The following is a 134,880-nucleotide window of genomic DNA, read 5'->3' as shown; positions in this document are numbered from 1 at the left end:
AAAAAACGGAATGTAAAGTCCAGCCTATCGTTTATGATCAAATGGTATTTGTTTTTAATCTATGTAGATTTTGTTTTGTACACAGATTGTATCTATGGAAGCTTCAAGTGAAGCTACGCTTTTTCAATTTGTGCTTACTGATTGTGGTGATGTGCGTGGTTTTGTGGGATCCAGAAGTATACCTACCTTGTATTTTTATTGTATCTTTATAAATGTAGTTGTAAATAAGGATTTCTTTGACTACAACGTACTTTGCATATATTAAAATGGCTATACCACCTTTTCCTTCACAAGATTTGGCAAAACTCGTTCTTGGTAAGTACAGCTTTGGCGGGAATCAGTTAGGATTGCTTTATGCCTAACGTTTAAAATTATATTGGTTTCCGTTATTACAGGGTATCTAGCTGAGGAGCAGTTGATGACTGCATATGATGAGTTCTTACAAGCGAGCCCATACTTGGACGCTATGCGTAATGAATACGACAGGATATTTATGACTTCCCTCAAGAACGTTTTAGCGTGGAATATAGAGCTGTAAAATATATGGTATGTAATACAACGTTACAATGAAAACATTTTATAATGCTAGGTACATTTTAAACCCTTTATCATAAATGGGGTGTGTTGATGCCTCAGTCTCACCAATTACGCCTAACTGAAATGCCTTGATTTAAACCGACGTTCTTGAGGATGAACTTTAAGAAGACGAGTACGTTTAGTGTACATTGTGGATTATACTGAAATGTTGTTTACCATAGCATTTTGATTACATAATGGTGTCCCAAACAAAACATGTTTACTATTCCACACTGGATTATTGGACAATCTCACAAACATAAATTATTTAAAGTTTCGAAGGGATTGTTAGAGACCTGTAGAACTATGGCTTTAAGAGATAAAGAGGACAATTACTCTTGGGTCTAAGGGAATACACCTAGTTAATATTTTGCAAAGTGATTTTGTTACTGTGACTGAGTACTGTGTCACTTTCCTAACTGTGTTGGAATATTATGAACTAAATTTCAATTATAATAAAATGTTAATTTGGTATCTATTTATAATGTATAGTTATATGTGCTGATAATTTTCATCTGTTACTTCCAAAGATGTTAACATACCTTGCAAAAACACCAAGTGATTGGAGTACATACTATTATCAAACACAGAATTTGCTTTTGACAATATGCCACACCCTTTTGCACCATTCAGACTGGTTATTTCACAGTGAAGTGCTTTAGCATAAGGGGACAAAAATTATATTTTAATGACTTGAATTTAAAGATTTGATACTTATGAGAGAAAAAAGAAAATATAATGTATACTTAAATCATCAGAGAATTCTAGAAATGTCAACATTTGTAGTATTTAGTGTAGTTCAATAACTTCTCATATAATTCTATGATGATAGTGTACTGTTTTAGTATAGTACTACAATATTTGAGTAGCAGTTTTGTATATTCTAGCCAATATTTTTCATTCTAGTATAAATTATTGCTATCCACAGACCAGATCTATAACTAGTTTCAGTAAGATCTTTTATCATGTATGTAATTTCAATTTTACATTTATTATTATGCAGTGTTCACAAATTTAATTTTCTATTTGAATACTTATGTGTTAAGATATCATTATATTGGTTGTAAAATATGATGTGTGTACAACTAGCTCTCAATAATAAGTAGTGTTTCAAAGTAGGTAATATGTAACAGTAATGTATAATGAAAACTTTTTGTTGTATAAAATCAAATATTGGAAACTGGTTTATTTTCATATTCTTCATGCAACTAACACCAACTCTCACAGACAAGACTGAACATACTAAATGTAAGAGTCCTCTTATTGTGCATAAATACCTATTTTGTATGTTGTTTTACAGTGGAAACTTGCAAACCGCCACACTGAGAGGAAATTGTTCAGATGTGTAAATCTATTAGAAATTATAAAATTTCTTATAGACAATGTTGATTATAACAAATTACTTGCCCAGGATATAGCAGAGAAAAACAGGTGATACATTTTAGAAATATTTGAAGATAATATTATTCAAAGAGGAAAATTAACATTTATTGAGGTTATATTTTAAAGTCTATTTTTTTAATTTGTTTTCATAAAATTTCCAGCCTTGATAAACAAAATATTACACTACAAACTGCACAGTGTGAGATATGTAATTCATTAAAGCTGCCAAATTGCATCTGTAAAGGTCAACCAAACACCTGGAATGCTTCAAACATTGAAAATGCATCTCAAGCGGAAGAAAGCACTTTGCAGAATTCTATTGAGACAACTGCATTGACAGATTTGCCAGGTAATTTAAAGGATGAACTGATAATTTCTCATATCAATTGTAGTGTATCTAGACCAGGCTTTTTTCAAACTTTTTGGGCTCCACTCAACCCCCATTAAGATTCCAGATGACAGCAAACCTTTAAACTAATTAAAGAAACATGTGTCGCATGTACCTGTTAGTCATTGGTCAGGGTTTCCCAAAGTTGGGTTCGCAGGTTGCGTACCCCACTTGGAGAACCCTCATCTAGACAAACCTGATCGGTGTATAAGCTTTTTCAGATTTTACGTATGCTTTTTAGCTCAAGGATTAAAACAGTATAAAAAATTTACTTTATATATTACGAATAAAAGTAGCCTTTATTTAAATCCTTGATTTAGTATATTTTCATGTAAATTTTGTTAAAACATTGAAGTATAAAATGTCTGCACAAACTTTCACATTATCATATTAAATATTTTCTTGAGTTTTGTCATAATACCTGGTTATTTGATAAAACTTATGAATAATTTCCATTATTTAGAACTATAGGTAATATGAATTTGATTAGAAACCATATTATGGTTTCTTTGGTTGGTTGATTCAACAAGAATTTAACAGTAGAGATTTTTAGCATTTCATTTTTTGTGCCCCTTTTAGAGTGGTAATAAAATTTGTCCTTTCACTCTTTCAGGAAATCATGGCAATCTTGGAAAATCACAAGCAAAAGATCAAATAAGAGAAATACAACTATACCACCTAATGTAACTCCTACACAGAATGACTTAAGTGTAAAACAACCAAAATCTGCAAAAACAAAATGCACCTGGACATTCAAAAGTTGCTAATTGTTCAAAAATGGGTATTAATTCAAATGTAAGTGAACCAATCTAACGTTAGAAGATGATATAATTTGGGATTTTATATTTTTATTGTATGACTAGTTTGCAATTGCATAAAATTTTAAATAAGAATGGAAAGGAAACGTAACTTTCGATTTCTAGACTACAGGTAGATCAAATACCCCGAATCTCTATACTTTTCCTCATGTCTATTCTTTTAATTTGAAGAATAATTCTGGAGTGTTTAACAGATATAATAGCATATCTGATAATAAGGGAATTTCCAGTGCTAGTACATTTCAAGATTTTGCTTCTGGGGTCCAAGGTACCTTACAATTTTTCTTTCTTATATTATTTATTGACTGCTTTGGTGCCGTAGTTGTACTGCATGCGTGGTTCGGCAGCGCTCTGAGGTCCTGGGTTCGAATCCTGGGTTAGACAAAGTGATATTTGGGTTTTTCTGTTTAGTTTCGCTCTAGAGTCGAATTTCTGCCCGATATGACGATGGGCTCGCTCTCTATCACGGCATGGGATGGAACACACTTAGCGAAAAATGGGCACCCTAGGTTGTGCTCTCTGCATATCCCTTTGGGGATAAATGCGTGATAATATGTGTGTGTGTGTGTGTGTGTAATTTTTATTAATTTTACTTTATCAATCATTTTCTTAGTATTTCTGTTTTCTAGCAGGTTGTGAAAAAAGATGTGTCACTGTACCTGATTCTAGTACTTCAGAAAATATGGTTTTCCAGTAAGTAATTATTTTATAACTGTTAAAGAATAAATAAACAAATAAATACACATTTTCTTATTTTATATATTTTCAGATCACCTGCACTTAATAATGATATAAGTAAACACAGAGAAACTTCTAAATCACAGATAGTTTTTAAAATGGAGTCCATTAATAAAAACATACAACCACAACCTAAACCAAGTGTGGCTACTGTCTGTGCAACATATTGCAAAATTAAACCAAAGACTGATGAACAAAGAATTAGGATATTGTCTGACATCAAAGTTGATAATGCCATAAATAGTAATGAAAGAAAACTAATCCCTGTATTAAGAAATGCTACATCCACACCTTTGTTGCAAACTTTAGTTATCAATGGAACACCTGCATATAGACCACATCCTGTAAATATGCAACAACAAAGTTTTACTAAAGATGAGATTATGGCCATGCCTACTATTATTGTTGTTCCAGCATCAGGTAAGCTTATAGAGTTTATTGGGTAACAACCTTAATATTGATTGAAAATGTGATTTATAAGCAATTACTAAGCTAGTTTTCGGCTGTTTCAGATCCATCCCAATTGTCTACAAACATGAAGTTTAGTTCCGTGACGTCTCAAAGTTCTAATATTATATCAGTGCCGACTAGTCGCACTGAAAAAGTTTTGAGTCCTCTCGTGGTGGATGTTTCATCAAATTCTTCTGAAGAAAATGATAAAAAAGAAGAAACAGCTAAAGAAGCAGAAACTGCTGTAAATGAAGTAGGTCTTATCAAGACTGTAGATATTGCTGCACAACCAAAAATGACTTCAATGCCTAAAGATGGAGTCAAAGCATGTACAGCAGAGACTAGTACGCCAATGGTATTTCCCCCTTTGAGAAAATCTTCTTCGACACCTCGTCGTACATCGCACGTAAGAGTTTTGGATTTTACTACTCCTAGAAGAGTTTTACATGAAACTATCATAGAACAAGACTCTGTGCAACCTAGCACCAAACCTTCTGATTTTGTTCTTAGTCAAAATATTGGTACAGTTTTGTCAGAACAAGTTGACTTTGCCTTAAATGAAAACAATAAACAAATAGCAAACGTCCTAAATGTTACTACTAAACCTGCAAATGATAATAAAGAAACTGTAACATATACAAAAGGTAATTGGGATCATGACTTAAGAGCTATGATCGAAAAAGATAAGGAAGTCTTATCAAAAGTTAAAACTAAGCAAAAAACAAAAACTACCAAAAGAAAAAAGATGACAAAAAGAAGACTGCTGAAAAAGATGTTTCTGAAAAAAATAAACGGAGAAAAAGTAAGAGAAAACTTGAGGAAGAAGATGAGCCTGATCTCACTATCAAGCCAGATGCCATACCTGTAAAGCCCACCATAAATATTAAGCCTGCCGCAGAAAGGGGATCAGTTTTAACTAGTACTACAAAAAAAGAAGTTGAAAATTGTAATGTGAAATGTATCGACGAAGAGAGTAAACATAACGAAGAACGCACTGACACTCCTGAGGTAGATCGAATCGCTTTGCAAAATGCAATTGGTGCAAAATTAAATATTTCAGACTTATTAGAAACACCTTATAAACAAGTTTTCTATGATATACAAATGGAAACGCCAAGATGCCTGGGTCCAGACATGCCAGATGAACCAATGTCTGACATTAAGATTATGAATATACCTACTCCTAGATTTTTTGATAGTCCAAAAATAACACAAGCTACCCCTTCGTCATATTCATCAAGACCAACCGATTATTCTAGTGGAGGTTCTTATTATAAACCTGATGATCAAGACTATTTGCCAGTCCCAGAATTCAAATGTCCCGTGACATCATCGAAGGCAGACGAAAATGTTGATCTAGTAAAAGATAAAAGTAAAGATAAGAGAACTACTAGGCCAGTACGACAATGTGCTAAGAACGTGTCGTATTTTACAAGCACCAAAATAAGAGATGGTGACGATAAGACCGACGTAGATTCTATATGTAGTGCAAGTTCAAATACGGATAATATGCAAGATCGGGTAGTCGATAAAGATAAAACAATTAAAGTTAATAAAGCAAATGAGACATCTAAAGTTGAAAGGAGTAAAAGGGGCATTAAAAAGAAGAAATCTCCAGCTGTAAAACAAAAGCCTAAAACCTTTATGAAAATTAAGCCAAGACGAATTACACCTACCAAAGAAAATCTGTCAGGCAAATCAAGAAAAAGAACTTTGCAAAGTAGTTCACCGAAATTGCCGAGAAAAAGAACATCTAGTAAAGACAAAAATATAAATGTAACACCCATTATAACATCTGTTCCCGCTAAATCGCGCAGGAAGTCTTCAACTCCAAGAAAACTTCATTGTAGTAAAACCTTTAATTCAGAAAATTCTGAACATAATTCGCCTGAAACATTAAGTGACAAAAAACTACAAAATGTCACTCGTGATACAAATTCTTTAAATACTCAAGATTCAGACACCGAACAATTGAATCTACGATGGTCTGATGATGGTTCACAAGATGCAAAGACAAGTGAAGTTCCGAAAATGTCAGTGAAAGTGAAGATATATCACAGATCCAAGAATATATTAAAACTACGGTTATAAACGTAAACGCCAAAGAAAGTAGTAGTGTATTGCAAACTCATTTAGTTAGGCGAGGATTTGACGAAGAAACTGCTAAAACTATTGAAAAAGATTTATTGGATACACCACCCCGTAATGAATCTCGGCAAGTAATGCAACAAAATATTTCAGAGCCAAAAGATCAGATAATTCATGAAATGATATTATCTGACAAATCTATTGATACTGACAGCAGTATTAATAATGAGTTGCAAATTGTTCCTGATAATATAGATGGTGACGAAGAAATAGAATTGTCTGTCCATGAAAGCAATGAAGAATCTAACAATTGGTGCTCTGTAACATTTAAAGGTGATGAGACGATTTATCCAAATCAGCAGCCATTGGCAAAACTAAAGGACACGTTTTCTATGGAAGTATGTATAGAAGATGGTATTGCTATTAGATTAAGAGCTACTCCTTTTAATTCTTTGTTTGATATCGAGGCTGGTCAAGAAGATCGAGTTATTTGTGATAAAGAAATGCGCGACGCTGTGGAATCGATATCAAATATTGAGAAACTTTTATACTCCCCCTTAAAGACCCTATAAGAGCGCAATGCTATGAAATATTTGATTCTACTCTGACTAGTTTAGACACTCCTTTAAAGGTGAGCAGTCCAAGAAGATATAGCCATGAAATTACTACCGCAGAAATAATCTTGGAAGAAGAAAAGCCAGAAATTAAAGATAACGAAAAAATTGAATTTAAGAAACGGAAGAGAAAAAATTGCATTGATTCCGATGATTCATCAAATGAAAGCAAGAAAATAAAACCAGATGCCCAGTATCTTTTGGCCTCTACAAACATTCGAAACATAGATATTGAGACGGTTTTGACGAAACTACATGGTCCATAGCAAATTATTATTCGTAAAAAATATATTTGTATCATAATACGATATATACTTATAAAATATTATTTTATCATAAATTATATTTTTTAGAAAATCGCGTATTGAATTTTGATACTCATAGGTCCTAACCGGAGAAGAAATAAATTATTTCGCATTAATAAATCGTATTCACCTTAAAACTTTGTAAAGATAGTTCGTTTCCAAAAACTTATATAGAAGCAACTTTTTTTATTCATACGTACGATTCCTGAAAGAATGTAGTGAATTTCAGAACATACAGAAAGGCGACACTGACAGATACTCAAAATAGTTTTTAGTTGTCTGCATCGGAACAGGTGATGCAATAATCTACTGATGATTATTGCTATCAATAATTGCCCCGTCTAGATGAGTCTTAACGCTACTGTTGACTTCGTTATCGACATACGTATTGATAATTGTATAATTAGGCTAGTTCCAGATTTTTCAAACTTGTTATTTTTGCCGTCCTTAATAAAAACCGTGCCTATTTATAGTATATATAGCTACAGCTTATGAAATTACACCAAAGACGTTGGTAATAAATTATAGATACATAATATTTATTTTTTGTTTCTGGAATTAGCCTTGCAAATGCGCTTTCTGTTTGATTTTGGGCATAGATGTGCATCAAAATAATCAATTGTGTTCAACCAAACAGGCTTAGCTGTAGAATGGCCATTCCTATTTTTAACAAGATGTTTCTTATTACCTATTTACTTCTTTAACTACTGATTTCTTATAACTTTTGATTTCTTATTTAAAAATACCTGAAATACGATGAGTGTTAATAAATTAATTATGTACGTAAAGTTCATTTTTAAGCAATATAGCTTTACGTTTGGAATCATTGGTATGCGATGTTCATTCGCATAAGGACAGCCTTTTGTTAATTGTTTTGTAATACGTATGTCGCAATTGTATTGCTTAATAAACTATTTACATATTGCTGGCTGTTCAATACAGATCTGTTATGTATAGAATACGAACTATTTTGTTAAAATGAAGCAATCCAACTACGACATGCGACCAAATGCGTTTACCGCCTTTAAATGTGGGTTCGTTTAGACGATTAAGCTGTACGTACTTGTCATGACTAAGATTAGGTTTGTAAATAACATTATATTTATATGTGTTAGACACATAGGTAAGTTATTTGATTTTTATGACTAAGTACGATGTTACGATGTTTAAGTATATATAGGTTATAATATGTTGTGCTAGCCACAGAATAAAAAAGTATTATACCACCCTTGGAGTTTTACTTCGCCTGTGAATTCCTATTTAGACTTGAGCTCAATAATTGTATATATTGCCTACAGTAAAAATGTATAAATTATTTCAATACGGTAAGTTTTTAAGTGTCAAGTGGATAATAAGAAAGTGGGAAAGTTCTCTCCTAGAATTTCTATTCGTCCATGTCGTAATGTTATATCGTGAAAGAAAGAAAACTGTAGATAATCAAAGCCGTACTTATCTATATATGCGTGATCCTAATAAACGGGCATTTTTAAGATAAGGTAGCCTTATGTGTATGGGCGTATTCAGTGTAGGTATATCTACACACCTCAGTCACTGCCTCGGTGGCGAAGTTGTAATTGTAGACGATACGAGTACAATCACCGCGCTGACGTCCTGGCTTCGAATCCTGGGTCGGGCTAAAATAATTGTAAATGGATTTATCCAACTTAAAAATTACTCAGTCGCAGCTTGGTATCAGGAGGTTGGTCGTGTGGTATTCCCGTGCCTCGGAAACCACGTAAAGTTGATCGTGCGCCTGATCTCTCCGGTGATATCGGATTGCCGTCATCGGACTATAAGAGTGGAGGAATAGAGAGTGTACCTGTGTACTGCGCATACACTTTTGTACTATAATATATTATGCCTACTTGGCTTATCTTCTTGGTCGAGATTAGCCGCCGTGACCGTAATTCTGCTTTTCCTAGCTTGATAACAAGATTCCTCATGTACGCATCGTATAATCATGAAATTGCACGCAACCGAAATTGCAATAGAAAAGTTGAAAATTTTTGCAAAACCTAAGGCTATCGGTGTAATAGGGAGGGTTTTATCATATGACAGATTAATCCACTCAAAATATCCACCTGTTTTATGACATACCAGGACTATTATATATTGTCCATTGCTGAGCATGCTCCTACAGCTATAGTTTTAGGCCTTAGTGCACCACGCTGGACTAGAGCGTTGGCGGATTTCACAATACCTTCGAAATTCTTGTAGAAAACTTCTCAAGTGTGTATGTAGGTTTCCTCACGTATTTGCCGTCACCTTTAAAGCGATCGTTAGTGATAATAACTAAAAATAACATAATAAAAAGAAACATCGGTAACTTACGGTGTTTGGTGATTAGATCTCACGCTGCTGTTGACGTTGAAGATACCTGAGCGCCCCCTATAACGTGAGACGGGCTGGACTAGGCGGTACCACGCAGGTGGTTGCACAGAACGGTTAGGCATTTGTTGCCGGAGGAATATGTAGCCCCCAATGCGTCGAAGATGACCACCGCCGTGTTTTAATTTTATGTTATAGTCTAATATAATGTTATAAAATTAAAACCTCGAGTACAGTATTGTGCATACAACTTAGTATTGGTGTATTGAATGACGCACGAACAAGTACACATACTCTAAGAAATACATATAAATACCTAATATTATATCGTATAATTGACTTTAGTCAACGTGGCTATTTTTTTTTGTAAAATACAATACCTATTTAGAAGTTATTTATCACAAGCACGCATGATTCGTTCAGGTCTACTCGTTAAGCTCATTATTGAGATAATTAGCGCATGCGTTTAATTTGCCGGTTGAATTAGTGGAGCGTCGAGTGTAATTATGATATTTTGTTTAATTAGATATTGCCATTACTTATAGATAATCGTGACAGCATTGTATGAACTATTTGGCACTAACATTTAGGCACCTGTTTACTATTATTTCTATTACCTATATTTTTCTCCAGCAACCTAAAGCTGTTTCTAAAGACCGGCGAATCCGACACCACAGGCTACTCTTTCTTATGAATTAAATAGTCTAGCATTTAACTTCACGATCTAAATCAATTACATTCAACAATTAAAGCACTTCGTGCAATAGACAGGTAGACAATGTATTTTTTTTCCATAGTGCCTATGTTTCTTTTGCTTCAAACAAAGTTACTGCAGTGTTTGCTACAGCTATTCAACTACCTACGGTACTCTTATGGGTCTGTTACTATTACATTATACATTATTATACACTTTACCAGTTTCATAGCACTATGTAATCTGTGGCCTAACACATAAAAAAATACTTTTTTTATAACAAAGAAGTATAGTTGTACGAGGAGGCATTATTATAGGGCCTACAATGTCGTTAGTAAAAAAATTATTAGCCCTACTTTTAATAGTCTCTAGGTAAAGATCACCAAAGGCTTTATCACTTTTCGATGGTCCATCTGGTACAATATCAATAAAAGTTACAATAACAATCACCTACACACATTAAACATAATTTACGGAATTACACTTAAAGCTTAAGTATGTCATTGAAGTTACATTGGATTTGTTTTTATAGACGAATCTCATGATCGCAATAATTAAAAGTAAGCTGAAAAAACCGTACCGAATGGGTGACTTGACGTAACCTACCCCAAAATATATGTCAGTGCGGAGGGGCCCGGACAGGGGTGGTCTGAAAGTAGGTCACGGATGCAAGCTCCTGACACAAATAGCTCTACGTCGTATCTTACCACGTGGCCTCGCGCAGCTCAAATGATCTCAATACTTACCGTCTTATAATCTTACGTAAAAAATAATTAATATTACTTACTGTAAAATCTTTGGATAAATAACATAAATATGACTCATGCCGAATTGCGCGTGTTTAGCCAAATATTTTCGAATTTGAAAAAAAATTATAAAGCTTTGAACTTAGATCACAATGAAAACGTAGATTCAAAGACTTAAGTACCTACGCAATTGTAAAATGCCGTGTAATAAAAAAAAACAAGCAGGGACTAGCAATGATTTACTTTCGCTATTTTATTTTTTATTTTTTGATTTAGAACAACTTGTAGAACATATTATTACTGGGTTTTGTACAATAGTATATTTACATTTTATAATATATTTCCTACACTGAGCAAAATGAGTAAAATAAAAAAAGAAATAATAATAATATCACAAGGGGTAGATTGGAAAATAGAGACACTAGCGCGTCAACTTACGTTAGGCTGTAATAGACGCAATCATGATGATGAAATGGACTTTAATTTGTTGTTTGATTTAGTTGTTATTTATTTTAATAACTAGTAATTATCACGACGTAAATAATTTTCTACATCTTCTATACTTCTATACTATTATATAAAGCTGAAGAGTTTGTTTGTTTGTTTGTTTGAACGCGCTAATCTCAGGAACTACCGGTCCAAACTGAAAAATTCTTTTTGCGTTGGATAGACCTTTGTTCGTGGAGTGCTATAGGCTATATATCATCACGCTATACCCAATAGGAGCGGAGCAGTAATGTCTTATCTCAGGAACTACCGGTTCGAACTGAAAAAATCTTTTTGTGTTGGATAGCCCTTTGTTCGTGGAGTGCCATAGGCTATATATCATCACGCTATACCCAATAGGAGCGGAGCAGTATTGTCTCATCTCAGGAACTACCGGTTCGAACTGAAAAATTCTTTTGGGGTTGGATAGCCCTTTGTTTGTGGAGTGTGCTATAGGCTATATATCATCACGCTATACCCAATAGGAGCGGAGCAGTAATGGCTAAACTCAGGAACTACCGGTCCCAACAGAAAAAATATTTTTGCGTTGGATAGCCTTTTGTTCGTGGAGTGCTATAGGCTATATGTCATCACGCTATACCCAATAGGAGCGGAGCAGTAATGGCTAATCTCAGAAACTACCGATTCAAACTGAAAAATTCTTTTTGTGTTGAATAGTCCTTTGTTTGTGGAGTGCTCAAAGTTATATATCATCACGCTATGACCAATAGGAGCGGAGCAGTAATGTCTAATCTCAGGAACTACCGGTTTCAACTGAAAAATTCGTTTTGTGTTGGATAGCCCTTTATTTGTGGAGCGCTATAGGCTATATATCATCACGCTATGACCAATAGGAGCGAAGCAGTAATGGCTAATCTCAGGATCTACCGGTTTGAACTGAAAAATATTTTTGTGTTGGATAGCCCTTTGTTCCTGGAGTGCTATAGGCTATATATCATCACGCTATGACCAATAGGAGCGGAACAGTAATGAAACATGTTGCAAATCGAGGAAAAATTATTAGTTTTGAGAGCTCCCGTTGCGTGCGCTGCGTAAACGGTTAAAGTTATGCAACAATGATGTATGACGGGATGGTACCTCTTAAAAAGTTCTAAAAAATATATTATAAAACAAAGTCCCCCGCTGCATCTGTCTGCCTGAACGTGTTAAACTCAAAAACTCCCCAACGTATTAAGATGAAATTTGGTATGGAGACAGTTTGAGACCCTGGGAAGAACATAGGCTCCCGGGAAACTACTACTTTTATAAGGGAAAACTTTAGCCTGAAAAACTTTATAACGCGGGCGGAGCCGCGGGCAAAAGCTAGTACTTGATAATGAGGAAGCGTCACACCTGCTTGTATACAGTAGTGCATCGCAAAATGTTGAATTTTACATTAATAAGAGTTTTTTAATATCAGATTCTGCACATCGACACATCGCATGTAAGTTTCACGACGTCTAGTACTTAAATGAAGTTGAAGTTTTCGTCAAACCAGAATATAAAATTGCAATTGGGATAGTACCTATCTATTCCAACTTATTATCTATACCTACCTATTTATACCTAAGATAAATTGAAGTCTAACCTTTTCAGGTTTTAATGTAGACTCTGATTGGTAACGCCATAAAGAGCAAGATAAAAGAGCAAGAAACTAAATAAGCTAGCGAACGTGTCTTGTGAATTTTGTGACGGCTAGTAATTCCACAGGCAGTTTGGGTATAAATGATTGCGGGTGATTTTACGCCACCCTTCGGCCTCCCCCGATGTCTAACCCCACTCTGGAGCCCCCTAAAGTGCAGTGCCGACGCGATGTCGCTCCGGACAATCTGCGTGCTCTGCTTATTTTCACCCGTAATTCCTTTGGCGGAAATTGCCTTTATAAAGAACAAAGAATTTAGTTTGGGAACGTACCGCCATTGTAGGAAAGATAAAAGGATGTATTTTGAATCTGAAGATTGGTACTTTGTTTCCCTGGGTCACATGTCTGAATTATTTTTTTGGATTTTCATATAACCTATTTGACTTTGACTTTGATGATAAAAATTTAAATTAATATGAAATTTGTTTTCAAAACATGTTATAACTTACTAAGGAGTTTACGGAAATGTTTATTCTACTGCTTGTTCGAAAAGCAGTAAATGATCTACTCGAGAAATATACTGTAACGTTGCTCTTTTAAACATTAATTTACGTTACAACAGAAATTTGACACGTATTTAAATTAGTTTAATTTGATCTAGTGTGCCTACATATTTTATTTCCACGCCGTTTTGTTTCTATATTAATTTAATTGAAGTTAGGTATCTTCGGGATTTTATATTATTGATAGTAGATCACAAAAGAAACTTATGTACTTAATGGCAAATTGGGTAAACGAGCGCATAAAATCCGCACCGAGTAAGTTATGTCATTTATACTAACGATCGGACTTCATAAAGTTTTTGCAGAGAATTAACTTGTATTTGTAACAGGAATAAAGAGACTACGCAGAAACATGGCATGACTAACTTTCTGAATTTAATTATCTTTAGAATTCCTTTGATGATGGTGGACTTTGCCGTCAATGTTGTAACCACTGTTAACCATTAAAATTTACATTTATAATTCTTCTCTGTCTCCATTGCCATTGAGAATGATAACATAGTAATTATTTATTTTTTCAACTAATTAAAGTTTCTGTTAACTATATACCCTACATCAAATATTTCAGGAGCAATATTGTGATTGGATTGAGGTGTTTTGTTATTTTATTATATTATAGAGTTTCCCTATCCGCGCAATGTCGCTGCGATTAAAGTGGCGGGCTCGGCGCCAACTGGGTCGAGCATTCTGTAACTTTCAGCTGTTTTCTGTTCGTTTCTTGTTGATATACAATAACATTATGAATGTTATCCGTGCTAATTCACTTTTATATCAGGTAATCCTCAAAGTTCGTTAGTGATTGAGTTCATAAGAGATTCCGTAATGTTTTTTGGTTGCATCGGTGTGATGGTGTATACGCAAAAGGCTAGTTTGCGTTCTTTTTCAGATACTGAGACGACATCGTAAGTGCCAAGTATTACCTTAAGTGTGTCAATTGGTGGCTCGATGTGCGTGGCCCCCTACTTTCCACCCATTCGGGTGGTAGAGCGTGGGGCAGGTCGTCGGATCGATACCCGACGTCTGGCCCACGACCTCGCCTTTCTTACCACCTTCCTAAATACTAATTACGTGCTTTGACACAGCCTGTACAGGCTCATACCGAATGAAAAGAGCTATGGATGTCAACGTGAGCGTTATTAACGTCGTCGCGATTTTTGTGGTGTTTGTTTTTGGTAACGTTCCGTTGATGATATGTTTACATGTCGAGTACGGCGTTTACTTCGCCAAAGCGGGAAATGTACGATGTTAAGTTTACTGCAAACATATTTGAGTCATTAACAAGATCATATGACATTATTTATAGATATTATAGTTTCGGGTTTTCTTTTAAATTATATATACCTAAAATTTCTATGAAAACGTATCTTATATAGATTTAGTACTTTTAGAGGAACAGTGCAGCTTGCCTAAGGCGGATAATATAAAGGAAACAAGATTAAAAATGTATTCCTTGCACGTGGGCCATAATGCGATTTATCGGTGCAGGGGCATGTCGTGACTGGGTTCGGTACTTACAACAAAATACATCATAGGTGCTATTGTGTTCGTAATCCTATCTGGGACCTTAATGTATACGTGCGCACTGTGTTTTGTAATCTATTCGACGCGGCTCCACAGCTTTGTTTACATAGTATTTGTTTTAGTAATAATTTTGTCAGGTTACAAACATTTACTTTTTATTTATAAAGATTGTTAGACATGATTGTTACATACTTTATGAATAAGTAAACATGTGAGGGTACAGATCGAAAAAATTTGAAGTTATCGCGCTATTAAAAGTGGTCTCTAACTTTTGCAAATGAGTCATTCTTATATGTATAATGTGAATACCTTTGTGTGAACCATTTGCAAATAAAACACTGAAAACCTGCGTATAGTATAGTCCAAAGTAAATTATATTAAATAGGGATCAACGTGTACTGCGCAAATAGAGACGAAATTCATTACCATTACGGCAGCGCGGTGTGGTTACGTCCAGAAACTCGATGCATCTTCGAGAGTGAGCGAGATGCTTGCCACCCCCGCACTTTCGGCAACCACCCTGCACCCCAGCCGGGCCCGGGGGGTCGGGGGGGTAATGGACGCACGAGGCTCCTCGGCCGTGCACCGTTCGTTCTTTATGCTGGCTTGCACGCGTGCACTTGCTAGTTTCTTTGACGTCCCTTTGTTGTGGATTCCAATTTCGGTTTGTGAAGTATTGGTTTTAGTTCACGTTAGGTATATACTCGATGGTTTTGTATTCAAATCGTATTTCGAATCATTCGTTTGATGAGTCGTTAGTCGAAACATAGTAGGTACATTATATAAACGCATAGTAGCTAAGACAATGGGTGCCAATTTATAAACCAATACCAACGAGAAATGATCACCTATAATTTTAATTAGGTAAATTAAATAACCAAATAAAATGACTGAATATTTCATTAATTAAAATATTCTTATTAAAAATCTTTTTTGTCTGGGAAGATGTAATTTAGTAATGCAAGTCTTTTTACTTATTACTTTAGCTTCTATTCTAGCTCGTTTCTTTTATGCATCTAGTGGCGCGTCTAATCATGCAAATTTTCCGAGACGGGTGGGTGGCGCCCTCTGCGACTGAAACTGAAACTTGAACTACCACCCTCCTCGAAGGTCGTTTAGAGTTCTTACAAGAAATGAATCCGCTGCAACGAAACACTTTCATTTAGTATTTTCTTTGAACGTATGTTACGTAAAGGATATTTTAAATATATTTACGTTAGAATCGAGACTGTACTTTAAAGGATACATGTTTCGCTGTTGCATAATGTTAGATTAATAATAAGTTAATAATATTTATGTCGTTATATTTGAATTTTGAGAGCAAAAAAAGTGTGTTTCATTATGTGGTTATATCAGGTTACATTAGAACTAGGAAACTATGTTTTGGGTATTCAAATCAATAGCTATAATATATAAAATATATATGGATTTCTTCTATTAATAAATAAAGGTTATATTATAAGGAAAATTGTATAGACGTAACTTAATACATTAGAGAACATTTTAGAAGCCTTAAAATTTATATATTTGTGTAGTCGGGTTTTCTTTGTTGAATATATCGAGATTTTCTTTGAGAAATTGAAGTTTTTCTGTAGATAGAGCATTTCCAAGACATGGAGCGATCTAAGAAAATGTCATGAACTTACCGTTGTATTTTTAGCGAAAGTTGCTGGAAACTAAAACACGAAGAACTAGTCATCTTTACACTGCTTGGAGTATAGGTTAGTGACCGGGTATATAGTAAATAATTTGGTATTTATACCTTTCTTAGGATTTAAAGATAAGTTTAAAGTTTTTTAGGACAGGAATGAGCGAATTGAAATATTTTCTTTTTATATTTCTTTATATTTATAGATAATAAAAGTGGATAAGAAATCGATTATTATGTAGCAGAAGTCTTATGTAGCATAATTGTCTTTGTGACTTTACCATATATGGCTCTATCATTAAAATCTATTCTCTAAGACATGGTGTGTACAATAGTTTTGGGTTTATGCTAGGTTTTTTTGTTCTTTGTGACCAAGTTAAAAGACAGTTCTTTTCCAAATTTCTGGAGTATAATATGATTTTTAAAGTCTATGAAAATATAACTATAAAGTCTGTAGGTACGATGTGGCGAAACTTTTATGGAACTTTGTTTTGTTACTGCATCCTAAAAATCAAATGTCAACATACTCGTACTTAACAAAATGTATGTCAATTTTATGTGCTTAAGAAACAACAGAATTTTAAATTAAGCTACTGAACTTTATAATCACGGAGTATTGCGGATATCAGAATATTTAACAAACAAAACATGTTAATTATCGGCACATGATGAGGTTGGCATTAAAGGGCGCATTGGGTGGATGCACTATCGATCTCCTTTGAATTAGTGTGCGGATCGGCCGTCTTTGTGCGGCGGTCGTAGGGCCAAACAGACTAAAACAAGCCAGCCACCCTGCACGGCCCACTCGCCCGCTTTGCTCGCAGCCGTCCTTACCTCGTTCCGTAACGTTCATTTCATGGTACGAGGACACTTCGAATTTTAAATTTGAAATTGGTATGTACTGCCGTTCTTAGTGGAGCTTTTAATTGAAGATGTACCGTTTTTTTTGGTTAATAACGTGCTTCGATACATGATATATTTATATTGTTTATTATGTATTACAGGCACCTATCACGCCTGCAAAAAATATTTTAAAAGGAGATTTCGTGAGTGCTTCTCGTAATTCCAAATTCAAATTCATAAATGCCCTTCATTACATCGTTATTCTAAGGTTTTGGTTATCTGATTGTCTTCGTTTCTCTCTTTTTCTTGGGCATTATCATGCAGGCATCAAATTTTGACGGGCTTAACTTTTAGTATTACATGCCTTTGTCTAAATAAAACATTTCGATGTATTGACTTCGTATAGATCCTGTCAATATATCACTTTCGATGTACGTCAGCAACCTGTTCTGGGTAATCAACTTTCTAGAGTCTGATACCTTAGTACTAAATAGGAGATTTTTTTTGCCAAAATCTAGTCACTCTTTCCAATTCATTACCATATCAACAAACAATGTTACTAACGATTTTTTTAAAGTCTGAAGCAATTGCGTTCAAACAGAAATTCTTACCTGGGTATGATGAAAGCATCAATTTCATTTTTAGAGTAGATTTTTCTTTTAGTTTACATGCAGTTGAGTTGGCATACTCCATATAATAAACAAGAATGGTTTTAATTGGATAACTGTAAAAGGATACTTGCAGTCACAAATAAAAACCGAACAAAAACGCAAACGCAAGCGCAATTCTCACACTAAAGTAGATAGAATGTTTGAAAGGTTCGATCCTTTTTTAAAATCCATAATACATAATATTTAAGAATAAAAATAGTTTTTCTACGTTTCGTAACCTATAATAATAATTAACAATCTCATTTATAAGAGAAACAAGAGTTCCTAAACTATAATTATCATCAATCATATAACTTTAAGGTTGTTATAGAAGTTCAGTAAAACCTTATCAACATATGACCTTACACAAGACGTTAATAGGAAATCTAATTATATCGAAATATTATTACTTCAACATGTTCTGGAAGGAATACAACAAAAAATCAAATAAAGTAGCTACGTAACAGAGCAAACAAATCAATAATTGAAATGGTTAAGTTAATTAAAAAAACTAATTACTAAACATCAAAAAGATTCAAGCCACACAGCGTCCATCTATTGAATTAGTAAAGTCTGTCAAAGTGCATCGTCGAGGCACAAAGGTCGTTGCGTGGGAAACGTGGGGGCCGTGGGAGGGAGGGAGCCCATCCCCCTTACATCGGTCTCGTGGGCTTGCACCAACTAAGCTACAGCTCCAGAAATTTGTTATGACGCATTGGGTTCTGTCTAATGTTCTAGTATAAAATGTTCGTGGTTGTGTCTACAAGAGAAATGGAGATACATTGGACGTGCACAGGTAATGTTAAGTTTGCGCAACTTAATAGCGATGTGAAATACTAATTCATATTTTTATCTAGGTAGGTATGATTCCTTTGTTTCGAATCTTAATACAGTATTCTATATTTGATAAGCTTACTTTTGACTATTAGTAAGTATAATACGGGGTAGTTGAGTCTTGAATTCCTAGAAAATAGCTTGATCTATAATTTGTTGGGTAAAGAGATTTAGTTATTAAGGAATATTAAACAAAGGAAATAATAAACGTTGCGTTTGAAGGCTCAGTAGCGACATATAGGTAGTAATCTATAATTTATAACTTAGTTATACAGCAAAAAACATACAGTTTCATATAAAATAACCACATTTAATGTTATAATTTCTATGCAACATACATAATTATAGACACTATTTATAACGACAATTATTTATTTTTATAACTTACGCGTGCTCATTAATTTATTTTATAGTTTAACTGTGAGCTATATGTCATGTCAAATGATAAATACTTTTATTAGAATCGTGCAAAAAGGTTGGTAAAAGAAATGCAGTTATTTTGAAAGCGCGTTGCGTGAGAACCAAAGGGTGACGCATGCATGAGTCTAGACTAGACATTACATTATAAGCACCTCGCGCCGCCTCATCGCACACCGCAGCTGTTACTTGTTTACCACATTAACATCAGCTATTAATTGATTACTTATTAGGATGTAATTATGTATTTTCAACTTGTGAATATACACGCCGTCGCTAACCTTTTGTGGCTGAGAATTATAATGAGTTTTGGTTTTGTATTTCTGTTGATAGTGCTTGTTTGTTATAATATGAGTATTGGCCACGCAATTGAATGATAAAGATAAAATCAGTTTATATCATCATGTTACAATAACTATTTTTACAAAGCCCATTACAGGTATTCTTTGTTTTATGTATGTAGTCATGTAAACAATAAGTCAATCGAATTTAGTGACCACAATTTGATACCTTAATATTAAACAAATCCATATGAAAGTTGTTTCGATTCATTAATTGCATTTAATTATGTATCGACATGACATAAACACATAAAGAACACGCCTTTAAACCCTGAAATCGGAAACTATCGATGACCAGTAGGTATTGCAGAGGTTTTAAAGCAAAAAGCGGTTGCGCTAAAACAGTTCAGTGACCTCGCTTTATTTTAGCACCTATTCCGTATTGACTGGTATACGTAACGTCGTCTGCTTAGTATTGTTCAGTTGACAGGGCAATGACGTTGGCGGTTCAGTGCAGCGGTTCGTGCAGCCCCCCCACACCACGTCTCACCCCGCCCCCTCGTAGCCGACGGTCGACGCTCTCTAAAAGGAAAAAGGAAGCTAAAGGATAATCTATCACGCCCGAGGCCCGACTCGATAAAAATGAACGATTAGAGCACACTCACAATCGATGGTCGCAGAATACTATGTACGTGCCAACCATTGCTTTCGACTGTTAAGTTTTTTGGAGCCGGCTGACGGTGATTTGTTTTGTTTCTATGTGATTGATTCGTTGTTTACATTTTCAGTTTTTTCTTATTAAGAGATATTAGTATGTAATTGATTCTTTCTAAGAAAAAAAGGATACATTAAGCCTTACTATTACAAAATCGAAAAATAATCGATACTTGGACTTGTAACTCAGTTGCTTAGACATGCAGTCTTACGAACCTACAAGGGTCCATTACACTTTGACCTGGGAAAGAGAAGTTTATGCTGGGTTCATAAGCAATAAGGGTGCATGCGAATTCGGCGGCGGTAAATCAAGTTCAACGTCCGGACGTAGACCTATGAACGTGCTACGCAGCTACGACGTAGAACATTAAGTTATATTATGTCGAACTAAGGGTGATTATACTCACATATATAAATAGTGTTATTGACTTTCACCTTTTTAATATCAGATCAATTCGCGCCATAAATGTAAGATATCTACACACTGTTGTGATTTTCAGGAAGTTTAGAATCATGGTTTCCTTTAAATAATACATATAGGTAGGCAGTTCGACTACCACTAAATATTATGATGTCTGTTTGTTTCATGACAAATAATACAATCTCAGCTGACAGTTTGTTGCAAACGAGGAAATCGTGATGATATAAACCGCATACTAAGCTACTGAGATGTCGCCAAATGAGCCGTGACCGTGACTTCTCTTTGATGTCTCGAAAAATACAATCACATTGTGTCCATACAATTTATAAGCTACAGGATGATATTAATATGATTATATTATTATATAAGCATTGCGTAAATTAGGTATTTTAATGCTTCTTACGATTTTTTGTATGCAAAAGAACTTAATATTATTTTTAGTATTTTGTTCAAATATTATTTATTTATTACACTTTATTGTACACCGGAGATAAAAATAATAGACAAGAAAAGAGAAAAAAGGCGGTTTTATCGCACAAGGCAATCTCTTACAGACAACCATATTATATACCTACTTGTTCCTGCGATTTTTATCAAGTCGTTTGTCTTTTTAGGTGGACGTCAAATGCTGCGCTAGCCGGTATGTAGTCTTCACTCCAAACTAGGATGCAGGTAGCTTTTGATAGGTTCATTTGGAAATCTTCTGGGGAGGCCTATGTTCAGTGAACTTTATGTATCTGATGATGATGTTTGCCTGGTTGGTAATATTACTTTAAATGGCTAAAAATCATTGCGGTCTAGGGTGCGATTTACAGTGCGAGTTTGTCTAACTAATGTTGATCTCGTCTCGCACTGCGTCTTCGTGACAAATTTAGTGACACAAGATAGCTTGGTCAGTAATAAAAATTGTGAACTAATTACCACTCTCACAGTATATTTAAAGGAGAAGATGCGTGCTCCCTGCTTTGGGATAGGAAAAAATCTGGTAACAAGAGAACGAAATACTTTTTGCAAGTTTTTAATGTTGTAATGATTTGGAATTTGTAGATAAATGTTGGAGAAATAAATTGTGAAAAAGAAGTGACCATTCCGCATATTATATTTTTATTTGATTTTAAATATATCCAGAATATTTCATGGTCTATAAAACCATTTTAAGTCAATTTATGTAAGAAAAGGAAATGATGCAAGTTGTCGCGACGGACATTGCACTTGTCTCGAAACATCTATTTGATATAAACGTTTTTATGTGCAAATAATCGATTTTTGGCATCTATTACTTCCTGTTATGATAAAATTTGCGTTTAAGTTTTTAGATACTTTTTTTCCGGGTTATTGAATCCTATAAGTTTTAGAAAATTTTAGTTTCTGAACAATCCGTATTCAATTTCTTTGTAAGAAAATGACGGTAAGTTGTTTGAACGTTTAGAAGATGACAGCGTTATAAATAAATTAAATGAATTTTAAATTCCCTATCACTTGGATAGTATACTTTGCAAAAACATATTATCATCATGATCCGTCTTATCGGATCATTGGTGTTCTCTTATTACGTTCATACAAATTACATTAATTTATTCCTTTTTGTCTAGAGACGCCATTATTAAATGTGTATTTTGGTTATTTCTACTTTATAAGGCATAACAGTTCTTTGCAAAGGATAACGTAATAAAACTATAGTCTTATTACTTCGGTCATAATAGGAATATTCTTGTTGTTTTATTTTATTGTGCCTGACACTACAGCTGAGAAGGATAGATTTCGATATTTATATATTATTGTTCACAAAAGTGCAGCAAAAAATCTGCATAATACAAACGTATTTTTTCGTTTTATTTCTTTGAACAAACTAATGAGAACGGTGACAAATAAATTGACACGACTATTAAGGTAGAGTTCCGATCATTGCGTCAAGAATCTGACGCGTGTAGGACATGGAGTCAGCGATTCGGTCTGCATGTTTATACTAAACTATGATACCATCAAGGGTATCGTTACTAAAGTACTAAACGCGTTAATGACGTCTGACGCTGATACGACTGTCGGAAGTGTGCCTTAAACCCAATCTTTACAATGCAAATCGTTTCGGCTCAATGATTTTTGATAGTTTTTACACATGCAAAAGAAGTTTGGCTGACCGTTACCTAGTCTGCTCTATATTCTCAAAGCATTAGAACTGGAATGCTCAAGTTTTTCATAAAACTAGTGGTGTGTTCCAAGTTTATGATTGTCGCGACTCGAGGTATTATTTGGAACACGGATATATGTATGTAACTTTCTTAATTTTTTTACGTTATTTTTAGACGATAAGACATAGGATTTGTGATTTTTAAGAACATTTATTGTGTTTATCATAAAAAAGTGAATAGTTTAGAATACTTAATATTGCTTATTTAGTAATTTTTTATATTTATAATCTCACGTTCGTGTGTCTGAGGTTAGAAAATGTATTCATTCATAAAAGACATAGTATCAACTTGCAATGAGTTTACATATGAGTGATAGTGAATTAAAATTAATAACGATTGTAAGTTATTGAGCTCACTCATTGACCTTAAGAAAGAAAAAAAGGAATAATACGGACACTAATTTAAAATATTTTTACACCAACAAATATTCTTAGCTTCGTTTTAAATATATTTATGGATTTAAATTTTATATTATAACACCTTCTACTAACTTCCGTTTGCCAACCGGCCCGGGTGAAAGTCCGTTCCCGGGATATAAAATAGCGTTTATACTTAAGGATTAGATATAACATTTGTTTTCTATTGTTGACTATTTAAGTCATAATTTACTAATTATGACTATTTTGTTTAACTTATCCCTGGAACTACTGTTCCAGAGATAAGTTTGTTAAAACAAAAATAAACGCCTCAACTTTTTATAACATTATAGATATAAATAATACCAAATGGTTTATTCATAAGTTAGATATAGGTATGACCAGGTGCAAAATTAGTTTATTACTTGCTCGTCCTGTATAAACTAAAAGTGTCCTACATGAATATATTCCATGGACCCCAAGTACGATAAGGTGATTATAAAATTATAAGTAAGTTTTTGCGAGACTCAGAAATATATTAGAGTTAACCACATACGATCACGAAGCTAAAAACTTTACTAGCCATTTTTTAAGAAAACCTTTCAGCCATATAATTTCCGCGGCGCTCCCGACTGACGGTAGATAACAAGAAGTGGCGGCCGCTTCACTTCTCAGACTAGATAAGGCCCCGCACGCCACGTTCCCAAGATGAAGCGTATTTTTTCGGTCTACGAGACGAATTTTACGATCGTATCAACGTTTCTTTTTACTCGAGATGCATTTTACATTTCTGCTAGTTGTTTAATTTACCTATGTTTTATGAAAGCATCGTAAAGCGTTGTAAAGTTGTTACTTTCATGTAAATTAGTTTTATGTTTTAATTATATAAAAACAATTTACTAGCTGGAAAATGCTGCCACTATACAAATGAAGCAATTATTATGTAATTAGTATAAAGTTTGTGACAAAAAAAGTTATTAAAAAAATCAATCATTCTTTAAATAAACTCTTTGCTGTTATGATTATTGCAATTATTAATAACCTATCATAGCAGAAGATAGTATTTGGAAATCACAACCGGTAGGTTTATCAACTATCAATTCCATTTTTAATTATCCGTTTCCAGTTAAAGGTACGAGCATATAGGTGTATTAAGGTACATAAAATAAACTAACCCAAGAACACTGCCTCAACTTGTAATACTAAGTGACGTCATTTATTATGTTTTAGTAGGTACTATTATCAGTTCTTTTGTTATGATAATTACTACTGTATGATATACAGATATAATATAAAATTAAGGAATATAAATACTATCGGTATGCCTAACTGTACAACGGTCTAAGCGATCTACATGGTGAGCTTCCATTTTGCGGTCATTTTACTGGCCTACACACTTGTACGTTTTTGCATACGCTTCGTAATCGAATCATAGGCGCCTTTCACACAGAAGATTTATTTTTTATTGTATTATCTGAGAGATATTTAATCCTGACCGCTTTTACGCTCCTAAATACATAAACCAACATGGAAAACAATGAATAATCTATAGTAAGCACTATAGGTGCTCTGTTGTTTTTATTATGTTAATATATGTATGTATATGCATGAATGTTTCGTCATATTTAATTTGATATTAATCTATTAATTTAAATGAATATAAACCACACTACTTTATAAATATTATGTCATGTGTGTCAAAGACGTGAGTAGAACAGTCTCTTTCGGGAAAGGTATTTCGTAATCCTTGCACGTCTTTATCAGATATGAGTACTCCATATATCTTTATAGTTAAATACAAAATTTAGTATCAATGATATAGTTAGGTATTCAAGTATTATATTTTCATTTTTAAATTTACTTTTAGTTTTTCCACACAGAGGAACAAACAATTAACTTTACCATCATTATTTTTAACATAAAATTAAGTATACAATACACTACACACACGATACTTATATGTACCAACCGATAGTAATTATCTTTATGAATGTGTCTTAATGCGTTAATAACGTTGTGGGATGAACACATAATTAACGAACCTCAACAAGAACGTCAGATTGTTATTATTGAACCGTCTAACTAGCGGAAATAACTTCAACTTATTTACTGTAACAATACCACGCGATTTGAACTCAACATAATAATTTATTATATTAATAATACATAATACATAACATCACGCATTTTATCCCCGAAGGGGTATGCAGAGGCGCAACTAGGGCACCCACTTTTCGCCAAGTATGTTCCGTCCCATGATGTGATAGGGGGCGAGCCTATCGCCATATCGGGCACAAATTCCAGACTCCGGGCTGATACTGAGCAGAAAAACCTAAATATCACTTTGCCCGACCCGGGATTCGAACCCAGGACCTCAGAGCGCTATTGTACCGGACGTGCAATACAACTACGCCACCGAGGCAGTTAAATTTATTATTATTATATTAATAATAAATGCAATTAAAAAAGTATTTTAAATTAATTTTAAAATACTTTTTTAATTGCATAGATAAGTATCATATATATATATATATATATATATATATATAAATAACTTATACTTTAGCATATTCATTAACATGAGGGTATGACTTTTTTTATACTCGCACTGCAATGTGACCCCACCGTACATGATGGTAAGTGGAGTGAGGTCCGATAGAATGTCGACTGACGGGAGATGATAATAATAATATCAGCCCTGTATTATATACTTGCCCACTGCTGAGCACGGGCCTCCTCTACTACTGAGAGGGATTATTCCTTAGTCCACCACGCTGGCCTAGTGCGGATTGGTAGACTTCACACACCCTCGAAATTCCTCCTCAGGTACGCAGATGATAATAACAATATAATGATTTGGAACATAAAGCATTTTTTGACAGTGATAGCATCATTATCGAACTAGCCCATTTCCTCAATAGTTAAAACTGACTAAAGTAACCACTATAGGTATAATATTATATTAATAAATCAAATAATAAATATGCTCACGTGTGACCACATCTTTATGTATTCTTCCAATCAATAACGGACGAATTACCTGCACGCCCTGCAACAGTTATTTGTTTTAACTTTCAGCGTCGTGTTTAGGAACCCGGATAGCATTATTTACAATATTAACATCATGGGAGAAATGTAAATAATTTTATGTTTAGCCTTTCTGATTTTTTACGCATCTAGTTTTTTGTCCGATAAAGTTACTTTTCCGAAAATTTATCTATGGAATAAATTTATACAACTGACACACACTGACTAATTTGATTATGTAATATTTTATTCCATATATATTTTTTATATATATTTATAAGAGCGGCGATAGCCTAGTTCGGTGTGGAACGGACTGCCGAGACGAATGTCCGCAGGTTCAAATCCCAAAGGCACACACCTCTGACTTTTCTAAAAAATCATGTGTGTATTTTTTGTGAATTTATCGTTCGCTTTAACGGTGAAGGAAAACATCGTGAGGAAACCTGCACATCCGAGAAGTTCTCTATAGGAATTTCGAAAGTGTGTGAAGTCTACCAACCCGCACTAGGCCAGCGTGGTGGACTAAGGCCTAATCCCTCTCAGTAGTAGAGGAGGCCCGTGCTCAGCAGTGGGCAAGTATATAATACAGGGCTGATATTATTATTATTATTATATATTTTTTATCTGATAGTTAAAAAAAATGTCAAATGTTGTTATTATTCTGATATTGACTTGATTTAAAATAATATTGACTTTGTGTGCCAGCAAATGATTTTCCAGTAAATGTGTTTCAACTGTAAATTACAGGTATTTATTGTTAATTTGATAACTTTAGTACGAACTCTATGTTTAAGTAACCAATGATTTAAACAATTGCAAATTAAACTTTAATTTATAGATGTTCTTAAATTGTAGTTTTCTTTATAAATAATATTTGCATAATACGAGACTTATGAAAACGTTTAAGTATTATGATTCCTAAGCTCAACATTCCCATAATTGACAAGGTATACACCAAGAATGTGGCCTCTCCGGGAATCCTTTTGAAAATAATTAATGCGATAAAATAGTGCGGCTCGGCGCGGGCGCATCGGGCGCGTGACGAGGGCGCGCGCACGGTCACGACGCATGCGCGCCGCAAAACGACCAGAGAGCCCGCACGCGCGACCCTAGACCTACCAATATTTGGAATACTCCACTATTTTACGATCAACTGGTGCAATCGATACAGACTAAAGACCTTTAAGCGGGTTTAAGTGAATGAACTTTAACAGGTGTTGTCAGGTTGCACTTTTGCAATTTGTCTTACTTGTCAATGTGGATTGTAAAAGTGAATTTAATAAGTATAGTTAATTATGTGTGAAACGTTATCTAAAAAGTGGGTTGTAAGTTTACAATGTTTTAAATTTATGATGCCGCATGTTTAACGATGGAGATTGATATGATCTTGGACATCTTTAATTTATGCTATTTCGTATGTAATTGGTATTACACAATAAAGGGAAACTATAAGCTGCAAACATTTAATGATGAAAACATCGAAATTAAAAACAGGGGAAGGAACATAGCATAGCTACATCCATGTGCTTGTATTTTATTAAATCGAGCCGCTAGCTAGCTTTATACATATTTTACGTGCGAACGCTTTTTGTGATTCATGCTATGCAAAGTTATTCCAGATTTGTGTAAGAAACAGAGTTCCCTCGTAATATTTTGAACGGAGGTGTATGAAACATTGACTATCTAATAATTATTTGTTGACATATCGTAAGACGTGGGTGGCACTCTAAACACACTGGGGTTTTGTTACAATTGTTTTGAACTAAATGCATAAATAAAAAATGCAAACAATTATGGGGAGTCTTTATTTTATCGTAATAAACTTATAAACGATATTTTTTTCTAGAAAAAGCACTGTAATCCTTAGCCGACCATAAAAAAATGTTTTTTACTGTAAACGTCTTCTGTTTTAATATGTGATGTTATAGAACTTAGGGCCTATTTAATAACGGCATAGAGTTGTCATTCATTAGTGGGTGCAGTGAACAGTGGACAGCGGACACTAGATTCATTCATGAGCTCACAGCTCTTACTAAGGCCTGATGCAGACCAGCTTCTGCTACTAAAACCGCGCGTCCTATTGGAACGTCACTCTTGATAACTAATGCCTCGTGCTGTCGTTGGCTATGAGCTAAGTCCCTTGTTCAACCGTAAGCGATTTGTGACTGATTGAAAGGTTATGTGTCAGAAACGTTTTTCAAAAGTCATGTTTTCTGTCGTTCATATTAATAAAAAAAAGTGTGTTGAAGTTTAATGATACATACGAAAATGTACGTAGTTACAATTCTCCATCATTCCGAGTAAATATTTCTAGTACAGTAGCGCATAAGTAAAAGTACAATTTATGACTAATCAGTACAGCATTACATTAAATTCTCAATGTATTAATTGGGGTTTGCTAATTTTCAAGAAAACTTGATAAGGAAAATTAAAACTTTCGCAAAACATCATGTTGCAAATTAATATTATGCAATGGCACTTAATTTTTAAATAGGTTCTTTGTTTGGTCTCTCCGTTGTAAGACTCTGTTTAGATGCGACAGTGTAAAACAGTGTTTTGGTTTGATTATAGGACATTGTAGCAAATTTAATGACTAGGTATTATTTTGATTAGGTACCTTGTAAAGTATTATCCCAGTGTATCAAGCTCAGTGCAGTGTTTGCACTGTTTTTAGCGGTGCGATTACTGTTTATGGCCAGTCATGCACAAACGTGCAGGGCATAATTCATTTTCGAACAGTTTTGGGAACTAATTCGTAATCCTTAAGTTAGATACTTGCCGAGTGCAGACGAATAGTCACGGATACGAGTACGTAAACAGCTTATTCGTGTGTATCCGTTATTTATAATTCATAATAATATTTATTCGCCAAATTATTCGGCGAATTATTTGTAATAAGGCATAATAAAAGTGCAAGCAATACAAGTCTAATTGTAAAACACTTAAAACGTTTTAGCAACTCTGTGTTCAATCACCTTCGAAGAGTCGCCTTTAGTCCGTAAGTGACATTGCTTAATAGAATAGAGATAATGCGGACTAGATATCGCGCTCTTTATAAAGTGCGTAGTGCAACCCGTCCTTTACGGGCGGCTGCATAATGATACGAGATCCTGCGTGTGCGTGCCGTTCAAATAAAAACAATGCGATTTTTATACGCATCATTTATTGCTTTTATTTCTATATTCTACGTTAATGCGTGTTGGGTCATTAAGTTACTCGTTGAACTTCATATCGGCAGTTATGTAAATTTATTTACTAGAAAATGAAATAACTACATTATTTAACATTTTCACATCAAATTTTTAATTTTTACATAAAATATTTCCAAAGAATTTAAAGTAAAAAAGGTGAACAAAGTTTATTTAAAGTGTACAATTACGATTAGCTTAATTTTTCCAGGTGTACAGTTCTATATTGTGCGAGATAATAAAGTTAAGATAACTTATTCGATTAACGCACGCTCTGGACTAATGAATATATAAAAGGGAGTTTATATCTAGCAGTCTAGTTTTATGTGGCGTACAATAATGTCAATAAAGTTATACAACTATGAAAATTCATTCAAAGAATCCAAATAGAATGTACGAATAAATGACATTGGAAAAGTGGTCAAAGAGTTATCATTATTTCAAAGATGACAAAAATACGCAATCAGGTTTTTTAATTTTTAAAAAACTTAGTAATTTTATAGAACTCATTAAAACTTTGAGAAAATTTAACACTCCTATAAAAACTATTAGGGTTTCACAGATAAAATTGCAGAAAAATAAAAAGAGGCAATCAAGTATTGAGCTGTGGTATTGAGTAGCATGTCACCGCTTGACAAACTAATTTCAGTTCTCATGTCAGCCTGCAACCGCATTCCAGATGAGATTTTGTTCCAACGGTCATCGATATCCATTCTATTCATTTCGAACGTTTTATTCATAACCATAATACTAGTTTTGTTCTTTAAACTTTGTTAATGCAATTTAGGAAATTTACATTTAATGCACTTTAATAGCTTTCTCAATTAGTCACAATTAATTATACAAAGTAATGCCTTCTTATCTTGTCGCTATCGATGTAACTTCTTCGTTAATATCAGACAAACATGGCTTTCTACATGCGAAATGTGAAGCTTTGCTCACGCCCCGTCACACCGTACCGCATTAATTACTGAACAAATTACATGTTCTTTATCACCATTCTTTTTTTTAATAACAGGCATTGTTGTCCATTCGTGCCAAGAAACGATTCTTTTCAGCCACTGGCTGATTTAATTCGATTTGCTCACGACTCACGATGTATTGTGGGATGTCTTCATCATTTGTTTTGAAACGGCTTAATTGTTAAATTCTTTGCGAAGCCCTTTTTAACGGACGTTTTTGGCAATCGTGTCATGCTTTGTATACTCTATAATTTAGCTTTTAATTGGAAATTATACTTAGTCTGGCCATAAATACTGTTACACTTAATTATAAAAAAATATTACATTTGAATTTCGAATCTGTCATTTTTATACGATTGTTCATTGTGTTTTCTCATTTTGGCGCCAATACATTGTAAAATATTTTGCGATATTAAAATGGTGTGGGGTGATAAAGAGAACCGAATCGCTGTGATAGCATTACACAAAGTAGGTATGGAGCCAAATGCAATTTTTAAAACTCTCCATACACTTGGTATTAGTAAAATGTTTGTGTACCGGGCTATTAATAGGTACAATGAGACCTCCTCTGTTTGTGACAGAAAAAGATCTGGCCGTCCACGTAGTGTTCGTACGAAAAAGGTGGTCAAAGCAGTAAGGGAAAGAATTCGAAGAAATCCTGTCCGAAAGCAAAAGATTTTATCTCGGGAAATGAAGATAGCACCTAGAACCATGTCGCGTATTTTAAAAGATGACTTAGGACTTGCAGCCTATAAGAGACGCACTGGCCATTTCTTAACTGATAATTTAAAGAAGAATAGGGTGGTAAAATCGAAACAACTACTGAAGCGGTACGCAAAGGGAGGTCACAGAAAAATTTTGTTTACGGATGAGAAAATTTTTACAATTGAGCAACATTTTAACAAACAAAATGACCGTATTTATGCTCAAAGCTCTAAGGAAGCTTCCCAATTAGTCGACAGAGTGCAACGTGGACATTATCCGACTTCAGTGATGGTTTGGTGGGGTGTTAGCTATGAAGGAGTGACTGAGCCATATTTTTGTGAAAAAGGTATCAAAACATCGGCACAAGTGTATCAAGATACCATTCTTGAGAAGGTAGTTAAGCCCCTTAACATCACCATGTTCAATAACCAAGTATGGTCCTTCCAGCAAGACTCGGCGCCGGGTCATAAAGCTCGGTCCACGCAGTCTTGGTTGGAATCGAACGTTTCGGACTTCATCAGAGCTGAAGACTGGCCGTCGTCTAGTCCCGATCTTAATCCGCTGGATTATGATTTGTGGTCAGTTTTAGAGAGTACAGCTTGCTCTAAACGCCATGATAATTTGGAGTCCCTAAAACAATCTATACGATTGGCAGTGAAGAATTTTCCCATGGAAAGAGTGCGTGCTTCTATTGATAACTGGCCTCATCGTTTAAAGGACTGTATTGCAGCCAATGGAGACCACTTCGAATAAGCTTTTATATTTTTAATTGTTTTATATTTATGTATTAAACTGACACACTGTAAAAGTAATAAATGTTATTTGCAGTTAACAATTTTCTTTTTTCTTTATTACAATATTTATGGCAAGACTAGGTATATTACTCGATACTTCCTATTCTGGGGAATGTTATGGCTAATTAAATTATGATAAACACAAGGATGCATTAATTACGATGTGAAGGAATGTTCCGGTAAAAATAAAAGCATGTCTCTGTTAAGGTGGTTTCTGGTCTTGCGGACGCATGGTCGGAGACCACGGACAGCTACGCACCAGATACCAATACTCTTCCACGGGTTTTTTTAACGGTGCTTGATGATTTATATGGGTATTGAGATTTGAAGCTATTTTGCTATACCAAAAATGTAAATTGAAAGAGAACGAGCAAGAGCTCACAACGCGCTTTTGAAGTTACTGATTGGCGGCGGACCAGTCGCACCGCTATGGACTGGCCTTTGCTTCCACAGACGACGCTCTTCTCATGGTGCGTCGATGGAGATTGGTCTGCAATATCACGTACCGTGGGAAACCATCTAATAAATTGCAATCCTATGCAATTTATAAGATGGCTATAGTGAACGAGTTGTTATTTTTTGAGTTCTTCCTTTCTTCCTTCTCCTTTGAAAAATTTGCATTTCGGAACAATTATATGTAGAAAGCAATTAATAATCCTATTAGTTGGGTGTGGAACGGACTGCCAAGACGAATGTCCGCAGGTTCAAATCCCAAGGGCACACACCTCTGACTTTTCTAATAAATCATGTGTGTATTCTTTGTGAATGTATCGTTCGCTTTAACGGTGAAGAAAAACATCGTGAGGAAACCTGCACATCTGAGAAGTTCTCTATAGGAATTTCGAAGGTGTGTGAAGTCTACCAATCCGCACTTGGCCAACGTGGTGGACTAAGGCCTAATCCCTCTCAGTAGTAGAGGAGGCCCGTGCTCAGCAGTGGGCAAGTATATAATACAGGGCTGATTTTATTATTATATTATATATTTTTAATATAACTTCGTAAATACCGGAACAGTGATGTGGGCATAAAATATTAGTTGTAAAATAACAGACACACTGTTGCTTTTACACTTATAATGTTCCTAATACGTATACATATGGATTTAAACTAAGTAAATTTTTCAAGCTATCTAAGTAAGTATGTCATGCACAGATATCCGATTAAATTTATTCATACACGACTTTTTATTTAAATCATTTTTGCTGTTTTAAACATGTTTTCAATTAAAGTTTTTCCCCTTCAGTGTTTTTAGAACAAGTCTCACATGGACTTGTACGTTAACAATACCATCACTATGATGGGTGCAAAGGTAAGGTAACTTTGATAGAGGGCGGCGGTTTATTGGCCCTAAGTAGCGAAGAAATTAACTTAGGGAAAACTTAACATAAGCTGACAATAGATTATAGAATTTCACTATTTTAAAAACTTTTCCTTTTACATGATCCCTAATGATAGCTTAAAAATATACATAAAAAAATCAGTATGGTATTGCGTCTTATCTTGCTTAAACAAACTGGGCCTCAAGCTGTAGGCGTGCCGGCATAATGGTATGGCACGCGCTAGTCCGCAGGTTCGTATTGTATATATTCCGTCGTATTTATAAAAATAGTAAAGATTGCATATTAAAAAGATACCGCATACTTCTGTATACACGTAATATTTATGTATATTATAGTAAGTATGTCGCTATATAATATGCATATTTAAAAATACGGTCTTGGAAATATTGAAGATAAAGAAATTAAATACTATACAGTTAAGTATACATACTTATACATAGTGTTATACAAAATAAATAAATTTAAAGGGAGATCTCATTTTAAACGCAAATTAAAAGTTGTTTTATCATTCATCTGTGATAGATATTCTGATGAAGAAAAATGGAATAGCTATGAAAATGCATGAATATGGAATTAACATATTTTTTTTATTTCTTTGAATGACGAGACGAGCTTGCCGTTCGCCTGATGGTAAGCGATACGACCGCCCATAAACAGTAGAAACACCATCCAACACCTTGAATTACAAGAATTGTTCAGTATTGCGCCGCGCTCGCCATCCTGATACATGAGATGTTCAGTCTTATTATGTCCAGTAGTTACACTGGCTACAATGTACTTCAAACCGAAACGCAACACCGACTACACACTGTTGCTTGGAGGCAAAAATAGACATTGCGGTGGTACCTACCCAGGCGGACTTTCACATATGGGAGACCTACCACCATTTTTATTAGAAAATTAGAGCCATATTAATTGTTCTTAAATTTTCAATTTACAATAATTGAAAAAATATCAATTGTGCAATTTGCAATAAAGATAAATTAGATAAAATAATTGTCTTCATTTTTTGTAGCAAGGCAATAAATCCCATGTATCGTGAAAAATTACACATATTCAAATGTGTATCGTAATAATAATTGTAATTAGAGGCCAGTTCAAAACGACAGTTGAGATAATATCGGAGTAGAGTGCAAGAGCATTTGCGAAGTCATTTAATTAATTAAAACCTCACATTTGCTGACATACGAGTATTAATCCAGTATGTGTCAAGTAGAAGGAGCTAAGTGCAATCACTAATCAAGATGCAGGTGTCCTCCACCTGCATTCTGACACTCATTTAGTTAAGTGCTTCTAGTTTGAACGTACGAGCATAGGAAGTATACAAAATTACCTTTTGGGTGTGAACTTTACCTTTGATGACTAATCGGTATTTACGCCGTCCCATTACAGCCCAGCTGGTCCGCTCGTTATCTGCGCTCGTAATTAATTTGTTAACTTATAATATTTGAATGGAAAGACGCGCGAAATTTTCATTTATACGAAGTATATATGAGGTATTTCTATTATAATTATGATTTGTATATATTTTATGTGGAACTTTTTATTTAACAGAGATAAATATTTTATTATTAGGGTGGGTGACAAGCTAATAATTAAAAAAAATATATTTCTCGTCGTGTTTAACGATCCTAACCAATTGTTAGTATAGATAATTGTAGAGAACGTGTTTCTATAAAAATTAAAAATGTATTACCATTATTAAACTGAACGTTCGCCAGTTATTTTGCATTGCAAATATAATTTTATACATTAAAAACGTAAAATAAATACACATGTGTACTGCGAGTTACAATTAGATGCCAGTACGTTTCTTATGTTCATTATTAAACAAACAAGGCGATCGTAAATACTAATTGTTCTTAGAGAGAGTGCCTATAAATAGCGTATTAATCACGTTTTATGTTGATCAAAGCGTAAATTCAATTAACACATCCTTTCTCTATCTCCAAATGATTTGTTTGTAGATGAAATGTTAAGTGCATATTAATTTCATTGGGCTACTGTCGTTTGCGCGACGCAATAATATCTTAAATGACAATGCCGATGTTTCACAAACGTGATTGAGTTGCTTCTCAATCTGATAGTATAAAACCAAAAAATAATATCAAACGAAAGCACGCGCCGAAAAATAACAAAATGAATCGACTCCATTAAATCAATTACAACTACGCAGCGAACTCGACAAATTCTTGCGCAATCCGATCCAGCCTTTGAACTTTACAATTAATAAAGAAAGTCAGCGCAACGTAAATAAACAGTAATATGGACGAGCCGCGTGGGCCGAGTGTGTGGGCCGAGGACGCTCAGCACCCGCCAGCAACTCCCTCGTCGCCCTCTGGCACGCTATCCCTTAACCGAAACCATAGATATACGAACAATTTTAGCAAAAATCAACATATTTCAACAAGCCAATGACCAAGAATGCTCTTGGGTTCACCAATTTAATTCAATTTACTTGAAATCTACCATATCGGTGCTATTTGTTACTAGATAAATATCTGCGTAAATTTAATAAATAATATTTTATTTTAGCTCCGGGCTAAGCACAGGATAGTCGTAATTTTGTGCGCAAGCGCAGAACTCCCCGCTCGCAACGATAAGATAATCCTAACTACCGGGTAGTGAGCTCATTAATTTATTTTATTTATAACTTTCGATGTGGATTTATACAAGCACGAATGTACTAATAATAATTCGAATTTAAGCATTTTTTGATAGTCATTATTGTTTAGCTAATTTCTATAGATGAGAGTTGTTTAAGTAGAAGCGATGACGTCACATGTAAATATGCTATAAAATATGAGATAAAATGGCTATTATTACGCTCGAGACCTCGATAAAAGCGGTTCTTTAAACCGCCAAAAATTGCAACAAACAAATTTTCTGACTGAAAATTATGCAACTAAAAACAACCTATGCTTATTGTACAAATTTTAGATGGGTATATAATAATATCAGAATTCCTATTGAGAACTTCTCAGGTATGCAGGTACCCTCACAATGTTTTCCTTCACCATTAAAACAAGCGATAATTCACAAAGAATACACGCAACTATTAGACAAGTCAGAGTTTAGGTGTGTGCCCTTGGGATTTGAACCTGCGGATATTTGTCTCGGCAGTCCGTTCCACACCCAACTAGGTTATCGCCGCTACATGGGTATACAAGGATACAAACTGAATAATAGGTATTGTTGTATCTAACTAAATTAAACTTTTTACAAATTTATTACAGTACTGTTTGTAAGATTTCATAATGGGTACCTTAAATTAACCACGAGTTCACGTGCGATAAAATCATACTAAAGTTGAATAAACCCTTATTCTCGTACGTATTATAAGTTACCTGTTGACGATTTTAAACTTAAAATATAAATATTACATAGATTAAAGTTACATTTTTCGCTCTAAAATCTTTACAGCACGAACTTCTTGTATTAAGCCATCAAATGCCTGCAAAAAAAATGAATAGAAATGCGTGCAACTGTTCATCAAACTTAACATCGTGTGTACGCACAGAGCATAATATAATTATAATGTTACAGAAAGACGTACGTCACCACAACAGCGAGAAAAGAAGTCCTTAACCGTTGTAAAGTGAAACAAAAACACGATTTGGAAATATCTAGAAATTCTCGACGACTTTCATTTATAATTAGAGCGTAGGTACGAGGGTATAGTGAAAGTATCACATCGCGGGGCGGGTGTGGGGCCGCGTCACGACTCACGCAGCCTCACCGACGCAGCGTCTTGCTATTTGTTTTACGTCCCAGACATATTGCCGACAGTTATGTGCAGTTATTCAATCTAGGGACTGCGAACGAACTGTAGAAATGGTTAAAGGAATAAAGGTTTGCGGAGTTTTGGATTTGTCGATATTGTATAAGGAATAACTTTCATAGTATTTTAATTTTTGTATGTCTACAAAATATACATGTATTACACCTTACAGGTGTAGGTAGACTAGTGTCTAGGGTTAGTACCCTAATAATGTTTACAATAAACATTAATAAAATATAATAATCTTTTCTTATATTTAATCTGGAGTTTGTGAAAATACTTTCCAGTTGGTTGCGTTATAGATTTGTTTTTAGTTTTTACGTCTTGTCGTCTGCCTGTCAACCATATAAAGTATTGCTTAAGTTGTAAATCGAACCCAGATTCTCTAATAATACAAGTAGATCACCGAGAAATATATTTCCACGTATACATAATATACTTTAAATATTAAAATCAGTTATTATTATTGGTATTTATAGTCTACTCATTATTTCGCCTGAAATATTTAACAACCGCTAACAAGACGTATTATTATTTTTGTTTTCTAAATAATTGCTTCATTACGGAAAAACAATGATAAAAAACTTACAAAGTGATTTTTTCTCAGACTGTAATTTAAATTGAAATAGTTAGTTAAATCTTTTGTTATGTTTATTTCTATACCTGGGGGTAGATCGTTCACAAAGTATCATTTTGAGCATCTTTACATCATCCTTTGCTTATGTATTTTTGGTATCTATTTGAAATTGTATACTATTTTACGAATAGGCCTAAGTATACTGTAATATTTGTAATAATAGGTCCATTTTTGATTATTGAAATAGCATTGAGATGATTTAAAAAACCTAGTTTGTTTTCCGGTACGTGCCTGACTCGGGACATATCACTGACACTTATAAGGAGTGCACCCACGCCGCGTGCGTGCTGTGCTTACGAACTGAACACCAGATACTTTATTTATAGGCTACACTCGCTGCGGAATTCACAAAATATCAACATATTTTCATTTATCTCGACTGATAGATATTTTATAAAATTGTGAGATGTTTTTGTCGATATCAAACTTATTTATTGTTATTTTTATGTATAACAATTACGACTACTGTTTCCATTTTTGTTAAGGCTCGATCTAAAATACATTAAAAAATTGTGAAAAGTAAAAGCTCGATTAAAATAAGTTTAGCGCTTTTAGAGCTTTAACTTTCTTAAAGATTTGCTTTAGCTTCTAATCGAGATTTGAGATAACATGCATGTAATTAGTATTATTGTTGATGACATTGATTTATATATAAATAAAAAAAAACTTTTTAATGAACCTTAAGGTAATATTTATAACACACCATAGTTGGAATACGCGTTGTTTCATATTATATACAATCGACATCGACAACGCAGTGCGCGGATGTTGTTAAAGTAATTGTTTGCAGTTAGTTAAGGGTAGAGTTCCATACACCGTGATATCTCCGATGTTACAATGTATGTATGAAAATCGAGAGCATAACCACTTCTAGGTCTTCTGATATTGCGTGTGGACTGTGGTTCAAGCTTGGAATATTTCGGCTTGCGGTTCCAAAATAATGCGAAGGTGATTGCGTACGTCTGTGCATAAACACTATCGTCGTATAACCATGTTTGATACGAATTCAAATGCTCCGGAAGTACCATGAAAATCCTCTGCCATATAACATGAACGAAAAATAAAAAGTAAGTTATGACTACAATTGTTGATCTTAAATGCTTGTAGTGTGCGAAACAGAGATAAATACCATAGCATAACATATAAAAAGATCGAAGGTATTAATGAAGGTATATTTGTATAGTTAATGTTGCAAGGTACAGATTAAACTTTTAGCTTAATAATGTTTTTGGAATAAAAGTAGAAAAAAATGAAAAGAAAACATTGGTTGCATAAAACAGCAGGCCAGGCTCTGAGACATACCATAAGAGAGGCCTGAGTCGCAACTGAAACGGGCTGATGATAATGATGATGATGATGAGAAGAGAATAGAGAATTTAAGTATTTAATGCCGTTAATTAAGTCTGCAATTGTATTACTGTGAGCATTTTCTTACAATAACTTAGGTATTCACTAATAAACGTGTTGTATTAAAATAAAACAAAACGCCAGAAGAATAAACAGAACCCAATTGTGTTTTAGATTACATAGCTTCAATTTTAAATAGTGACATCGTAAATACGGCACGTCCAGCACAAAAATAAAGAAAAATGGTTGACATTGTTCGGGGTGATACAGTTAGAAGATAACTATGAATAAGACTGATTTTATGTTTTTACGAATTATTAGTATTGTAAGTCAATAGTTCTAGATTTTTCTATAGCTTGGAGCTATAAAGATTAAGCTCAGAGCGTCTCACGCGCTATTACCTACGTGGGTCCCAGTCGTGATCGCGCTTTGCATCTTTCAAGAATGCCGGCTAAATGCGTAGACTTGTCATAGTGACTTTGTACATAGTAAGCTTTAAATAAATATTGGTGACCCTAGGAGTAAATATTTTTGATAATATATTACGTGAAGAAATGATTGGACATAAGGAAATGATAAAATAATGATTATTTAATACATGGATTTGAAATTTTTATATATGGGTAAGGGTTGTGAACGTATCTAAAGCTGTGAGTGGCGATAATTACTTTTAAACAATTTAGTATGTAGTCGCCAAGCCAGATTACGCGGGACCTGAAAGATTTTTAAGGCATCTAGAACCTAAATCGAAGCTTGGATTCGATTTTCCAAGCAGCGAGTTACTTAATATTACTTAGCTGTTTAGAATTAAAATCTATTTCGATAACTTGGAAAAAACTTATAAAAACAAATTTTATTATTTCACGAAGCTTAGTAAGCTATGAAAGTATTATATTTTTTTAAATTAGACTGTCGATATTAGTCTACCAAAACATTTGTTTTCCTATTTATCATTTTATATGCATAGCGTAGAAGTCGAGGGCAATCAAGTTAGTAATTAAAACTTGCGTTACTGTACACCGAGTTGCTGTGAGTCAGTTAAGTGAAATGGATCGGTGTTTATGACGCTAACGGCGAGCAAACTGCGCTCTGACTTGGTTTCCCACGTTAAGATTTCGCGAGGTTTTCTGCGGCTCGTCATTGTTCCTAACGGTCGTGGCAATACATTTCTATTGAAATAACAAGCATTCGTGATTAAGCGAGTATTTACGCAAACATACCTGGTCACGTTTGTGTGCGAGCGAATATAAAGAAATTAGTTAACGAATACGTCAAGTACATGTGAGGGTTTTTATTTTTTCTGTTTGTTTATCAGTTTCTTTATATTTCCTCGAATGCTTACCATATATTGGTAAATAACGTGATCTTCGCTGTGCTCATAGTATTCTGCACATTAGCGTGCAAGTAAAGCTATTATAGTCAAACAAAATAGTTTGGTAAGTCCTCATGCAAGAACAGCAATATAATGTACGTAACATACATGTGAGTGTTCATGATGCATCAATACGTATTGCTCATATTATCACATTCAAAATACATATATAAAAACATTGTAACTAATAAACATAATAAATACTATTAAAAAAATAACGGTCCATCCAAACAAGAGCTAGAAACCAGACATTATAATTTTCAAGCATCCTTATTATAATATTCCGCGTCGCCATCTTTAATGATCCGGATGTATCACATCATTTTATGCAGTTTTTGACCTCCATACCGCGCTGTATGTATAGAGTTGTCTAGCGTCAGCTTTGTGAATAGTGGCAGAGCGGGCGAGTGCACGCTTGACCTGCGTAATTGTGTGCTGAGCCGGGCCTATAATCCCTTACTACTCTCCGAGACTCTTTACATTCTACGACTGGCTGTGACCAAAATGTGTTTTCTTATTTTATGTATAATTTTATTTTTATTTTATTTGAGTTACGTTACGGTAAAGAATTTTTTTTTGCTATAATTTGTGGAGGAATATTTTAATGGAACATATTTTTATTGTTAACTTTGGCATATTTGCATGCCAAATTTTTTAAAATGTGATTAGAAAATATTTAACATTAAATAACCAATCGAAGCTATAATAAAATAAGAACAAAACACTTTGATAATCTTTAAGGCTATCACATATTTTAGCCTTAGAAATGTACCTAAATAACGTAGAATGTAAATGTCCTCATTCTCAGATCTTGCCTATTAGTACTGGGGCAAAAGCGTGCGGAAGTCTGCTCCGACTAATTGGGCTGTACTGAGACCTCACTGGATTGCTATCGTATCGATATTCCTGAATTTGCGCGATAATTATGTCATTTTAGAAATTTACTCTCTTACTTGGAAAATAAATTCAAAAATGTCCACTTCTTTACTTTGAAATACATCGATAAAAATAATCTTCCTAAATCTATCTAAACACATAGCTTAAATGAAACCTAACAAATTAATTAAGTAAGCATTGAATCATTTATAGTAAAATGATTTATTACATCCAATGAAAATGATCACGGAAGCTCATCGCACGCAGGTCGCTCGCGTTAATTTTTCACAAAGCTAACTCGAGCTATTGTAAGGTGTTGAAATGGCTATTGTTTCGCTCACAATAGGCCGACAATGGCCGCGTATCTCTCAAAAGGCCGCGAGTTCTCTGCTTATGTCGACCAGAATCTTATATCGAGGCACTAGTGAAACTTTTAACTTACCGTGTTGTGTACATACGAGTGCTTGAGCGTCGGTCTTGTTCAACATTAAGTGATCCTTTTTGTTAAATATTCGAAAATCTAGTTTGAAAATCAATAGACAAAAAACATCAGCATATAAGGTACGGTAATGAAAAAGACCTATATTTGTAATATATAGATAGACACTGAAAATGCAACACATTATTAGCATCTCGATTTGAAAATGCCGACATACTAATCAAGGCTAAAACTTTCACAACTGGACAATATTAATAAAAAAATACATATGCTTTTAGTTATGTTTTTCTTATTTTGAAACCCAGATTGTAATAAATTTTATAATTTCCATACATTTGAATGCAGTTTTCGAATACTTGACATTTATTTCTTGTTAAGCCGCGATCCTGTTTACGTCATGCCATTAAGCCCCGCTGCGGAATGGTTGAATCGATCAATTATTTTTCGCTCGGCACGCGGCAAAAAGACGCAAAGGATGGCCGCAACGGTTCGGATATTAAACGCCCGCTCGACGTACAAGGATAAAACGTTCTGATAGTACCAACGATCCCTTTGGCGAATAGTCCGCAATATATATACGTCTTTCTCTACTAATTTATCATTGGAAATGACATTTTCAAGTAGTCATACATTTTTCAACAGAATTATGGCGTCGTATCAATCTCTTTGATAATTAACTTTTGACTGTATTGTCGCCTTAACGTCCCGTGGCTAATGTGCTAACGCTTTTATAGTTAGTGCCATAAAGTTTTTAATAATCTAAGGTATTGTAGTCGTCATTATAGATGGTAATGCAATTGTCACCGCTAACTCGTAAATGACGTTGATGTTAACACAAATATATACCTATAATATACTACAATACTTACTATTCAGATATCGGTATGTTACAACTGTCGCTTCAATACAATACAATACGTGTAAGAATGTGTAATTCGCCAAATTTGTTTGTCTAAAGTAATGAGAAATTCACGTGGGTGGCGGGTGGTGGGTGGTGATCGTATCGCGTTGCTGATCGATGCGGGCGCGCCGCGTGCCGCACGCTGCACGCCGCGCCGCACGCCGCGCCGTACGACGCTTGACGCGCCACCTGAGACTCGCATCCGCATCGTCTTGCCTCAAGCGCATTGCTTTATTGCTACAATAATCACTATGCCGAACGTATCCGTTTACTAGGTGCACATAAGCGCACAGGAAATTGTCGGATGATGCTCTAATTCTGTACGGCCTTATATAGTTATCGCATAGACGGCTCCTTTCTTCGTCTTAGATTCTATAATTTATATATAAGTTACAACTATGCTATATTTTTTCCTTTGTATGTTTTTCTTAATGAGAGTCTTCTGAGTGTTTTTCTTATAACATTTTATTGAGATAAAAAGCGAATAGAAAACACAACATAAGTACATCTTATTAATGCTTTGAAGATTTGGTTTATGTTAATCTTTGTTTAATAATACCGTTACGCTAAATTTATTCTATTAGCGATGATATTATGGTTCGGTGTTAGGATCTTCATTTAAGAGTTTTAAGGGAGGGATGGATTTTATTTTTTTATTTTGACCGACTCTCGTATGTGAGGCACTTTGTACCTACCGAAATGTTTATTATATTATTATCAGAGCAGATTTTCATATATCATCATCATCATTATCATCATTATCATAATCTGTTCGGTCATGGTACACAATATATATTGACAGCTGGACATAGATATTTGAAAAAAAAAAACACAGTACCCACCATTGCCGCGATAGTCATTAAACTACACATTTTGTCTTTAGTTTTCCTCCCCTTGGGCGTTGTTGCCCCCACTTTTCTCTTCACTTCCGACTCTTGGTCATCACTGCGTGAACAATATTTGCGTAAGTACTTATCATATTCCCACCTAATAAACCACCATATCCCAAAATTTTACATCATATTATATTATCTAAGCTTTAGAAGTACAGCCACAAAAGTAACTGAACGAATTCAAAACTTTATCTAATATAAAGTGTACCCTTTGAAGTTTATTTTAGTGAAGATAAAACTATTTCTGCTAAGGAGACAAAAGTTTAAAAGCGATTAGAAATGTCGAATTAGTTTAGCTACTTTTGTGGCTGACTGTACATTGGTGTTGACATAAAAAATCAAACCATACAAATAGATACAATAATAATAGTTTTTAATATGTTATTATTAAGATCTATTGTTAAATAATCTCAATTGACCTTTTGTTATATTTTTATTATAATTTTAGGAACGTTATTTGAGGCGACTGAAATGACGGTAGCACTTTTACAATTCGTAAATTAAAAATAAAGAAGTGTTTGACTCGTCATTCAAGATCACTTTACGCTTAAGGTTTTATATTAGAGCTCCGAAGAGGACAAGTTGCATAGAATATCAGAGAAATAAAACAAAAAGAAGTATAAGTTTTTGTACTCACATTGTACTTATTTATATCTTGCGTAACCCTTCTCCTGTTTGGTGCAGCTATCATCTTTAGTACATCTTCTCATCTTACAACAATGTAGGATGGACAAAGACTGCCAAGAGGCACACTGGAACAAGAGATATATCATAGTATAATATTCATGTTAATAGCTGATATTAATTCTTGACTTGGAGAAAGGGCTTAGTAAATAAATAAGTACAAATTAAGAAATCTTAGATTTACTGTTCCTTGTTTCTAAATTTACATGTACCTTCATAACAGAATATTATTTATTAAAAACAAATATTAAATAGTATAATAATAATTCATATTTATTTATGCGTCTTCTCAGCTCAGTGTTTTTTTCCGAATCACCAGAAAGTAAATTCATTCTTTTTAATAATTTTAAAACTTTACACCTAATAGTCTCCTCAGACCTGTTAAAATAAAATAAAGAGAATTGACCATTCATATTTTATTGACGCATTTTACGCATTGAAGAAAGAAACAAAAATGTACGAATATGCGTCATTTGCTCTTGTTTTCCGATGTTTATTAAGATAATAACAACATTAATTTACTGTATACAATCATAATTTAGTACTGGATACGTATATGGCTAAATTTCTAGGCTCCGTTGAAATGCAACAATGTGCTTACTTTTAGAGCTGATTTTCAACTATCAGATAAAATTTAAACGTCAAATAAATCACAGCTTGCCTGAATAAAAATGAGTCATTTATAATTTATTTGTGTCGTATATTTATAAAAATTTTACTTGATCAAAAAATTATTTAAATTCGGGCCGATATTCCATCGTCAGCTAAAACTTAATAATAATAATATCAGCCCTGTATTATATAAGTACTGTCCCACTTTTGGGCATGGGCCTCCTCTTCTACTGAGAGGGATTAGGTCCTAGTCCACCACGTTGGCCTAGTGCGGATTGGTAGACTTCACACATCTTCGAAATTCCTCTAGAGAACTTCTCAGGTGTGCAGGATTCCTCATGATGTTTTCCTTCATCGTTAAAACAAGCGATAATACACAAAGAATACACAAATTAATTTAGAAAAGTCAGAGGTGTGTGCCCTTGGGATTTGAACCTGCGAACATTCGTCTCGGCAGTCCGTTCCATAACCAACTAGCCTATCGCCGCTTAAACAACTTACAAAACTGATTAATCAAATAAATTAAAGCCTGACTGAATATAAAAGTGAAACAATTGAAAAACTTTTTCCATAGAACTATCGTTTTTAATTCGTTCATGTTGCATTTTACAATCTACATTTTGTATATCTCCGCCTTACCTTATATATCCTAACTGTAAAAGTGTTATATAAAAATAAATCCTAAAATTAAAATACCATAATATTTATTAGTAAAAAGTGTAAATCTCTAGTAAAAGTGGGTACCAGGTTATAACATTAACGAGGCTAGCTAGGTATTTGCTGGGCTCGGTCTCGGCGCCCATTAGTATCGGTCGGAGGCGGCCGACGTTGATCGATGCAGCGCCCTGCAATGCCTCGGATGCTACAATGCGTTGCTTTCGGTGAAGCTATTTCAGCGAAAAGGAAATCATTATACATTTCAAGTTAGTAATTAATGATTTTCTCGGACACTTTGAGCCTTAGTGATTTATTTTTAAATATGAAAAGAGAGGAAACCATAAAATAAGTGAATATGAAAATAATAAGTTTTTCAGCACTTCTTTATTAGATTAAACATGTACATATATTTGAGTATAATATTATTACACAGAATATGGGTCCAAATAGTTGCAAAAATCATATATCTCCACATTTCTAACATCTCATTCAGTTACTTAATAACCAAAAAATAACTTAAACGCACCAACTTAATCATCCATTAAAACCTAAAATAATCAGAGTGAGTAGGTTGCATATTAGGCGGCTATCGGCCAAAGAAAATTGGGGGGCTGTAGGAGTTAGTTGAAGTTGTTTGTTACGTCCGGGGTGTGGGTCGGGGACGAGAGAAGGGGGGCGCCCACATCGTGCGAACAAAGCCTTCCGTGAAAGCCTTCGGACGTTGATAGATGCGATAAGCTCGGATGCAAGTAAGCTGCATACATTTCTTGCTACAGTTTCTTGGTAATAATCCATGCTTTAAAATTCGTTTAATTAGGTTTTATAAGTCTTTATATTTTAATAAAAATACAATAGAATATGTTGATGTTGTTATGAAAATATGATGGACAAAAGGCGGGACGCTTTCATAAATGACTTAAGTCAATCACAAACGTAGGCACTCTGCTTGTTTATAAAAAAATCTCTGACTCTTGAAACTTATTGGAGATGATGTAGTGGGTTGCGGTCAAACTTACATTACCATAAGACGAGAAGGCCTTTGTCCAGCAGTAGAATATCTTCTGTTTTATTTCTTTGTATAAAAGTATGTTTGTTATTAGTTCATTTCGTGTATAATTATTACTTGCGACCTATAAATTATACGGATAAATACCTACAAATTTTAATTAAAACCAGAACAGTTACTCCCGTTAAGTGAAGCAACACCTTAAGTCAATACGGGTCAATAAAACAAAAAGTTTATGCTACTTCGGCGACGAGCACGAAACTACGGTCTTGGCTCCGCGCTGTGGTTTAACCGTAAATGCATTTTCTTATAATTCAGAGGCGTCACGTAGCCGCTCTGTACCTCTAGCCTGTAGCCATGTAACCTCTAGGCGAGACGCCACCTATGTATCTATACGAGTGTATTATGTACGCGTCGGTGAGTATAAAATCATTAATTTTGTACTTTCATTGTATATACGTTAGACTTGGGAAACGAAAATTGATACAGTACTATTTGTGAGGATAAAAAATGACTTATTACAACAAAATTTATCGTAAGTACGCACTTCGAGGATTAAGTAATGAATTAATATTCGACATTTAACATGCCAATCGAAATGTAATACCCCATCGCTGAGAACGCTTACCGCTGTCCGACTTTCTAAATTGAATGCCAAGTGTATAGACCATCATTACGATTTCACTTTATAAATTATCGGTTTGTTTTAATTGATACCGAGACGGGTAGTGAAGGTGCGGCGCATCATTACGGACGTGTCTGTCCGTATCTTTGCACGTCGCTGTCAAATTATCTTTGAGGCGGGAAGAGGGTTTCGTGCGAATATTTTATTTGGGCAGTGCGGGGACGTCTCCCTGTGCCTATCCGTGGTGGAGGCGGGTGTGGTGGGGGGCTAAGTGGGTGCTGAAGGGAGGAAGGCGGGCGTGCGACGTTGATCGATGCACGTCTTGCGCCGGAGGCTGCACCCGACGTAATTCATTAAACGCTGAAACTGCAAGCGGATTTTGAGTATTAAAACGATTTCTCACGGGAGCGTCCAGTTTTATGCATCGGTAAAGGGAAGCTTTAAAGTGGTTTACTCAGTTGATAAACTGAATAAGCGTTAGCGTAAAACGGAACGTGTTTGATCTATAATGTACACAGCGTAGTCAAAATACAGAACTTAATTATAACTTGGCGTTCACATGTTGTGACTTTTTTGTATTCATACTTTAAATTATACATTATACCAGTTTTTTACTAAAATAAATTCCGTATTTGGTAAAAAAAAACATTTATAGTTTTGGATTTTTACAATATTAATTTAGTACTTATTTTTTCCGTTCAAGAGAAGAGCTTAATATCAAATCACTATATTTTGAGGGATAAAGGCAACATATAACACCGAGATAACTTAGTTTAGTATCGTTGGTTGCGGTGGTTAAAATAATATTTGACCTGAAGATAGCCACAAGCGGCGTGACACCTATTATTTTGAGAGGTTAAACCAGACAGCTATGGAAGGCAAATGGGGTAATTCTTGAGAGTTCCCAGTTACAAACACGCATACTTGACCTTTTACAATATTAATAAATATAGGGAGTAATTATGTTTCTTCTTTCTTTCTTAATTTAAATACAAGAAAAGTACAAAAACTAATTGACGTTCTGAAATTAGGCTGAGCTTGTGTTTTGAGAAACCGTATGATGTTATGTGTAGGTATATAGGTTATCTGTACAATGAAGATATTGACGCGCTAAAGGCAGCTTTTTTTGCGACGTAGCTGTAGCGGTACGACTGGCTCACAGAAAACCGACGTGAGGTAACGGCTTTACAGGAGGCCCAATAAAGAAGCGGTGTTTCTACGCGGCGGTGATAACTAATCATTAAGCAGACTGCTCGTTTACTTGCCTTCACTTTAAGTTATATAGAGCAATGAACGCATTACTAACCCCGCTTGTTTTAATGGTATGGTCGTTATGCGTAATTTCATAAAAATAATTACCAAAAAAATTGAATTATTGACTTAGGTAAAGTGTGTTTTTTGTCGTATAGATTTTTTTAGATGGCGTAAATTTTAGTATCACGTCTCGTGTATTAATAATTCGATTCATGTGTAAAAGCGTCGGCGAAGGGTAAATAGTTTCATTCTCGCTTTCTTTTCTGGCATCAGCTTTGAGTTCGATGATGACGTAATTTTGAGCATCTTTAACATTATGAATGCAAAATTGGCGGTAGCAAATCAGTTCATGGTATTTATTTTACTGTTCGATATTTAAGAAGATTCTTTAAATAATTTTATAGCTTGAACCAAAACTACATTATATATACAATCCTGATATAGCAAAAAGCACTGTGAAACATTTTCACATGAACAGTTTTAAAGTTGGTCGTTTGCTTGAGACGAGAGTAATACCCTGGCAGCGAAGGCAGGTTTCTTACTGCACCTGCATCAATCAACGTCGGCGCAGAAGTGCAGGACAGCGCGAGATTATGGACGAAAAACGACTCGACGGATTTTTCAGTGGAAATTCTCTTGCCTGTAATTCCCGGATTAATGAGCTTTTTAGTTATGTTGCTGTGAGACATTGTCTTTATCGTGGTATAATAATAATTATACATTGACGTATTTTTGTTAATAATAATGTATAATAATGTCACCCCTGTATTATATACTTGCCCACTGCTGAGTACGGGCCTCCTTTACTACTGAGAGGAATTAGGCCTTAGTCCACCATGCTGGCCTAGTGCGGATTGGTAGACTTCAAACACCTTCGAAATTCCTATAGAGAACTTCTCAGATGTGCAGGTTTTCTCCCAATGTTTTCCTTCACCGTTAAAGCGAACGATAAATTCACAAAGAATACACACATGATTTTAGAAAAGTCAGAGATGGGATTGGGATTTGAACCAACGTACATTTGTCTTGGCAGTCCGTTCCACACCCAACTAGGCTATCGCCGCTTTATTATTATTATTATTATTTTTTTTCTTAAACATTAGTCTAAATAAATTGCAATATTTGATAATTTTTAATATATTAGTATGAATCATTGTCCACATTTAAAAGAAATGCGGTTCGTATGTTTTACTTATAGGATGATAATCATTGATGATAAATTTTATACTTTGGTGTTTATCCATAAATTACGTAACACTTTAAGAGAGGGGGACGGTCAACGAAGCGTGACATTATGAGAAAAGGGGGCGGGGGTTCATAAGTTTCGTAATATATTTTAAAATCTAAAGTATTAAAACGAAACACAAAACATTCACTGTAAATGAAAACTTAAAAATAAAACTATCTCTGGTTATATAAGGTTTATTTTGTTTTGTTGCCAAATTCTCACTCGCAGCGATTTGACGTTGATTTTATTTAAAAAAGAAATCTCTTATTTTGAAATTCATCATCATTTATTCATTCATGGGTGTAAAATTGTAAAATATGTGACATCACATTGAGGAGAGCCCCATAAATGTGACCATTTGTCACAAAGACGCGGGGAGAAGTTAAAACGTCATAAAATTCGTGTAACGTAATTTATGGATGGATCCTTGTGATTACTATTATGCTGACTTGATTTAGAGTTATTAAAGAAAATTGTATGTAATACTACTGTTATATAATTTCCCTCCATTTATAGATGTGGAGTTTGTTTGTTAATTAATATAGGTGTTCCGGAGGTTTGTTTTTAAGGTTGCATCGCAAATAACCTAGTTTATACAAGTGTTAACATATCTCATAATATAGGTTGAATAAATCGTATCATATTTTTGCGAATGTAGCGTAATTCTTTTTATAATAGTTTAGCTATAAATTAACTGTTTCACGCCTTTAGGTAGGCGTGGCTAGGTATAATTTATTGAACATTTGTAATTTGTTAATTGTCGATTAGTCAAATATATATTAGAGTTATATTGTAAAACTTTATGATCTTTCGGTGCCATCACTGGACGTACGCGACATCAAAACTGCGTATAGTTATTAAATAATTTCTAATTATCTCATTCCGGCCAAGACAGCTGAATAATGCTTTAGAAAAGACGCACATAAAGCGCCTCTAGCATTTATTCCCCAAAAGGCATGTTTAGAATATTTTGCTTTTTTTGTAGTTCAGATAATATAGAAACAGGTTTCTAGCAGCAGCCGATTTACTGCATTATGTTTTAAGACAACCAGGAACGACTGATAAAAAAATCGTTGCGATATAAATTCTACACCCACGTACAAAAAACTGTCTGGAAGTTATAAATTAATAGTAATCAAACTTGTTTTTATACCATTTTGATATTTTCTAAAATGATTCACATCGTAGACAGGCAAATATGCAGTTTTGCAACTGGTTTAGACTATCAGTAATAAAAACGCACACCGTGTTATATCCGCAGTTTGAAGTTAATAAAACTAAAAAAATTATGCCATTTATTACGACAAGCTTTTGCTCGCGGCACCGTTTTCGTGTGTCCGTTCTTGGAATAATGTTTAGACTATAGCACTCGAAGATAATATAGTTTCTCTCAATGAAAGAATTTTCAGAAATCGAACAGTAGTTCTAAAGATTAGTGCGTTGGAACAAAAAGCCAACATTTTAGTTTTGGAAAAGTAACTGTAAGTAAGTAACTAATTAAGTACTGGCTTTCGCCCGTGTGGAAGACTCTTTCTAAATAAAGGGATAAAAGTCCCGCTGTATATTTATATCCGAGATAAAAAGTTCTTCTTAGGTTTTTAAACTACCTCCATACCAAATTTCATCGAAATTTGTTTGGTAGTTCTTAGTTTATCGCGTTCGTACAGACAGACACGGCGGGAGACTTCCTTACAATATGTGAAGATAGATAACAATGTTAGTACAACAATATCAATGAATTAAATTAATCAGATTTTCTGTCTTAGTCCAAGCGTCCGACTTTTCGAACTTATGTCGGTATTTATCGTCTCTTTCTTCAAAGGTAAAAAAACATATCGAGTAAACTAGTGTTTTGGAAGGACGAAGATATACCAAAAGAATTTCGAAAGCTTGTTAATCTTACTAACGCACTTTAGAATAACTTTCGCATCTTCTTTACGGGATGGACCATACATGTACCATTTCTATCCGATATTTTATTGCAAGTGACAAATAACATATCAAGGCAATTCAATAGACTATTTCATTTGTATATAATACTTTATTACATGGATACTTAGCACATTGGACTGTGGAAATCCCTATATTAAAATAATTATTCATAAATAATTTTTTGACAGGATAATGACGTTTGTCTGATTTATTTTATATTTACATATAAAATGACTAAGGCATACAATGATGACACAATACATAACAAGTACTCGTAATCTTCCACTATTGTTATGTCAGTACCTACGCATACATTGCCTATATATTTTTAGAGTTATAGTTCAAGAGAATAGAGGCATGAACATAAAATTTTATTGTAAACACGTGTAAAGTAATGGATAGTGACGTAATTCTGTAATACACTTATATTTAAATAATTGCCGATGGGCGAAATTATTGTATCTAATATTTAGACTAAGTTTATTACTGGATAATAAACATTATGTAATTACTTTAAATCACATTTCAGATTGCCATTGTAGTCATATAAAAAATGTTCGACGGTAAATTAGTTTCTAAAAGTTTCTTTATCAGTTGTCATAGCTTACGAGATGCGTGGTCTTATGTTTTCAAAAAACTGTTCAGCTTAGCTATAACACGAAAATACTATTTAATAACCTTGTTATACAGCTATTCGTTATGTTCATTGAGAACGTATACAAACACATCTATAAAAATATACATACATACATACATACAATTAATACAATTAATACAACATATAATTCCATAGCTAAAATATGTGATATTAAGGAGTGTACGCTTAAAGAAGCAAAAACTAAAATAAGGAATGTACTCCTGAACCTCAATTATGAGGAGACTGAAAATATTTTAGCTCACACCGGAACACTGTAAAATATCTACTACACTGCGAAATCCAGAATTAGACAACTCTATTTTTAGGTATATTAACCCTATTACCACATGACATACACTCAAATTATCTTCTTCACCCTACACTTTTTCACATACACTCACGCACACACACACACACTCGCACACACACACACACACACACACACACGCGCGCGCGCGCGCGCACACACCCGCACACACACACACACACAATATGACGCTCTCTAACTCGCGCTTAACAAATTAATGCAATTTAATTAATTGGTTTCTCAAGACACAGGCTCAGCCTAATTTGAGAACCTCTGGTAATTTTCTTTGTACTTTTTTTATTTTTAAATAAAGGTTTTTTCATTTTCATTCATTTTCATACATAACATCACGCATTTATCCCCGAAGGGGTATGCAGAGGCGCAACTAGGGCACCCACTTTTCGCCAAGTATGTTCCGTCCCATGATGTGATAGGGGACGAGCCTATCGCCATATCGGGCACAAATTCCAGACTCCGGGCTGATACTGAGCAGAAAAACCCAAATATCACTTTGCCCGACCCGGGATTCGAACCCAGGACCTCAGAGCGCTATTGTACCGGACATGCAATACAACTATGCCACCGAGGCAGTATAAAAATATGGCAAGGTTTATCATCAATTTATAGTCAAGATCAAGATTATGTAATTATTTTTTTCATATAGTAGGTCAGTAGCCCGAGTTGCACTTTACAAAATGATATTTTTAATAATAACAATTAATCTCCCTTATATCCGTACTATTTGATATACGCTTTGTATTTAAAAGTGAAAAGAATTTTGTCATCATAATAGGTATACTTTGCTTCAATCTCACGAGATTAATTTAGCGAGTGGTGATGGCAACTGCTGCCAATGTAGACGTCTAGATGGCGTCACTGAGCACTAGCAAGCGGGGCTTTTTCCACCGGCGAAGCGTTGCCTAACTTCCTACGATAAACCGCTTTGGTGCACACAAGAATAAAAACGTAGCTGGAGTAATAGTTCGATTTGTTCTCTAGATAGTATTGAATTTACAGCAATATATTTTGAAAAAGGTATGCAATGTATTGATAGTTTTGAAGCCTAGGGAAATTTTACATCTGTAGTTTTTGAGATCAGTGAGTGGAAAAATAAAAAGGTATTAACTATCGCGTAAAAACGCCCAAGAGTAAAACAAATTGGAATAAGAAATCGAATGTTTCAGAGTATAATGTAAGGAAATTTTAATACAGAAAAAAAGGCATCAAACCAAATTATATGCAATAAATTATTATTATAGTACTACTTTAGGGACCACTCCTACAACCGGTTTCATTTTCTTGGTGACTAATAATTGCAAAATAAAATTATAATCATAAACTAAATTATTCAAACGCAGCACTGGCCTTCAACGTTGCACTTCTGCAACTATTTATTTTTTCTTTTTATCTCTAGAATAAAAAAATACATAGATAACTTAATGATTTTGCTATGTATGCGAAAATGTTTGACATTCAAATAAATCTATTTAACTCATACTTCCGTTTTTTTGCGTTCAAATTTTTTGTATAATTAAATTTTAGTAAATATTGTAGCATTAACTTTTCAGAGGACCAAAACCTTAATACGCCTCCATTATAATGATGGTGTAGGCTCTAAGTTCTCTGGAATGTAAAAAAAAGTAGTTTTATTTCAATATTTGTTCACATCACAACTTGTACTTATTAATTCTTGTAGATGCCTTGCAAAAAAAAAACATATACAATATTTAGTACCTAGCAGAGTGTAATAAAATAAAAATAAGTTCTTTTGGTTCCTTAACTTTCACCTAGTCTTAGTATGTCATCATAGTAAAAATAAATGACATCTATGGTCAATTTGATACGGTTTTCTCGCGACAAGAATCGTAGCCAAATGTACCGTCATAGATTCAATTAAGTATACGTTAAATTATCTATAATAGTTTTTTATATATCAAGTAATCTAAAAAAATCCTACTGCTTCTAAATTCGGTTTTTGTATCATACGGGTAGATAATAATTTGGCACTATGGTGACTATGTCTATGCATTTACTATTAACGGCAATTAATTTAAGACGCAGTAATTCTTTATTCAAAAAACGCAAAACAGAATTCATTTCGCAAATCTGCCATTAATTATGTAGGTACAAACCTAAAACTTAAATCCACAAACTGCACCGCTTTGGGGTATTATCCTTCCTATTTCCCTACTTAATGGGAGACGAATGTCGTTAGAAGTCGCAAGTGCTCGTAAAATCCGGCGGTTTTCCTATTGTCGTATTTGTACACTGGAGTTGCGGAGTGCATAGTTATACGAAATTTAAAATAGGTAGTTAACACACTGCCGGTTACAATGAGTGGACTGGTAGAGTGATATCACTCTGTGGTAGGCAAAGGTTGTGTCGGAGTTTGAACCCTGTGCCGCCGTGCGAGAGGGGACGGGCAGTGGAGGCAAGTGGAGCGGAGACGACTAATTGACCATCGACTACATGCAAATCGCTAATTACCGTCGTCGGTTGCTGGGCTTTGTAAATAAATAATGGACGGTGCGATTATTTTCATTGACCGTGACGTTTTAGTTTTAGTTAATAAATTCATGATTCAAAATTACACTGTTTTTACGCTCAATGTAGTGTTAACGACACAACACTAGTAAAGTTAGGAAATAGTTTTTACTTTAGACATTGAACTACATTTTTTAATGTGTCGTACACTGGTACGATAATATTACTATGCGTGACTGTAGATAGAAAATAATGTCACGTCTGGAAGATTATGTTTATAGTGGCATTGCCTTGAACAAGGTGTTCATCTTATCTGGAAACATAAAAAACACAACACGTTATGCTCATAGGCAAACTCGTTAAGTAGTTAAGGCTTGAGGGATTGTTAGTGAAGTCTTCACACGTACCGTTTACAGTGTTGGCGTACTGTAAAAAAACTACGTACATCGGCTTCGTGAGTCGTGATTACTTGTTTATTATTTATTTTACATTGTTGAACATCGCACGTGTCGAACTGCATGGAGACAGTAAACATGACATACTACTGGACATCTATAATTTATTTAAATATGCTTTATTCAGTGTAACGTTGATTAAAAGAGATTGTACGCAATATTAAATACAGCTTAAAAGCTCCTAACTCTTTTAGGAATATACAATTTATTTTGTAATTTTTTTATTGACTCCGATAGTAGACTAGCTAGCTATCCCACCTGATGGTAAGTGGTTACCGTCGCCCATGGATATCAGAAATGCCGGGGTCATAACTAAGTCGTTCATTCCAGAGTGACGTACGTATAGTTAGGCAGTCTGGGGCCTTATTCTCTATCCCGCACGTTATTTTGACAGTGTGTAACAAGCACGTAACACAACGCATCATGTTTAGGACTATAGAAATTTGGCTTACAGAATACCATTCCACACACATTTCTCGAAGATAACATGACACGGCCGCGTTACGCGTTTACACTATCATACAGAATAAGGGCCCTGAATTTTACTCATGTCATTTATGGAAGTTTTAAAGACACTGGCTGTGCATAAAGAATATCACTAATCGTAAATTGTAACGAGTATAACAAGATAGTATTATCAATAAGAAATGTTTACTATACTTACTAGTTGTATAGTACCTTTAAAATTGAAAATTTTTAATTCATATTCAGGGTGAACAACTTGATGAAGCGTTGTACAAAGCTTGGAACTATAAAGTTATGTTGTGCGCACTAGCGCCATCCAGACGTCTACATGGATGCTTAGCTAAATTAATTCGTAGCAAAACAAATTGCATCAACTTACATAATATATACAGCTGAGAAAATGTGAAAATACGGCGCATTGTGCATACCTGGGAAGGCGATGTGGTACACTGATTGTATAATCAGAGTATTGGGTAATTTCTGTTAAGGTAGAATCCTTAGTAACTTTGATAAAGGGAGAATAAATAAAAGGTTTCATATTTAATAAAATGATACAAATATGTATGAATATGTTTTTCTTATGAGACAATTTTAAACAGTGCTAATAAATATTAATGTATTAGTCGGTTGTGAAACCTCTCATTCAGCTAACGTTTATGATTTACGAATATTAGAACACTAAAAGGAGGAAAACTTGAAGATTCTTTAGTCTGTATGTGGTAAATTCTACTGCTGAACTGGTATTTTTACAAACTAACCACTGAACTGGTATTGTTACAAACATTAGCCTGCCTCCGTGGCGTAGTTGTATTGGGGGCACGGTATGACAATGCTTTGAGGTTCTGGTTCAAATCCCAGATCGGGCAAAGTGATATTGAGTGGTTTTTCTCAGTATCAGTCCGGAGTCCCGAAGTTGTGCCCAATATGTTGATTGGATCGCCCTTCATCACAAAATGGTATGGAACAAATAAGACGACCTGGTTGCACTGCTGTCTACTTCTTTGGAGATGAAGGCGTAATGTATATGTATGTATTTTATTTCGGTGAGGTTATTTAACCCCGGGAAAATATACCGCCACATCTACAATGAAAAATCAATAAACTATTTTGTATTGTACATTCATTCATGATTGGGAACATTCAACGTGAAATTGAATGCTTGTAATCATTACTAAGTTCCAACAAGTCTGGCGAGACGCCTTGTAATATTGATTTAACTATTATTATTGAATGTTGTGCACCATGAGGAAAACCGAGCGCAAAAATTCCCAGTGAAAGTGTAGACACGGTGTAACGTTTTAAATGTTTTTATGCCTTTTTTCGTCAATTATGCCTGCTAGAGTTGTCAACAAGAATTAAAGCTATTTAGCGGCTATTGAACGGTTTTTACTGTCATTGGATAGATGGTTGTTTATTTTGAGAATTTTGAATAGCTTTGGTTTGCTATTACTATAGCACATTCAATGTAATTCTATTGGTACAAATTGTAAATAAAATATCAAGTTCTATCTAGCCTTTGCCTGTGGTTCCGCTCTCTTGGAAAGATTTTCTGGGATACATATTTTTCTGGGGTTAAGAGTAGTATATAGCACTTTGGAGTATTTTACCGTTCCATTAGTGAAAACTAAATATCCCATTTAAATTATTAGAAATGTAAGATTTTTTAAAACTTATTTTTTTTATTTTACATTTCTTTTCTTTTTTAATTGCTTTGAATGAAGAGACGAGCTTGCCGTTCGCCTGATGATACGATCGCCCATAAACAGTATAAACACCTTGAAATACAAAGTATTGTTCCGTATTCCACTGCGCTCGCCATCTTGATACATGAGATGTTAAGTCTTATTATGTCCAGTAGTTACACTGGCAACTCCAGTAGTTACACAACTGTGTAGTCACTGTTGTGTTCCTTCAAACCGGAACACAACAGTGACTACACATTGCTGCTTGGAGGCAGAAATAGACATTGGGGTGGTACCTACCCAGGCGGACTCTCACATATGAGAGACCAGTGATTTACATCTGAATATGGCTGAAATTTTAATGATGTTCTAATTCATTCAATTTAAGTATCTCTATAGTTAAATGTTTAAAACTTTTCTTATAACCTAAAGGCTATATTATACACGTTATGTACGATACAAAGGACAGTGGTGTCGCTGTAAGCTAGCAATGGCGTACAGCGAGCGGTCATGCAATACGGCAATCATAGCGTGCTCCGTCCTCTTACATGAAAAATATTGCTGACACTATAATAAATAAGTATTAACACATAATGGACAGTGATAGCAATTGTACGAGTGGAACGACTGTTTGTAACATAATATGATTCGCGTCACATTTAGGCAGGTCTGAGTCTAACTTACAAATGAACCGAAGAACGTCACAATACTTATTTAGTTGTATAACTGTTATAGATATGATTACACTCAAAACTTTGTCGCTTTTTTTATATTTTTATATGTTTTTAATAATGATCTTCAAAAGGCTCTATCGAGAAACAATACTTAAGCGATATTATTGAACAAATAATTAGTAATGTTTATGTTTATTGCCAAGCAGCAGTACGCATGCACTGTTGTGTTCCGGTTTGAAGGATATTGGAGCCAGCGCAATTACTGGGCATTGCGATACGTAACATCTTATGTATTTTGGTAACGAGCGCAGTAGAGTGCGATACAGTACCTTGTAATTTTAAGTTCTGTATGGTTTATGGGCAATGGAATCACTTACTATGCGCCGAGCGCCATGCTCGTCACGTTATTGGACTGCAAAAAAACTGTCATAACAATTTAGCGTATACCTCTATTTGTCAAGAAATAAAAAAGCAAGTGAACAATTATTTCATATTTTTATTGATATTTAAATCACATCACGAATTCCGGCGGTAAAACGGCCGCATAATCGTTTACTTTAGTCAGCTCTTTCAGTGTGACGTTATTACTTATATATTCGACGATTAATTTTGGCGTTTATGAAGTTATTTTGACGTTTCTTAACACGTTACGCATTAACCACTGAGTGGTTTCAGATGAATTTTGGGACAAAATTAAGCCAAGTCGTGTATGCACTAATATCTTAACGAAATATGGGTGCGCTTACAATGAAATTTTAAAATTATTCACTAGCTAACCTACTCCTTAGGGAATACAAGGCATTAGCAAAGTGTATATACTTTATCCCGGAAAAATACACAGCGGGAATTTAATTCCGGGAAAAGACTTTCACTCGGACGGAGCCGTGAACAGCAGCTTGTCTGCAATAAAAAGATACGCTTCGTAGTTGAAGTTCATAAAATAAGTTACAAAAATACTAGTGCTTGACGTAACAACTTGCCGGTTCCATCGCAATAATACCACCCACTGGGGCTCAACCCACAGATAAAAAAGATGTCAAAAGCGTGCGGTTTTCTTGTAATTATGTATTATTTAATGTAGGAATGGATTAAATTGCTTTTGATGACTCAAAGTCGCCTGATTGCTACAGGTAGCATCTTTGAGACGCGAAATGTGAGCTTCTGAATTCGGTTTCCGACAATAAAAATTATGTAATTTCATTAAGGCAAACATTTGAGTTTTTCGGGATTTGAGGCTGTTTTAGCGATAGGTTTATGTCCTATCATATCATAGGACGGATATATGAGCTCGCTGAGATATAGGTGATGGAACAAAACTTTTCGGGGTCGTATGACTATTAGATTACTTAATTAATTTATTTAAATATTTATATACAGTGAATGTATACAAGTGCACTCAATATCCACGGTATTCTATAACAGATTACCTTCAGGTGAAGCAGAGATGCAAACGTGGGATTATGTAAAATATTTATTTATTTTTATAAAATATTTAGTTGTTGATAAGTCGTATAAATTAATAATATTTATAATAATTATTAGTTAATATGATTCAGCCTTGTTTTAAATGGACCACGTGTACATTTATGCAGCCTTTAATAAGTCTAATCGAGTTGATAAATAAGAGCGTTTTAAAATAACCAAAGTTAAGACCTTGAGAATTTTGAAAATGACTTTATCGCATAGAATATAATTATGTGATCGGAATAAATTGACTATAGTTTATGCAAGTTAAATCAAAGCGGTAACATATTTGAATTATGAACATTGAGAGGTCAAAATTAAAATCTGTTTCATCATTATTTTTCGGCTTATTATTACACGGCCGTTTAAATTTTTTATTGTTATGGAAAAAATGAGCTTTAATATTGTCATGTTATTAAAAATTTGCATAGCTATAATTCATGGTCTACCTTTATTTATCTTTCGAGATTATTAGAAAATATTATTGATAAATACCTAGAATTGTCATATAATATGTAGTTCAATTTATGCGAAAAATATAATATAGGACCTTGTAATAGTGAGCGAGCGTATTATTATTCATTTTCTATTTTATTTTACTAGAATATTAAACAGGCAGTTACAAAACCAGAACATAGTAGCAATAAACATCGTATGATACAGAGCTTTCATAAAAATTCAATATTGTTGTACAAACTACGTCGCACTAGGATTTTATACTATAGTATATAGGTAGGAGTGCTAACTGCTTCACCCCCGGATTTCGTAGCCGGCTATGTGCATTAGGTGCATTCGAAAGAGTCACGCAGAGGTCGGATACGACACGCAAAAGTGTTGTCGTCGCGTGAGTCAGTTTTCAGAACTAAACGCTAAAATTACGCCGTTCTATTATTGTATCATACTAGCTTTTGCTAGCGGCTTCGTCCACGTTAATGAGTTTTACCGGGGCAAATTACCCGCTATATTATATATTTACTTGCGATAAAGTAGTCTGAGACCTTCTCAGGGTCTCAAACTATCTCTATACCAAATTTCATCGAAATCTATTCGTGAGTTTTTGAGTTTATCGTGTTTCGATAGAGAGACAGACGCCGTGGAGTTTTATAATATGTATATTGTATGTGTTAGGATCTGTATAAGTAAATAAGTATGAGTATGCGCGATTGGCATAGAAAATAATTTTTCATTAGCTTAGGTTTTGATAAAGATGGATCTTTGTATTTTATTTAGAATTCGGTTCTAAAAAAGGAACCCTTATTGCTTACGATTTGCATCAATTGTATATTTCATTCATTTTATCTGAAGTTAGTATTGTGAAAAAACTAAAAGTTTTTTTCTCTTGCAAGAAAAGTGAGATGGGTACAAAATATTTACGTACCTTATGGATCAAGACCAGTGTCGTAGCTGACACGGGCACCTCGGACAAATAAACAAACATAATGATCCGGCTCATTACTAATATATATAATAATATCAGTCTTGTATTATATATTGTCCCACTGCTGGGCACGGGCTTCCTCTACTACTGAGAGGGATTAAGCCTTAGTCCACCACGCTGGCCTAGTGCGGATTGGTAGACTTCACACACCCTCGAAAATCTTATAGAGAATTTCTCAGGTATGCAGGTTTCCTGACGATGTTTTCCTTTACCGTTAAAACAAGCGATAATTCACAAAGAATATACACATAGTTTTTTTGAAAAATCAGAGATGTGTTCCCTTGGGATTTGAACCTGCGGACATTCGTCTCGGCAGTCCGTTCTACACCTAACTAGGCTATCGTATTATTGGTATAAAAACTTTAAAATAATATTATGAGGAAGATGTCACCCAAGAGGCAATTCTAAGAAAAAAATAATAAATATGTGATTAGCAGATAATCTGAAATGATAATAAAATACATTATATTGGTTTCAAATAGTTCAAGATTTAGTCCACCAAGTTTAAAAATTTATTTTAGGGATAAAAACGGTTACATGCTAAAAACTATATTAATTAACTTTAAACTAAGCAAATATATAAACGTATAACCCACACCATTGTCTGCGTATTAACATATAGGTAGATTAGAAATACTTAAAAAGCAAACTGATTACTCAGGATTATCAGATAATTCAGAGAGATGTTGTGCTGATTTGGATTTACATAACTTCGGTAAAGAGTATTTCTCAAAATAAGTATATGCAACGGAATAGTTTTTGCGAAATATTGTTTCGAAATTTTCTGTCTCACCTGTCCTTTTTTTTACATTCTTTTTATTAGTAAATCTATTCTGATGTATATAGCTGAATATTTTGTTTGTTTGAAAACACTAAACTCAAATACCGATTTTGTTTTTTTTTTTCACTAATAGGAAACTACACCATTTCGGACTGCTATAAGCTACATTTTATCCCAGGACAATATTAATTTCGGAAAACTCTTTTCGCGCTGGCGGAGCCGGAGGCAAAGGCTAGTAATATATACAATAAATGTATTCATGCAAACAAAAGAAAATAGAGCCGGAAAAATCGTAATATAATTAAAAAAAAAATCTTTAAAGTTAGTTAGTACCTTTACGCAAAGTAAAAAAAAATACTTAATTAATTTATGTACTTTGTAATTAAAAAAACGTTTCCCTTCGTTGAAAAAAGCAAGATTGCCTGATAGAGCATGGTAATACGTCCGCTCAGACACAAAAACTAAAGTAGAGTTAGTTGGTAAGTGTATAAAATAATAATATTACGTGTATCGAGTGCATGAAGTCACGATAGCCTTGTTGGGAATGAAGCGGTCTGCCGAGATGGGTGTTCGCAGGTTCAAAATCCAAGTCACCCCTGACTTTTCGAAGTTATGTTGTATTATTTATCAATTATAGTTAGTTTGATTTAACAGTAAAGGGAAATTGCCAGAGACAACTTAGATAAAACTGAGAATTCTCCAAAAAGAATTTCAAAGACATGTATAAACACTGTGCCGAATATTAACAAAACTACATTAGTAACCTGTAAGTATTTCTTTGCCAAATGTTATTCCAGCTTGTGACAAAATGTGCATATTTAAACATTGTAGATTTTTTATAACTGGGAAAAAAGTTTAACTGAGTCTAATTATATATTTTGTACACTTATATTATAAAGTTAATATAATACTATAAAAGTACCTAAGACGCACGTACAACAATAGAATGTGTCAGTGACTACTTTTGTATAAACATTAAACTTCTAAATACATGGCTGGCTGCCGGCTTACACGTTCTTATTAGTTACATTTTGTGTCAAAAAATGTTGCAATTTTAATTTTAACATTATATCTTATAATATAAATATATTAATCTATAAACAAAGTGATACATATTTAAATAATATGGCATCTTTAATGAAACTACTTTGGATTATAATTAATGTTTTTTTTGGTTTGCAAAAAATTGTCTATTTATGATTATTGATTCCATGATGAGTAGAAATTGATGTACCGTATATAAAATCCTTTGGATACATTTTTACAGAGTTATAGTGTCTTCCTTTTTGTTTTATTTGGCCGGTGTGTCGTTAACTCGTTATGAACGATGCGATGTCACGCGGTCCCCAACTTGTGTCATGCAATAGGGCAATTCCACTGCACATAGGTGTATAGCGACATAAAAACTACATAACTATTTAATATTCAATGCAACAACTAACTCACTATTTCTTTAATCCTCAAAAATAATAATTATTAAAAGCAACGGTAATGATAGAGATCGAAAACCTTGAGAATAAATTTTCGTCTGCATACATTTTTTTTTCTGAATAACCTTTATGTGTAAAATATATGCAAGAAACTTGAATAGAAAAACATATTTATGGTAAAGTCTGAATGTATGATTTAAAATAACCAGTTCTATTGCAGAAAAAAAAATCGATGTTTAAGTGATTTAAATAATCATATTATACAGGTGGGTTTTTGAGATGGGGCAGCAACGGTAGCCTCTTTAATCGCTGTAGTTGCAAGGAAACGTTCTTAAGAGACTATTCATTATTTCTGAAGACAAACAAAGTTTAATTTTTTTTAAGCTAATTGGAGCCGCTTTTCTTACAAAACGTAATGAGAGAGTTTTTTGAAGTTTGGAACCTCAAAATTATTAACACCCTAAAGGTTCTGTAGACATTTTTAATTATAGGCAACAGTATCGATTGGCATCTAATTTTTTTTACATAAATTACCAATTTTCTTGCTCACTATACATATTTTTCAATTCTGCGCATATAATTCTTAATATCTTCAAAAATTATGGATAGTCTTATTTATTGTAGCTACAGTGGTTAAGGCAGTTGTCCTCATTGCCCCCTCTCAAATATCCACCTGTATATCTTTGGGGCAAAATTGTTACGCAATAAAATTATTAGATTAGTTTAGTTTTTCAACAAAGATGCTTTTATAATAAATAATATCGTTGAGCGTTTCGATGTGGAGATTATTACGAGTCAACGCACTCTTAGTGGAAGCGTCTTCACATAATGTTCTAGAAAATCCCTGCAGCGTTTGTAAGGGTGGGTTTGTGCGCAGTGGCTCGGAGGGGAGGGTGTGATGTTGATAACCTGGATCGGGAGCGAGGGCGTAGGGTCTGCGAACCTCCCGCACGGCCGCGCCCAATTTGTACCTAGCTATCCTCAGTTCTACCTACTTTAAGAGATATAGAACGATCCCAATCTTAATCTTCGATTCGATCTTGAGAAAAGACCAATCAAAAAAAGTTTTGTAAGCAAATCAAAATAATCTTCTAATTGGTCCATTTTTGCGATAGATCAAAAAAGCAATTAGGATTGTTATTTGAAAACGGCGGTTAGTGTCCATATGTTCCTTATTGAAAATCAGCGCTGCAGTCTTTACAGCTCTTTAGCTGAATGGGGGTTCTCATCGTGTGCGAAATCATGTTATTTTTTTTACATTAAATGTATATAGGTACTTCTAGTGTTCCAATAACGTACATATCTTTCATTCTTTCTGCATACTGATGAAAATTAAGATTGATTAAATCTGGACATATATATTGTAGTCTATGAAAGGGTTGAGATAGATGTCATTCTTTCCTCTTGCCGTAGTCTTACTTAACATAGGGCTGGAGTAAATTGTGTTTTTATCGGATGTAATAGACACGATTTGGCATAATTTTGTCATCAACGCAAATCATTTTGAAAAAAATATACTTATAGTGATGTCTGATGTAGAAATTAAATTACATCCTCTCAGCCCAAAATATATGACATAATGGCTAGACCAATGAAGCGATTATAGATAAGTTTCTATTGGGCTTAATATTTCTATGATTTTACCACTGAGTTTTACCAATCTTGATTCTGTATCACTACCTTACAAAGTGTTATGTTATTATGTTCTCTTGTCGTATTTGATAATTTTGTAAAGCTAACATAAGCGTCATGCACCCTTGCATGAATTTTTAAACAACGGTCAAGTCAGTTAATAGAAGTTGATGTAAGATTGTGTACGATGAGGTGCACGACATGAAACTTATAACGTGTTTCGTCAAGATTGTTCGTTATAATGTAATAATATGAAACCAGCACGCCACTCCACTATCACTTGCATCGTTCAGTTGTTTATGTGCACTTACTAAATTCAACTATGTAACTAAAAAACTAGGTGAATTTGTGATTGTGATTATATCACCAAAATTTCATGGAATAGTTAAATAACTTATAAGTTTATTAGTGCAAATTATATATTTGAGTGTTTTACTGGGAAAAAATGAAATAATATAAACTATCAGTTCATTGTCCATAGTACAAATGGAGCAACGTTCTTATGACATAAAGGCAATGACACAGGCGGCTCCGAAACTCCTGCATGCTGATGTCGAGTGCAACCACCCCGACACACCGAGCACTGTGGGGATGTAGGTATACGGTACCACGTGAGGTGATTGGACTTCGAAAATTTCACACTTGTTAGTAGAAATTGTTGCTTTGTTTTAGGGAAAGATCATATTAAATTATTTGATGCTTTCTAAACTGTAGAGTTGGATTTTCATCATACTTACATTATTTTATTCAGTATTTTATACATACGTACGTATCCTGGACGTCGACGAGATTCATGACGCTTAAGTATGTCTTCATGAAACTATTTTAATGAACTTTTTTTTCTTAACTCTTTAATAAACTTGTAAGTTATTGCTCGATGATAAAATAAAGTGTACATCACGTACATATACATAATCGAGTATGACTTCATACATGTTTGTAAAAATACATAATTATAAAACGAAATTATATAAAAACGGCAGTTGTAATTAATTCATTGAAGCGGCGATAGCCTAGTTGGGTGTGGAACGGACTGCCGAGACGAATGTCCGCAGGTTCAAATCCCAAGGGCACCCACCTCTGACTTTTCTAAAAAATAAAATCATGTGTGTATTCTTTGTGAATTTATCGTTCGCTTTAACGGTGAAGGAAAACATCGTGAGGAAACCTGCACATCCGAGAAGTTCTCTATAGGAATTTCGAAGGTGTGTGAAGTCTACCAATTCGCACTAGGCCAGCGTGGTGGACTAAGGCCTAATCCCTCTCAGTAGTAGAGGAGGCCCGTGCTCAGCAGTGGGCAAGTATATAATACTGGCCTGATATTATTTATTATTAATTAATTCATTTCAAGTATACACATAATTTTTGAGGAAGGCCACCAGAAATATTATTTAGGCAAATTAGGAGAAAAAAGAAATAATCGCACTATTCACGTTTATTGTTAGTTGCTTCCTACTTTAAATAAAATGATTACAATGTTTTGATAACGTCTATTTTTTACCATAATTTTAAACTTGCGTCTAATAAAACGCCCTCTTAGACGTTGGTTTTAATGTAAATTAAAATTATTTATTAGTACACTATGTAAATGACTTTGAAAAAATTATTAAAGTATGTACTTGTGAAATTCTTTTTTGTTAAGGACTAGGTTCTCGTCGGATTACACGCTGAATAAATTGCATGGTTAGATCAATGAAGCGAACTTGTGCGAATATAAATTATAACTTCGTAATGTGTTGGTAAATTACGGGCTGCATAAATAACATTTTATTAGCACGCTTTATATTTATATTATTGTAGCGTTATGCTAGAAATATTGTTTGCAAAGTAAAGTGGTTCGTTCGTGACTGCACTGTCTGGTATTCAAGGCCGTTTTTGGTGCAAATCGTCGAATGACATGCCATCTTTTTGGAGTGTATGCAAAACTGTACTCCAATTTTCGTAGTACTAATTAAATTGCTTTTCGCTCTCGTACTAGCATATTATACGAACTGCTTAATTTGCATGTCATCCTATTTGTGTTAAATTGTTGTAGTTTAACAATTATTACAAAATGCAAAAAGTATTTCTATAATAAATATATTATTCGTTCTACAACATCGATGTTTTATATATTTCTATGATCACTATTATGATAGTCCATATATCTACATACTAAACAATCACTAAACAAAACTACATATCTATATAAAATTTAGATGAACACTATGTCTTCTTTATATTTAAATAAGTTCTCCCCGTATTTGTTAAAGATATTTCATAAAGAACTACATTGAATTACGCTTGCGGAGTGTAAAAAGTATATTTATTTTTACTATTTATTTAGGTGTAAGCATTGGAGATGACAACTAATTTAAGCCGAGAAATAATTGATTTTATAATTTGCGGCCTAATTGAAGGTCAGGTAGGTAAGTAATTGAAAAGTTATTTGCAAATTTTTTATTTAATTTTTAAAGGGTATACAATAATTTATGTTTACGCGAATGTTCGGATTTTTTCGCGGTTTTTTATATTTATATTTCCTCCGAGCTCTCGAAGATTTCGCAGACTTCATGGTCATAGTATACAGGGGAATATTCGTCTAAATATGCCAATTAGTATTATAATTAAAATCAATTTAAATTTTTCTTAGTTGTTACATATTTTCACGAATATTAATTATTAAATCTTTTGACAAACACGGAAGTAATGTGAAATAAAGCAATATGGAAAAAAAATCTTTAAAAGTTTTACTTTTAGAGAATATTACTTAACATAGACGGAATGAATTCAAATGGATGCGAAATAGTTTCAGTGTTGAAATAATTGTGTATAATTTATTATTCAGTTTGGTCGTTTTGTTAAATATGAAGGTCAGTGGGATTTTTGTGCATTTCTTTTGAATGCATGATGAGGCCCACGGGTTACGCGTGTATAACGTATTATTCAAAATTTATATATATGTTTTACGTCTTAATTTTTTCAGATATGTTGAAAGAACAACCTTGTAACTCATTTTGGACTCTATTTACGTGATCAGTTAAGACTATTTTTTTATATGCTATGTCAAATTAGAATATATTACGGAAATATGTTTTCGTTTTATTTTATATTTTACCACATATTAAGTATTATAATGAGAACGTGACAGTTTATAAGAGAATTTGTTTTTTTTAACATCTTATAAAAGCGAGCTCTTTGAAGGCGTGACCAATCGACATTTTAATTTTGACTGACTATTGCGTATTTCATCATGTTGTGTGTATAGTTGGATATGTTGGTAGTAGCTACGAAATGAGAAGAGGGAAGAGAATCTTTGACAATAATAGTATTATGAATCATTGGCGTAACTATACCGTGAAGGATCCGTGGCAAATTAATTGAATGCGGGCCCCTAACCGACTAAATTCCAACAGGTCGACGTGGAGATCCTTGGGGGAGGCCTATGTTCAGCAGTGGACTTCCTGTGGCTGAGATGATGATGATGATGATGGGCCCCTAACATGATTTTTTTACATACCTTAGATTTTTACCCGCATATTTTTTTAGGTACCAATACAGAAAAACGAGGACATTTAATAAAATTTTGAGTTCGCTGAAGCCCGTGGCATTTTGCCAATCTTGCCATCCTATAGTGACGCTACTGGTATCAATTATCATGTATTTACGCCTCAGGATGTAAAAGTAGGAGGTAAAGATAGATGCACCGACGACGCTTAAAATTCGGTAAGGTACGGCAAGTATGTTATTATACAGCGTCACTGACATTGCGTAACTATATACGCGTTTTTATGTTAGCTAGCATTATTCCAAAAGTTATCCACGAATAATGAATATTTCCACCAAAATTTCCGGTTTTACTTTTTTGTTCTTTTTCGTGAGTGTGTCGCGTTTCGAGATCAGCCTGTATATATTCGGTTTTCAGCAGCCCTGCATAATTGTGTCAGAAAAATGTACAAAAGAATTGTCTGATTTGGAAATCAAGTGCAAGTCCTATAGACGCTGCCACTAGACTAAGGAGGCTATTATATTATTATCTACATAACCTTTAAATATAGAGAATGTTATCTTGTCACGCTAAACTTAATTTTACGTTAGGGGAACCATATCATAATTATAGTCACACCACGTTCGTAAAACATTTTTAATTTAACAATATTTTTATGTATCATGAGCAATCGCTTTCGGCTTCGTCTACTTGTAAATCCTTTCCCGCCACAAATGTCTAAACACTGTAGCGATCGATGACGTTATATTGACAACAACGCCATGTTTTAAAAATTAAAGTTAAATATTCTATCATTTCCCATTGGGCTACTTAGGTGAAGTTCAAGTATTACGTAACGTAATTTGAAGGAGAGGGGGGGTCTCCTAAAACGTTACGATGCGTTACAGGGGAGGTTCGTACAACGCGTTATGTAACATTGTTTTTTTTATTTTAAAACAATAACAAAGGTATTTTAGCGATTTTCCGGTACTTTGCGTGACATAATTGTGAATATTAGAAAAAAAATTACGTAACTTTTGGAGGCGTGGGCGGGGCGTACACCAAAATGTTACGTTGTTACATGGGGTTGTGTTGTGTTACGTAATACTTGAACGGCCCCTTACCAGATGAAAACGTGCCGGTGTCGTACCGGTCTATGAATCGCTAGAATTTTTGAAGCGTAAAAGTATTTTTATGCGGGTAAATCTACGAGTAACACCTAGTCTAGTATGTATGTGATTAATCTGCTTATTGTCTAAAGACTACGCTGATATGGTCATGGGTTAGTCGTAGCCACGTTAGTAAAGATTTTTTTTATATTGACAGATGTTAGTATCAAACCTAGGAATCGAAGAGAAAACGATGCAGACTTCACAACCACATAGCGTCGTCGTTAGACTAATGGAGCGATTAAACTAACACAAACTATTAATTTAAATACCGAATAAAATAAAAAGAAATGCTAAGTTCCGTATTATATTTAAACTTATATTACATATTCATACTTTAGTTATTGTTCAACGTCCCCAAAATATCCAGCAATGTATTAAAATAAAACTTACATATCGGTGAGAAAGACATTTATTTCCTTGAATTTGAAAACTAAAGTATAATGGTAAGCGAATCTTGACATCGCCATTCAATTATTTATAGTTTTTATACAACACCATCTATTGGCATATCTATGACAATATTTATTTATAATTTAAATTAATACATCATTGAACATACCGCCCACCATGGACATATCATAATATGTCCATAAATAACAAGATGTTACATTAATTATAACCGCCTACCATCGCAATGCAGTGAATAAAATATTTTATCTGATTCCAAAAAAAGAGAAAGAACAAAAACATAGTATAACAAATTTCTCTGAAAGTTAACAGGATATTATAACATCAAATAATATTTACTTAATAACTTACTACTATAAAGTAATTATACAGGTCTATAATGACGACACCGGAAATATAATTAATTTAGCTACAGGTCTTTTAATTTCATTATTGTTATATCTTAAAACGTTTTTCTAATGATACAAGTCGCTTATAAGCCTCTTTATATGAATAACCATTTGTATATTTACGTTTATCTGATCTAAAAGGCAAGCGAACAATATAGCGACCAAATTCATCACGTTTAGTTGATGATATGAACAAATCTTCACATTTTTGTTCTTCGGGAGTGAGCTGCTTGAATTCACAATTATAGTTAGGTTCAGCTTCAATCTCCCACAATGTTTTAATTAGTTCGTTATCACTTACTTGTGTTGTATGTAAGTTGACTATTACATTATGACATGCTTGATTTGATTCGCTATGGTTGACATTAATGAGCTGACCAGATAAGACACAATCAAGCTTGATATTTTGCGCGATAAGAGAGCTTGATTGGTCTTAACAATTCCTTCCAACAATATCTGGCTATATACTTCTGCTCCCAAAGGAAGATCTATTTTATTTGGAATATCAAATGACGGATCTCCTAAAACCATAGACGAATTATTCAATAAAACTTGAGCCTTTACCTTGCAATCTGGTAAAAGTGAGCTTAGTTTCTTAAGTACATTAGCTTTGACAGTTAAGACAAAACTAGGGTCTACACGTGATTGAATATTATAACAAAAACCATCGATCTGCAAGTGATCGAGGCACTGGGATCACCGCCTAAACCTGAAATACAATTTTCATTTTGCTCCTTCCTCAAACTTAATAATTGGACTGCGGACTCGGTTATAAACGACGCTTGAGAACCTTGATCTAATAAAGGTTTTAAAACCATGGCAGTCCCATTTCTTGAATCCACTGAAACTAAAGTAGTAGGTAATAACACTTGATTGTGATTGTTTGAGAAACAACTTACAACATTTGTGGACTTTCTCACTGATGATGTTGTAGGAACCGGTGTTACATTTTCTAGAATATTTTTATCATCATGACTACCTTTGCTGAATTGGGAACATTCTTAAAATGAAGAAGTGTGTGATGCTTCCTTATTGAACCTGAAAAACTTCACTTTCTCTTTCTAGACCACGTCAGTGAGGACTAGATAGATGTTCGGCACAGGTGATGGAGGACTGCGGCTTGTACTCCACGTTACGTATGAGCTGCCGCGTCCTGTCTTCTCGCTGAAGATGTTCCTATTCACCCGGCTGCAGACTGCACCCTTAGTTGAAGACTTTATTCTTCCCTTGTGTGCAATCCGTGGCTTCCGCTTTTCAGTATCTTTTTTTTTTTCATTTAATTAAACCTGAAAAACTTCACTTTCTCTTACTAGACCACGTTAGTGAGGACTAGATAGATGTTCGGCACAGGTGATGGAGGACTTCGGCTCGTACTCCACGCATTACGTATGAGCGCTGCCGCGTCCTGTCTTCTCGCTGAAGATGTTCTTATTCACCCGGCTGCAGACTGCACCCTTAGTTGAAGACTTTTATTCTTCCCTTGCGTGCAGTCCGTGGCTTCCGCTTTTCAGGCTCTGGACGTATCACGATCCGGCTCGAAGGACCATTTTGTTCAACGTCCCCAAAATATCCAGCAATGTATTAAAATAAAACTTACATATCGGTGAGAAAGACATTTATTTCCTTGAATTTGAAAACTAAAGTATAATGGTAAGCGAATCTTGACATCGCCATTCAATTATTTATAGTTTTTATACAACACCATCTATTGGCATATCTATGACAATATTTATTTATAATTTAAATTAATACATCATTGAACAGTTATACTGTTGATTTAAAAAAAATGTAAATAGCAGAGAGTAGACAAAAGGCAGATGTTATCGTCATTTACAGCTATTTAAATATTACATCTATTTCATATAGATATATTTTTATATATATTCCTGTGAGACGCGCAGATACTTACTGAAAATTTATAATTCAGGGTCTCAGTGCATAGAAGGTAACGGAACACTTTTATTGCGTAATGAATGAGAGGTCGGCGCACGGACCGGCGGGCGCACTGGGGGTACTATCAAGGGGGCGGGGGTGCAACACCCCCCAGAGCCTTATTTCGGGTCATCGAGCCCGACCCCGCAAGCTACGAGCGTAAACCACCTTACAAAATGGAGTTTTCATCTTCTATTGCAATTATTAATTTCAAATAATTCTATTAAAACATAATGTAAAAATAATATTGATTAAATAATATGTACGTGTAGATTTATTTAAGTCATAATAAAAACACTGAGCTCGTCACCGTAAAAAAAAATAAGATCATAATACTGTGACTTAGCGGCGATAGCCTAGTTGGGTGTGGAACGGACTGCCGAGACGAATGTCCGCAGGTTCAAATCCCAAGGGCAATCGCACCTCTGACTTTTCTTAAATCATGTGTGTATTCTTTGTGAATTTATCGTTCGCTTTAACGGTGAAGGAAAACATCGTGAGGAATCCTGTACATCTGAGAAGTTCTCTCTAGGAATTTTAAAGGTGTGTGAAGTCTACCAATCCGCACTAGGCCAGCGTGGTGGACTAAGGCCTAATCCCTCTCAGTAGTAGAGGAGGCCCGTGCTCAGCAGTGGGCAAGTATATAATACAGGGCTGATATTATTATTACTGTGACTTAGCAGGCGTGTATAAACGAAAACACAAAAATATTGGACGAGAAGGCATTTTGCCAAGTCAGGCAAAAAATATAAATGCAGTTTGTATGGCGGTGTAGGGTGACAGCAATAGAAAAAGTGTTGCACCCACGCAGATGGACTGACAACGGTATACAAAAGATTTAATACGTTAATATAGACATTACGATAAGCCCATACCTTCATTTAGTTATTGTAAATGAGAAAGTGTAAGAAATGGTCTGTATGAGACGATGTTTTTTGGAAGCGCATAAACTTGAATTGGTTTGTATAAAATTGGGAACTCAGAATTAATCCTGGGCAAATATATTATAGGCTACCTGTTAGGGAAATTACCAGATATATTTATTATGTTAATGACAAAGCTTACAGTACTGATGGTTTTGTCTCCCTATAACGTAAATAGTCTGGGCCTTCCAGACTTATACTACAGTCACGCCTTTTATCCCCCAAGGCATAGGCAGAGGCGCAACCGGTGTACGCACTTTCCGCCGTGAGTATTCTGTATCATGATTTGATAGGGGGCGAGTCTATCTCTTTATCGAGTATAAATTCCCGAGTCCGACCTGGTAGAAAAACCCCCTCATCACTTCGCTGACCCGGATATCGAACCCGCGACCTCAGGTTAACAGTCGTACCGTAACACAGCTACGCCACCGAGGCAGTCTAAACACATACCTACATCCTATACAAAGTAAACGTAGTCACAGCTTGGTTATAGGATTCAGCGCAGTTATTGATATTGTCTGACATTTAAAAAATATTCGCCTCCCCTACTTTTCTTCAATTTATTGTTTGTTATTATGAATGATATTGGGTAGTGATTGTCACTTGCCTACGATAGGGGAAAAATCATTCCTTAGTTGAAATTAGCTCTACAAAGTATTTTTATTAAAATTTTATAATTTTTATAATTATATAAAGCTAAAGTTATTATTTGTTTGTATGTGTTAGTCCTACTTACTACATACTTTAGCTCTTATTTTGAAAATCGCTAATATAAAGTTGTAGTGGGGCTACGAGTAGAAGCTAGTATTATTAAAGCGGTTGAAGTCTAGCATCTTTATAAAACAATGTTAAAATTAAAATACATTTTTTTCTAAGTTCATTTGAGCGTGCGGCACGTGAACGGCGGAGACAAAAACTTGAATACATTTTGCAAATCTGATTAATATGTTTTTTTCTCTAATAATTAATCGTGTTGCTTTAATGACCATATAATTAATTTGTATTGTGTAATTGATTGACATCTAATGTGATAATGCTAATTTTGTTTCTTTCCTACATTTTGAATTAAGAAAATCTTTTATATTGTAGAGCCATCACATCACCTCATATCCATTATTAATTGAGCCACGGACGTATTTTGACGCTGACAATTCCAAAAAAAAATAATTTTTTTAGACAATTAAATCTTATCTTCTCTGCGAAATCCAGAATTAGATAACTCTATATCTATTATATATTAACCCTATTACCACATGACACACACTTACACTCTCTCTCTTTCATACTTACACTTACACACAGACACACACACACACACACACACACAAAGGCGCGCGCGCGTCTATGCACTCCAATACATTACATGATGCTCTCTAACTCGCGCTTAACAAAATTTATTTCATTTAATTTTAATTGGTTTCTTAAGACACAGGCTCAGCCTAATTTGAGAACCTCTGGCAATTTTTTCTGCACCTTTCTTATATTTAAATAACGATTTTTCATTTTTTCATTATCATATTCTTACAATTTGTACTTCTTATTTGTATTATGCTCTGAAAGTTCGTAAAAATGTTTGGATGTTTGGTAGAAATGAATCAGAGAAAACTGAACGGATTAAGATGAAATTTGGTACATGGGTAGACCATGTCCTAGATTAACAATGAGCTGACATTACTCCCGGCAATTGGCACCCATGGGAAATAATGGATTTTTAAAATAAAATGTAAATAGATGGCGCTTGCGTCGTATATTAGGCGCTATTACTACGGTGTTTTAAGGACTTTTCTAGCGGAAAAGGCATTTCGCGCAACCGAAGCTGCGAGCGACGTTTTATTAATATCTGAAACGTTTGTCCTCTAATTCACATTATCTAACATTTCCATAAGTTAAAATGAAAACCTCAATATAACTATATTTTCCATCGAAGAGCAGACGAGCTGATAGTCTACCTAGTGGTAAATTTTTTTGGTTATGTTCACCTAATGCAAGACACGTAGTCAAACAGTAAGCTCGCATAATAACCAATATAGGGAAACTAAATACGAGAACAGAGTCGTGCGCAATTAGTATACTAAAATCGAATAGAACCATTAATACTTTCAGTAGCATACCTTATTAAAAACGTGATTCGAACACTGTTTCATTGATTTATTTCAAGGCATTTCATTTTAATTGAATTATGTATGCGTAGTTGGTTTGCATTAACACTTAAATTTTTTGGTTATTCTAAATAGTCATGTGACTATAGAATATCACGAATTATTTTAACGTAGCGTCGTACATAACGAGCTTAGCGATAATATATTATCATTGGTTGTAAATGGTTACCATGGCGTAGATTTTTTTCTGCAGTGTGTATGGATCGTGTCGAGTGGCGGCCGTTGTATTACTACAGTCTCATATAAGATCAATATAATATACTAGCTTTGTCACTGCGTTTCTTACACGAAGTTATTGAACATTCCTGAAGTCCGCTACTTCTCGGATCCATAGGTGCTATCGTATCTTCATAAAAACATGTTACTATTATATTTCTGTAATCAATGTGGGACATCCACTATACCTTTTTCATCCTGGGGCCATAGATATTTTTAAAGTTGTTTCGAAAAGATTGCTTCTTAGACGACGCCTACACCTGTGCAGGATATAATGCCTATAATACTATTGTGTAAAAGAAGTGAGATTTTTGTGGTTATTATTAGATTCGTCTTGTCTAAGAATATGTTTGGTGAAATATTATCGTTTTTTTTGGTTTTGCTGTAGCACTTGTAATTATTAGAAACTAGCTTTTGCCCGCGGCTTCGCCCGCGTTATAAAGTTTTTCAGGCTAAAGTTTTCCGTTATAAAAGTAGTAGTTTCCCGGGAGCCTATGTTCTTCCCGGGGTATCGAACTGTCTCCATACCAAATTTCATCTTAATACGTTGGGTAGTTTTTGAGTTTAACACGTTCAGGCAGACAGATGCAGCGGGGGACTTTGTTTGTGCATAACTTTAACCGTTTACGCAGCGCACGCAACGGAAGTTCTCAAAACTAATAAATTTTCTCCGTTTTTGCAACATGTTTCATTACTGCTCCGCTCCTATTGGTCATAACGTGATGATATATAGCCTATAGCATTCCACAAATAAAGGGCTATCCAACACAAAACGAATTTTTCAGTTCAAACTGGTAGTTCCTGAGATTAGCCATTACTGCTCCGCTCCTATTAGTCATAGCGTGATGATATATAACTTAGAGCACTCCACAAACAAAGGGCTATTCAACACAAAAATATTTTTCAGTTCGAATCGGTAGTTCCTGAGATTAGCCATTACTGCTCCGCTTCTATTGGGTATAGCGTGATGATATATAGCCTATAGCACTCCACGAACAAAGGGCTATTCAACGCAAAAAGAATTTTTCAGTTTGGACCGGTAGTTCCTGAGATTAGCCATTACTGCTCCGCTCCTATTGGGTATAGCGTAAGGATATATAGCCTATGGCACTCCACGAACAAAGGGCTATTCAACGCAAAAAGAATTTTTCAGTTTGGGCCGGTAGTTCCTGAGATTAGCGCTTTCAAACAAACAAACAAACAAACTCTTCAGCTTTATATAATAGTATAGATTATGAGAATTAACATCAAATATCTCATGATGAATGGTTTATTGCACGCAGAGGTTTCTAATTCAAAGTTCTGAGTTGTGTTGTCGATGCTTACGGGATATCGTAGCGTTTTGGATGATGCATCAGTTTTAAATGCATTACTTCTTAGCTATTGATCAAGTTCGGAGTAAGTTCATTTATTGTCTAGTTACTACTGCGGTAGTATTCCCGCAAGATTGCAACATGCGTTATAAAATATATTGTAGATCCCACATTGGAGTATGATTAAAGCAGGCGGTAAGTAAGATTAAATCGTACAACGTGTTATTTTTTTTATACAAGATTAAAAAAAAATAAATTCCTTACACAGTTTTTTTCCCATCTATTCGATCGCTTTGACTGCGTGATTTATCGCTAGGATATGTCATTTACATATTTTTATTCACATATTTGATATGTCATTCATATATATTTTTTATTAGCTTTATTTACGTTAATGATTGTAGAAAGCCATCTTGTTTATGGCTCCAGAGGTTTTTAAGGAGAATTACGTATTCATATTTGTGTAACGAATGAAGTGTATAGACCCTTTATATTTATATTATATAGCTTAGCTTGGAAAGCAATGTCCTCAATTAAAATCAGGTCGCGAAAGCATTAAGTAATTTATTTTCCCAAAGCTCTTTAATCGCTATTATCTCAACTGAATAGAAAAAAAATTGTTACGACACGCCTAATGAGCTTGGAAAATAAATTTTAAAGTAAAAAAAATATATAATTTGGGAAACATTTCATTTTTTAGTTAAGTCTTTTAGTTGAAATATTTTGTTCGTGTGTTGAAAACTGTTTTCACAAACACGTTTTTATTTTGACAATTAACGCTTACTACTTATTAAGAGCACACTTATTATCAAAACGTCGTTTAAATTAACTACGAAGTATTTCCTGATGCCCAGAAAATTATAAAATTTCCATTATGCAAAACTGAAATCTAATAAAATCCATTCAAATTCGTGATACATATAGACAGACGGCACTTCGGCGCCGGCCCGCGTGACGTCATATCTTTTCGTGTACGGGTCAGTATTTTCACTGGATAGGGTTTGAAAATCACCACACAAGATTTCATTTCGTATGTAAAAGTAAATTTTTGCGTAAGTAGCCATAATGTCGAGACACTTGCATAATATTACTTGGAGTGTAAATATTGTATCTATGGTATGAGACAATTTGAGTTAAATTTCCCAATACTATTTGTTCGATATAAGATTAATCGCATAATATATTTTTTTAAATAAATAATAGTCGTTACTTTAATATTTAGTAACTGTGTAAATATGCCAAAATGTGCTATTTATTTTTATAACATGAAATTTCCTATTATTCGTTAAAAGTTATTTATTGCTTTCCCATCTTTTTCATTTCACATAATATGTCGATAGTTTCGAAGATTTTCCATCGACTATGCGTTTATATCATTGATCTTCATAATATTTTATTAGTTATCAAAGACACTTAAACAGTGCAAAATAAGTGAGTTTCAGAACATTAGATATTTACTACAACTTCAAAAACCTACACCAAATACTCCTATAAAAGAACAATAATGAAGAAAGGACTGTTGTGGGACCTCTCTCCCTAACTCTCTCTCTAGAATTGTCAGCATAGCAAACATTACCAGCTACTTCATGGCATAAATATTACACAACTGCGTACTTCATGGCTAAACATGTACAACCTCCAAAAAATGACAAATATATTTTAATTTCTGGTCTTGAACATGACCACTAGAGTAAGATTTTCTAAAGTTTTTGTAACATAATACACTAATATTTATTGTTTAAGTCACTTACAAAGAGAATCTGGGAAACATTTTGGCATACATTTCGCAAATATTCGTCGAAAATACAGTGTTGTATGCAAAATAATTCTAATTAGCACGTTTTCGGTCTTACGATACACACCGTTGAAGGTTGTCTAACGCATAAGTTAAAATATGCATTCGTTGTGTGTTCGTAAAAATAGGTATAATGTTGGCGAGACTACACTTTTTTTTAAGAATTACCAAGAGTGATAATAATGTAAATGGAGTTCAAAGTCTATAAACATGAGGGTGATATTAAAGACTGCTATAATCTCACATGCTGTGTTTTGTATATCCGATGAGATCGGCGTATAATGAAGTTGAAATGTTATTAGATAAAATTAACTGATAAAGTAGGTTTGCGGTACATAGTAGCTGTAGTTTTTGTGTTCGCAAAATATTTTAATAACAAAACAGGCACAGTTAATACAGCTTCGCGACTATTCCAGCGTAGAGACAGGTGAGGGCCGATAATCTTGCGCCTGCGCCTACAAACGCTTGTGACCTTTCCGTAATTGAATAGGCGTGCTTGTTGTGCGCACGCACGTTCTAAACACACGCGACCGGTTAACTAGCATAATAAAAAATCGTCTTCAAGACGCTTACATTTTTGCTATAATAACTGGCGATTTAACGACTCGTTTAAAGGATGCCGCGTCTAAACAATTTTTTATTCATAGTTTGGGTTTATTAAATAATTAAACCGACTCAATCTACCGACTTCTGAGAAACGTTAACTTAATATTTTTTTATCTGTTTCCTGAATAGGTATTTGCAAGACACTTTCGGCTTGCAAAAACTTCACATTGAATACCAACACGTAGCACTGAGCTCGAATTTTACAACACATAATCTTTCTTTACTTTTTACTAATGATTGAATGTTATGGATGCATAAAGCCATTGGTATAAAGCAACCAGGGTCCCAAAGTGTAACGTGCTTAAGCGTGAATATCATCTTATACCAACGTATGTCGCTAATAGTTGTCATTATAACTCACTAACTCATAAAAAAGAAATGTTTGTATTTTATGCTGCTACATCGTTTACCCGTTTACGATAAATATTGCTTGCACTTGCGGTAAGGTTATATTCATATAAAATTAAATTACAATAGGCGGTGTGCGTGTCGTCCACGCTAATATCCGAAACCCTTTAACCGATTTCAATGAAAGTTTATAAATGTGTTTGGTTGGTGTCAGCTCGAAAGAAATGATAGTTTCCGATTTGATAGGTGACACCGACGTCGAGATACAAAATTGTGAAAAGTAGTTCATATAAAAAGTGGTTCACGTAGATGGCGACTTGTGACAAGACATCTGCCGTCCCACTAGTAATAAGTGTAATAAGTATATGAAAAATGTGTTAATTTATGGTAAAAGATTGTCTCTTTTGATAAGACAATAGAACAAGTGAATTAACAATTCTTAAGTTAACTCGTGAAATCTATTATTATTTATTACTTGATTCCAATTGTGACGTATATATTTTTAAGTATGTAAATAGAGACATTTTGAGTAGCCTAGTTAATTATAGCTCATTTATTTATTGCACATAGGTATTACACAACACGCTCTTCATACATAATGCATTTGAATATACTTATGTAGATATTGGTTCGATGTTTCAAACTAAAGATTAATAAGATTATGACGTTTGACAAATTCAGTTGACGGCGTAATCGCATTATCTATTGTAGCATTAATATGGATTCATACCGAGGTGTGAGGTGTTAACACGGGGAAAATTAAAGAGCATATTTTGCATTTACAATTTAAAATTCATTACATGTACAATTTTTTAAGTAATTATAAAAATATAATCCTTAAATGCAACATTTATATTAAAGTAAATTGAAAAGGAAATAACATGTTATAAACGGCATGTTAATGCGCTACTCAAAACATTCGGCATATTAAAAAGGCGATGCACTCTTTAATTCAAATGTCATTAGAAACGAGACCGTTTTATGTTTATAAACTATCTATAATCATTAATTGTGCACATTTACATATTAAATATAAAGTCGTAGATTCGCGAAATAGTTTTAGGATGTTATAAAATTTTTAAAATATGAGTACGTGTATCATGGGGAGAGATTGGACGCGATAATTGATACATCCGTGTGTCGCTAATCGACCGGAAAACCGCTTCACTAGCCGGTGAACATTTCGATTTTTCTCCTTTGATGTGTTTAATAATGCATGAGTCGGATCGCCGCTTTCATAGTATTCACGCGGATAGACCAAAACAGTTGGCGACTCATGTCCTATATGATTATTTAATCGGGTTAACGCTTGGAAATACGTCGCAAATGTATGCATAATGTCGGTGTAGAGTAAAAAGTTTCTTCTTTTCTTTCTTTGTCGGTATCACTCTTGAGAGAGCAGTTGTGGTCATCACTTCAGGTGTTGATGACAAGCTTCACAACAAGCCGCTACACTTCTCTCTTCAGTAAAAATTAAGGGTTTATATTTTTTTCTTTGTTTATTCGTGCACAGCAAAGTGGCCACATTACATCTGATGATTAATGATTGAAGATGATTACTGGCCTAAAGGAAACCAGATATATATGGGCTGATCCCGGAACGCGAAACACTTACGTGAGCCACTACGGCGGGTTTTAACATCTTGTGTACGTTGGTCGTTATCCAGGCGGATATAAAGTATATCCTAACAACGACAAATTACTTATGTATAGATTACAACTATTTGATTCAATATTAGGCAGATTTTTAATTTGTGTAGATACTGACTTTACGCTTACGTCCGAAAACTCGATGACGCAATGTAGTAAATGTAGTCATTGCATCATCGAGAAATCGAGTTTTCGGACATTTACCTAAGCGTATGACAATATCTACAGTAGTTGAAAATTTACCTACTATTGAATTGTAAATTACAAGAAATTAATACGTATAGCAATTTATTTAATTTGTATAGTTTTCAATTTTCATATTATTTGAATAACAAACCTTACTTATTATTTATTTATTTATTTATTAAAAATCCACAGCCGTTAATACTAGAGTGACACATTTTGATATACTTGTCTTAAGGCCAATAACGGATATACATTTTGTTTACAAGTTTAAATAACAGGCAGTCAAAAGTGCGATAGTCTCTCTCAGATCTATTATCTACAAATGTTTGTAGATGAGTTAGAAGTATCCGCAGAAATCGCTGCAGCTGAACAGATTTGGATGCAATTTGCCACGTATACCAGCTCATAGAATAACATATAGGCTACTTTTTATTCCAGTAATTTGTTGCCGTGAAAATTATGTGGACTTTAAATTTAATCATATAATTAGATACTGCCGGCGTACAATTAGTGCTATGGAACGCCACAGTGATTTAGAGACTTTTGTAGTGAGAAAGGCTTTTTACTCAAGCGTAACCAGCACCTAGTATTACCTGAAAAACTAAAATAAATTTTAATCTAATAACAAAACTGTAATACATTATGTAGTTTTTTCTACAATACACATTTATTAACGGACAATTAAGACACTCGCCTGATTTTAGAGTAATTGGCACGATTGCTCATAAAGTAGAATCACGTCAGAATTTTGAATTAAGAAGCTCTGTTAGGCATTGAATTGCGCTTTGATAATGTTAGATTTTAATAAAGCTCAGTACTTAAAACTACTACTTCCGTCTGATCACAACATATTTCTCGAACACACAACAAACAACACAGAATATTATTAATTATTAATTTTACAATGAACCGCCTTTTTACAAAGTTCGCTTCAAAGGTGAACTCGAAAGTGAACATGAAAAAGTATGATTACAAAAAACTTAAAGCAAAAATAAATAAAATAAAATTAAAGCACTGTTTACTGCGCTGTATTAACGATGGCTGCTATGTGGCTATTTTTCCGTATCAGGATAAAAACAAGTACGATATCACTTTCTCTTCTCTATACTTTTTACATCCATATGTTACTGTCATACAAAGTACTGTGATACTATGGGGTTCTTTACAAAGATGGGCGTTTCTTTAGCGTTGTTTGCTTCCGATTATAAAACTGTAATTACGTGATTACTTTATATTTGTCACGCCAGTTAAGTTACAAAAAAAGTACCAAACGATTAACCACCTCTGGCATAATCAAACGTAAAAAGTAGTTAAAAACGGAGACCGTTGCGTTACGCATAGCCCTACCTACCGTACCATTGACTTTATTTTGTTACTCCTGAATTACTGCATGTTTTTTTTCTCTAGATCAACTACAACAATTGTGTAAATATTGAGCAAATCGTATGTATGTATTGTAAAATAATATGAAAACGCAATGTATTTAAGTTACGTTTATTTAAAGACAAAAGCATTTCGATGTTAACCGTTAGTCTAAAGCTAAAATTTAAATTGGCGTTTGTATAAAAGTTGCAGACGAAACTGTTATTTATAGAGTCTCATCGCTCCAGTTTCATTGCACTGGGTCAGCGTGGAGTCTGTTTATTGATTTGCAAACGGTGCTGGTTAATTTTGGCAAGGTCTGACTAGGCCCGACTGCCTCGCGCGCCTACCGATGCATTTTTCATTTCAAAATAATGTTTGGTAAAAGTGAATTTTAGAGTAAGTACGGTTTACTTTATCAAGTTTAATAGGGCGTTACTTATATGATAATTAGGGACTGGATTATATGCAACATAAAAAGGTTGATATATGCATGAAAATATGCACGAAAATTGGCAGAAGAAGCAACATAAAATGATGTGTTAGGAACAAAAAAAAGAATACAAAATTTATTTTGTTATTTCAAAATCAGCGTACTAAAATTAATTAGTAAAGTAGCCATTGATGGATGTTAATAGATAGTTTTATTATTTGATATTTTTGTCAACGTAAACAATCAATTATTGTTCCAATAGTTCAGTAGTAAGACTGTGTCTCCGATCTTTCAAAATACTTTTATAGGTGGAAAACGATCGCTCCACATCCACTGAGGTAACTGGGCAGAATTTGTACTTGGGTGCTATGTAGGTAGTTATAGTTTCTGGCAAAAATATTTAATGAAATATATTTTAGAGAAAATATGCTATTAGCGATGAGATCTGCTTAAATATGCGAATGAATTTACAAGTATGCAAATGCATATACAAATATGCAAATGCATATAATCCGATCTCTACTAATAATCGTACACATCTATCACAATTATTGTAAAAAAAAATGCCTTATTTTCTTGAGTTTAAATGTCATATTGCAAAGCAAGAAAAAGCATCGTTTATCTGACAGACGTATGAAGTTCACATTATATTATTCTACCTTTTCATATTGTGAAACATGACATTTTTTATTAGATGAAGAACATTATTAAATTGTTTAATCAGTTTCTTACGTTACATAATATGATAAAAATTTAGACCAAATATTGATTAGGTAATATCGATTACTGATTAATTGTGTTTAATCGTGAGGTTCAACACAGAAAGCGTGTCACTGAATTATTGTCGACATGTTTCTTTAAAACTGAAATAAGCTTTAATAAATAGTATATTAAAAATATAAATAGTATTATTACTTTATAAAAACTACCGCGTAACAATTGTCTAGACAATTTTTGTTTAATAAATTGTCCATCAAAGTTTTTTCTTAACTTTTATATGAAATACAAAACACACATAACGGCTTAATCCCCGAAGGGGTAAGCAGAGTGCAACCAGGGCGCCTACTTTTTGTCAAGTATGTTTCAACCTGAGATGTGTTATAGGATAAACCTATCGTCATATCGGGCACAAATTCCAGACTCCGGGCTAATAATGATAAATTTTACTGATACTGAGTAGAAGAGAACCAATATCACTCCCGACCTCACCAGGATTGTTTGAACTATAGAATTCCTTAAGCCAAGATGTATAACGGCTACCAAAAAATATATTCAATACTTTTTGACCCTCAATTTACTCGTCATGTTGTTTCATATGACTACATCACGTGATAATTTGCGTGTATAGCTTTTATTAGCTTAAATAAATAATAAATTTATGAACCATAACTATATTAATCAATTTGTTTTCTATTATATTATTTACAGAATATTCTGAATTCAGTAGTAAACTATAGTGCAACAGAGCACTAGTATTGCAAAGATAAGCTTGATGTAAGACGAAAAACCTCAGGATGCGATAACGTTCTGACATAGAGTATGTGTATATTTTTTAAATATTTATTTCAGATGTGGGCGAAGCGTTAATAAAAATAATTAATAATCATATAATGTGTAGGTGTATAATAGACATTTACCATATTGTGTAATTTGTTATGCTCTTTATATAGTTTAAAGGATATTTATGCATAGCTTATGATAGTCCTATTGTAACCTAACATTTATATGTTCTTATGATATTTAATTACTTTAAAGTTTTACAGTTAATACATTGCAGTACGATAATGACATAATTTATATATATTGAAAAAATAAAAAAAATCTCTACATAAATACGTGAAGAAAGAATTTTGTACCGCGTTTTCACAGTGCGCGCAAAAAGTAGTTTGCGATTTGGCATAATTTAAGTTAAAAATATAGGGGTGTAAAAAAAAAATCACGTAGGTATTTATGTAAATTTTAATTGGTAAACGGTCGAATTTTGATCACAGGCCGACCAAACGAGATACGATTAGTATTTTATTAATTTATCTCATACGTATACTATAGTAATAAGTATCAACTCATTAAGATAATAGATAATATATTATTCTTCAGTGTTGAAAATTATCATAATCTCTCGGAACACGACTTGTTCTAGTCTATCTGTTGTTTATGGCCAATTTAGAATTGTTTTTATTATGAAACGAATTAAATTAATAAAGATACAAGAAATATTAAAATGTGACTAAATAAAAGTGATTGCTAAAACAGATCTTTCTCTACGCTTTACAAAGTGAATGTAGTAAGCGTATATTTGTAAAATCTTTAGTTTTAAAATATTTTAGAAATTAATATAATGTTATACTGAAAATTATTATTACTCACACTGAATTAACGGCGTACAATGGAAGATAAAAAAGGATTAAACGCGGAACTTTTAACGAAAATAACGAGACTTTATTTAAACGACTGGTTAAAAATAACACATCGTCTTTGATACTTTTAAACTAATATTACAAAGTTATAACGTTGGAATGAGGATGATAATCTCTGAAACAACCAGTAAAAATTCTAGATGCTCAAAATATTTAAATAATATGCTGTTTATTTTATTATTTACATAATTATCTTATTTATTATTTAGTACATTGTATAGAAGCTACATAATTAAACTAATAAGTATAATTGTTAATTATCGCGGTGATTAAAATTTAAAACTATGATTAATATTGTAGTAATTTGTTTATGATAAAATAATATATGCACCTCGTTATCAACTTTGATGCGTTCGAACAAGTTTTTCCCACGAAAAGGTCACGTACAAACGTTTCAAATTACTTTGACAAATACAATATTAATATGTATGTGAGCGCACGTTTCTTATGTATGCAACAGTCATAATGACTTATTTAAACTAAATAGGATTAATGAGTAAGAAATAATGTTTGGTTGTAGTACGCCGAATGTTTATAAGAACGTGTTAGTTGCATGTAATTGTCTTAACCTTTTATATTTCACAGTAAAACTTATTATAATTGGTGGCCGGTTGCACGCATTCTCATGTCATCTGCACCAACAAACCGCAATTATTTTACTAGTTTAATACCAGTTTTCATGTACCTACATTTAAATTAAGGGACGGTAATTGAAATGGGCTAAGGTAGAGGTCGCATTACCAGTATACATGTATGCGTACGACGATGAAACGATAAAATAGGTCAACGTTGGTTTTAAAGTTCGATAAACATGCTTTTAAATTATGGAAAGGCGCGTGGGCTTTTTAAGTCTTTTTAGATGAGGAGCAAACTATTTATTTACTACGATAAGGTGTTGAAGTACGTTCGTATTTGGTCTCTTATGTTCTCGTAAAATGTGTCGTTAATTAATGCAATTGTATTCTATAGTCATTGTTTTTAAGCAGGTGTTAATTATTAGGGTATTTAAAGGGTTGGTGTGTTCTAAGTGTGTAGGTAAAGATGCAAAGGAGCACAAAAGAGTCCGATTGATCGCTTCCATCCATAAATAATTATGATAGCGACACTAAGATATTTTTTATTTAATGACTTATTATGTGTTGGTCGCAGCTCCGTTTGATCACCTTTCCCCAAATTCCATTATTTCATGGTACCAAATTACCTGCATAAATAGGAGCCAACGTGTTAATAAAGGTAATGGTCTACCCGTGTGCCAATTTTGATATAAATCCGCTCAGTCGTCTCTGCATTTACTTCTAACAAACATACAAAAATCTAAATATTTTCAAAAAGCTCAGTATTTATAATGTAAGTAGAGATAAGAAAATCAACATTATTTAACCAGCCTCTAAGGTTTTCGAAACAAGAAAAGTTATCCAAACGCCAACTTTTCATTCTGGAGTAAACAATTATTAATTTCAGAAATCTGTGAAAAGCTCTGTATTTATAAATCTAAACATGTGCGAGTTGTATCTACTCGTTCGACGAGAGTATCGTTAATCTTGTGATAAGGTACTAAGTATATATGTAAGTTTAAACTTGACAAACTTAATTTTTCCATTCGAATGCTATTGTAACAACCGCAAATAATAACTTTGTAACAGTGAAGTGGCTTTTTATGTCATTTAAGTAGATATTTACGGTTTTCAATTGTTTCCTTTATAAGTGCTGTAACACTTTCTTTCCTGCCAAATTCACGATTCCAGATCAGCGGGAAGTACACTATAAGTTTTGATTTCTCTGTAAAATAGCAAAGCATGCATCACAAACGGTCATATATTTTAATCGCATTGAGTTAAAAAAATGATTTTTTATAGCTAAAAGAGACTGTAGACTTGAGAGTGTTTGATATAAATTTCTACTTGATATCTCTACGCGTTTCCTAAGAAAAAAATGTTTTGATAGACAGGCATATATGCGGACAACAAAATAATCCTTTTGGGGTACAAAACTTTAATAATAAATCAGTAATAATATTTTTGTACGACGTGGTTATCAATTTTTAAAAGGCATCCGAGCTTAATTTATGCTAGGTTAAACCCAGCGTACGTTGTTAAGAATATAATTATTTCTTCTATAACAAACAGCTTGCGATGCTATCTATTAAGTAAATAATACTCCCATGTTGTATACAATAGGAATATAAAACCTCGACAAAAAATTACTGTAAATCCGGAATAAAAGAGAAAAAGGTGTATGAAATAATTTTATTTTAAGAATATAATTATTCGCCGCGATGCGCGCCACTATTCAAAACCTGCAGACGAATCGACATTATTAACGAGCAATTGTTTTAATATCACTTTATAAATCTTTAACACTAACTGTCGGACTATAATATTTATAAACCCATATTAGAAATAAAAAAAATTGCATACGGCTTTATTACAAATCGTAGGTACAAACAAACGTTGTAAATTCATCACCTAATCGGCTAAATCTACCATTAATAATTACTAGCTTTTGCTAGCGGATCCGCGCATATGAATAAGTTTTTTGGAGATAAAAGTTCCGCTTTATATTTTCTCGAGATAATATTAAGCCCATATTTTAAGTTAGGCCTCTAGCAATGCATCGGTGAAAACTATATTTAATTCCATGCAGTTGTTAGGGTGATAGTGTACAAACATACAAACAAACATTCTAAAATTCTCGATTTGCTTTCTGGTGCTTTAATAAGACCCCGCATATAAATTTTTCTTCACTCTCTATAATGTACAGAAAGTGGTCTGTTACAATTTTTTTTATGTATGAATTTAGACGTCAAAAATATCACGCATAAGGCACTTTTTTCTAAAAATTCTTTCTAATAAATTTAGGGACTTCTAATGAAAATCGTTAGATGTTCGTTTATTATATTAAACATGTACATTACTAGATAGTACTTAATATATTACCATTTATTTAGGAGCCTAGATTAGAATGTTAATATTGTAATTAGTCGGCTTATACTTTTATGCGACGAGTAGCACTTGATCAGAAGTTGTGAAATAAGACTATTTGCTTTGCAGTTTTGTTCAAATAGTTGGACAACACGTGCTAGCTACGTCGGATGCCAACTTACATGTTGTTTAACAACACACATTAGCAAAACAATTGGTTGTAGAGTGGGTAACAAAAAACATAAACTTTCCATTCTGACTTAATTTGTGGTTTTCGCAGCCCGTAGTTGCTAGCCCAGTATATTTTTTGCGATATTTGGCTGTATCTACTAGATGACTTAGTGTATTAGTCAATTTGTTACAGTTTTTGACAAAAACTTTAAAAGTTGGTATGATTATAGTTTTCGAAAAAAATCTGGGAATATCTTCAACCATGATATCTCTTGGAAATGCTACACAGTAGGATAATTTCGTGATTCGTACTTGGTTGCAACGCTAATTGGTGATTAGGCTCTGTGGAAAACGTGCATATCTCATAGCTTTCTGCTGGTAAATGCCAAATACGATTTATACCGACACATATTCACATGTATAAATACTACAATATTGTTACTAAAAAGTGGCGCATTCATATATCCATAACTTTTAAATGATCATGATTCTTTTATTTCGTTTTAAGCAGCGATGACTTAGCGGACTATGGAAAAACTTGCTTGGAGTTTAGACCGAGGTCATGGTTTTGACTTTTATGTATTTCACCAATTTACTTTTCGATTCTATTCGTCTACCAGCGCGCAAATTTATCGCAAGGTAATTTAAGATTGATTCTCTACTCTCGAACGAATGGAATCTACTAGACCTCATCAGGCTACGGTTGTACAACTACCGCCTTATCTTCTTATAGTAAAGAAAGTCTGTTCCCAACAATGTAACAGTTGTAATATATTTTTTTTCATATCGTAGTTTTACATTAAGTACTTTTGTTACAACAGTCGCGTCCGCAGGTGTCCTGTCACACGACTCTTCATTGATGCGAGAATGTATCGAGTAAGCATCGCGGTATCGAGAACTGGGGCCTACGCCGCACATAACGCCTGACTCACTCGTGTGAACCTTATTGAATTACAACAAAATTAATACGTGACTCTGTCACGCGGAAAGTTCCCGATAGCTGTATCATTAACAGTAGTAGCGTTCATTTTTTGTTCTGAATGATGATTTCACTTTGATGGTGAGCGTCATGACTGAAGTGGCATAAATAGTTTGGTTTAGAAAGAAATATGTGGCTTTATACCCGCTCATGTTGAGATATTTACGTCCTACCAACCGGAACATTTAAGCGATTTCCATAGCAAGAGAAGACTTGTGAAGTATTATTCCCTATATTAAACTTTCTCCTTTCTAATAAACGAGTGTAGTCGGTAATCTGTTAAATAGCTCAGAATGTGTAGATTACCTAGGTAATAAGCAAAGCTCTAGTTTCTATACATTAACGGACATTTTGATGTGAAGCCTAATAATAATCTCGATGCACAATTTCACACATATTCTACCTGCCTGTATTTTATTAATTGACTTATTATGAACAAAAAAGAAACAAAAATTATGTTTGAATACTTAAGTCAATAGTCATAAAAAGCTTTACCTCAGAGTAGCGCCTGTTTAAAAATATATTCTAGTAATGGCTTTTTAAGATTATAAACTGAAAAATTAAAATGGAATTCGTATTAAAATTGGTTTAAACATTTTGGAGACATTTGGATAAAGTCTGGTCAAATCGACAGAAAAATAATTAAAGTCATTGTTAGGTTTTTATTTAATTCGAATGAATAACGACATGACCTTTATTTCAAAATTACAGACATACGTCAGACACTTGTTTCAATGCCGTGTGTAGCCGTGATGTAACGTTCATATAGCAATTATGTCTATCAAATGCCGAATTAAATTTAACAATGACCTACCCAAACTTTAAAGTGGTATAGTAGGCTTGAAGCAATACGTTGTAGTATGAACAAAATTATGTGAGTTCATTGAATTTTATCTTGTTAAACGAAATACCGAGCCTGTATTTTGTTTATTTATGTAAGACATGGCGAATTCTCGTAGACTTTAGCTTGGGCCAAATATAATTGCGTCTCAGGTATTGTATGCAGATTTTCTCTTTTAAAGGTGTTAAATTTTGCGTGAAATAATAAATTTTCCCTCAGTTGCCGCTGGATAATGATGTCATGATATCATAATGTCTTTTTAGATAAAATATATTATAAGATGTCGAGCCTAACACCTTTAACGTACATGGTCTTGTTTAATTACGTTGTTGCCTCATACTCATTGGATTGTAGGGAGCTGTTTTAAACATTTAGTACAAACCATTTGGAGCTACTCGTTCGGAGTTCATCTTCAGATTGCTTTCGTCTAAGAGGTCATTGTTTATCTTAAATTCTTTCGTGTTAAGCGCATTATTTCGATAGAATCCTTAAATTAACTAATCTGAATTTAATGTAACATTTTTACGCCCGGACGTAGGCTGAATTATATAAAAAGTTAGGCAAATTTCGTTACTTTGAAAAAATCTGCAGGATTTTCAACTAATGTTTGATCTGATAGTCAAGATTACTGGGTTTCAATTTGGGTTGGCCAAAAACGAGTATTGGATTGCTTTCGGGAAATGATTATTACATTAACATCTTAAGAATAATGACGTTTAAAACTTAATTAGTTATTTAATTGTAAGTAATTTTACAATATTAACCATTGTCTTAAAATACGCCAATAATTTTAAAGTGAAAAATACGAGGACACTTGTAGTTTTTATTTAAAAATTATTAATTGATTAAAACAATGCATAGACGGCTGAATAAAATTTAAATAATTTTTATAGCTCTGAATGAGGATGTCTGAGGATTTATATAAAAAGTGCAATAAAAAATGTCCTTGTAATCATTAGTCGGTTTGGAACGAGACGATTGCGTGCTCGCTAGGTGGTCGAGGTCGTAACTGCAGTGGACAATCGATTCTTGGTACCAATGCGGCATAGTATGCGACGCTATAAATTGAAATCAAATTTCAACATTCATATTCCCACTTTCATAGTACATTTCGGGTTATCAATACACGCCTTCAAGCAGTACGACTGTTAACGCAGCGATGGTCTTTGAACAGTTTTGAAGTAACGACTACCGACTTGTCATATTTTATGAGATACTAATAGGTGTCGCAGCACGCGATTGACACCTACAGAAGAATCGGATGATATTGTGTGTCATCGTTGCGAGGTGGAAGTTTCGATTAGTTTAATATATTGAAATTCGATTTAGTTGTAAAATTGCTAACCGAATCAACTAACTTGCCTGCGAAGTTGTCGCGAAGTATATTATCGTATTTGGTAATGTAATTACATGTTAGGGTGCGTCCAGGTTGGCGAACGTATTCCAAACGTAAGTTAATCACTTTATATGCGTGTTGTTACTGCAACTGATGCAGAAGAAGGATAAACTAATGGCACTATTTATTGACAGGTTGCGGGTATATAGCATAATCTAGCCGCGCTAGAGGTACCTTCGTCAATGTAAACGCGCTATTACATACAAGTAAGGATCGGCTCTGTATTAATTAACATCGTATGTCCCAGGGTGATGAGCGTTGGAAGGTGCCATGCAGTATTTTGAAATTCGAAGTTCGGCTAAAATTGCTACCGTTCATGGCTAGTCGTTATTCGGCGAGTGATTTGATGGATTCGTCATCCATTTGTATAAAAGAATATTTGAAGATGTTGAAGAAATTTGACCCCTAACATCTGTTGATCGAGTTTCTTTTTCCATTAAGAAGCGTCAGTTTTTCGAAATGAAAGTATACATAATTTTGTCTGTATTTGATTAGTATTCTATATAAAAAAATAAATTACGCAACTAGTAGCTGCAAATCTAAGATTTTTTTATGAACCATCATATTCTACGTATTATCACTTAATATTTTACTGGGCCGTTAAACGTAATTGCTCTAAATTTAATTACATATACAAGCAAAGAGGCAGTACACGTGGATAATTGCTCTGAAAAATAATATGACCTTTACCTTGCACTTTTTTTGTTTATAATTACCCTATTGACTGCATGCGACATCGGAGGTCCGTGGTAATATGTAGAATATTTAACCGCCGTTCTAATACCCAACATAGGAAACCAAAAAAAATAATTGCCAGGAACTTTTAATAGTCCATGTTTTTTCCATCACAATGGTATAAACTTTGTATCGTTTTATTGTCGCATATTGAGAAAAACTTGATGGTAATCAGTTTTTGTATTTAATGAGGTAAAAACAATTTTTCAAGGAATTTAATGTCTTAATAGACGATTTCATGCTACTCTCAGGGAAAGCAAAACATCAAACTAAATTGTAAATAATTTTTAATAAACAATTTTTTTTCCTTCTCGTAACACATTGACAAACGGAAACGTATGTATTTCGCGCTTTTCCTTTTGTCGCCAACATGAGTGGGAAATAAAGAAGGTCTAATTACACAATCGTAATCAAGGAAGGGTTCGCAAAATATGTTCCAATTTAGATGTAAAATGTCGCACGCGGCAGACGGATCGTCCGACGATTTTATAAACGTATAATAATTGTCCATTGTGCACGAAGTCGTAATTGAAAAATATGCAAGTGCGTTCTAGGTTTTAATGGAAAATGATCAGGAAACCGCTGCGCACCAATTAGTTTGTTTTAATTAAATGTGTCTAGTTAAACTAATCAGCAGACGTCGGGGTAAATGAACTTTATAATGTAGGACTGCACCAAATTTAAAGACGGGTTGCAAAAAGCGAAATTCAGCAGACCGTTATAGTTACCGTTACTAATATATCGAGAATTAGAAAGGTTATTTATATAATCACAGCGCAGACAACACCGTTGTGGACAGAGAAAACACAAATTCATCGCTATATTTTATTCTTTTCACCGCAGCGAAATGTGCAGAAAAAGTCTGTTAGCACACAGCTATAGGGGTATATGGCTGATACCGTCTGGCAAAATGACTTAATTAGTAGATTATTACAGTAGACGCAGACACCTTTATCACTCATTTTATATTACGGACCGTCTGTTGATCGTTTTCGAAAATTAATTCGATCAACATCTGCAAAGGGGGACGGCTTAATGCACTTTTTTAGAATATATTTAAATGACTGCGTTATGGAGAGGCAATTATCTAATAGGAAGCTTAATTAGAAGAGTGGCTTCATTGCACGGCGTGTAGGTAACTATTGTTTCTTGTTCGGTTCGTCTGCCAGGCTCCGTGGTTGATAACACAAAATAATGCATGCAGAAGGCTAATATTAAAACGACTATTTCACTTTTTCAGCGTTTCGCTTTGGATAATATTTTAGATAGTACAGCTAAACTATAATATTGTTATTTTACGATAGTTTTTTAATTTTGGAAGTAAAGGAATTATATTCAATTATTTTAAGTTTGTTTATACTGACAGCAATGAGTAGATCGCGTGTATAACAAATGATATTCCAAGAACCTCTAATTAGACAACAAGTTAGATGGAGCAATCCTTACATCCATGAACTTGACTTTGTAATATACTTAGAATATTATTAAGTTTGCTCCGTTTTTTTATTTATATTCGTATCGACCATTAACGGAGGATAAACCTATCATTTAACGAACTTTCGTTGAAACTGGCCTTCAACCTAAATTTATTTTCTTTCTTACAAGAACTTGTCTCTACAAAAATTACAGAGACCAGTTATATTATTATTAAGATCCTTATCCGTTTTTATTAATATTTTAAGCACTGTCATAATACTGCACGCAATTATTAATTACAAAAACTGAACCGCTTATTATTCAATAAAAGGAGACATTTAATTATAACTATATTGTCATCTTTTTTATAATTTAGAGCAGTTAATGAGCCAGTGGGTTACTTGATGTTAAATGATCCTGTTCATAAAAGTCACTATAATATGGTTTTTGACGACTGACGAGCGATGGTTATTATTTTATTTACTAGTAGTTTTCAAAATAAGGTTGTCTTTCGACCGTCGAATTTATTATGCCTAATTTTTTCTGCACTCCTCTGCCGAATCGATGCTGATGATGCCGAATCGATTCAACGTTTTTTCTTCGCGTATTAATATAAATTATAATATAAAGGATTATTATAAAATATAAGGTAAAGGAACCTTTGAAGACCCACTTAATTTCAAAATCGGTTCATGATTTTTTTTTTTTAAAAAACATTGATTATTGCAACACAAAGTTATAACATTATAATTAAAGAACGAACATAAATCGTAGTATATTTTAGCACTACAACACAAAAAATACGAAAAACATGAATGCTGGGCCTTTGTAGGAAACGAGCTTTCTTCAGTTACCTTATGGATTATAGGAAGCGCGGACAGATTAGACTAAATTAATTGACGTTTACATTTACACTAATATACATACTTACATGGAAAAATCTATTATAGTTTATTAATATCCTCTTTCGTTGATGGGCCACAGGTGATAATGAAATAATGCGGTAGTGCCAAAAGACAAATAAGAAAATCACTTGTTGTGAAAAGGCTCGTTGTAGCAAATTGTTGAGAATAATGATTGCAACTCTAAAAGAAGTACTATGCAATGATTAATTGAGTTCAACGTAGTTTATGTCTTATAAATATTTTTACAAGTGAGAAGTCGGCATGGCGACTGATGTTTCCCATATCTCAAATTCGACCTGTTGTACCACCTTACATACATAGTTATACCTTACCAATTATGCCGGTCTGGTTGAAACAGGATATACACAGGGTGATACCACCAGCAAATACAAAAAGAAACATGGGTGTGTAACCGAGTTTAAAGGAAAGAAATGAGGGAAGGAAGGGAGTTGTTTGGGCTTCTGGAACTCTACTCATAATACGAAACATAATATATCGTAATTTTTTATTAGGTTAATTTCTTCCACAATTGAAAGTAAAGTTTAAAAGTACATTAATTCTAATCAGGCCTGGTTTGACCTCCTTTAAAATTCGTATGGCAAACTCTTTTTTAAATCTTACTACATTAAGATAAAAAATGGAGTTGTATAATGTTTAGCAGTTATATAATGTAGCCTAATTATGAGTTGTACGTTTTGATTGTATAAAGATGTTCAAACAATGTTTTAGTTTGTGAAGTCACGTACATTTTCCGTTAATTAGTTATCATGTTAGAATACGTTATTAAAGTTGCTTGTTTGGAGTTATTTTTTGACATGCGAAAAGTAAAAACGTTTAAACTCAATAAAAAATAGTTTTCAGGTAGTAAAGGTGATTTTCATGTTTAGTAGGAACTTCATTTTATTTTTAATTTTCTTGGATTGTGGGAAAAAAATAACATCTTACAAAAAAAGTCTACATGTAATTAGTGTGTAATCATGACTTCAATTTATATTATATTTAATTATAATTGATTGCATTCAGAGATATTACTTTTTATTTTTGCTATTATTTTCTATGTCAAGAAACTCAGTTTTTTTTATATTGAAAGTGGCAGGAGTATTTATAAATGTTCTACGTCGGCAATTATGAAACTTCTGCTTTATTTTGAGAACAATTGTTTAGTTTTTATTGAAGCAAATGAAGAGATGAGTCACACAATAATCAGAACTTCTAATTACTGCACGGCGTTTCATTTCGCTCTTTATCTTAACACAATAGATGTTAAGTTGAATGTGATACAGCCACGCTGTAAATATATATTTATATTTACGCTCTGCTCGTGCTGGGATCTTTGTATACGCCCCGATGACAACCATCGTACACAAGGTGCAAAACCCATTATAGTAGCCCACATAAGTGTGTCGCTTTTCAGAACCAGCCTGTGTATGTCCAGATTCATACAGGCCGGCATAATTATGTCTACTGGTGAGGGGTAATCGTTTCCCGTCAGATGATACTCTTCCTGGACCCTACTGCACTTATCATCAGATGAAGTACGGTTACTTTACTGTGCCGTATAAAATAAAGCACGAATGGCAGACTCGGCCTGGGTGCTACTATTGTCTCATAGCAGAAAACAGATATGAAGTAATGGCTTTCTGTTGCTTATTGTATACTACGATCATATCCCAATTGAATTTTAATAGAATACTCAACTGGAAACCAAGAAAACCGTAGTCTTACTCTTACGATTACACAAATTATTTAAAAGCTTAAAGTTTTTCTTTTTTCTACGTTTAATTTTCACATTCGAAACACGTTTTACCACGTTAATCTACGACGGAAGTGCCAAGCGACGATACAAAGTAATAAAGTTGAATTTCAAAAACAACATTAAATAAAAGACGTAAGCATAGTAACTTTTGTGATGCGCGTGTACTCCTCGCCTAAACCGTTTAGTGTGGGGCGCGTGTCTTCTGTAGTCCTCTTTCTTCTTTTATGCTAGTTGCTAGTCGTGCCCGCTCGTGACGTTGTGCGACCTCGCACTTATCTCGCAGGCTCTCACGACCACGCAGCGCGCACTGCACGACGCTGCGCCCGCGCCGCTTTCGTTAACTATTTGTGCGGCCCTACCTGTACCTACCTACATGCTAACTGGTAATGAAATTTTTGCCATTGTTATTGCGTAATATGATATTTAATGTTTGTAGGGTTTAATTATTAAGTAGATATTTGTATGTTTGTACGGTAAGTAGATATTTGTGAGTGATTTGTTAGAACGTATTATGCTACATTTGACTAATCGTTAACTATAAGGATTTTTATTAGATAAACGTTTAAATTTTCGCTCATCGGTATAAATAGTATTACTGAATAGTTAAACTATGTCAATATTAAAATTGACTATTTATGCTGGCGAATCTACGTGCATGGTTTTTACGGGGAAAAATAATGAATTATTAAAATAAAACTATTTTTGGATTTTACGGCGTTATTTAACGTTTATTCTTCTCCCTACTTGACATTTCGAAAGGTTTGTAGCTTTACGGTCATGGGGCAGACTTTTCGGATGACCAACACCAACACAGTCTGACCCATGACATTCACATGACATTTGCGAAACAAATAATAAGAAGCCATAATCAAATGAATTATAAAATGTAGGTTGCACACTAAAATTAGTTATTTAGATATAATTGAGTTTTCTCGTATTAATGATTTTTTTTATCAGTTACAGTTAATTTCTGCAAAAAAACAACCTTGTTAACTTAACTTCTATAAAATATATAATACACTACAAAACTTACAACATAATATTATACTTTTAAAACACCAGTCAAAATGAATACCCTTAGCATATTTTACGAAATTTGCACGCATTGTGCCAATTTCACGCACATACAATCTTTACTGTACGCTCTATTGAAGATATTATTCATTCATTATTCATTTTGCTTAAAACCTTGTTTGCAAGATAGTGAAAAAAAAGTCTTAAACTACGGAGGTCGTTATGTCTAGTTATTCTAACCTTAGTCTTAAGTGATTGTTAGTAGTTCCCACATTTGTTTGTTCTGTTGTAAATATGAACCTGCACTGCCGAAAAGTTGTTGCTGCATATCAGTTTCACTCATTGCAAATCTTAATTACAATTGACTGCCTCGGTGGCGTAGTTGTATTTCGACTGCAAGATTGAGGTCTCGGGTTTGTTTCCCGGGTCAAAGTAATATTTGGATTTTCTACTCAATATCACTCTGGAGTCTGAAATTAGTGTCCGAAATGGCGATCGCTGAAAGGCGAATGCTCGCCCATTATCACATCGTGAGACGTAATACGCACGGCGGAAAATAGATGCACTAGTTGCGCCTCTGCCAACCCTTTCGGGAATTAAAGGTCCGGTCATGTCTACTTACAATTTTGCATTTTCAGGTTATTGTCATTATCAAAATATTGTTTGCCTGCATGGTATAATATATTTTGTATTTAATGCAGTAGACTGGTAGTGAATGCGCTTCATTTTAAATTTACATGTATATAATTTTTTGAACAAATAAATATTATCTAGTAGCACACTCACGCGCCGGAGCGAGGTAAAACCATGGTATGATATTTTGGCTTTCTGTTATAGATACTTAAGTACTCATTACCAATAAAATTGCTAATTAAAGACCGTATGATCATGTACACACTTATGAAATGTTAAGTGGCAAAGCCGATCGATTAGCGGCAGTTTCGACTTACTATCAGGCTTAATTGACCTATTAGGTAAGGCCAAAAAAATTGGTGTCTCACCATAAAATATTTAAACGATGTTATTAAAAATATTTAAATTATAACCGTATCTCACTGTATTGACATAAAATATCTCTTTATCGTGCATACAGACTACTTCAAAACCGTACAAACTTGTATGCTTAGATTTTCCAGTCAAATAAAAAAAAGTTAATCATTGATTAGTAATTGATGTTTAATTTCATTAGCGTGTTGAAACGTTTTAATTTATATAGTTATGTGATATCAGATGAGTAAAGCCCCGTAAGGGCCACCGCACACGTTTTTGTCTGAATGCACGCGGGTCGCGCGTACTATCTCGCGATCTCACCATTTGCATCCAGCGTCTCGGTTGCTCATTGTCAAACTACACTGGCGAAATTTCTACTGAAGTAAACATTGATGTTATTCATATAAGTGTTTTGTAATTATGCTAAAGGTTATAATTTTTATTAATAAATTGGCTCAGAATCTCATTTGCGTTATTTATGTAGTAACCTAATCTAACCGGAAATTTTATAATACACCATGGATAGGAACACGTTAGTTTCAAATTATTTATTAATGTTAATTCAATCATTATACTGACTTAATTATTTATATAAAGTAAATCTGGCGCTGTTAGTAGCACAGCAGTTAATGTTTTTAAGCACTTATTATAACATAGCTATTCGTAATTTTTATTAGTTAATAGTTGTGCGTATAATTTAATTTGAATTCGTCATTCAACTTTCGACACAAAATAAAAACAGACAAAATCCATAAACATTACTGATCATTTAATAAACAATAGAACTGTCATATTTATTATATTCGCAAACTGAGCAATCGTATAATGCGCATGCGCATCGTGCGTGGTCGTGCGCTGGCTGTAATGACAGGCCGCACGCGCGCGCGCCGCCTAATTGATAATGGCTGCGGACGTGCGCGCCAGAGCATGCCATGGGAACCGCGCGAGGATCTGCCTTCAGCAAGGACTGGGGATGCAATTATCCGCATCATTATGCTTAGTAACTCAGTGACGCACACTTACTGGGTCATACGTTTTAGATTTTCACATTTGTTTGTTACAACCTTTTCTAGGAAATCCATGAGAAACATCCACGGTAAACAATGATATTAAAGCATGGAATGATATATGAAATACGATGTTAGTAACCTGTTTCAAAAAAAAAATAACTTAGAAAATACCTACTTTTATTACAATACGCTTAAAGACCGGGTTCTACAATTTCCCATAAACAAAACGGAATTAATTAGTTAAACATTTTTGTTACAAAAACGTACGAGACCACCCAGCTACACGTTTGGTAAGCTTATGGTGTTTAGTTAGGTATAATGAATATTATTTATATAATTACATATATATAAGAATACTTACATCAAATAAGTTCTTTTTGTTCAAATTATAATTTCGCTGTTTACATAATGTGCCTACAAATCATATTGAATTATGTAGTCAAGTCGAATAAGTAATTTAATTATCTTTGTACTCTTTAGGCTTGTAACTACACGGATTTGAATATTATAAGTTGTTGTAAATATTATAACCTGTTTGCATGTTTATGTAGATTGCGGTTTTTTAATATAGTCTAAATAATAATTTATTGTGATTTAACATAATTTATTATTACTTATGAAAAATAATTGGTAAAAAGAAAAGATTCGACATTTATAAATCCCATCAAATATATCTAAACAGACTTTTTGCATTCTATAACAAGAAATTAAAAAAAAACGAATGCAACATTTGTTATTGCCGTATTTAACAATTAGTCATAATATTTTTGGTATAATACAGAGTTGTAAGATTATAACTGTCCTTGGCATAATATAATTTGTGTAGCCGTATATTTTGTATTATATGGTAGAGTTGATAACAAACGTTATTTGTGTTGTGTTTTTCGTTGTTAGGTAGATAAGGTTCATAATAATCGTGAACAGTTTTAAAAAGAACAATTACCTCATGTAAAATCCATCTTTGACCCGTTTGCAACCTAAATGCAAACGTTAGGGACACGCAACGCCAGCTGCGTGTCATACCGCGATGCTTAAACATGCAAACCTAACACACCTATTTTGAAATGATATAAAAAGGGCGATACTAGCAATCATGTTACGTACACAACGTTCTTGTTTTTTAATAGAATTCGTTTGATAGATTTTATTTCGCTTGAAATTGTAGCTCAACGTTATGTAGGCGCTTGGTACGCTGAGAGACATCGGATTTTTCAAAAACATTCTACTTCTTCACCATTTTACCATCTCACCACTCGCCATCACAATAGAGTTCATAATAGCAGGGTGCGTTTTCAACGGTCTTTTTTTCCGCGCACTTGCAAACCTTGAAATGGACTCCCTGTATCGGCGTTTCTTAAGAAGAAGTTTAAAAAGAGTGCTCACCTCGGGAGGTGAGCAACGGCTTACCGGGGTAAGCAACGGCTTGGTTGTGCATCTTGCATTGCTTAAGATCATGGGCGGCCGACGCTGCTAACCAACGGGCGGATTGCGTGATAATTTGGCTACTAAAACAATAAAAATATAGTATTGTCATCGTGTAATTATAGGGTTGTCAATATGCAAGAAAATCAATTGGATAAATATGGATTTTTTCTTTGTAAGTTTTTTGATAGCATATTAAAACTCCTTTCCTAACTTAACAAGATTTATGTTCATTAATAGCAACACATTTGCAAATAGCAATTTTATCCTGACAGTGATTTCTGTAAAGATTACGTTTGGAAAATCTCTAAATCACAGTAACACATTAGAAATCGAGAAAAAAATAATTAGATTTCAATTTTAATAATGCTTCTTAAATGCAACGAGACCTAACTTAATCAAAGCTTTTTTGTCAAAACTAGAAAACCGTGGGCAAACAGTAATACTGCTGTAATTGGACTTACATAATTTATTAAAAATTACAGCTTTTGGTAAAATATTGACTGATTTTCGCGTATGTGTTTACTCTTATATTAAATTTGAAAGTGCTCCATACAAAATAAAAAAATGCATTTAGTATTTTTTTTTTGTAATGCTAGCAATTTTAGCATGTTTACGGAAACAGCAAATTTATATATTTTTTTTTATACCATACAGCATTAGTATTGTATAAAAAAAAATTAAGGATTTACTCAGACTTGTATGCGCTTTCCCACGCTCTTATACAAATTGGGCGAATATCTGATAGGTGAGTAATCTTCTACTTTAAATCCAATTAAGCCGTGCACGTGCTTTTAAGTTGATTTAAGTTTGTTTTCTTCTTTTTTGACATTATGTTTTATAAAAAGATATTTCTTTTGTTAATTATAATTAGTTACAACCACTATCATGCAAAATTATACTTTGTTACGACGTGCATTTTAAATTCGACAACAATCAGGTCATTAGGTTATAATATACATTTACCCGTGTGTTTCTATTTCATATATTATAATTTTCCTTATTCTAAATGCCCTTATGCCTCTCCAATATGGTTGCAGCATGCACTTTTTATAACATATTGCATAAATTTGTTGCTCACTAAATTTCATAGACAGTGTGTGTGACTGCTTCGTGGCGTTGTTATATTGCGTACGCGGTACGATGTCTGCCACGCTGAGGTTCTGGGTTTGAACTTCGTGTCAGGCCAAATGTGACTGGGTTTTTTCATCAAAAATTACTCTGGTTCAACTCAGTGCTTAAAAAGGTTTAGGCGTTAGTCTTGCATCTGATCTCTCTTTGGTCAAGTCAGACCATTCCATGAGAATGCAGGAACAGAGACTGCACCTGTGTATCTCGCACACACTTGTGCGCTATAACATTTTCTGCTGCGTACATGACTAATCTCAGTTAATTTCGGGCTAAGTGGCCGAGATTCGGCATGGAGGGATCCATTCCTAGACAGTTTTTACATTTATCTAGTAATAATAACAGTTTAATGTGCTAAGGATTTTTGCACCTAAGTTATATAGTTATTTTACTTAAATATTTAATCGTTGACCTAACGTAATGAGTACCTAATGTCAGTTATAAATTTGGCTGTGTCTGTATCGATATCATTTCAAAATTTAAGTATTATTAGTTTGCATACTAAAATTCGATTAAAATTCATAAAGTTGTTTGTATATTTACTATTAACAAACATTCAAAAGCTTCACAAACTTTCACATTTACTGTATAAGTAGGAATTAATTAACAGATGCTTTATCTACAAAACGTATACCAAAACATAACAAAATAAAACAAACCGGTAGTGTTAGTAAGTTTTTTGTTGATTAATAAATGTATTACTTCCCTACATAAATTCGTGATTAACATAATATAAGTATTTATTTTGTATTCTTCGCTAGTTTATGCGATAGTTTACCTCGTATTACTTTTTATCATTTGTGTATAGAAATTACATGGAGCATGATAAGTATCACAATAAACTATTTTATTTTCGCGTCTTACCAAATAAGGTTACTATGGCAATAACTGAAACATTTGAACAAAAGCGTGCGTAGACCGTTAATCGCTATGTCTAGTCCAGTGGCCTTTAGTAACATCTGCTGTTTATGAAAGTGCAAAAAATTCCATTGCAAGCGTTCAATTGTCCTTCCCTCGCGGATCGAAATGCCAGGTGACTTGTTTCTGGAATTATATTAGATGTACCGTAATTTACTAATGGTATTTGGGATTCGTTTGCGCTGTTTAATATAATTGAAATAACTGCTCGAAACAATAGTTAATATTGATTAAGGTGGCACAATGCTACTATTTTTTTTATAAGTGTATTTAATAATGACTTTTATTTTTAAATGAGTCTCACTGGGTTAGTACCGCCCTTTTGTGTATTTCCTGACAGTGGTGTGAAGTATTGTGCGGAATTTACACACCGTATAAGTTAAGAGGGTGACGAGAGTGCCATGCTGTTATTTGCAATATAAAATTCAAGGTGGTGTTTGTTTGTGTCTAGGCATCAAGCTCGTAACTCGTTCCTTTTCAAGAATAACCTAGATGCATTATTGCTCTGCGAATTATAAATCGGAGTATCATATTTAGATTGATTGATCCTTTGTCTGGGTTTTTTAGGTCAGGAAATTTATGGCCCGGGTTTCTCAACGAAAGTTATCTTGAGGGGGTTTTGAGTCGAGTATACATACAGCACATATAATTAGTACATATATAGTATGTAAAAGCATCAAGACAATTAGATAAGTACTGATTGACAATCGCGCAAAGAAACTTGTTACTGATGGGATCTTTTAAGATCAATAGATCAGACAGGTGGACAAGATTCATACAATAGAACCTTAAAACATAAATGGGCAGATGACCTATAACTGTATAAGATTCATAAAGTCGAATAAATTCGAGTGAGACTATCACAATGAAAACAATTAAGCCTTGACAATTATAATTTCAGATGGTCACTTTAGTAAACGTCGTCACAGTACCTTATAAGTTCAATACATGGAGATAAATACGATAGCTCGTTAAGAATTTATTGCACATAACATACATATCAATATCGCTAGACATTTTATAAACACAATTACAGATCGACACTGAACGGCAAAAAAATATCTGATTTAAAAAACATAGACGCAGAAAAAATTAAGTGTTTCACTGATATTTGACCATGCACGAATATGTATTAGACCGGTTTTTGCATCTAATTATACGGGTTTCGTCTACTTTCTGATTGCAGCTTAGGTTGTCTCGCATATTTATCACATCCGAGACATACAGATGTCTAGACATGGTTCTAGCCCGATCCCCACGCAATCCAAATGTATCTTATTACCGTAAATCGAAATGCAGGCAGAAAGTGTGTGGCCATGCAAATTGATTTGAATAGATTATGACATTAATTATGTAAATTATTTTATTGAAATCTCTCGAGGCAAATGAAAATGGGTAATTATAACTTTTCTTGCAGTCGTGGAAATTTCGAATTGTTCTATAATAAAATATACAAAAGATATATATAATAATAAAAGAATGGGTAAAAAGATAAGTTTAAATAATTGTTTTCATATGTAAGTAGTAGATATGAAATAGAAATTAAATATATTTATGCAACGTTTATCAAGCTTTTTCTCGCGATTCCGCCTGCGTAAGCCTTTCATGGAAAGCGGAAATAATGTAATCAACGAAACAGTAGACGATAGGATTGTAACAAAATTGATTTTATTACATGACGGGTTTGTCTCATCCTCCTTTTCGAATTGCAATAAATTTGTTTCAATAATTGTTTACTTGCTTTGATCCTTAATTCAATCCATTAGGGGTTATTTTAAATATATCCGATATATTCTTATAATACGATTAATCTTACGTTAATAGAGTTTTAAATAAATATCATTGTTTTTTAAGTAATCCTTTACTTTTCTGTGTTGATTTAATGTCCTATATGCAAGATATGGGCAAGGTATTTACTTAACAAAAATGTTACAGACAGACCCACTATAGCATTTTTAACTTAAGAATGGGTCGTGGAAGTATTTACGTTCTTATTATATACATTTATTATTATCAAACAAAAGAAAAATTGTTTCATTATTTTTTATCGAGTTGTTTTTCTGATCACAACAAAAAGTTAGGAATAAAAGAAGCCTGCATTATGGATTTATAGAATTACATAACATCGTCTAGGCTCTGTAATAATATACAGAAAAACCTTAACGCGAACAGGTTAGGCCAGTCTGGCTTAGTCGAAATAGAAGGCCACCGTGTATAACGGCTAAAATTTTAAGTCCCAGACATAATTATGAGAGTAGGCTATCTATACTATATTCATAAATTAGACCAGACTAGTCAATGTCAAGTGTTGTAGTAATTTAGAGTAGATACAAAACACACAACTTGCATTTAGTAGCGCCTTCGCGTAGGGGAGGCACAGGTGTAGGACACCCAATTTTTGCCCCGTGAGTTCCGTCCCATGATGTGATATAGGGGAAGTCTATTGCCATATTGGGCATAGACTCCAGACTCCGGGTCGATGTTGAACATAAAAATCCCATACCATTTTGCTCGACCCGGGATCCGAACCCTGGACCTCAGCACTACAATCGTACCGTAATACTGTATTACTAATACTACGCAACCAAGGCAGTCATTAGAATACATGTTATTGTTTATTACAGTATGTAAAGGTTATTTTGCAGAAAGGCAGAAAAACGAGATAGGGAGTTATTTTATTACAAGCTCACCACCGGCGCAATACCCACAGTAACAAAAAATCCAAATGTGTTGCCACCCTTAGAGTTAAGCACTTTTTTTTACTGCGGAGAAAGTGCCTTATTACCGCTGTAGCCTTCGTGAGCCCTCGTCGCTGAGCGGTTATGCTGGGGTAACCGTGCCTACGGCCCGGCGTTGAGCCGCCCGGATTTGATGATGACCTTCGGGCGACCGCCGGGCCGAGTCCCTAACCCTATATACAACTTAACCTATGCACGGCCTACCAGCTAAAACTCCGCGGTGGCCCTCTTCGGCGCAGTCAGTCAGTCGCGTCAGGAAGTTGACGATGTAACACCCCCGTGTCTCGGAAGGCACGTAATGCCGTTGTTTCTGCCCCTGATCTCTCTACGGTAATGTCGTATTGCCGTGTCATCTGACTATGAGAGTGAAGGAACAGAGAGTTCACCTGTGTATTGCGCATACACTTGGCCATTATAATATTTCCTGCATACCTGGATGATCTTCGTTGAGATTGGCCACTGTGGCTGAAATTCAGCTAGGAAGGGGAATCTAGTTTAGTAGTAGCAGGGTAACAAGTTGGTAATATGAACGTACATAGCAGGGTTAGATTTTTAAGTAGCAGGCCAGACAGACGGATAGACAGATATATTCAGATATCGTTTATAAAACTAGGTAAACCGTTAAATGTTTAAATATCCACCCATGTTTATTAAACTTTAGTCATTAGTCAAAGCAACAGAAACAAAAGTGAACTTAAATCAAAAATCTATTAAAGATTTAATCATAATTTCAATTTAGATAGTACATGTACATAGTTTAATCCACCTGACTTGCTTCCAAATGAAAGTATGTGCCACCAGGATTTTGTCTCAATAAATATGTTTGTATTTATTCGTTTTAATAATATATCTGTCTTTTAGTTAAGACTTGGATATGGGCAGGACATGAACGACAGAACTAAATAATAAAGTTATAAGAGCTTTTAAAAACAGCTTATTAATAACTGCATAAAACGTAAACGAGGTATATCATGCACATATAATTAGTGTATAAAAAAACAGTAGTAGCAACGAATGGAATGATCTTCCGAGACATATCTCCGCAGTCAAACCCAAAGCACATATACTTGAATTGTTTTATAAGGTTTTGTGTGTTATTGATTAATTAATTATCGTTTGCAAACATCGCGAAGAAACGTAAATACATGAGAATTTTCAAAAGAAAAAAAATAAGGAATATGAAGTATGCCAACCTGCACTAAGCCAGCGAGGTGGTCTAAAGCCTAAAACCTTCTGAGTAGTCCCATGTCTAGTAGTGGACATTGGATAGGTACTACTATATAATACAGAACTATTATAATTATATTTATTTATTGTGTGTATCACAAATATGATACATAATAATACCTAATAATACAGCTTAATATAATAACATAAAGTACATAAGATAATGCTGATTAATAATAATAATAATAACATCAGCCCTGTATTATATACTTTAGAAAAGTCAGAGGTATGTGCTCTTGGGATTTGAACCTGCGGACATTCATCTTGGCAGTCCATTCCACACCCAACTAAGCTATTGCCGCTGATGCTGATTGCTGATTAACAAATATTTTCTCAATTAATTTATAGTTACTTGATTCTTAAAAATCACCGAAACAATGTGAACCATGCATCACCTCTATTAGTTTATAAAAAAAAAAATAACATTTATGTTCAAAATCTGTAAACTAGCTCCAGCTGGCGAGTATGTCTGCGTTAGTTGTTACCCAGAATGAAAGTTTCTCAGGTACTAGGCTTCTAAATCCGTAAAAGATTTTTTTTTATTGCTTTGAGTGACGAGACGACCCTGCCGTTCACCTGATGGTAAGCGATACGACCGCACATAAATAGTAGAAACACCATCCAACACCTTGAATGACAAAGTATTATTTGGTATTCAACTGCGCTCGCCATACCCAGACATGAAATTTTAAATCTTATTATGTCCAGTACTTGAACTGGCTACAATGTCATTCAAACTGTAATACAACAGTCACTACACACTGCTGCATGGTGGCAGAAATGGACATTGCGGTGGTACCTAGCCTACATAGGCGGACTTTCACATAAGAGAGACCTACCCCCAGTAAAATACACAGTTTTTTCAAACAAACCTATTTTCTAATTTATAATATGAATTATTACAAAAACCAATAAATAGCTGGAAATATGCTTGATATTCAACACTTTATTTTTTACTCTGTTACAAGAATTATCGTTAATTTAATTACCGATAGAGAGCATGTTATAGAAAAGCTATTCCGGTATTATATAAGCGGCAGGAGGGGTGACGATATGCTTGCTTGCTATGCTTCGGTTCTTTTCGATGACATGAGGGTGGGGAGTTCGAGCATTGATTATGTTACAAATATATTTTTTTATTTTTATTTTTCAATAAAGAATATGAATATCAATAAAGAAATATGAATACATTTTGTAAATAATATACCTATGCTTGTGTAAGCATAGGAGGGTCTGAGAGCTTTACTTATAATTGCTAACGGGGGGGTCAGGAAGGGTTTAGTACTAACATTCTGCTTACATAATACTTGAACGGCCCCAGACATAAAAACTAATTTAATATTACTTATCAAGGTCTTGTTAAAAGTCACGATAGGCGGACGAATATGCAATTGCAACAGTCACATTTTTTCAAACTACTTATTGCAATCGGTAACTACCTTATTTCACGGTGATTACGAATTTCTTGCCTTGTTTTAATTTGCGTAATTAGGTCTGTTGATTGTTAAGTTTCTATTAGCTTAAAATAACATCTGCATACATTAAAATATATAAATTACTAGCCTTGTTATTTGCTTCAATACTGGTATGTTCTGTATTTCTGGGATGTTATTAAGATAGGATATTGTAGTTTTTGTTAAAATGTTCATTTAAACCGAGTGCCTTTTATAATAAATTAAGCTATTTTACGTGTTTGTAGAATTTATCAAAATTGTTAACCAAAATGGTATTAATTTAGTGCCAGAGTAGTTCTAGAGTTTATTCCTGGGCTGGGAAATAAAAATTTCAGAATTTTACTATATTCTATATAATAAAAAAAAATATTATATATCAGTAATCGAGTGTTAAATTTGCCCATTTAAAATAAAACATTGTTACGAAAACTAAAATAAACATCCCATCTCATATACATGTCAGGTATTGTGTAAAAGAAGACATTATGCGAAATTGTTTAAGAGCCCTATAAAATGTGATATCCGTGTAGAATTTTGTCTGTAGCCGTCGGCTAGTGGCCGGGATCTCCTGTAAACATAGTCGGCTTTTAGTCAGGCCATGGGCGCGAGACTTGCGATGCGGGTCTCATTCTAACCTTACTTCGGGGCCATACAGTTGGAGGACGACATTGTTTTGCTGAATATTATTATGTAACAAAGTTAGCAAATGATTTGTCTAATAGGAAGTGATTACTTTCGAGTGTCCATGAACTTAGTACATGATAAATAAAGCATAGGTTCGTTTACTAGATATTGGGTGTATGGAATACTTTTACTTCTTAAATAAGTACAAACTTTTGTTCGCATGTCCGCCCGCGTGTTGATCTTTGTTCGATATAAAATAGAGTCCATATTTTAAGTTAGACCTCTAGCTATTGCTAGAATTTCATCAGTTTTCTCAGATATATTTATCGGTGAAAACTGCATTCAATTCCATGTAGTAGTCCTGGTGTCCAGTGTCCTGTTGCATGTACATACAGACAAAAAAAATCCAAAAGCAGTTGTTTTGGCTTGTGTTACTCTAATAAAGATTCCCATTTTAGTTTTGTTTTTCAATATCTGTAATGTTCTGACATCGGTCTGTTATAATTTCATTAGTTCTAAAGATAATAAAATTGTTTTGTTCAAAATTGTCCTAACACAATAAATAAAAGATAGTTTTTACTTAACACTGCGTTTAACACTAAGCATACATGTGGTGTCGCAGGTTCAAGTCATAGATTATGTACAAGTTATAAAATAACATTTGACATAAATAATATTAATAAGATCGGCTCTGGAATATATACTGTCCACTGCTCAGCACGGGCCTCCTCTACTTCTGAGACGGTTTGGGCCCATAGTCCATCACACCAGTCTAGCACGGATGAGCAGACCTCACATACCTACGAAATTCCGAACTCCGAACAACCTCGGTAGTGCGGTTCACTCCCAACCGGCCTATCGCCGCTTACATTTGACATAGTAATAATTTATTATTTTATGAATCACTTGAAATAATAAGTGAATTTCGGACAAACCGCAAAAATAATTATCTTACAAGGATATTTAAGGGAATGGGTAAACTTTGTAATGCAGTTTGGAAACAAGTGGAACGAATGATGAGGGGCCCATACTCTCGCATATTTGTATTCTCGTGGCCACCCCAATTGAGTCTCGCTGCAGTCAAATCTTCTGAAATACAATACAAATAAAAAATTAGGTTAAAATAAAAAGATACAAATTATGTAATAATGCTTCTTGCAGAAAATTTTTGGTTTTTATTTTACCCCAATTTACAATCGATTTATTAATTAAGTGATAAATTCATTAACTTTTTTTTACACTTCTATTATCATTATATTAAGTCCTCAAAAAACTGGCTAAGTTAAACTTTAACTAGAATTTCATAAACACTCGCTACCCGTTGTAACCATTAGAAAACATACGCAACGCTTATAGACGCCGGTGTAACGCCACGTTTAATGGCTCAATGTAAAACATGAAGTGCGCGTGCACCGTTTTCAGTCAAAAACAACGCCACGGCCACGACTACGATAGAGTGTTACCGCGGTTTGGCCGACCGCTGCACTGTCTAGGTGGTTGCACAGCCTAGCACTGCCGTGGAGTTGGAACACACTTTCAAAAACCAACACTACAATGTAGTTTCGGTAAAATAAGTTTAGTAATGTAATGCTATTAATTGAATGACAAATTATACGAAATTTTAAATGTCGATCCGACAAGACGCCTAGTTCATATAAAATGTCTAGGTAGCATTAACCGGTTTTTAAAGTAAAATTTGTTTGGAATTAGCCTTCAGACAGAATTTTATGCATCGTACATATATTAAGCAAGGATAACGTGTGGCGTAATTAGACAATAAATATAGTTAATTTAACTTAGGTAAAAATTGTATTTGCTAACATTTTGTTTTTTTTTTTTATATTTAGTTTCCTGTCGCCACAGTCATATTATTTTCCCCTACCATTGTTGTATACTGTTTTCATGTACACATTGTTTTATGTATCATTTACTTTTAACCTGTGTAGAAAAATTGTGTCACGTGAATTCTAATTTATGTAACCGGGTATGTTTATGTGTTAGTGTTTTGTTATCCGTCCCCAGAAAAGTTTGATGCCAGCAGCAACAGCTGAAAGAAATAAAAAGCCTACATCCACAGAAATACCGTAGAAGAATGATAGAAGAACAAGCAAGTCCTGGATCGAACACCTTCGACAGTGTACGTCCTGTACTTGTAATAAATTGGCGCCTAATTAAATATTGCTACTATAGAGTATATTTAAGTTCTCTGTCCATTCGGAAAAAAGGAGACATTCAAAATTACAATCCAGTGCATTCGTCCCTGGAGAGATATTTTGCTAGCGGTTATGGAAGTCGCCATGAATAGTGGTCGAAATCTTAGTTGAAATATTTAGTAAAAAACTCGCCTCATTTAGTAATATGCAGCTGCGATAAGCCACGTAGGGTATATAACAGTATGCGTTTATGATGATCTTTTAATGTTATTGGACTGATAAATCTTTTTACGGTCAAGCAATTCTAGCAACCATTAATTTTCTAATTGATTTTTATCAATTGTTTGTGTTAGTTTTCTTGATGATGCAACTTATTTGATCCACTGGTTAGAATTTTTGTGATCAATTTTAGTAAACACCCAAAGATTTTTTTTTGGAATTTATCAATCAACGTTATTGCAATCCATTGGGCAGATTAGCTGCTTAGTTAGTACTTATGTTAGGATTAATATTGATAATTTTAACTGATTTTATCAGTTCAATTTTTTTTTATATATTTTCGTAGCATAGTTAATTTTGCCATTTTTATAATGTTATCAGGTTTAGCTGATAGTTTTTAAAAATCCGTTTGGACATGATTACTCATTCAAATCGATACGATTGCGCAACGAAAGACACGTGTATCGCGGTTTCTTTCATTTTATTTTTATATATAATAATTATATATACAAAATACGTCAGCTCTACAAATCGTTCTTTCTTACTCCTTTTTATCTCAGACTACTTCGACCTGAAACCTTAATACTATTGACTGTAAAATATGTATTCTTTTATTATGATACTATAAGACGAATTGTAAGTAACTCTATGGTTTTTGTTTTCTTGGGCAGTGGGGGCGTGGCGGGAAAAGTTGCACATTATTTACGACGGCCACGAAGCCGATGCGGCGATAAGGCGCGTCGCAGTCGCCGCGTCACGATCTCCGCTATCTCCCGATGCCGATATTGAGACTATAATACTATTAATACAACTTCACTGCACACTCACCGTGCTATACGTTAAGTCTATTGACCTAATACGGATCAGTCTAAATCAATTTTGTTGGAGTATCGCCGCAAACCAATATTGTAACGTGATGTATATATTCTTTTGAACAAAAAACCCTCATTAGATTTAGTACTGATACAACATACCAAAGTTTGTTTAATGTCCAATAATTTTGACTACATTTCAGTTTCTATGCAGTTTAATCGCAATGGCTTCAGGCAATTGATTATTATTGGTTATCACTGATAAACAATCAAAGCATAATTTTATCTACGTTTTATACTCGGCGAATGCATTCGCACCGAAATTCATATATAGATAGTGTTATTAATTTATATATACAATGATTAATATGCAATTGGAATATTTTTATCGTAATATAATGTAAAGGTGAAGTTGGTGTACGATACATCAAGACCTACGATAATTCGTTATTAATTACCCACATACCTCGTATTAAACCTATTAGTGTATGGCGGGAATGTAATTAAGTAAAGAAAGGAAACTGTAGAAGAAGGTGTATTATGATGGAAAGAAATTATTTAATTGCTTTAATGAAATTTGATGGATGTAGATATTGAGGTTAATATTGTTAACGTGCTTTTAGAATGTCATTTTTATATTAGTACGGATTCTTATAAAAATAATTCATAATAAAATTATACTTATGCTACATAGATACAAATAAATATTTGGCAGTAACTTTTACTAGCATGCGATAGCCTAGTTGGGTGTGTGAAGACTAAAAAAACTAGAATGGACTGCCGAGACGAATCTCAAGGGCACACACCTTCGACGTTTTTAAAATTATGTGTGTATTCTTTGTGCATTATGGCTTGCTTTAACGGTGAAGGAAAACATCGTGAGGAAACTTCCATATGAGAAGGTCTCTATAGGAATTTTGAGTATGTGAAGTCTACCAGTCTGCACTAGGCCAGTGTGGTGGACTAAGGCCTAATCCCTCTCTGTAGTTGAGGTGGCCCGTGCCCAGCAGTGGGACATTATATACAGGGCTGATATTATTATATATATAAACTTTTACTGGGCGTCATTTAGGCATGACATTCGCAGTGAAGAACTGTGCAAGTTCGAAATTATGGATAATATTGCAATTATTTATGGGCAGCCCTAGCCTTTGCAAACAAGTAACCACTTCGTCTCGAACATTGAAATTAAACTACTTTTCGGATTCTATCGCGGTTTTTTATATTAAACGTCGAGAGAAAACAAAAATATTAAAAATCGCGATAGAATCCGAAAAGTAGTTTAATTTCAATGTAAACATTCGCGTAAACATAAGAAATCATTACACTTCGTCTCGTCTTAAAGTATAAATATTTTTCTTTAACCAAACCTTATTATTAAACTTTCTGTTCTACGTAAATTATGTCCGTAGTAATAGACTGATGATAATCTATGTATACTCTGAGGTTGAAAACCACGAACACTTAATTAAACACATTTAAAATTGTATTTAAACTAGAATTTTCGCTTTAACTCGACACTTCTTTCGAGGTCACTGAAACTCTTCGGCTGTTTGCACTGAATACACGTGTTTAACAAGATATTCTAATAACTGATATAGTTTATCTATATAATTTTATAACAGATTTTGTTTTTATTCTGACACGTGTAAAAGATATTTATATATTTTGTGATAAAAGGATTATATAATTATTTGTTATTATGTCGTTAGTGAATCAGTTATCTCTTATGCTATTAGAATGTAGAATGACAATGATAATTCCGATTTTTATAGTTTTTTATTACGAATGGTTTGGAAATTTTCCACCTTTGAAATTTGAGTTAAATAAAATATAAAGTATTTTTAAATGCATCTCTGTGTTCTGCGGCAGTACAAAGATCTCAATGATTATTAATTTTTTCAATTATATTTAACAATTCAACTTTAATATTATAAATAGCAATATGGGTTAAATTGCATTTGCCTTTATTTTTTAAATATTTTTGATGGTGTGTATACGTTACTACATACATGTATTTTTAATGAAAATGCAGACGTCGATCTCTCATAATATAAACAGAAAAAGGATTCGTCATAGAAAATTAAATATTATTACGATGGTATCTATCACTTACGAAAAGTAGTAATTATGTATGTGATTATTACTTGAGCTTACGGTAGACAGTCATTGACCCCGGCTTTACGCGATCGGGGGAAATCCTAAGTCAGCCGTGCGTAACTACGCCTTGTAAAAAAGCCGCTCTGAAAACTTGCAAAGAGTGAATATTTTTTACATTGTCAACGTTCTGCAGATATGTAAATGAATTTAGAAAATTGATATTCGTTTTTGATTGCATTGAATACTTCCATTTGTATTTTTGTATGTCATTTGGTATAATAAATTATGCTTTGATGAAACAGTAAACGCTGTCGTATATATGTTATATTTAGTGTGTGTTTATATTTTAGTGTTAGAGCAACGCTGGTGAGGTTTGATTGAAGCATGAATCAGTCGGCTTGACCACCATGGTACCACGGTCTTTAAGAAATCCGGTAAACAGGCACGGCTTAGCTATTCGTGCGGTAAGTGATATTACAGGTAACATGTATTATTTTGCAAACCACAACCATCATTTTCTTTTGGTAAAGTTCGACATTGCGTTTAGGAGTTGTATGGTATTGTATTGTATGGTAGTCGTAAGGTGTAAACAAAGATTATTAACTTTGAAAGGCTTTAAGGAAAATACATACTCTCACGACTTTTGTCCCCCAAGGGGTAGGCAGATGCGCAACTAATACACCCACTTTTGGTCAAGCTTATTTCCATCCCATGATCGTGTAAGATGCGAACCATAATAAAAGAAAATAACAGTAAAGAATAAGATATTTTAGTAAATGTGGAACCCTAACCTGGGTAAAATAGTTTGCTGTTGACTTCCTTAATGTGACTTAAATTATTGTGCCGCTTATAAAGTGGGACAATACCAGACTGTAGAAGTTTTTATTTTAATATAGGTATTTAGAAGGTCACATATGAGTAATATGAGGCTTATTTTTTGTGTTTACAGTAGTAGATTTTAATAACATTGCTGGTTTTTGGTAATAAAAATGTGTTGTAATAAATTTTATAAAAAACTGTTTTCTAAAATTCTTTTTTCTGAAGTTTGTGTAAAATTTAAATGTAAAATGAATACATCTTGAACTTGGGGCATTTGTTTCAGAAAATATTTAATTATCTAAGTGTATTTTAAAACATTGTTTCCATTTCTTTTACTAAAACTGAATTTGATAAAAACTGAAAACGCAAATATATTGAACTATAAAAAGTTGGTACAAAAAAAACTACATCGTCACCTGAGAAATATAAAGGCTGTTCTTTAAAAGGGGGAGTGCTCACCGCGTGCAAAATTGCTTCAAATTAACGTTTGAAGAAGGTTTATTTTCGGTTGTTTCATCGTGACGTGCTCCAGTATGTATTGATTCTATTATAAATTCGTTTGAAGCACGACGCGTCTCCCAAGTTTTTTGTTAAAAACATATTTTAGACAATAGTGGTACCGATATGGGTATTCCCAACTCGTGTCTGACGTTGTAGTTTTCATTTCTTTGACTAACGATATAGTTTTTAGTAAGTGCTTTTATAAAAAATAGCACGCTGCTTATAAGAATAAATAGGTGCCTAAGGGAGGCCCGGTTCCTAATAGGGCCCATCTGTGATTTTTATTTCTTTTTGTGTTGTAGTTCAAACACTTACAACGATATTTTGTAGCGACATGTTACAATTTAATGAAAGTTATTTCTTGATATTTTTTCGAAAAACGATTATATGAAGATTTTAAAACTAAGTGGGCTTTAAATGTTTCCGTTACCTTAGTTTGTACTTTTTTTGAGGAAAATGTTTATGCTTAGTATCCTTAGTAACGGTCTGTTATTATATTCTGTATACATTACAAAACGTTTTTGTTTTTCATAGTTTTCATCAATTGGCGTTGGCAACCGTACTAACAATATCGTGATGAATAATTAGATACCAATTTATTTTTTCATATATATTTTATTATGCATTGAAATACGTTTCGCAATGAAATTATTTTAATCGAATGCAACGCAGCCAGTCTAATGCACACATTGTGAAGTTAATTATATCTATAAACGTGTTACAGGTGTCTGTCTCTACGTATTGTATTAAAGTTGTTAGAAAGAAATAAAATGGCCCAGGGTTTTATGGCATAGCATTGTTATTTATAGGTAGATATAGTAAATTATGTTGACAGTTGTGATTCCGCAGTGAGGTACATCTGGCAGGAATCGTGCCGGTGAAGAGCTTGCACTGCTCGAAATTTGTCTGGTGTCGGTTACGTAAAGGCAACGGCGCGCCCGATTGATCAACCCTAAATTAGTGGGTGCGGGGAGTGTGCGGCGCGCGGAGGGCTACGGCAAACTAGGTTGGCCGCGGAAGCACACTAACCCCTAGAAAACTAGGGGTGCGAAACTCCTCCCCCTTTTCTGGTCACGGGAGCACAGCGATTGGTCCGTTCGCCTCGCCCCTCACCCAGATTACAATCGGTGGGGTGCGCTCATAGAAATAGTGCTATGTGCCCCTCTATATATACTTATATTATGTATAAGTATATAACATATTGGCAGACCCCAAATCGTGACATTGAAAACTTGCTGTACTGTCGTGTCTATTGCACCGCTTTGGCATGCTTTACAAACTGTATCTACCAGGAATAACAAACTGCATAACTATATAATAACATTGGGAGACAAAGTTTGCCCGCGCAAATGCCACACCACCATAATATTATATTATAATTAAAATTATGGCATTTAAAAACGTTGTAATAGAGAATTTTATCGCTTAAGGTTGTTAAGTAATCATTTTCGTATAATAATAAAAATGCGTAATACATAAACGGACAAAAATATCTGTAGACATGTTTAAATATGCTCATCCATTCATTTAAAAAAGGGCTATAAACTAACCGTAGCGATAATTGCGACATTCTGGGTTAAAGGGTTAGTTAGCAATTTGTCTAAAGTAGTTATAACATTTATAAACAGTCCAGGAATAATAGCATTATAAGCCAGGGTATGTTTACATCCGTAATTATTATTTAAACTATCATAATTGCAGCCGCTGAACGCGTAATAGCAGTAAAACTATTTTGTGAAGATACAATTAACGTAAACTACTGCTCGCGCCTATACAATTACAGATAATTCAATTTTGAAGAATTTCGTTTAGTTGTTTTTGTCGTTGCAATTAAAATTAGACGCGTTGAAGGCAATACAATATGCATACAATACTTCTCAAATGTAGCGCAGTCATTACTAAGCAAAAAATGCAGACTGCATTTTTTACCCCAGACACCTACGGTCACTTAAACTAGATTGTTTCGGTACAAAAAATGCGTCTTAAATTCAATGTTCTTATCGCTTACATCAGACTTTCTTATATTTTATATTAACCATACCTATGTAACTAAACTAAGACTATGAAACTACAGAAAGTTATAAGGTTTTAAAACATATACAGATGCGCAACTTGTGCAACCATTTTACGCCGTGTGTATTCCGTCCCATGATGAGACAAAGGGCCAGCTTATTAACATATGGGGCACGAATACTATACGTCGAACTGATATTGAGAAGAAAAACTCAATATTATTGCCCGACCTGGGTATCGAACCCGAGCCTTCAGCATTGCAGTCGTATCGTTATACAACTACGTCACCAAGGCTGTGAACAAAAATATAAATATTTCTAAATAAAATTGTGTTCTTATTGTTAAATCAATTTAAGCCAAGAGTAAGTAAGAGCTTGATACTGTTGTATCCAATAAGTATGTTTTTTTTTTTTTGTATTTGCCCTTAATATTAATTAGAAAGAATTATATTGATATAGTATAGCAGTTAAACACGGTTAGGTGTAAATGCTACTTAATTGCAAGTACATCTAACCTATTATGTGGTTAAAAAGTGGTACTTTTCAACTGTGGTTTCAAGTAGAGCAGTAGGGCAATATGCAAACAACATTCACAGTGTAGATGTAATTTGTTGGAGGTGTTATTAAACACAAAGTTAGTGCTCTGGCTAAGTTTCAGAACACGGATGTATGAAACGCTTTAGTTGGATAATGATTAAAATTTCAATTTTCTATTTATTTTAAACTTTTTGTTGCATACCTAAGGCATAAAAATGTTACTGAATGTAAAAAGAGAGTATAAAATTTACTAAATTTACAACTTTAAAAACTTATTGAATAGTAAAAATTACTAACAATTTGCATTTACCCGCGGCTTTGTCTGGATAAAAGTGTTCTTCCAGCATAAAAGTTTCACTAAATAGTTTCCCGGGATAAAAAGTAATATATTATGTCTTTCTCTGGGTCGCAAACTACTTGGTCTATACCAAATTTTATCGAAATCCGTTTTGTAGTTTTTGAGTTTATCGAGTTCAGAGATGCGGCGGGGGTCTTTGTTTTATAATATGAAAGGATAATGGCAGCCCTGTATTAGATAGTGATCCATTGTTGTGCATATCCTTTTTCCCTTACTGAGAGAATATTATTAATACTTATATTTCTAATACTGAACATTAATGGTATGCGTTTATTCCCTTTTTTCATAATTCGCAATTGAAAATTGTATCACCAGAAACTTAATAAATTATTCCATCGGAATCTAAAGAAGCTATCTATCTAAATTATTATAATCAAAATTACGCAAAAAAACGAGGTAGTATTTGTAAGTTTACAAATTTGTAGCAACTAAAGGTAACTTTGAAACTAATAAACCGTTTTAAAAAAATCTCTACAGGGTCACAACCCTGAGTAGCAGGCTAGTCTTTATTACTTTTTGTCTGATACAATTTTTCACCACGGCTTACGTATGGAGCAGATATTTTAGAGTTTAATTCTAGATGACTATTTTTTGATTTTGTAGTCCAATTTCAATAAGACATCGCAAACTTACGATATACACAAAACTGTAAATAATAATGGTTAAATTAAGAAAGGCTTATCCATGGAAGTCTGCTCAGTAGCTTTCGACATTGGAACTCGCAGCAGCCGCGAGCCAGCCAACTTCGCCTGAATGAAACTCGCGTCGAAAGACTTTCATTTTCCATACGAGTCGCTCACATGTTCGCAGCTTTGCATTTTGTTTCCCGCTTTTTATTCGTGACGTCACACGATTCATGAGACTGCGGTGTTAATGTATATAACAATTATTCTATTGTATTTCACCTCAAGAACAATCAAATACATTACAATGATAAATCTAACTTTGTCTAATATTATAATTAATGCTGATGTTAGAAGTAGGTTTTTGGACACGACTTATAAATACATTTTTTTGTTATATTTTGATTTTTTGCCTAAGTATAACTTAACTATAAGCGGCGATAGCCTAGTCGGGTGTGGAACGGACTGCCGAGACGAATGTCTGCAGGTTCAAATCCCAAGGGCACACACCTCTGACTTTTCTAAAATCATGTGTGTATTCTTTGTGAACTTATCGTTCGCTTTAACGGCAAAGGAAAACATCGTGAGGAAACCTGCACATCTGAGAAGTTTTCTGTAGGAATTTCGAAGGTGTGTGAAGTCTACCAATCCGCACTAGGCCAGCGTGGTGGACTAAGGCCTAATCCCTCTCAGTATTAGAGGAAGCCCGTGCTCAGCAGTGGGCAAGTATATAATATAGGGCTGATATTATTATTTATAACTTAACTATTCAATATTTATGAATTATTCTATGTTGTAATATTTAAAAACAAAGACCAGTTTTAGTTTTAAGTTAGGTATCTCTCACGCTTGAGGTTAATGTTGGTAAACTTATTATTGAATTAAAATATTTACACCACTATTCATATTTTATTGCATATTGCAGTCTAAATTAAATATATTGTCTGCAATTAACTTCCGCCTCATATTTATATACTTAATTTTGTTTTGTTTCAACACGCCAATCTCTAGAACAATAGATACGATCGTAGAAAATATTGTGTCTTGCTACAGGCTACAACACTCATATCCGAAAAATAAGTTGTCAAATTAAAAAAAATGTTTTGGTATGGAAACTGAAACCGCGGATTTTGGTCTCACAAAAAAATCCTCGCCAATGCATAAAAACAAACGTACATCTTCTTTTACTAATTACTTTATTAATTCTTTGACCAATATCCAAAGAAATTATAAAACATCGCTCTTCTCCGAAATGGGCATCGGCAGATAGTAGAAGTACAAACGGAGATCACAAGGACAAGGTGAACACTCTTGCATCCACTACTATATTTTAGAACAAGATTTGACAAAAAAAAATAGTCACTGTCTTTTAATAATGTAACAATAGAACGAAGTTTGAGCTTCTTAAGTCTATTTATGTTATTTTATTCACACTTACGCTTTTTATATCCGACGGGGTAGACATCACATCACTTTATTTGCACTTTTCGCCCAACACATTTAGTCCCAGTTAGTGTTTGGTAAGAGCGCATTTCAAGCACAATTGCCATGTCCGGCAATTCAGGTTTATTTTTTGGAAAAAATGTATAATATTGTTATTTGCCTAGGTTAAGAGCCAAACTTATAATTTCACGGTTTACAATTTTAGTGCGTCACTACTAGACAAACGAGACGATGTTTTATTTTAAAAAATAAATCTCGCAAAATAAACTTCAGAATTAAAAATACGCTAAAATTTTTCTATCATGCAATTACACTTCATTTTGAATATTTCCTTCAAAGTATTAAAACAGCTGGTAAAATTGCCACAGACTTGCAGATGGTGGAATTGAAGGTCTGTGTTGTTTGGACAGCACTGTATACTCTATTATGGATGTACGACATTGTTTTTTAGATAATTTCGCGAACGCAGGTGTCACGACGCTGTTATCAGGTGCGGTGGCTATTTTAGTGACTGACAACTTTTACTCGTAGATAACATGCAACTATATACTATACAGTATATAATATACTTATACTTGTGTATATTATTTTTTCTTGCAACGGATTATGGAATCAAATATACATACAAATAATGGTAACGTTCAGTGACCCTAAGACGGATTTGCAAAGTCTTGGAACGAAGCGAAAAAAACACAGAGTAGCAGTTTGATACACCTTTCTCTAACTTCACTTTGCATCTGTGCCTGACGTAGATAGTCTAAATATATGCAGTATAATATAATGTAGGATAAATCAAAAGGAAATTATTACGTTATTTCAAAACATTTATATAAACAATTGCAAATCTAGTAAGTGTACGTAGTTTTGAAAAAATATATTTTTCTCTTCCAAAGTCAAGATAACAGACTCATGCAAAAAGTGAGTTTTTGAAATGTGGTAATTGTATGCTTATAAAGCTAGTTCTATGAAGGCGTTGCTGTTAAGCGATACTTTAATGTATTACGTGTATTAGGCTTTGCAGACGTCGGGACGGGCCGAAAGCCATTGAACAAAAGAAGTCATACGAACAAGTCTAGTCAGTTTTAGGAATTCGCGCTAATGCGTCTGGCGTCCCACTTGAATACATTGGCCGTTGAACGTTCTAAAATTATTTAATAATAGAGTGTATCCTCAGGTGGAGATTTCGATGTCGATGCACCGGCAAAGTCTAAACACATTGTTGATATAAATGTCGCGATAAATATTCTTTTAGATTTTATCACTTTGAAATGATGTCTTTTTAATGAAAAATATAATGATATTCCCTTTCTCACTTTATTTGTTTTACTCTCAATTTTTATTTGTATAATTGCCTACATGATATTATGAGAAATATTTTCTTATGGGTATAAGGTTTTTTTTATGTAAATTATTAATATTTCAAAGACAACCTGCATGGCACATGTACTTATCTTCATTCTTCTTATATCTATCAAATATTTTACAGAATGTAGGTATGTGTTGCAAAAAAATATATTATGTGACACAATCCTTCCGTCTTTTTGTCCAAGATCTCACAGCCAAGTATGATATAATATGTTTAAGCATTCGATGCAGATTATAAATTCGAGCTTTTAAATTCTTTTTTTACTTAATAGTTGTTGCCTTACAGACGTCGAAATAGAGTTCATTGACCAGCTGAGTTAGTCTGGCCTTGTGTCTATAGCGTCTAGAATGCGTCTATAAATTGCAATCTTTTCATATTTTACCACGTAACGCTTATAGACAGCTCTGTTTTTCTCAATATATTTTGTATTTGTAAATGATTTGGTTTGTTATCAACGAAATGATTTACCCTTGAACGTAAATACCCCAAATGTGATTCATCATGAAGCAATTCAAAGCGTAGTGGAGAATCATTTGATTCGTCACGTAGATTTTATGCTTTTTATAGGCAAGTACCTATCAGAAAGTTTTCCTCAATATGTCATTGACTCGTTGTTTGCTTGTAATCAGATCCTAATTCTGATAACTGTTTTCCCACGCCGATATTAACTGGATAGGCAATAGATATTTAATTTATTAAGTATTTATTTATTATTGTGTAAGACCGGTTTCAGAGGTGTTTATTTTTTACAAGTAACATGTTATAAATATCAGAATATTGAGTATATGCAAATTTATACTTTATTGTCGACTAGCTTTTGCTCATGGTTTCGCTCATGTAAAGGAGTTCTCCGGGATAAAAAGTAGCCCATCTTCCCAATCTTAAACTATCTCCATACCATATTCTGTGTAGGAATGGGGATGGCTTCGGGATTGAGCTAAAGTTAGGATATAATAAAAAAATGTTTGTTGTTAGTGAATTAATACCCATTTAATTATTTATTATTTTAATTTACCACTCGAGTTGAAAAAAAAAATGTGTTTTTGGGGTAAAAAAAGAATTGTCCTGTAATTTATGCCTGATAGAGCGTATGTTAATACGAATGTCCACTTTGTTGTTTTTATCGCTCGCTTCGTCATTAAAAGAAAACGTCTTCAATAAACCTGCATACAGAGTTACCAACCTACCTAGAGCTCAGTATAAGAATTTAAAGGTATCAAAATCCACTCTGGTTTGTGCTTTGCAAGCCTCGAGTGTATTTGTTCCACTTCTGCCTACCCGTTCGACGACAAGGCGTGGGTTGAGATCTTTATAGCGGATAATAAGACTGTTTCGTGGAAATAATTACAAGTAAAAACATCGTTAACTTTAACTTGATAGAAAAGTAGGGAACTTGGCAACCGAGCAAGTAAACCAGCTGTTGTTAATCCACCAAGAAATCGCTCTATATAACAAGAATAAACTATTTCTAGGAAGTTTTAAAACCAAAACAGTCTGAAAGTATCGCAAAATGAAGATGAAAAAGATTATACAAAAAGATATTGACTTAAAAAAAAGAAACACTTTGAAATGATTTATTAAGTTAACCGCAAAACTATATCACAAACACGTTCAAATTAATGTAAATATTTTTAAATTCTTTGAATAACTGTAACTTTTGATATTGTAAATAAAATAGATTTATTTAAGTTAATTATTAAATTATTTACTTTTATTATTGCGTAAAATTCGCACATAGCTCTCCTTATATGTATCAAATCAGGAATATCTATATATGAATAATACATTATATTCCGTTTGGTGTAACTAATGTTGTTTTTACGTCCGTGTATTATAAATAAGTAACGAAAATAGATATTACACAATTTATAATATTCAAATAGCTATTCTACAATGTAAAATACATGCGATGTTTAAATATTTTTAACCAATCAGTTTTCAATTTCCGGAGATTGTAGATTAAACAAACACATATTTGTATTTTTATAACTAGAATCTTCGGTTGGTTATAATAAAAGATATATCCGTATTTTTCTATGGTTTTTATGTTGCCTGTTTAGTGGCATTGTGTATAGACTGTAAACCAGGAAGTCCCAGACTCTCCATTGCTCCTGCGACCACTTTGTGTGAGATTATCTAATACTTGCCCGTAAATGGATCGTCTAGAAGAGCTTGGAAGTAATTTAGTTTGACGGTTTGTAAAACTTATGCGGAATCGTTACTGCAATATGCATAATAATTGGAAAAACATTGGAGTGTAATACGGGGAGACTATTCAAATATTATAAATGCAAAAATTTGTGAAAACGTTTGGATGTTTGTTAGAAATAAACGCAGAAACAACCGAATGGATTTGGTTGAAATTTAACACATGGATACACTATGGCTTCTATTACCTATAAGCTACTTTTTATCCCGATTGTTTTCTCCCATTGAAAATTATAGTTTTGTATATATTATTTCTAAGTAGGTGGCGTTGGCGTCATACATTTGGTGAAAGTGGTAGTGCGGAAAGGATTTATTCGCGCGGCCGAAGCCGCGAGCAACACCTAGTAACTGATATATATCAAAATTTGTGTACGTAGCAACCACTATTCATATTCGACACGTAAGTAAATTGGATCATAAGAGTGAGGCCACACGGGCGCAGTGCGGTGGCGTCGCATTGCCGGTACAGCGACCTATAGAATCTGTGCAGCGCCGCGTGGCGCCGGACTTCGGGTCATGTCGCAGCTTTATTAATGCTGTTGGATCGCAACTGCGTTGTCAGTGGCATGATTTTTTTTTTTTACTCTAGGCGAGTAAATACAATAGATGAGCAAATCGGTGAGTGAATTTGCATGAAATACGACATAAAAATTGACCAAACCTCGGTTTCTTTAATCTCGGACAAGACACAGTTACCTTTTTGTTCGGGCTTCCACGCAGCCAGAGCCGCGAGCAAAAGCTATACAATATGGTGATCATTTAATCATAATAATATCAAGAACCCTGACTCCTGTTTTTATAATAGACTTCGCAGAAATATGTGTCTAACAAAATGTAGCACAAAAAATTGGGTTAGTAAGTATCTAAAGTGCGTAAACGGGTCAAGCCAAGAAATGTGTTTCAAACATTTACAACCTATAGAATGGTATATCGTAATATAAGGCATATGTATTCTGTGCCGGTACCAATATTGTTCTCGTTTGGAGAAGACTAAAACTAATGTAATTACAGGGCATTATGAGCCTTAAGATCTCAATAATAGATTTCATGGTAACAAATGAAATGCATTGTAAAGTAATCTGGTCTGCATTGCTATTACTAATTATGGACAATATTTATTTATTTATAATAAGGTACACCAACAGCACTATATATTACATTATTCAATGCAATAAAACAATCAGGTACAGCATCTGATACGTGTGCTACTAATAGGTGAACACAGCTTTTAATATTCGTGTTTCTTAACATTAGTCAAGCGATTAGATCATAGTGCAGTTGTCAAAAGAAAATCTTAAGAAAATAATAAGATCCCTAACCTTCTCGCAGATTTAGGTATGTCATTAAAAAAAAAAAAACAAATTACCTATTTTGTTCTTATCTTATAAGGAAATATCAGACAAACAAGGAAAAATTTACATAAGATTTGGCTGCGACCCGGCAACCAAGTCGACTTATTATCCAGCTGTTAATAATTATTCATATAACAGTTGCAATAGCGCATATACATATATTATAAACGTATAATTTAAATAAAATATAAAATTAAATGGTTTTTTTAACGTCTCGCGCTGCATTAAATAATGTAAAGGATAAAGCAAGGCTGTCGGTTACGGATGATAATATAGTAAGGTTAGGGGTAATATTCTGTCTATAGGGGCGAATCCGGGTTTTTATAATTACAGGCGTCTTATTCAAAGGGCAGCTTCGATAACCGTATAGGTAAAAAGAGTCAAAACAATTCCCTACACAGCTATCAAAGCTGTCTTTCGAATAAAACGCCCGTTACAAAAATACGCATATCCCCTTGAAAATGGAATAGGGCCCCTTACCTTACTAAAATACTTGCAATTTATTAAAATCAATAAAAGGAAGTTAGTCGCTGAAGGATAACTGGATGGCTAGCTTGTCTAGTTCATAAATAGTTATACCTGGTCTGTACTAAAATTTCGTCTATTTCTGCAACAGTGCGAGCACTTTGTTGATATTGAAGCTGGCCAGAATACTGAGCATATAACATCAGATTGATATGATAATGGGGATAGTATAGTGAAATGCATTCTTCTTCGTAGTTCTTGATGGCAGTTGGTACTTTTACTAGCTATACCAAAAAATTGAGGTGATGACGTCGAGTTAAGCAATCTTTAATTATGCAGACACTGATAAAATAACGATTATCTAAAATAAAATTATAATTATTAAAATTTATTCAATGATTTACTTTATCTTACAATAAATAAAGTTTTATAATCATTTATTGGCTGGATAGTATAAATAATATGTATATTATTAATTGCTTTAAAATCTAAAGTATAACACAAAATATTTGAAATTTTAATACCTATGTTATTTTTTATTTAATGAAATAATAAAAATTATAATTCATAGATTGGATTACACGATGATTTATCAAGCACATTTTATGGTAACTTGCGGAAATAAAAAAAAAAACGATAGAAATAAAAAAAGATGAAAAATAAATTCAAAAAGTATTAAATTTACACAAATAAAGCAGTAACATACATTTATCGAGATGTTGAACAAAGTATCTTACTTCGTATACAAAGGTTGGTTGCATGTGTGCGCTAGGCGTAAAATATTTTTAATGCCAGCCGAGGTCACGACGCGACTGGCTTGCAGAAAAAAACGTACCTAACGCGCTTTTGTGCGGTAAAAAGTAGACGCGCTACAAAAAATGATTCAGACGTCGTTGGCGGCGCATAGTGCAGCAACAGAGCACACACATTAGCCAATTTCGATAATATTAGTGTTATTTAGTGAGACGTATTCTATCAAAGATTTACTGCTGTTTATGTTCATAAATTATTTGGAAAGTTTTGTTTCTCTTTATTGTACTTATGTCTTTTTGATACCTCTACATTATGCGGATATCCATTACATTGTATGAATGTATAATAATTATCATAAGAAGACTTCGTAATAATGAATATAGCTAGTCGTTTTGTTTTCTATTTATAAGAAATATTACGCCAACTGCAGATAATTATCGAAATATGTTTTTGGGTGAACGATTTTCTGATAAATATATGGATTACTTTCGTTTCCACAACTCTTGGACAGCAAAAAATACTATTAACATGGCGCAATAATTTGTCTCGATGTGTGGTGTTTCACGTAACTTAGCAATTCACAGTGTCTCAATTCCCTAGACACGAAGATTGCAATATTGATAGAGTCTTTAAATATTTTCCTAATGTTCAAGTCTATGCGTTTCGATGCCAAATGACTAGTACGTTGCGTTTTTAAATATAGTTGGTTAGTGAATTATTGGATTTGCCATGTGCTGTAGCGTGGAGCAATAAGTATCGTACTAATGATTTTGTACCTTATTTTTTACTATACTAATGTTATAATGGACAGATGTCTGGATTTTTGGAAGATGTTTAGAAGTAAATTCAGATCTTTAGGAACGCAGATGTTTGGCACATATATAGAACCTGTTCTATATTTTATGGTTATCTTTTATCTCTAAAAGTAGAGACGTTTCTTGCGTATAAAACCTAATAAAACAATATTTGTGTGCCTTGTCACGCCATAGCTTCGCTGCAGTGCAGTTCCATCTAGAGCGGTTTCACCTTAACTTATTATAATTCTCAAATTTTAGAACATAAGATTTTAGCTCTCAAATTTATTTTTATACTTAGTTGAAGACTGTGATTTGGCTGTGTCCTTGATAAAGCTGATGTTTATGGCGGGCAGTGACCACTCTCAATCAGTTCACCTGTCTACGAAAGCAATAAAAAAGATTAACAACTTTTTAAATCGGCATTATTTTGTCAGGGCAATAGTCGGATTTAAACCTTAGTTATTATATAAACTAATCAAGGTATTAATTCGGTTAAACTTAAGTATACAGCGCATCGATTGCTAATTATCGGCAAACAATCGAAAAAAAACGAATGACTCGATCCAATAAGGCGTGCCTCTGTATTGTAAACGATTTGTGCCGATTATTTGAAATTGTCTGCAAATATTAAAATAATATGACGTAACATTAATTTTAGCTGCTTGTGACATTTATGGCAGTACTTCGTGAAAATGTTAATTTGTGAATCAGTGAATATTGATTCACACAAAACATTGGTCATACGTACATTTTAATGCTTCGGGAAAATGAAGCTAAATCAATATATTTAGTACACAATTATAATATGACCTTTATATAATATATGGTTTGAAGGGAATCGGATCATATTTAAAAGTAATGTTCATGCGTTAGGACTTAGGAGCAATAAGATAAGTCAAACAATTAAATATAATAGTACAAGGGCACCCACACGTTGAGAGACTTTTTTGAGGATTACATTGACAGTTATCTTTGTTAACTGCTGTGTGGTTAAATAGGTGACTCGACTAAAATATACACTGTATAATTGTTTTAAGAAGTTTGCATACAATTGTAATACTATTAAGTAAAATTGCTAGTGCAGTGGCCTGGCCAATTATATAGGTATCAATATACCTATCAATCAATGATTCAAAGAAGAAAGTATTAGGGTTGATTGGGTTCAGTTCATTTTATTTGGAATAAATGGTGGTATCTTGTGTTTACTTTTGCCGCCAAGAAGCAATGTACAAGTATGTATGTAATATTTCTAGTCCAACTTTAATTTACCGAAAATAGTTTAATAAGGATTGAGAAAATATTATAAAGTATATTTTTTTAAATAAGATTAGTTTAATGGTAATATTGTAATTATTTATAATATCATGGAATCAAAAAAAAACTGTTAAATCAAATTAAAAATAAAATAAATATATTTAAACTTAAACAATGATTAGAATTGCATCTTACGTCGCACACTAGGTCAATGACCTTCTGAGTGATATTTTAAATTAATAATTAACCTAATCTATGTTTCGTCTGAATGTCAAAGTATATTTGAACGTAGAGAAAAAAGATAAAGCAGTTATTAATAAATTTAATTAATGTTGTATCGTGGGCACGTTAAACAGATATAGACTACATATTTAAGAATTATAAATACTTTTAATCTAGTATGTATTCAACATAGTTTTTCAGTTAGACATTTAGAAACCAAAATAATTAAACTTCAGTGTGTAAATAAAGGCGATGTAAGCAATATGTTTATTTTTGTGCGGTGCGTGTTTCAATAATAATTTCTCAACTTCAATCAGTGACATTCGTAGCATACACGCACATTGTAATAACTGTGTAGGCTCTACGCAATGTAGAATGCTACGACACTCTCGGATAGTTAGTGAAACGACTGGTATTGGTAATAATAATTATATGACCATAGAATAAATATACACATTTTCCTCGTATCAAGTGTTCGTGATATAAAAAAATAAATTGTTACCAAAATAAAAAATAAACCGACTTTCACGGTTTTTACTTCACCAAATTGTATTCAGCGAATTCAATATTTAAGCAACAACAGATTAATTTAGAATATAAATCAAATATAAGAATAACAACAAAGGTTTCTATCTATGTAAAATGCATTTCCATTCGAAAGAAGAATGAAAGTAATCACATTAATCGGACAGCACTAAATAAAATCCCGTTTTCGCGAGTCGCGATCGAGTCTCACATTGTTGGTTCTTAGAATCAAAAGTGCTGAGTTTGCTTTTGGATCTGAATTCCAGTGGAAAAGGCACGCCTTCGCCCTACCACCCATCTAATGACATCTTACGAAATAAACCAACAATACACTAGTTTGTTTTGAAATATACAATTCACCCACTATTTTTTCTTCTGAGTTTTTGACGAATAATGAACATTGATAATTCTAATTATTTTATGAGCGTAAACAATGTTAATAATAATATGAGATTCGATTTTGTCCCTAATTATGTATATATGTATAATGTATATATAGTACATCGTATTATGCTATTATATATTTGTCTACTAGTAAAACAAAGTACGTCTCAGAATACTTAGTTTTTGGTCAAATAAAACGGTCTATGTGTAGATAGAATTTACAATACGGTATCAACTACTAGTGGTCATCTAGTAGGAAAAAATTCGAATGTTATTAGTAACACATATTATACTTAAATTTTATATTTCTACACTCCTGTTCTTTATGAACATTAATCATGACAAATTTCACATACCTCCGTGCGCGCAATGTGCATAAAAAGCGGTGTAAAATTAGTTCTTTACCTATTAATATATAGATATGAATACTTAGCGCTAAAAAATAAATGAGATTCAAATTTATTGTTAGACAAGATTTATTACAACTCATTCGTATTAAAGTGTAAATTAAAGTTCATGTAAGTATAATTCGTATTTTGTTTATTATTTTCGTAATATAGTAGGAATAGTTGAAGTAAATCATTACAAAAATCCGTATAGTCATGTATATGTACTATGATGTCAGTTAGTGATATGGTTAATGAATATATATTTTGTTACAGGATACGCATGTCGCTTGAGTACATGTTGGACTTTATATAAAAAAAAATTGACTTCATTATATTATATATAATTAAATTTAAAAATAACAATAATATTTAATACTGATCCATTACTGGGCTCGGACTTCCTCTACTTCTAAGAGGGGATTTGAGCCTTTGTCTATAACGATGTTTTTGTGCAAATTGGGGACTTCAACCTTTGAAATTCTTATGAAGAATTCTTGAGACTTAATGGTTTTAAGGTTCAAATTTGGCTAGTATGTTTTCTATATTATTTTTATAGTCCACATATTTCCTTAGAGCATTTCACCTAAATAAATAACGGGGCACTGCGGCTATCACACGTACGGCACCACAAGCAAGAGTTTTATTCATTAAATCAGATTACTTGGTACTAGAAAACATCATTGACGAAAATATTGACGATTCAAAACATGGTGCCTAAATGTAATGCATATTTTCCTGCATTCAAAAGTATGTATTTTTTGTTTTCAAAACTCATGCGTAATGCTTGAATAATAAATTAGATCTTTAGCGTCTGTCCGCCATAGTCTAAGCATGGTAACCTTGTCCCTATCATGGTTTGAGTTTAAAGTAGAGCTTGAATTCGCTAGTTAGTAGTACCTCCATCTACTCTCTTGGAGAGACAGTCGTGATCTTTTGTAAACGCAAGACACAACGACAACCAACGAGTCAAGACAATTTGAATAAATTTTTCAATCGCTTTATTTATGTAATCGATACTCCGTATTAGAAATATCGATATGTCCCAAAAGTATTTGGTACCAAAGGAAAAATAAATTCTGTTATTTTCTTATCCTTTTTTAGCATAAGAAAGCATAGGCAAAGCGCGCATTCCCGCAAAACCAAAACAGTTTAAGACAAAGAAACTACAACTACGCGCCATATAAAATTGTGTGTAATCAAAGGCTGCGACGTACTGTTTACAACAGTTTATGAGCACTCCGACCTGGCGCGGCTTCTTGTTTGATAAAACTCTAATATTATAAAGAGATAATGTTTGTTAACAGTGTCGAAGCATCCATATAACCCGGACGCTTTCAGCTTCACTTTATGTAGAATTTATGTGAAATTTAATTGTCATGAGAACGATTTACAGACGGCATTTATGCGTATTAGAACCTAAATGTTGTATCGGGTTCCCTTTTGGAAAATTTTACATGTCGCCACTAGCAACTAGTAACCAATTCTATCGTTTTTTAAACTGTTTACTACACTGTAACCATTGTTTTAATTCCATTAATATTCCAAGGAATTCATTCACTGGGGCGAAGCTGTGGGAGAAACTTGCACTAGTCTAAATATTATTTTAAAATTTTATTTTTGATCTTTACGAATACGCGTTTGTACGTCTACCATTTAATTTAGACTAATTTATTCATACTATTGAAAGCAAAATATTAACGAAAGCGAGACATTCAAAGATTTTTTAATAAAATAATTTATATTGTATAATATATATAACACTTCAGATAAATGTTGTTGCTTCATAAAAACATAACATAAATAACACATAAGTATAAAATTGCTGAATGAATTTAAAGCTGAGCATATCGTTCATAATACGTTTACCTGTAAATGAGAAACACAACACCGATCCACTGTTGTAATATTCTCAGAATTATAATATTGTTTGCTTTAAAATACCGGCTACTTAATTCCTTCAACGTCATGCTCTGTTAACTATTTTATATCTAAATTCGATTTTATTGGATGAATGAAAGTTTATGCTTTAATATTTTATAGTAAAATAAACAGAAAAGTACGATTGCTCCGAGCTGTTTAGAGTCTAGCAATGTCTGTCTAGACTCAATACTTGTTCGAAATCAGAGCGTAAAAGATTTTATAGTATAGTATAGCTTTATTAGTTACAGATTTTCTGACTGGTGACATTTCTTCTTATATTTAAATGTTCTTAAATCTTTTGAGGTCTCAGTTAATGAGGTCTCAACCATTGTAATTAAACAATTAACCTGGTACTATATTTAATGAAAATCAAAGACCATATGTGCACATTTCATGCTATCCTTACGCAAATTAAATTGTGTTAATACACAATAAATTCTATAATTTAATTTAATTCAATCAAAAATATAGCACACCTTTCTATATAGTGTTCCAAATTATTACTTTTTATGTGAAAAATGAAATACTCCCAACAAATCGACAAGTAAACGGAAAAATCCCCTTCGCAACTGGGACATTCACCAATCGTTACCCATCAAGCTTTAAAGATAGGAAATTGCGACTGCAGAACTTTTAGACGTTTTAATTAATATTTCAGAAATACACGGGAATATTTAGCATTCTGTATATATACTATAAAAAATAAAATTAGGGAGTTATTTTACAGTGACTAGTATCTACTACCACGGTATGAAATTTGAAAAAAAGTAAAGTTAATATTCACACTAATGTTTCAAAAAAAATATTTAAAAATACTTTAGGCATTCAAAACCTTTTCTACATGCACTAGAAACCATATACTCACTATTAAAATATTCACTACTTTAAATTTTTTTTATCTTATCGGAAATACTTAGTAAGCCGTGACAGCTACCATCAAGAAGAGCCAAAAGCCAAAAAATACTTGGATTAAATACTAAGATGGACCAATAATGCCGGGAAAAAATATACAAGAGAAGAATATAACATTTATACATATTACGTCGTTAAACACATTATTTAAGCAAAACTGCTTCACATTTCCTATTTGTTTGTAGGCCGTTGTAAATATTTAATAGCAGCGCGAAATATAAACATAACGTTTCATAACATTAAAATATGCTGCATTTTCTTAATTCTTAACACAACAGACAACGCGCAGCTTAAGTTGGCGTGTCTGGAAGCTTGAAATTGTTACCATGCCGGCATAAAAACGCCTGTTTTTATGCCGGCGTGGTAATACTACTACTGTACCTGATGGTATGTGGTGCTGCGTCCAGGTAGAGCGTCGATTGAGGAGTGGTGATAATTCCTTGACAGGCGGTATAATTACGCTGTAACGATAATAATAACTAATTATATAACGTAGATACTCATTAACGAAAATCTTCGATAATTCATTTTCTAAGGTAATATTGAATTTATTAAATAAAATGAAATTAAAAACGTCAGGCCTGGAGTGACACTAAAGTCTGTACACGGTGAAGTCCTTGGTTCGAGTACCAGGTCAGATGTGTATTATTTACCCGACATTGAATTTCCAGAGAAAGTTTACGTCACGCCTTCACTAAAATAAAAGTTACTGCAACTGATGTAAAAAGCATTTGGCGCTTATCCCGCAATAAAGTGAAGTGAGATCCGAGGAATTATGAGTAAATAAAGATCCTTAAATATTTTATTTTGAAATCTGTAGATTACACACATTTGTTAGTATTTGTACAGGTAGTATGTATTATGTTATGATAGAACATTTAATATAAACAAATAAGATATCTTTCTCGCTTCGCTGTCGGGCATTAAAGAACTACTAACTTTGCACAAGTTATTGGCATTTTGAAGTGCTGTCGCGTGATAATTCTGCTTCTGA

General features: G+C 33.7%; 1 protein-coding gene, 2 long non-coding RNA genes and 1 pseudogene across 3 annotated transcripts; 3 read left to right on the top strand and 1 right to left on the bottom strand.

The window, feature by feature from the left end:
- The first annotated feature begins 1,903 nt into the window (after positions 1 to 1,903).
- LOC119189906 lies at positions 1,904 to 3,061 on the top strand. Its single transcript, XR_005112667.1, has 3 exons — positions 1,904 to 2,007; positions 2,121 to 2,308; positions 2,961 to 3,061. It is a non-coding gene; the product is annotated as an uncharacterized LOC119189906 (long non-coding RNA).
- Positions 3,062 to 3,339: 278 nt separating this feature from the next.
- Positions 3,340 to 5,251, top strand: LOC119189905. The gene is made up of 4 exons (XM_037440716.1): positions 3,340 to 3,433; positions 3,798 to 3,858; positions 3,935 to 4,323; positions 4,416 to 5,251. Exons 2-4 carry the CDS (start codon positions 3,848 to 3,850, stop codon positions 5,219 to 5,221), a joined length of 1,206 nt encoding a protein of 401 aa, XP_037296613.1. The 5' UTR covers positions 3,340 to 3,433; positions 3,798 to 3,847; the 3' UTR covers positions 5,222 to 5,251.
- On the top strand, positions 5,230 to 8,588 carry LOC119189904 (annotated as a pseudogene).
- A 34,957-nt stretch (positions 8,589 to 43,545) lies between these two features.
- Positions 43,546 to 121,823, bottom strand: LOC115444083. Its single transcript, XR_003938706.2, has 3 exons — positions 121,335 to 121,823; positions 44,533 to 44,647; positions 43,546 to 43,947 (listed from the first exon to the last, which is right to left on the bottom strand). It is a non-coding gene; the product is annotated as an uncharacterized LOC115444083 (long non-coding RNA).
- Positions 121,824 to 134,880: the final 13,057 nt, after the last annotated feature.

Source organism: Manduca sexta, chromosome 20, assembly GCF_014839805.1.
Source record: "Manduca sexta isolate Smith_Timp_Sample1 chromosome 20, JHU_Msex_v1.0, whole genome shotgun sequence".
NCBI classification, from domain to species: Eukaryota; Metazoa; Arthropoda; class Insecta; order Lepidoptera; family Sphingidae; genus Manduca; species Manduca sexta.
Note: the sequence above shows the minus strand (reverse complement) of the source record. Positions and strands in the feature narration are given on the sequence as shown.

Bases quoted from the DNA above. Each gene is read 5' to 3' on its own strand.
- LOC119189905 (XM_037440716.1), top strand. The intron at 4,324-4,415 runs GTAAGCTTATAG...CGGCTGTTTCAG, and splicing joins TATTGTTGTTCCAGCATCAG to ATCCATCCCAATTGTCTACA.